Source organism: Lepeophtheirus salmonis, chromosome 5 (genome assembly GCF_016086655.4).
Source record: "Lepeophtheirus salmonis chromosome 5, UVic_Lsal_1.4, whole genome shotgun sequence".
NCBI classification, from domain to species: domain Eukaryota; kingdom Metazoa; phylum Arthropoda; class Copepoda; order Siphonostomatoida; family Caligidae; genus Lepeophtheirus; species Lepeophtheirus salmonis.
The window spans coordinates 2,684,224-2,828,402 of record NC_052135.2 but is presented as its reverse complement, the minus strand read 5'-3'; the positions used below and the strand labels follow the sequence as shown (position 1 = coordinate 2,828,402).

The following is a 144,179-nucleotide window of genomic DNA, read 5'->3' as shown; positions in this document are numbered from 1 at the left end:
TTCCAACTCCTCATGCAACTGATAGCCACCCTTGGATCTTGAGTTTTTATTCAGTTCACGCACAAAATTCCCAAATTTTTCATTATTGAGGATTTTATTTACAATGAGATCAATGTTAGGTATAGAAGTCGTCTGATCTAATTCCTCATGATGAAAGGGATTCATAAGCATTCCCATGAGGAAATCAGGGGCAACCATGGCCATGAATCGAAAGTCAGCAAGTGCCCAAGAAGTGAGTGCGGACCAAGGGATTCTGCTGTAGCCAAAGAGGACTAATCCCAGGATGAGCAGGATATTCAGGAGGATAATAGTTGTTTTTTTATTGAAGAATGAAAAGGAATGCGCCTTCGTGAGGCAATGCTTCCATGTAGTATGAATTTGTTCGGATAGAGACGGGAAATTGGAGGAGGACGACTCGTGCTCCTTGAGGAGAAATACTTTAGGATACTTTGTGTGTCGTTGTGGAGTATGTATGGACAAACCATCGTCACCGTCGTCGTCTTCTTCATCCGAGGACAAGGTTCTTAGACTCGCTAAAAAAGAAGGAATAACAACATTCATCATTATTTAATCAAGGGATTTCCATCGGACAAAAAACTCACAATTACGCGATGGGATCAACATTTCTTCATTAGCTCTGGCAGGTGTTAATTTCCTTTGTATTTTTCCCGGCGTTGGACTACGAGCTTCCGAAGGGAATCGCACAAGGGAAGACTGAGACAAACGTTGAGATCGACGAGGTTGATAGGTAGAAGTCATCATCAAGAGTATGGAGGATCTTCACACATTGGAGCCGGTGAGATCACAAATTTTGAAATCTGTACTGAAGTTCGTTTTTTTTTTTCCTCTTTTCTTCTTTTTTTTGAAAAAGAAGAAGAAACGTATAGAAAGAGAAAAAAAAAGATGAAGGAGAGGCTAACTAAGCAAGCGGACAAGTTATGGGAAGGCTCCCGAATAAAATAAGTGAATAAATATTGACGTAATAAACTGAATTACTATAGAAGACGCGTAGTTAAGTGTAGGGTAAGCGTAAAACACACGCCTCACGTATTATTATTACTTGGTCCACAACAGTAGTTGTAGACTAAGCAATCCGTTTATGAGTATGCGCATTACTCATTATTTCCTCAATTTATAGTCCTACTCAAAATCACTGACCATAATAATAAATAAAATAAATGACTAATTAAAATAATATGTAGCTAACTAAAACTATTTATTGCTGTCAAAAAGTACAGTTTAGCTACTACTAACTATGATATTATTTAATAGCAGTGACATCACATCAAAAGTTGTTGATGCCGGGCATTTTGGAGCCCTAGACAACCAAGTTGAGTAACAAATCTATTTTCATTCATATTAAGAAAAATAGTAAACTACTGGATGTTAAAATGTTACCGTTCAATAAAAAGACTTAAATCTTACTCTCAATCAAAAATCCATTCCTCTATTTCCTAGTTTTATTATATATCTGACCCATAATTGTATTCAAAACATACTATTACATCGTTACACAATGTTATTTTTTTACTGTAGATAAACATTGATTATGACAATGGAAATATTAAGATATTTTTCTTTAATTATCTGACTTTTTCTTACATAATCGATTTTAAAAAATGTACAAATTTAGACGTTTCATAAGGATTCTCCGTGCATATTATATTCAAATATCCCTATTTAGCATTGTCATCAAGCTGTATTCAATGCAGGTGTTAGTCTTTTCATTCTTACAATTAATTGATGGAGTTTAATTATGACGTCAGTGAAAATGTTCTATAATAATTAATGAAAAAGAAACTAGCAATTTATTTCTTTATATGTAGACATTTTCTTGAATTAATGATAGATAAGCCAGAATGAAAAATACCTTAGAGGAGGGGAAAAATGATTGCATATATATTTGCAAAAGATAAAACAGATACATTATATGAAATCCGTTGGAATTTCAAATACTCATTCAAAAATCCTGTAAACAAAAACCGGTCCTTAAAGGACACTGTATAGCAAATAAGTATGTACACCTATTATGGTACTCAATGTCAAATAATTATCCAAGGTTTTACTAGCTATGGGCTATGCCCTATGAATGCCATCTCCCATCATACAATATTGCGTTTGAACTTATAAAAATATTTGTCAAATAAATATTTTTTTCCCCTTCGAATGAAACAAAAAAAAAACCCAGATATTTTTTAGTTAAACAATGAAACAAAATTTATTGTTCATAGTCTGTAGAGTATTTTCAGTAACGTCATAAATTGCATCATAATTGAAAGATACACTATCTGGGCGGGTCTTGTTGATATTTTTACAACTTCATTTGGACAAATTTGTAAAAAAATTTGAATAAACTTCATCTAATGGCTTTAAGAATAAGTAAACACTTGACACGTGCATTGAATACTACTTGACACTATTGATAAACAGTGATATTTTATTCAAATTTAAAGTAATATAAAGTAAAAATCCATATTAAAGGTGTATTTTTTAATATTTTTTTTGATCGATTAGGGACGATAAAATTAAGATAATTAGAGAAAACTATCTGATTCTTTACAGTGTGATAGTTAATTTATTGTCTACAATAACGAAAAATGGATTTTGTAGCAATGTAATAGCATATTTTCAGGGCTTCGACAGGGGGTGGGCTAGAAAGGCTGTAGCCCTCCCCAAATTAAGGATTTTTTTCTTTTTTATAAATACCTAAATGTATATAATGCTGCGGACGCCCTTGATTTTTAATACAACTTAGGGTCAGATATATAAGTTATAACTAAACTAGGCAATAGAACGATAGATTTTGAGAGAGATTAAAATTTAAGTATTTTTATTAGTTGGTCCCATTTTATTGTTATAAAACTTGATTGTTCAAGCCCCTAAATTGACCGACATCAACCATGATAACATCACATGAAAAACCCTTATTAATACTACTATTAGTTAGCACAAGCAAAAACAAATTCAGAACTCCCATGATTAAAATTTCAGAAATATTAAACGACTTTTTCTTACCAAGAGGTCGATAACCTTCAATATGTACGTATCAAATATTTTATGACTATTACTTATAATAATAAGTTATGCTTAGCTCTCCCACCACTTGTAGCTGTATTAAGACGTGTCATCATTTTGCGAGCCTAATTCCTTCTACTAGGAGTGAGTAGTTTCAGATATCAGTAGGCCTTAAAGTAAATAAATATATGTATTATATTTATGCATGTCTTAATATATAATGATGAATGTTGCATGCGGCATGATATTAAGTTTTAGACTCCTACCTCCTGGTTATACAGAAACCATCATATTACGTTAACATGTGTTAGTATATTGTATGTATTTGATACACTGAGCATGTTATTTCATTTTGATGGATGGGTATATCATATCATATGATATACCCATCCATATGGGTATGACTAATGATGAAAATTCAGTATAGAATGGCCATGTTGGAAAAAAGAAATCAAACATCAACATGGTAACCCTGACAATTTGAAAAATGTTTCGGAGGAGAGAAAGAATAATGCTCATGACGTTAGATCAGTTACAATCAGCTGTGACAAGGGAGGAAGGAGAAAAATCTATTAACAAGTATATTGGATAGAATTAATCCGATGTCGATCCCCAATTATACTCGGAGCCCAATAAGGACTAACAATTATAACTCCATAATAAATCCCCAGGGTTACGATCCGTCATTTATGAGTACACATGAATCAGGTTTTGAATATAATTGAATCTATTTAGGAAAGGATTTTCACTACTCAGGAAATAAATAACAATGAAAACTGCTATAGAAAAGAAAATTTGTTCTTCAGACTATCAATTCCCAAAAAAAAAAAACGGGCCAGTTAAAAATACCAAGCCGTGCAAAATTATTTACCGATGATGTAAATATACTTTTTAAGAGGTTTGGTGGCAACCAATCTGATTGTTTCGTAGTGTTACTGTTAAAATAAACAAAAATCATTCCTGTGAGAGCGTAACAACTTCCACACGTGAGACCATGTCCAATCAGGAAACAAAGAGGATTGAAATTGCAGCCCTCCTCCGAGCGGGAGTGCCTCATAACAACATTAAGGAACAGGTTGGGGCCTCGTTGAAGACAATTTACAACGTTTCCAAGCGCTTGGAGGCTGGGGGTGATCTAAAGCATTCCCCTGGGGCTGGCAGGAAGCCCACTGTCTCAACAAGGCAAGTAAAGGCAGTGTTCAAAAGGACTCCCAACAGGTCCATTGCCGACATGGCCAGAAAGATGGGAACGTCGAGATCAACTCATTCAAGGGCATTGAAAAGGGCTGGAGGAAAGTCCCTGAGGCGTACTGAACGCCCTCTGCTAACTGAACGTCAGCGAGAAGTCAGACTTAAGCGTGCCAGAAAATCTTGAATGATATCAAGAGCTCATCTGGACGCATCATTATTTTTTCAGATGAGAAAATTTTTACGGTCGATCTTGTTTTCAACAGGCAAAATGACCGTGTTGTGAGCTTTGGAGATGTGCAAGATAAGCACCGCTATGTGGCAACAACAAAGCACCCTGCTTCGGTGATGATGTTGGGTCTCGTGGCCTCCAACGGAAGCCAAGGTCCTTCCGTGGATCAAATCCATACTTGGCAACTCTCCTTGGGGTTTTCAACAAGATGGAACACCCGGCCACGCTTCCAAGAAAGCTCAGGAGTGGCTCAAGGACAACATGAACTTTTGGCCCAAGGACTACTGGCCCCCTCAGAGCCCAGATCTGAACACACTAGACACTAGGCGCATGTGGAGACCAAGGCCTGCAAAAAACGACACAAGAACCTAAATGCCTTAAAGGCTGCTGTCAACAAGGCCTGGGCCTCCATGGACGCCGATTACATCCAGCAAGTCTGTGGCAGCTTCAGACGTCGCCTGACCAGTGTCATTGAGTCAAATGGTGGCTAAATTGATTAAATTTGATCACAAACTATTTTATTATTCTAAAAATGTATGAATAATTGTTTCTCAAGTCATTCGAAATGTCATTATTGTCCGCGATATGTTCTGAACAAAAATTGGTAAATAATTCTGCACGGCCCGGTATACCAGATTTTCATCACATTTCTATAAATAGTTTTTTGATTTTATGTATATACTAGTGTTAAGACTCGCTCAAAGACCGATTTTTTTTCGGTTGATCTTTGTTAGTGATGGTACGATTCCAAAAAAAAAAAATCCCGATTCCGATTCTTTAATATTTTTAATAATAGTTAAAAAAATAACATTTTTGCTATAAATCTTTAAGAATTACAATTGATAAAATAAAAAAAGGCGATTCTTCTGGCTTTTTGAGATTTTTCTAAGGCAATTTTTCAAGGGGGAGTCATCTCACGGCAAACATTTCAAAGGCAAAATTTGCAAAGGCGAGCTTTCCTAGATCCCTCTACAAAATTTATTCGTGTAAAATAACAATATCTGCACAGACAGCATGTGTTTAGAACACTTTTGTTCACGTTCAGTTTATTTTCTATTTGTTTCATCTCAGTTTTCGAGCATTTTTTAACATAATTTATTTTATTACAACATTTATAAAATTATAATACTCAAGTAACAAATTCACACGGTCTTTTTTTATCTTAAGTGATGTATTTATTAATTTTTTTTTTTCATAGCTTAGAAAAGTAATAAATAGTTCAATAACACCAGTAACAAATTATAATAAATTAGAATCGGAATTCCAAATCAAACCTTATTTTCCTGTTTCCGATTTCAGAAAATAAACAGATTCTCCAATTCCGATTTATCGTCCCATCACTAGTCTTTGTTGATTTTTCTATCCTCACCGTGATATCTGACCGTATACCGAAATGTAACTGTTTTCGAATCTTGAACAGATTTTTTGGTCTCAATCTATGGAGAAAAAAAATTCACCTATCCCGATTTGAATGTGTGCTAATATGATTTATGCAACACATTTTTCTTCATATGACGTCATTGTATGTCGATGTACACAATTTTGAAACACACATGTCGTCATTAACAATTTGTTTATAGAATCGATCCAGATGGACTTTTAAATGACTCTGATGTTCTTGTAAGACCGATTCAGACTGAATTTTTCTTTGAGACCGGTCCAAAACGAATAATGATTAACAACCAAATTAGTTTGGTCCACTAAAAATCATAATTATCAAGAACTTTTATACCAAAACCCAACACTAGTATCTACATATTAGTGATGGAACGATTTCAAAACAAAATTTCGACGCCGATTCCGATATGATTCATGTAAAAATTCATCATGCTGATTCTTAAATATTTTAAATAATTGTTAAAAAACACCATTTGGCTATACATTTCTAAGAATTACAATTGAGAACATACATCGCCTTCCTTTATTCAATAAAATAGATTCCTCTTTCCGGTGAGTTTTAGCCTTTGGCGAGTAATCCCAAGGGAAACTTTCCAAAGGCTACTTTTGCAAAGGTGAGTTTTCCTAGATCCCCTTATAAAACTGATTCCCCTACAATAACAATATCTGCACCGACTGTATGTGTTTCAAACACTTTTGTTCACGTTTTGTTCGTTTTAAATTTGTTTTATACAAAACTCGTATGATTGCAGGATAAGAGTGCCCCCAATGAGTCTACAGTTGTCTATTGGTCCAATTAACCACAAATTCAACATAGGGGATGTCGTGACCAATTATGAATCTTATGTATCTATTTACTTAATTTATCGTTGATATTTTATATTCTATTATATTTTTATAGTAAATGACATTGAAATTCTTCATATCAAGGGTTTGGCATATGTGGATATACTGTGTAGATACTGAATAGGAAGTAATTAGATCAAAATAACTATATAAATGCTAGGTACATGGAACATGTAAAATGCTTCGTCAAACAAATTATTTAATTAAGAAGGTGTCATATATTTACGATCTCTATTTTCGTTGGTTATGATAAGGAATGATGTTAAGTATCATTTTTAAAAATAGGTAGTAATTAAAAGTATTAAATTACCTTTTAGGGGTTATTCTTCTATCATGCACAAATGTTGTTACATTGAATAATAGAAGACAAAAATCCCTCTTTGATTCAAACATATTAAAAACAAGATTTAATTTATTTTTGGTATTTGGATTCAACCATCGGTTAAGTGAACAAGGGGATGGGGGAAAAATATTATTAATTTGCTTCAACTATGGAAGTAACTGACCCAATATGATTATATTTTACCTGAATATAAAATATTTGCATTTATGTATAATCTCTCCATATTTTGTGAAAAAAGGTAGGTATGCTCATATTTTGAAGTAGCAAGGTATTTGATAATAATGGGACCGATCAAAAATAAATCTTGATGCCTAATCTGCCAATTTAATAATTGAAATAATAGTTAAAATTACCAATTTGCTATCGGGGGCGTCCATAGGATTATATATATATATTTTTCTAGGGAGGGTATTTTTTAATTTTTTTAAATAAATAGTTCAATACAAGTAATAAATAATGATTTTTATTCCCCAATGCCGATCCCGATTCCAGAAAATAATATACCCCATTTCCGATTCCCGATTAATCATCCCATAACTATCAAAAAGTCTGAGAGTTTGAGTCCTATTCACTTTAACTTCATTAAGTTAAGAGTATTTTGTGTAGAGATTTAATTACCCTAGTCAGAAATATTGCAACGGTAGAATGGCATTCAGCCCACACTTCAAGTAAGATACAAAAATGGTGCAAAGACCATTTTGAGCACTTTTGGACTCCCTCTTCACCCAGGAACGTCCGCAAGGGATGGGCTGGAGGGATTGTAGCCCCCAAATTAAGGAATTTTTGCTTCTTACTAGAAAATTTAATATTAGTAATTTTTTTCAAAAATTTAATACATGAAACTTAATAGAATTTATCAAATTTTTGACAAAAATTTAATTTCCTTTGAATATCTATGGATTTTTGAAACTTTTCTCCTATAAATTTTATATTTGAAATTTAATTTTTGAATTAATTTTTTTATGAACAGCTGTAGATTTTTGATTTTTTTTTCAAAAAATTTAATTATTTGAGAATAGCTACAGAGATTTGTTGAATTTTTTCTATATAATTTAATATTCTTCATTCAATTTTTGAATTTTTTTTCAAAAAATTAATTGTTTGAAAATATCTATGAATTTTTGGAAAACATTTTCAGAAATTTAATTTTCGTAAATAGCTGTGGGTTTTTGCAAAAAAAATTCAAACACCAAACCCTCCCCAAAATATAACCTTGCGGACGCCCATGTCACCTGATGACAACCTTATTAAATTCAATATAGGATATGGTGGAGAAGAGTCCAATATAATTTCCAGATGACAGCTGCTTATAAGGCCGATGCTAGGATCCCGACTGACATATTATATTTTCTGGTTCTGATATGAGGTGACTTTAAAAAAAATGAGTGGCCTTTTCAATTTTTCCTAAAAATGCAATTAAAAGGGCTTGTTGATAATTAACTTTTGACACTTATTTTTTAGAAAGTTTATTTTGTTCCTTTTCACCAGACCTTTTTCCGGACCTTTTTGGATTCCTTTTTCTAGTTTATGTCACTGAATGACGTGGTGTTTTTTTTTTGGAAAGAAATATTTTTATATATTTCTAAAATGGTCCCTTTTCTGGAAAATGGTTTTTTCTAAAGGGACTCACATATCTATTCCCCCCTCACCGCCCCACCCACCGTGGTAACGCCACTGGCTGCAGATACTGTTTGGGTAATATTTTCTGGATTAGCTGCAAGTCGGACACAGAGCATCTACGATAAGTTGTTCAGAAAAGGAGCAAGCAAGCACATGGATAATATATGAATAAATTGTATGACATTGTTTAACCTTAAAAAAAGTATAAATACATATTATTCTTAAACAACCCATAATCCGTGAATAAATCTAAATCACCCGGTACTTACATGCATAAAACATCCTTCATGAATCAATCGTATGATACCAACATATTGAATATCGTATTTATGATACATATTACTTAATATATATTAATTTACACCGGACACTATCTTTGTTTAAATCTTGATTTGTAATGATACGTTGATTTAGAATCTCATTCTCAGGGGTTATCCTTTTTTATCTTCATTTTGATTTAACTTCAATTTTACAAAATCATAAATATTATATTTATGACGGTGACACATTTAATGTGATCACTTAGAAGCCATAAAATCGTATGGGATCAATAATGATTTTTATTGATTTAAATTATCAGAACAAGAAATCCTATGAGGCATTTATTAAGGCTTATCTACTTACACATACATGATATATATTCCTAAGTTTTTTAAAAAGAATTAAAAATATACAGGGTAGGGCAGAAAACCTGGACTCAAGAGATGGATTTAGAAATACATCAATAATTTTATATTTACAATAATAGGTAAAAAAAAATGATGCTATAAAAACAATTACATAAGGTTTTTGCAAAACTTTTTTAACTCAATATGTCCACTTTCATTATCAATCACAGCCTTTACACGTCGGGTGAAGGCTATGCAGGAGTTGATGACAAACTCCTCTGACAAGTTGTCACATGCAGCCACTACGGAGGACTTCAGTGAGTCCACATTTGGATGCTAGGTCCTGTTTGTTTCCCTCTCCAAAGTGCCCCATATAGAAAAGTCCAGTGGGTTCAAATCTGATGAGGAAGGGGGCCATATCACTTTGGACCAGAATCGAGCCATGTTATCTGCACAGAACTTTTGGCACTTGGCAGACGAATGAGAGAGAGGAAACCTTCATGAGTAGACATGTAGTTACCCTACGGGTAGTTGATCTTCACCTATGGCAAGATGGTGTACCTAAGCAACATCTGGTCTCCTGGCCGATTTTCTGTCCAGCCTTGAAAAAGAACGAATGTATTTTCTTTCCATAAGAGGTCACAACGTTGATGACCATTGTTTGGGTCGGATATTTGGTGTGCTAAATCCCTTGGACATCTTCTTTTTTTTCTGCAAGGCAGCGGTCGTTCCGACGGCTGTGGAATGGATCAACTTTGAAAATTTCCTTGCCCGATAAAATTTTCACAATTGACCCATTTGCCTTGATCCATGTGAGGATTTTCTTGCACCTCTCGAGCCTCCTGGCTTTCATATCCTCTATCATAAGGTTTTGGTGGATACTTGTGAAAGAAACTAATCTAATAGTTGTCCTTTATTGCCATCCTGATGGTCCTAGGAGCCACAGAGTAGTGGTTGGCGATACGATTCATCGACTTAGTGGGATCTTCCTTTATATTCTTCTCCAAACTTTAAAAAAAAATTCGTATACCTCCTTAAATTATGCCCTTGACTTTTTGACATCCTGGAGACTTAAAAACCAGGCTCCTAGAACACTTAACAATGTCCGTAATTTTCATCAAATCAACTCAAGGATGTAACAGATCTGAGATGCGCTGCCTTTTTGCTTGATGCTCACTCATGATGACGAAATGACTAAATGATTAGTATAATTTGGTTTTTTTAAAAGACGGCGGAAACATAATATCAAAAAATAATCACTAAACCTCCTATATTAATGAGAAAATTAACATTAATTAACAGTCCACGTTTTGATACACTACCCTGTATATTTGACCATATAACATCTAGATGTTATTGAATGACCTATGATTAAGAGTATTAGCGTGTCTTTAAAAAATAATACCCGTTTATAAGTCATAAATTGATTCTGTTAACCCATTTAGAGTGTCTGAGTGAGTAAGCTGGGAACAATTCTCAACAATGATTTAATAATAGCTCCACAGTTGGAAATAATTGGCTGACCAGCAGCAACTGATTTTGTCCCTTTTTTCTCTTTCTTTTTGGTTAAAAGATTGCGTTATATAATAAAGGCAACAACGACTTAAGAAGTTGAATATGCGAGGTGCAGTCAAAAAGTAAAATGACTTTTTACATTTCGCGTGTAACGTACATTTGGGTTCGTTGATTTTTTTATGTTGGTACACTCGCCACAAACATATATTTACTGTTTCAGCTATATAATATGTTTAATTTGTTTGTGAGAGGCAGAACGGTTAGAATTATTTTGCGTGTTTGGCAATTTTTTGCTACTTGCATTGGGCTCTTCCCTTGGAACGAATGGTATTTGGTTTTGATTTCATTACCAATTGTATGTTCCCCCGCGAAATTTGAAAAGTCATCTTACTTTTATAAATAATAATAAAGGAATTTTTCCTTTTTAATAGAAAATTAATTTTTAAGAACAGTTAAGGATATTTTTCCAAAAAATTAAATATTTATTAAAAAATAAATACAAGGAAGGCTATGTTCCTAAAACCTACCTATAATATCGTGTTATTGTTGTGACGTAGTCCCCCTTATTCTACTCTTTTCACTAGGGGGGAGACGTCCTGTTCAAACTGGCTGCGTGCTGGGAGGAACATGTAGCAGCTTCTAATTTTAAGCCAATCGTAATTGAGGACTACTAAACTGCACCTTCCTTGCCTTGAGTCTTCACTCTTTGCCTAGACTCCTTTAGAATACGAAGAAATATAACTTCTGAGCTCCTATAACAAAAATTGTAGTCTTCAATTATAATATGAGTAATCTATGCATATTTTGATATGTAAACACTATACAATATACAGTGTATATATATATATTCATTTATCGGTTGAAAGGTTTTTAGAATATCATACACTATTTACTTTTTTTAAAGCTCAAAGAAATACAATTAGAGATACATATTTCATATGTATGTCACTATAAAGTATTTTTAATGGAAAGTCAAAAGTTTATACTTTTTTAAGAATATACATTAATTTGACTCGTTTCGTTTTCAAATCATAATATTATGATTTGACATTTGAACCCTTGGATCAAAATTTATAATGTATTAAGTGGACTCATAAGTTGTATGGCTCTTAAATACTCTTCAACAGATGGAATTTCAATGCAGTGAAATGTTTTAGAGGAGAGCAACTACCTTTATGAACATATGCAAATATTCAATCCAGTTTCATATACCTATATAGGGTTGCCAACTCTCTGAAAAATAAACAAGGGACACCTCATTGGCAGAGTTGGCCGAGCCGATTGAATCGAGTAACTGTATTTTTGCACCATCTTCTCTGCGCGCAACAGTTCCTCCTTGGCCAATGGGATGATCGTATTCTGTGTCATCGTACACGTGTGTAAATATGCTGTCAGCTGATTGGTATGAGAGCAGGATATGGCTTGGAAATACGTTGACCATTTTTTAAAACTCACAGTATTAGAGGACAAAGTGTGTCCCGTTTCATCTCCATACGGGACGGGTGCTTTTTTTCTAAATATGGGACAATTCCATTTTTCAAAGGGACGGTTGGCAACACTATACCTTTATGAATGATAGATTACCTGTAGTAGAAAAGGAGGTTCTCCGCTTAGGAATCAAATCATAATGATAGCAACTAAGGAAAAGAACATTCCATCTTCAGATTGCCATCTTCAAAAAAAAAACGAGTGGGTTAAAAAATGCAACCAATTAACATCACGGTTCATGAGCGATTTTTACTTACATTAGTTTTTTTACAAAACTATCGACAGTGGAGCCGTCTTGTGGCAAAATAATACATCTCCCTGAATGATAATAGCATTTAATGTAAGAATAGGTATATATTTTTCATTAGTAATTTAAAATTGAACTTGGGGCACAAGAAAAATAAACTACAAAGGAATACCCTTTTAAATGCCCCAAACTACACACTATCGGGGTTTTCTCATGTACATTTTTAATAAAAAAAATAGATTTTCTACCAGGAGTTTTTCTAAGTTAGCTCAATAATGAATATATTCGTACTCTTTAACTTTAATTACTACTCAACTAAAAAGTCTCATAAAAGACAATCATATCTTTTATCAATAAAGTAATGTACTTTTATGTTTGTGAATATGTTAAAGGCCATAAAGATTTGTTTGTAGATGATGAATCATATATGAATGTAGAGATTAACAAATACAGGAGTGTAAAGTGATAAAAGTACTGAGCAAACAACGTTTGTAGCACTCTGTACAAATATCAAAAAAATTAATGTAAGGAATCTTATGGATGATACTTTTTTAATGGCAATATATTCACATTTCTAAAGCTATCTATAGTGACGGAAATTTCAAAGTTGAACAAATTGGATATAGGTATTATGATATTATCTATCAAATCTGAATGATGATTGATATAGCTAATCACTTTATGACAGAGGTTTCGTCAAGTATTTAATGTCAAGGACTTTACTTAAGGGATGCTACAATCAATGAATGACTTTATTCTTTTATAATACAAAAAAAAAAAAAAAATCGAGGGAACAATTCAAAATTAGGATTTGTGCCAAGAATTAAGAAAGTTGGGGATATATTCACAAATAGGAATTGCGTAGAGCATATTGTGTATCATATGTATGCTGTATACTTTTTGAACCTCGGGCCTCAGGAATAAAAAAAAAGTATGATGTATCATAAATTTACTCGGAACATAATTTTGAACCTATGTATGAGTCATCAGGGGCTTTGGTTTTGGATTTTTTTTGGAAGAAAATATAAAGCTACTCACAAAAAGTTTCAAAAATTAATTTTTTTTGAAAAAAATTTCAAAATTCAAAGAAAATTAATTTTTTTTGAAAAAAATTTCAAAAATTTAATTTTTTGTATTAAAATTAAATTTCAAATAATAATTTTTTTTCATAAAAATATCAAGTTATTTACAAAAAATTTCCTTTTTTGGAAAAAAATTTCAAAAATTGAATTTCAAATATTATTTTTTTTTTTTTTTTTTTAAATTTTAACATCCATAAGTATTCTCAAAAAAATAATTTTTTTTTCAAAAATTCCCAGTTATTTACCAATAATTAAATTTTGTTGGAAAAAAAATTCATAAATCCATAGCTATTCACAAAAAATTTCAAACATTAAATTTTCCCCATATTTTCGAGTAGGATAAAAAAAAATCTTATAAATATTTCACTTTTTTTGTACGCCAGGGGCAGTATTTTGCTTGATTATTTCTGACTTCAAGAAAATAACAACTATAGGGAAGTGAAATTGTTCTTGAGTCTCGTACAATACTATGGTCATTTTGTTAGATTAAGATTTTATGTTTTCCAACAGACAACACTATCTTGACTTTTGTGCAATTTGTACTCTTAGTCCCAATTCGTTTAAAAAGTAATGTTTGTTTCATTATTTTTGGCTTACGAGAGTACTCGAGTTGCTCGTTGCTCGAGGGTGTACTGCTCCATGAGTAAACTACAATTATTTGTGAGCACAGCTGTCAAAGAAACAATAAAAAATATGACGTTGTTTTCGAAACCTATCAACGTAAAATGTAAGCAGTCCTATTGAAAAACACTTTAGATCCATAATAAAGAAATATGAAAGTTCTTTTTATGAGTTTCACGAAGTACGTAAATCAAGTATTCCTGAATTTTGAAAATTTACACTACTTTTTATATTAACTGTTCTAGTGTTACTTGAGATATGGAAGATTTTCATTTCTATAGAAGAATGACGTGATATTCTAGCCTCCAAAACCATAACTGTAATCAATAGTACCATATGTCTCGCTCTAGTGCTCTCTCACACTCGCTTGATACCCAGCCCTATGCATAGGATTCATATAGGTTGAGTTAGAGGTCCAGATATGGGGGTGTCAAAATGACACCTCCCCTTTTTTAAACAAGTTTTGGGTGTCGCAAGCCATGTGAGAGGGGGCAGCGTCTTATTGAAACAGGAACTTGACACGATTGTCTCAGCTTTCATGCAATGTATCTTTTGGCCAGACAGGAGTACATAGGACCTGTCGGACGTGCACCTGTGGGGGTATGACTCTGTCCTTGCTACACTGGCTGGAAACTTGGTCTTAAAGACGTGGGGGACATTAGCTCTCTCAGTGGGAAGCCATCTGTCGTTCTGAATGTTGTGGGATCAGACGACAGTCCATTGTTTCTCATCCGAATAAAAGATGATTCGGTTACCATAGGACTTTAACTCATACAGCAATTTTTTTCCATGGACAGCCCAAGTACGTCTCATTTTGTCTATAAGGCTATGTCTTTTGTATAAGGTAGTATGACTTAATCATCAGCTCAGTGTTTATAAGCCTCGAGATTGTTACACAGCTTACTTGGTGCTTTTGGTAAGAGCGTTAATCGGAGTCCCAGAAGATGACTTCAAGGAACGTTTCAGACCTACGAAGAATATGGCAGTGTGTGTTTTTATCAGTCCGGGACTTATTGGCTCTTCCCTTATATGCCCCTTGTCCTTCCAGCGTCTGAAGATGTCGTTGATTGTGCTCTTTAGATATCTGAGCATCTTGTACACTTAGCTGTGCCCTGCACCAGCAAATTCGACGATGGTGTTCCTCCGGGTCTCTTACGTCGTAAATACTTGTGTTGTATTAAAAGTTGCGCAATTAACTTAAATCTAGGGCTCAACCTATTACTTTAAAATAGACGTAACCGATTTAAATGCTTTCCTTATTGTTCAAGATGGAGTTAGAAATGGTCTGGATTTACTTGAACAACCCTGTAATATCAATAGACATAGATTGAGTATGTTATCTTGGCTGGACAAATTCATAATTCAATTTGTTCGAAGCCTAATAACTTCGAACAATGTCGGGTATAGTAGTATAATATAAAATGTTAGTGTTTTTTTTTATGTAAAACATTTTCTTGTCACGGGATTTTGAATGAAATAAAAATATCTCCTCAATATTACGCATGAGGACCAATCTACAAAGCTTATTTGTTCGCTTTACTATACAAGGTATTTTTACGACATGACTTGAATGTGTTGACAACTTTTCTAAAATTAGTTTACTCTGCTTCAATGAACTTTGTTTTATTTTAATGCATAGGTTAAAAGTTACTTGCAAATACGTATGCATAGTGTTTTATTCCTAATCATTACTTTTAATCGTTCTTAATTTTCCTAACACTTATGATAAATGTGTACACCTAGAGTTTATCTTCCAAGATAATGTTTTAACAGAGTGTATCGTAGGAGTTTTACCTACTAGAAAATCCAGATAAAAAAAAATATTTTTCCGGGAAATCTCACATTTAACAATTTCATAATATAGGATTAAACTATTTGTTGATTACATATTGAAGATTGACTAAAGACAAAGATTTAATAAATTATCCTATAGTGCAAAGGATGCTTATTGTCAGTAAAATGGTGTCAAACGAAGCTCATATAAAAAAACCAAACAATGAAAATTTAATTATAACAAGGGATGCCATTTTTGTAATGAAAAAGTTAAGTTTAGAAATTGAAAAAAAAATAACAGTTGTTACTTGTGTTCTTTCTTCTTTTTTGTTGATGAATTAATAGGTCATCTTAAGATATTCAAATAACATAAGATCCCGGTATATTGAAAAAAAAAAAACGAAAATTAACAAGGGCATTCTGACTATTTGAAGAATGTTTGGGAGGCCAGCAGCTTATCTGTCATGACGATGCATTAAATTATCTGGGCTCAGCTATGATAATTGTACTGACTCTGACTCCATCTACAAAAATTATTATAAATTATGTGAATAAAACTTATTTATAATATATTTGCATTGAGTGTTCATAAAGTTTTTTCCTAAATGATTATAAATTATATTTCATATTTTTTTAACCCTCTGGTCATCGTGGCATTAACTACTCCACTGCAGTAAGCATTCTCTTCGATTTTTATTATAAATTGTTTTACAAAGGAATAATAAATTAAATATAATTATAATATTATTCCCCCACTAATGTTATTTTAAATGTAATATCAGTTATTCATTTTCTCCAACCCCCTCTCCCCCAAAACAAATCATATAGAAGGTAGCTGATACTAACAAGGATCTTAATTCAGAAAAACCATAAGTATCGCTCCTGCCTTCTCATCGCGCTCATTTTTTCTTTACAAAAGTGGCATCCTTAAATTTATAACTCTATCGTCTAATGTAGGAAACATGACTAACTTTGGATCTTTTTGTCACATTTGTATGGGTATAACTATCTCATCCTGGAATTCACAAGATCTCGAAATTTAGTTATTTGTTATGTCGCTTAAGGGTAATTTCCTCCAAACAAAAAAACTCTAGTAGATACACCCAGTGTCATATCTATGCTTAGAGCCATCGCCACTGGATGGATCCCCTCAATCAAGGTTAATAAAAATACAAGATAAGACCATCATCTAATCGGGCTTGCTAGAATTTTCAATTTGATGTATCGTACCGACTTCCTGGCAAGGCACATAGATTTGGACAAAACACGCAACCAAACATATACTATGACGTAACTATTGCTGGAAATTTAAATTGTATCCATCTCCAAATCTCCATGGGTAAAATTTGCATAGGATGCCACAATCAAGAGGTGCCTAGAAGGAGCCAATCCATTGACACAGAGTAGAAAACGATCCTTACGACGAGAGATTCGTTTAAATTTGTAACCCTTGGGATTAAGGAAAATAATATCACGTGCTTAGTTTTAAAATGAGCACATGACGTCATTTTAATTTAATAATCAAGGTGAAAACATTGTGACGTGACAAAGTATCAAAATATAATTAAAAAAGGCCTTATTTCCTAAGCAATGCCTTTGTTTTACAAACCGATAAATATATATTCTGAATATTTATCGTTTAAGGCAATACAATAAGCTTTTTAAGATCCATAAAAGTTCAAGTATCTGAAGCCGGTTTAGATCTTGGATCTTTTTGTATATAACTAGTTTACTTATACTGTACTTAGGTACTTTGGATACGGATCCAAGACCCATCCTATCTTTAGTCTATAATCATCATATATTATACAAACATAAGATAATGTATATAAACTTTTAGGAGTGACATGTTGTAAAAGTCAGCCTTTGTAACTTAGTTCTCAAAATTGTCCATTCAGTCAAACTAATTATTACAATATATTTTATCTATTCTTAATACTTTGAGCAGTTTTTATTGGAGTTTTTAAATGAGGTGGAAATTTTCTGTATTTCCGGTGTTATTTTATGTATACTGTTAGTCAGTGGAAATTAATATAACTCATTCTCTTGTTTAAAAATATCCAGGCATGACTTAGTATAAGTAGAAATAAAAATAGAGTTTTCAAATCCTCATATTCTTAGATTCCTGAAATAGACATTTTCCTTAATTTATGAAAATTCAGTGTAGAATGGGGATGTTAAAAAAGAAACCGAAAATAAATATGGTAACGCTGACAATTTGAAGAATGTTTTGGAGGAGAGAAAGAACATGGCCCATGACGTTTCATTAGATCAGCAACAATCAGCTGTGACAAGGGAGAAGGGAGAAAAGGATATAAACAAGGACATTTGCTTGAATTACTCCAATGTCGATCCCCAATTCTACTCTGAGTCCAAAAAGGAGTTATATTTATAACTCAGCAACAAATCCAAAGGGTTAATCTCCATCTTTTATGAGAACACACGAATGTTTAATCAGTTTTTGAATATAATTAAATCTATTTTGGAAATTATGTTCACTACTCAGAAATTAAATTATAATGACAACTGCTAAGGAAAAGAAAATTTCAAAAAAAAAAAAACCGGTCCAACTAAAAAATACTCCGTATTTTCATGACTCGTTATGACACCTGAGTATGATTTATGTGCTTCTTAAAGTAGAATGCGACACAAAGCTTTTCCCTTCCTCATTGCATTTGGCAAAAAATCCAAGATAAGATAAGATGTATTCATTTCCAATACTTGTCAAATTTGTCTTATAAAAAAATTGCTCTCTTCTTTTGAACGCTTCTCTGGCTAAAATGAAAAAACCCAGGATCCAATTGATGAATCTACTCTATATAACTCAAACATCTTTTATTCATTTAATTTGTCTTTCACGAGTTAACTCGATAGTGATATATCTTATCACTCAAAAGCTAATTATGAATATTTAATTTTTATTTTTTTTATATATTGTGTCCTTTTGTGACCTGTTGGCAAACGAAACAAATCAATTGTGACAAAACATAATATGACTTGAAACTTCAAAAAATAGGCATAAATAATTTTTTAATGCTTATTGAGATTGAAATATTCGAAATTAACAACAAATAGTGAACATTTAATTCCTATAGCATGATAATTGGCCTGGATTTCTAATAGTATGATCAAAAGATGAAATCATCCAAAAGTAGAATTTTATATTACTAAGGAGTCCAATTTTTAGGACAATCACATGACCTATAATATAATTTGCTTGTCCTATTTATGAATCTGAATTTACTTGTTACTCATGATTTTTATTGGGATATTAATTCAGGGGTGGAATAATCTTTATTTAATTAATAATTTCACCGAACTAGCTATTAAATATAAAGTTCAAATTAAGGATGTTATAAAATCCCCTGAGGATGTTTACATGCCTAAATGTGTGATTGATTTGCATCCGTGGCAAGACTAAGTTGTGCAATGACTATATGTTCAAAATGATAGAAAAATATTATTCGTGATCGATTAAGTTGGAAAGAATGGCAAGTCTTCTTTGGCAAAGTGTTTGGTGATTAATAAAAAAAGGATGATGTTGATGAGATCACAGTAATGTCACCCATGTGTGTAATTGCCACATTTTATCTCATAAATACCAGTTCAGTATTCAGTTGTGATCAGAAAAATGAAAACCCAAAAATCCATCCTATTTCATATTGATATTCTTGTCTTCCTCAGGAGTTGATGATGCTTCCCCATTTGTTTGATTGTAAGATTCAAATACATAAAAATATACTTGTCCCAGTTTTTTATTTCATAATAATAATATTTAATGATTTTTCACTGCCGCATTGAAAATTTTCTCGTTTTTCACTTAATCAATCTAGTCAACTTAGTCAATGACTACTATATACACAAGTAGTCAGTTCCTTATTCTAAGAACGGTCCTTATATATAACTGAATTCCTAAGGAAAACACACTTCAATGACGTCGCAAGGGATCAAGTATAACTTCTTTTATAGGACTACAATGTGGGACTGAACTGAACTGACCGGGGTTCTAGATCCGAAAGAAGGACCAACCTACCACTACTAATGGATAATAATATATAATACAAAATAAACTACAGTATGATATGTTAATGAAATAAGTAGGATGAAACCTTATATTAAATTTAAATATTTCATTTATCTACATATAAATCCGCATTAAATTCAGTGGGATATAGATAGATAAGGAATCACATTGCCTTGAAATCCCTTTAATATCCCTCACATTTAGACAAAAATGATACGCGTATATTTATCTCAAGTCCTAATCTACACGGGGCCACTTTAATTTAATACAAAAACAATATAAATTGTATGATGTAACGAATAATTTTTAAAAAGTTACTTATCAGGGGCGGCTGCAGGATTGTTTTTTTTTTTTTTTTTTTTTGGGGGGTTGTTTTTGGATTTTTTTTTGAATATCCATAGCTATTAACAATATTTGAAATTAAAATCAAATTTTAATTTCCAATTTAAAATATTTCTCAAAAAAACATTCAAATATTAAATTTTTTGGAAATAAATAAATAAATTTCAGAGTCAAAAACTGGGATCAAGAAAAGAAAAGTAGAAAATTGTCGGCTGACAAAAATACAAAGTAAATTTTTATGTTAGTGAGCTAACAACGTAATAATCTAAACTATAAGACCCAAGGTTAATAGAAATACAAGGTTATACTATCATGTAATCAGGCATGCTAGAATTTTCAATTGGACATATTGTACCGACTGCTAGGCAAGACAGACAGATTTTGACGTCATGGAGAATAACAGCGATACTCTAACAGTAACAGTCAAGGAGGGGGATATCAAACTACTCTTAGTAACAATTATTCTATATGACGTCACTAATATAACCTTGTATTTCTATTAACTTTGGCTAAACTGTGTTTTTTTTTACTTACAAAACTCCCATTTCTAGTAAAATTCTATAATTTTTTTAAGGGTCTCGATGAATTTTGAATCTTACAGATGACGACTTGTCTATAGAACAATGATTTATTCATGAGTCATGGAAAAAAATCATGTATAATTATCATAGGATTTATCATTCGTTGCCAAAAATTATTTTAAAAAAAAAAACCTTAATCGTAGTTGAGAATGAATGTCACATCAATAAAACTGGGATATTTTGGAATATAATTCATAACAATTTGTTTGATAAACAGAATCATAGAATATATATATATCAATGAATTGTAAATAATATTATTTTGATTCGATTAAAGGCAATGCACATGTACCGCACATCTGCCATTGTTTATTTGAAATATGAGGATGTGCATTTGAAGACAAGTATATGTACGTTAAGTACCTACTTAAGCTACGGGACATGACCGTTTCTTTTGTTGTTAAACAAATATTATTTGTTCAGTGTACACATTAGTGATGGGATTCGGTCTCAAAGTTCTGGACCGGTCTGATACTGTTATGATTTTTAGTTGATCGAAGTAATTCGGTTATTCAAAGAATTTTGAGTGTTGGGTAGTACCAAATAAAAATTCGGTGTAGACCGATTCCATAGATGAATTTTTGATGACGTCCGTTCAATTTTTTAAATGTGAACCCAAAGGGGTTTTGTAGGATTATGTTTGAGGGGGAGGAGGCAAGTTTTATGGAATTACATGAAAAAAAAAAAAAAAAATTTGGAAAAAATCTTACAAATTAATTTTTTTGGAATTTCTAATATTAGATTTTTGTAAATTTTTTTTCAAAAATCCACAGCCATTGACAAAAAATTAAATTTTATTGAAAAGAATTTGAAATGTTAAATTTTTGGAAAAAAAATCAAAAACCCACACCTGTTGACAAAAATTTAAAATTTTTGAAATTTTTTTTTTAAAATTCATTGCAATTACACAGAAAGTATAATTTTATGGGAAAAAGTCAAAAGCCAAAATTCCTTAATTTGACCGAAAGTTACATCCCCTCCATCCCAAACCCTTCGGGTAACCCCTGCAACATCCACAAACAATAACATCATATGATGTGTTGTTTAAATCATATTTGTACAACTGATTACTCATCCAGAATGGAGAGAAATCTGTCCATAGATTGATACTGAAAAAATTTGTATATATATTGAGATCGAAAAAATCGCTCCACGATTTGAAAACGATTAAATTTCCATCTAGGGTTTGAAACCGAGGTGTGGACCGAAATATTAGTCCAGATCATTCTAGAAAGAATCATTTAAGGCAGAACTCAAAAAAAAGTTATTTCTTGGACCGAGTCTCAACACTAGTTAATATATTATATAGGTTTAAAACTATATTTACTCTTCGAGGGTGGGAACCTACAGACTGTCCACATTTTAAAAGGTCAAATGTTTTTGGAAAAGTTGTATAGATAAATAAATATTTCACTCTTCATTGTGAACCTTATTTTTGTTCATCATGATAAATAAGGTCCTTGTCATCTAAGAAACTATCATTTAAAATTTTAGACTATCCTAGAATTTACATGACACTTTCTTTCTTCTTGAATAATATGTGTATCATTGAATGACGTTTTGCCTGAAGTTAATATGTGTCGAAGAAATATCCTTGGTTTAATCCCCCCGTTTTTGATGAGAACACTAACACTTAGCTACTAACTACTCACTCAATACTTCATATCAAACTTGTGAATCCTGCGTGTTTTTTAACTGCCCCGTTAATTTGTAATTGGTAGTATAAAGAAGGAATTTTCTTTTCCTTAGCAGCTGTCATTATTATTTAATTTCTGATAAGTGAATATCCTTTCCTAAATAGATTCAATTATATTCAAAACCTTACTGAACATTCGTGTGTGTTCATAAATGTCGGAGCGTAACCCTGGGGATTTATTACGGAGTTATAAATGTAAATCCTTGATGGACTCAGAGTAGAATTTGGCATCTACATAGGAGTAATTCTAGCAAATGTTCTTGTCTATATCCTTTTTGCCTTCCTTCATAGTCTCAGCTGACCTAATGAAACGTCATGAGCATTATTCCTTCTCTTTCCCAAAACATTCTTCAAATTGTCAGGGATACCATGTTGATTTTCGGTTTCTTTTTCTTTAATATCCCCATTTTACACTGGATTTTCACCTTTGTTCTATAGTCTATAGCTAGTATTGCCTCACTATATGAAAACTATATACCCTGTAACGTGTTTTAATTAATAAATAACTTATATTTTACCCGCTAGATGTCACTTACATGGAATCAATGTTACTTTTTAAATACCTTTTCATTGGAATTAGCAAGATTTTTTGTACATGAACAAATGTTACACGCAATCAAGTCAAAATTTTACAAAACTTAATTAATTATATAAATTATATATCATAGTCCCGTTATGAAATGTCATGATTCCCTTAATGGAACATCCTTCTGGATTGAAAGCAGCAAGAGTTGATGTTATTATCAAAACCGTGGAGTGACACTTATTATAACTACTAGAGATATATCATAGTCCTATAATTAAAGTAAATTATGAACTATTGACATATATTGCTATAATTAATGTAAAACACACACCACATTCGAATTTTCCGACTTGGATTTAGTTTAAAAAAACAATTCCAATATCACCCCCCCCCCAAAAAAAAAAAAAAAACAATATATATATAATCCTGTGGACGCCCCTGATAATATAACATTCACTAAATTATTATATCATTCTTTAGTATTTTTTTTTTCGTTTTAAATTGATTTCGATTATGAATTGTTTTTTTATTTTGGTTATTAAGAAAGTAATTGTATATAATAATAATTAAAAAAAAAACTTTCACAAAATAACTAGTTGAAAAAGAATCATAGAATAGATCAACTTAATCCGACTGTGAACATTTTTGTAGTGGCGCCCTCTACGTTTTTAAGATACCTAGACATAAATGTATGTATTAGTGTTGAGACTCGCTCCAGCACAGATTTTTTTCTTCGGCTCGGTCTTAACTAATTTTTTTCTAGATCCATTTGGACCAATTTTTCGGTCCACATCGCAGTCATAGAACATGGACCGATTTTTTCGGTCTCACGTTGAAAACCAATTTTGATTCAGTCTCACTTTATGGACCGATTTTTTTTCAGTCTCATATATTATGAAAGATCTTCTTTTTTTTTTCTAGATCAACTGTCATTCATTTTTTTGAGAAAAATCACAAAAGAAAACGTTAAGTTCTAGAACAAATAGTGTATACATATAAAAAACGGTGGGATAAAATTTAATCCAAGCTACTTACTCTGTTTAAACTTCGTATAACGTCATTCTACTTGAAAAAAACATATGTCATATTATAAACAATTTATTTGCAAAATTGGTTTACACCGATTTTTTTAGTATAGAACTAGAGCGAATTTTTCCTCTGAACCGATCTAGATCGAACTTTTTCTTTGGATCGATTTAGATTGAATTTTTCCTTTAGAGCGATCTAGACCAAATTTTTTTATGAGACCGGTCCAGATCGAGCTTTTATGTTGGGCCGAAGTAATTTGGTCGAACAAAAAATATAACGGTATCAGACCGATCTAGGATTTCCATACCGATCCCAAAACTAACACTTGAGTTGTCGATCCATCAAGTATTTTACCAAGAGGAAAATGTATTATGATAGTAGAGCAGGTCTTTTTTTCCGAGGCCCAAACATATAATCATTATTGTTGAAACACCCGTTTTTTAAGTTTAAGCTGATTTTGTGTACATACAAGTTGTTACTTGTACAAGCAGAATGTACAATCAATAATTTAAAAAAAAAAAAAGGTAATATATTTTAAATGAAGACTTTACAGTGCCTCTGATTAGTATAAATTATAATGCAATAATTGTTAATCTACAATTTGATAGTCGGTATATTAAAGGAACAAGAGTATTATTTGACGTTTCTGATTAAATTTAATATTACCCATTAATCATGATAGATAAGACTATATGGTTCATTAAACAATTCAAGGGTCACTCGTACATACTAGGTATGTGCCTTTGAAATGAGACTTACTTTTTAAATTTTTAACGTTTATTGTGAAAAAATAGTTAGAAATTTCATTTTTTTAATTTTTCACCCTTCGCTAGCCACACATTTTCCCCATCTTTCAGCCAATTTATGGATGTCTTTCCAAAAAAATTATTCGTCTTTGGCTGGAAACCAGCCATCGATCAATTTTTTGGCTTCAGCATGAGAATCGAAGCGTAGATTATGGAGTGCGTTCCCCATCGATACAAACAAGTGATAATCGGAAGGCAACAGGTCTGGTGAGTAAGGCACATGAGAAAGAGGTTCCCAGTTGTACGATTCAACAAGCTGGTGGGTGGCTATAGAGCGATGCGGTGGTGCTTCGTCATCAAGGAAAATTACCTTGCGTTACCTAGCTTCACATTTTGGGAGTTTTTGGCGTATAGCATGGTTCAAATCGGCCAATTGTTGTTGGTAGCGATCACTTTTAACGATTTGATCGTTAATATTAATTCGGCGTCTTCAAACTTAATCGGTGGCCGGCCGTACTCTTCATTTCTCACGTCAAAATTACAGCTTTGGAATCACCTGAAGCACTGTACTCTGCTTAGAGCATGTCCACCGTAAGCTTCCACAAGCATTTGATGGGCTTGAGAAGCAATTTGTCTTCAATTAATAACAGAAAATCGATGATGTCCGCACATCTTAGTTTGTAGGCACAAAATTAGACATTTTTACGGTCGAAAAAAGTGCGTTGTTGAATGAAACTATACAAAAAATTAATTAAATATTGTTAACACAGGTCGAAATAAGCATTTAGATCTTTGACAGGTTTATAATGTCTAACTGGCGACACCTAGGGACCAATAGCAGAAAGTCTCACTTGATAGGCGCATACCTAGTATATATATAGTATTCGATAGTAATAAAGTAAGGTTTATCCAGATGTTTGTCTATGTATATGAACTCCGTTTGAGTTTACATTAGGACAGAGTAGGTACTTGATCTAAGAAATAACAATGCAGTCATACTTGTGCGTCATATTTAATGATGAAAATTCAGTAATGAATGTACATGTTAAATAAAAAGAAATCAACATGATAACCCAATTTGAAAGTCTTGAAGGAGAGAAAGAATACTCCTCATGACGTTTCATTGTTCAATTGACGAAATAATTGTTCAATTGACAACTTTTATTTCTGGACCTGTCAAATTTACTTGCCGTTTTCTCTCCGAAATAATTGTTGGACTTTATTTGACGAGTTGGATTGAAACGCGTCCAATTTCAACACAACACGTCTTTATATTTATACTATTATTTGAATCTATTTCAAGCTTATACTTTCAAAAACAAAATATTTAATGACGGATCGATACTGGATTTTCTACGATTTCACAAAAACACGCATGGCAACTCACTCAAGCGACTTTTACATAGCAACTGTGCGTCCAAAATGGCTGAAGCTTTAATCAATAACAGACAACATATGCTAGATAGATGTGATTAGCTTTTATTTAGGAGTGCCGGCATCTTCACTTCGAGGTCGGAAACTTTTCAGACGCCCTCTTATCTATAAACATTGTTTTATAAAATATGACCTTCTAATATGTAAAAATAGAAGAAACCGAACGTGGTAATACTCACAATTTGAATAATTATTTAGAGGAGAGTAGGTTAGCGGTCATGAATTTTTATTAGATCTGCTCACAGGAGCAATGAATGAAAGGAATGAGACGACGTAGCTCAATACACAACACGCTTGGGAGAAATTATTTACTCGAACTCGTGTCGGTACGTGTCTGGGTCGTTCCTAGAGAAGGAAATATACTTATTACATAAAAATAAAATAAATCTCCTTCCTTTAATTAATGTATATAATTTTATATTAATGAGCCGTGAGCTGAATTTTGCTGCATGAGTATTTTCGAGTTTCTAAAAAAAAAAACACTCGAGGAATTACGAGCGTTACTCGTTACTTGCTTGAATAGTCGTTACTTGTTTGAATACTCGTTACTTGTTTTATACTCGTTACTTGCTTGAATACTCGTTACTTGCTTGAATACTCGTTACTTGCTTGAATACGTTACGCTTTACTTATTACCCCTAAATACCCGTTACTCAGCTTAACACTTTTGCTCGCTAAAAAACTCGTTTGACAAAAAAATTATATATTTAAAGAATTATTGAAACTTGTAATTTAAAAAATGTTTTCCTAATTTTTTTCCCCAATTAACTGTTTAAATTATTTGAATCATGATCATAAGCGTAATTCAAGAGTTTTTATAGTCTACACTTCAATATTTTACTATATTCTGGTTATAACTTATAATTGATATTTATTTAGTGGAATTGATGCTGATTAATATGAAGGTATATGATTATGTATAGAAACATAAAAGTTTTTAGTCAGCTAATATATATTTTTTACATATTCATCCTGAATGAGGGAAAATTTATTTAAAAAAAAAGTATTTATCTAATACGAATGTATATTAAAATTTAAAACAGTAAATTCGCTTATTAATTATCATTCATTTATATTAATGCAGACAAGTTTGTCGTATGTCTATTGGTCTGAGGAAGACTTTTGAGTGTGTCCTTAATTAACGGCGTAATTACAAGCAATGTCGATAACTCCCACAAGTGTAAAAAAAAACAAAAAACATTACTTTTCAAACGAACTGGGATTAAGAGGACACAATTGCATAAAAATCAACAAGTTTCTAGATAGTGTTGCCTGTGGGAAAACATAAAAACTAAATTTCACAGAGAAAGAAACTCAGGATTTAAAGATTTACATGTTATAAAAACAAAAAACAAACAGAGAGTCTCAAGTTTTGACCAGTACCGAGCTTTTGTCAAATTTTGTAAAGATTTTTTTCTTATATCCCTTTAGAAAACTTATTCACCTAAAATAACAATATTTGCACCGACTGGATATGTTTAGAACAAATTTGTTCACGTTTGGTTTGTGTTCAATTTGTTTCTTCTCAGTTTTCGAGCATTTATTATTATTAAAATTTTTCTAATACAATATTTATAAAATTATAAGACTCAAGTAACAGGCGGCAAGTTGGCGGATATATTAAATAATTTTTTTTTTCATACCTTAGAAAAGTAATAAATAGTTAAATAAAAGTAATAAATAATTATACATATGAATCGGAATCACAAATTAAAATTTCCAATTCCTGATTCCGATGAATCGTCCCATCACTAATGTATATGGACATAATTCCAAGGTCAGATAGAATAAATGTTTACTTATACTTAATCAGTGCAACAACATATCACCAATTAATGGAACATTAAAAAAGAAAAGAAAAAAAGCAGTAAACATAAATCCTAGTCTATATATAGTGAGACCATATAGGCTGGAATTAGTTCAATGCCGAACCTCAATTGTACTCCAAGTCCAACAAAGGATTACACTTCTAACTCACGATCAAACCATAATTGTTTCTCTCTGTCTTTCATGAGCACACGTTTTTTTTTACAGAGGGAGGAGGCTTGGAATTTTTCGAAAAATTTAATTTTTTTGTAAAGAGCTGTGGAGTTTTGAAATTTCATCCCCAAAAATGTTATATATTTAAATTTTTTTTGTAGAGCTTTGGATTTTTCACTTTTTTTCCTACAACATTTTATTTTTTAAAGTAGCTATCGATTTTAGAAATTTTTTTGCTAAATAATTTTAATTTTTGCTATGTTTTTCATTTTAAAAAATTAACAAAAGTTAATTCCCCCTCCCCCCAAAAAAAAGTTATATAAACAAATACAGTGTGCGACAGGGTAATTTTCCGTGGCATTATTTTTTTTTTCGTCTAATTAATGTTTCAGGTGACATATCAAGCAATGTTCAAATAAAGGGTTTTTCAATAGGGACGCTCACATTTTACATTGATAGGTTTCGAAAACGACGTCATATTTGTTATTGTTTCTTTGACAGCTGTGCTCAAAAATAGTTGTAGTTTCATCATAGAGTAGTACACACTCGAGCAACGCTTGCGAATTATTAAAACTTATTACATATTTATTCCCAGTGAGACAAAGAAATGCACGAAGTGTAAAAAATATTGCAAGGGCATCAATTCAAGATGACCCAAATTTGTCTCTTACGCGCAGTTCTCAATCGTTGGGCATCTCTGTGACATCGTTGTGGCGAATTTTGCGAAAATATCTTTGCCTACACCCGTATAAGATCAAGTTGAACTGAAGCCGCTTGACCACTTCAAACGTCGGGAATTCGTAAAATGGGCTGAAGGAAAATTCTAAAATGATCCTCATTTTCAACGTAAAATCATCTTCAGCGATGAGGCACATTTTTGGCTCAATGGCTTTGTTAACAAGCAAAATATGCGCTATTGGGCCAGAAAAAAACCCACACGTGATTCATGAGGCGCCATTACATCCCCAAAAAATTACTATTTGGTGTGGATTGCATGCTGGTTGTGTCATTGGGCCGTACTTTTTCGTCGACGATGACAATCGCCATGTTACTGTGAATGGAAATCGTTACCGCGCCTTGATAACCGATTTTTTTGGCCTGAATTGGAAGATATGGACTTGGACGATATGTGGTTTCAACAAGACGGTGCCACTTCACAAATGTTACAATCGATTTATTGAAGAGTAAGTTTGGTGAGCGTCTTATCTCCAGAAATGGACCAGTCAATTGGCCGCCTCGCTCGTGCGATTTAACGTCTCTAGACTATTTTCTTCGGGGTCACGTGAAAGCCCTGGTCTACACCAATAATCCGTCGACGTTAGAAGAGCTCAAAACAAATATTCAACGCGAAATTTCTGCAGTTTCAGCCAATTTATGCGGAAAAGTAGTCGAAAATTGGGTTCAACGATTGGACTTTGTAAAACGTGCACGTGGTGGTCATTCAAACGACATCGAAATTCATTCATAAATTAACTTGAATGTATTTTAACGGCAAATAAAGAAATCGTCGATATCTCAAACCGTTTTCGTTTTATTTAAAAAAAATGTGACCGCTGTTAATGAAAAACCCTTTAGATGTGTTGTTTTTCTTGTGCATTGTTTTGATTTGATCAAATCGGACAAAAAATGTCGTAACAGAAATCAAAAAGGCAAATGGTTTCAGATCTTCTCAACGCCTCTGATGGGTAGAAAATGTATCCCTTTTTCTTCATTCCTTTTGAGAAAATCTGGCTGGGGCCTACTATAAGTTCCTGATGTGGAACATCTTACCCTGGCTGAAGGCTGACTATCATGAGAAAAACTATGTGTGGGCTCAAGACGGTGCCCCCACCCATACAGCCTTGAAGATACATAACTTCTGCAAGGAGCACTTTGCTGACCGCTGGAACAAGACTTTCTACCCCTCTCCCAGTCCTGACCTCAATCCCCTTGACTTTAATGTGTGGAACGTCTTAGTGAGAAAGGTTGGGAAAAGCTCAAGGAGCTCAAAGCCAGCATCAAGAGGCAATGTGCCAACATGTCCGCTATATTGTGGCAACCTGCGCCAAGTTCTGACATCGTGGGGAGGCTGTGATAAAGGATAGAGATGGCTATATTGCATAATTCTTGCCAAGATTGATAGAAGTTTTTTCATTATACATTTGTAATAAAAAGTTATTGAGGTTTTGGTTTTGATCGTGGAAAAATTCCCTGGTGCACTCTGTATTTAATCCTGCGGACACGCTTGATTAGTGTTCTGAATGTTGATTGGGTGAATTAGAATAAGCCCCTTTTAAACTGTAAACAGTTCTACAGAGTTATTGTATAATTATTTTGTTATATTAGGGAAGAATTATGTAAATACCACCAAATAATTTAGGTGCCTTTTCCCCCACTGTTTCTGTTTAAAAAGGTTGCGTGATTTAATAAGGGATTCAATGCATTAACTCAATCAGTATCAGACAAGTTTATGTATATAGTATATATACATATATACACCGATATATATATATATATAGTAAATAGTATATTAGTAACAATATAAGAAGAAAAAAATCATTTTATTTATTAGGAAATAGATAAATATTTATTTAGTAAACATTTATGAGTTTCATTTGATTATATAAATGGACATTTTATCACATATATGATAAAGTGAGTAAGTAAGGATTTTATTACATAGTCAAACGCTGTTTATATGATTCAAGTTTCAAAAATTGTTCAATTCTTTTTACCAAGTGAATATAAAACTACCTTTATAAACATTACGAGATGAGCGTTATCTATATATTATATATTAAATGTGAAGGTCTGTGTGTGTGAGTTTGCCTTCAATAAGACCCCAATCAATGGATGTACTATTAATGTAGGCTCTTAAGGCTCCAGAAACGATATTGGTATTTTTCTGGCCTTCAAGGCCATGTCGGCCTTAAAATGCATTTTTTAGCAATTCACCAGAATGGCTTGAGGGCTAGGATGTATAATGGATATTAGAAGGGTTCTTTGATGCTCAGGTAAGCTATGGTGGAAGAATTAAACCTACTTCAGGGACCAGCTGCTCATATTCACAAACTGTTAGCGGAGGTGTAATCTAGAATATTAGAAGAGGTTCTTAGTGCTTAGAAATATGGTTGGAGGTGCAGTTTAAACTGCCTTGACACCCAGTACTTGACTTGTATAACCTAAGAGCCATAGTGTATTTTGGGATATTAGGAGGGTGTCTTGATGCTCAGGGATGTAGCAGAGGAGAGATTTAACTTGTCTCAGCCCCAGAATTTCATCTGCACAACCCATGGCATGGGGGGTATAATTGTATATTAGAAAGGTTCTTTGGTGCCTAGAAACGCGGATGTATTTTGGCTCTTTACCAGAAGAGTTTTTAATGGATTTGAATTTCCTAATGTCCCGGGCAATGCCGGACAAACCTTCTCGAGTAGGAATGTGATAGTTTGAGTTATTTTATGGATTTTTTTTCCCCAAATATAACTTACCTTATTTTTAAACCTTATATCAAATTTGTTAACCTCATTCGATAGAACCAAAAAGTAGCAGAATAACATGGGTGTCCCCTAGTTTTGCCGGAATTGTGGGAGCGATTGTCCTCCTTTTTTGCAGATTTTTTTATAGGTATCACGATATATATAATTTGTGAGAAAGAGTTGTTTAGCAAAATTTGGCATTTATAAAAAAAAATTACGTCAAAAAATTGTTAAGAAATTTTGTTTCTAAAAAAAAAAAAAATCAGTCTTGTAGAGGCCTTAAAAAATATTCCAGAAGATGTACCTTACCGAAAGAAGATCTGAATTTTCTTATTGTAATATGGATATATTATCAAAAAGGACACAAAGCTAAATTTTTAGCAATATAAACTTTTTTAAATTTTATTGCAAAACATGTAAATTTATACATGACCTCCTCAATGAAAGCCATGTCCCTTCGCCACTGGAGCCAATAATATCACTTCAAGGGATTGAAAATATAATATACATCATTTATATTCTTCATTTTGAATCTTAGATACATTCATACATACATAAAAGGGTATCACTTCATAAATTAAGAATATGATTGGGTTATTTTTCAGGCTAAAAATGGAAAAAATTCGAGGTTAGTACAAGATACAGAATCATTAAACACTTTATTAATCATTAAAAAAAACCTGTTACATAAGTTTTATATATCCTACTTTTAATTCGGGGATTGTTTAAAGGGTAAAAAACGACTCTAAGCGAATTCAGTCCCAAATTGCTTTAATCCCAGATATTTCAAAATTCAAATGTCTATGAGAAAAACATAGTTCAATTTTGGATTCTGCCCTCAAAGATACATTTGATTATTGTCTTCAACTCATTTGAACAAAACCTAATCCCCTAATTGTTCCCCTGTGTTATCATTAAGAGATTTTGCTCCAAGATGGTGGTCACGTCGTTACTTTTATTGCATCACACAAACCATTCCTCTAAAAAGAAAGATAAAAAAGGCCCAAAATCATCGGTTAGTTAGCCAAATAAGACAATCATACCAATTGTTATTTATCTCGTTCCGTACTCCCAGGTTATTATGGAGATATTATCTATCCGCGGTTCTTATTACGAATTGGATATATATATTTCATACTATTAAAATATAGTACATAGTAATTTATTCGACAAGGGATCGAGAAGAAATTGTATTCCTGTTCTTTTGGAAACAGAGCATAGGTATACAATAATTTATTAATTCGTTTATATGTCAAAAAGAATAAATGATGAAATAGACATGACAAAATAACGTGAAAGGAGGTGATCGACAACTGACAACAAAATACACTAGGTATTTTTGTGCTAACGAAGTAATACTGTGTGGCACCTTAATTCTTTTGTAAACAAACTCATACCTCATTGCTAGATCAGAGTTGTCGTAACTGGGGATATGGGGAGTGCATTAGCCCACCCCTAAATAATTGAAAATGAATATACGACTATAAAAACCATTTTACTGGACTTTTTTTTTCTGCAAGAAAAAAAAACTATTGTGCACGTCCCCTTCCAATGTTTGAAAGCTGCTGACGACCCCTAATATTATTTATCATTCAAATTTCATCTGGTATAAAACGTTATAGAGAATAAAAGTCAAAACATCCCGTCATATTTTTTTCTATTTCCGGTTTTCTATGTCTCAAGGAAGTATCCCAGATATGAAAACAATATGTTGTAAAAGCATCTTCTGATGACATATATAGGTATGTACAAAATACACCCCTGCTTTTATTTTTCCTTCATTAAATATTAGTGTTGAGACTCAGTTCAAGACCGATCTTTTTTCCTGTTCGGTCTTATGGGATTTTTTCTATGGGTGATCTCAGAGCGTACACCAAATATAATCGTTTTATGTCGTGGACATATTTTTTCGGTCTCAATCTACGTAGCGATTTTCTCCAATATCCTGATGTATGAGCTGTACAAATACGATTAATTCAACACAATTACATCCATACAGAGCAGACTTAAGGGATGGGCTGGAAATGTTATACCTTGGAGGGGGGGCTCAACATTAATAAATTGTTGCTATTTAGTAAAAATAATTTAATATTTAAAGTTTAATTTATTTTTCAAATTTCTTTGCAAAAAATGATTTTTTCTATCATTAGCTATGGATGTTTGAAATTTTTCTCACATAACTTTATATTTAAAATTAAATTTTTGAAATTTTTTTAAATACCTACTCATTAAAGTCCCGAATTAGTTCGGTTCACTAAAAGTTACAACGGTATAAGACCGATCTAGGATTTTCAGACGAAACCCAACTCTATAAAAGATATTTAAGCTAAAAATAACTAATGGAGAATTATAAAAAGTTATGTGAATCCGCAAAATACACTTTGCTATCTTTAAAATACTTGCACAAAGTTAGACTGAGTATTGAGTATGTGTTCAATAAATTGACAGAACATGAAGGTGTTGAGAGAATGTTTCATGTGAAAACACGAACACATGACAGATTAGTGTTAGAAAAATGTTCATAAATAAATTATTTAACCGGCGTCTGCAGGGGGTGGCGTGGAGGGCTGTAGCCCAAACCAAATTAAGGAATTGTTGCTTTTTACTAGAAAATTTAATATAATTTTTTGTTTCCAAAAAATGCTATTTTTTGAGAATAGTTATGGATTTTTATAATATTATTTAATATATTTAGAATTTAATTTTAGAATTTTTTTTTCATGAAATTTAATTTTTTGTGAACAACTGCAATTTTTTGTAATTTTTTTCCAAAAAAATAATATAAGAATTTTTATCTAAAAAATCTAATATTTAAAATTTTTATTTAAAAAATCTAGTATTTAAAATTTTTCTTAAAAAAATCAAAAATTTAGTAATTTACAAAAAAATTCAAAAATTTAATTTCAAATCCATTAAAAACCCACAAAAATTATTTTTTTTGGAAAACAATTTTGAATAATTGTATTTTTTGGGGAACAAATTCCAAAACAAATTTTTAAAAAATATTCAAAAATGTATAGCTTTTTACAGAAAATTAAATTTTTGTAAAAAAAAAAATCAAATATTAATTAAATTTAAAAAGATTCACATTTATTTACATAAAAATTAAATTCAAATCCATTCAAAATCCATGACTATTCACAGAAAATTATTTTTTTCACAATTTTTTTTTGAAAAAGTAAATTTTTAGGAGAAAAAATTCAAATATCAAATTTTTTGAAATGAAATTCCAAATATCAATTTAAAAAAAAATTAAATTTCTAAAAATTTATTTTGCTAAATAATTATCCCGAATGAAAATTTTCTTGCCACTCCAGACCATCCCCTGCGGACAACCCTGACTCCTTTTATATTATTCTCATCTATGATGCGTGAGTATTTCAAGTATCTAAAATTCCATGTCTAATCTTAAAATATCTATTTTTCTCTACGGGTTTCGATTCAGAAGTATTGGATCCCTTGCTGACGCTACTTTGTGCCCCCTAAGATTGTCTACAATGACAGACGTTAACTCTCACCATTCACCATCATCACAACCCTTATTCAAAGGTTAATCAATGTACAGTTGTTCAATTTACACCCACATTCATATACCTAAATATAGGTTCCGTGATTTATTACATTTTTGTTAAATGCAACAAATTCACAGATAAATATTTAAGCTAGCTCATCAATTAACATTTGTTGCGTAGGTAATAACTTATTGAAGATCCTGAATGTAAGAAAAATACAATAAAAATACGATGTACAATACTGCTAAACATCGCAAAAATTGCTTAATATGAATAAAATAAATGCAATAACTACTTTTTCAAGTCTTGAAATACTCTTAAAAGTATGACGTATTCTCATCGTTTATTAGACCTATAATAGACTGTTATTTTGAATTAACTTATGTAAATGCTTGTATCCATGTTTTAAGAGAAATAACGTGAGTATAGATAGACGAACCGGAGCTCTGACATTAAGGACGTCACAACCTATTTTAAGCCTGACGATTCATATTGCGGATGATTACCCCGTGTGTGATTGTATGTGTTCAAATTATAAAATGAACAACTCAGTTAAATATGAATCAGTTTTATTGTTGATAAAATCAAAAATGTTATTATCTTTTACACATTTTTCATGCAACACTAAATTATGCAACCAACAGACATAAAGAATTATCAAGAAGCAAATGCTCGCAAGCCTCATTTTGTTTTGTAAAATTATTTTTCTCTCTCTTTTTCTTCTTTTCTTTTTTTTCTTCCCTTCTCCCTCCTTTTTCCCTTTTGAAAATGACACCGACGCCATTTTAAGACCGAGGCAAGGGGCGTCACATGAGGTGCCTGACATTCGTTTATGTAGATACACAATGATGAAAATTCAGTGCAGAATGGGAAGGTTAAAAAACAACAAAAACGAAAATCAAGATGGTAACACTGACAATTTGAAGAATGTTTTGGAGGAGATAAATAATAATGCTCATGACGTTTCATTAGATCAGCTGTAACTAGGGAGGAAGGAGAAAAGGATATAAACAAGGATATTAGCTAAAATTACTCTTATGTCAATCTCCAATTCTATTGCGAGTCCAAAAAGGACTTACAATTTTAACTCTACAACATATCCTCAGGGCTACGCTCCGTCTTTTATGTGTACTCACAATTGTTCAATCAGGCTTTGAATATAATTGAATCTATTTATGAAAGGATCTTCACTACTCAGGAAATGAATAATATTGACAGCTGCTAAGGAAATATTACTAATTCTAAAAAAACGGACCAACTAATGAATACACCGGATTTACATGATTATAGTACATATTCCATGTATGGATGATAAAATCATGAATTTAATTATGTTTTTTTTTAACACATCGTTACTTTCATTGATTGTATTTTACAATCTTTCCTACAAAAAAATACCCTAACTCTGTTTGTAGAAAGTCAATTCTTCCCAACTATGGAACTATTGTTCAATAATTGTTTACTACTTAACAAAAAGCTCATTCTAATTCAACCAATCAACGGTCAGAACGCTAATGAGGGTAGAGAGCAGAAACATAGCCGACTGTCAAAAATACAGTTGTAGTGAAATAACACCAAGTTAGAGACATATTATGTCGTCCTTGTGTATGGGCTTCCGCAGGGGGTGGAGGGGAGAGACTGTGCCCCCTACCTCAGAAATATCTTAACCTATATTATAGAAAAATATTCAATGTATAATTTATAAAAAAACTATTTAAAAAGTATACATCTCCAAGGATTTTGCTTCTATTTTGTTGTGACCTCATTTTTTATGTGGGTGTACTAGCAAATAATTAACATTATCATTCTATTTATTCCAAATGCCAATTTTATGACGATATGCCTCGTGAAAGGAAGATCGAGTCAATTGAAGGAAGATACTTCTAACTAGATCATCCATTTCAAGAGATGTTCGAATTCAGATTCCAAATTCCATAAGGGAAGACAGGAGGAGAATTCATCCGAGGAAAACTACCAGACCTCATATGAGGTAGAGTGGACTCCTTCCTTGAGAATGAGATACCTGGGTCGAAACAATAAAACAATCCATTCACGATGAGTAGATAATTTTAATATTTCAAAATGGGATCACTTACAAAATACCAAATAAAACAAAAATCCTTGGGGATGCATATTTTTAAATATATCTTTTTGTAAATTATATAATGAATATTTTTTTAGAATATAAGCTATGATATTCCTCATCACTATGTATTATGAATAAGTTATAAGAGTCTAAAGAATAGAATCGTTTTTCATCATTTTTCAGCCTAAAAAAAATATATCGAGTTTAGGATAAGATACTGAATCAACCAAAACACTTTTACATAAGTTTTCTTGATCCTACTTTTAATTTGGGTATTGTTTTAAGGGTACTGAATACCACTGAACGATGTTATTTCTATTCATAGTTATGATTATAGTTATTTAATTCTTGAAGAGAGGGCATCTATGTATAAAGTAATCACTAGTGCTTGTGCTCATGAAAGACGGAGAGTCAAACTGAGGGTTTCTTCCTCAGGAATTATAAGTGTAATTCCTTGTTGGACTAGGACTAGAATTAAGGTTTATTTCCTTCCTCATACGGCTGATTTCAGCTGATCTAATAAAACGTCATGCAGCGAACCTTCTCTTCTCCCAAACATTCTGCAAATTGTCAGGACTACCACGTTCATTTTCGATTTCTTTCATATTTCCATACCGGCAGGCCATATTTTATGCATCACTGATGCGCATTCTAGATTGTACATATTGTTATTTCATAGATCAATTATACGGGCCTTGCATATAAATTTGGACCAAGATTAAGACCATCTAGATCCATAAAGAATGGTTCTGGGGAATACTTTATTTTACAAAGAATAAGAATGATACAATTTTAAATATTTTTTATTGTAAATGTCCTCCTTCTACTTCAAGAACCACCTCCGAAGGGGACCTGAAAGCTTTAACGGACTTTGAGACCTCAAGCGTCTATGGAGCTGGCCACGGCCTGGTTAACGACTTCAGGGCTTCCCAAGAGTTATGATAGGTTGCACAGGCCTCCCCTCCAACGTTTCCTGCAGAAAATAATAACAAGGATTAAGATCAGGAGAGTTGGAGGGCCACATTTTAGAGTCCAAAAATGAGGCACATTGTCATTCAACAATTCCTGGACAATCTTGGCCTTATGGGCAGGGGCGGAGTCCTGGAGGTCCTCTTTCTGTTACTCTCGGGACTGTGCTTGGACCTGCAGGTCATATCCGTGTTTTTGTACCTCTTGATGATGGTTTAGACGGTGCTTTTGGGCGTACATTGGGCGTCTGATAATGTCAAGGGCAGAGTGTCCTGCGCAATGGAGTTCGATAAGAGCGGACCTTGTTTGGTGCTCCATTCTCATTAAGTGGATTTTTTTTTCTCGGAAAGTTATAAATACTCCCTGCAAAACCTCTCCAAATAAAAAAGCTATTTGCTATTGCTCTTGACCGACATAAGCTTGGTCCAAATTTATTTGTACGGATCTGTATACACTAAAAAGGCTTAATAAAATCATATATACAAATATTGTACATAGATATTTTGCTTTATTGATATAAATATCTACGTTAGATATAATAATAAAGCAAACTTTGTCTGTTTGTTTGATTGTCTTGACTGATAACTCATTTTTAACAACGAGCGTGTGTAGCTATTAAAAAAGAAAAAAACAAATAAAATAATAAATAACGAATGTGACTTTAGATAAGGTTTAGCAGCGAGCCTGTAGCTAAAGCTCAGCACGTCATATAAAAAAATAAAAGGGTAGTGAATTGATATCTATATTATTTAAGCAAAGTTTATTGACAATACGGGGTAGTTTTTCTAGTAATTAATAGTCACATGTTATGTATGTTAGATACAACTTTATGTATATTAATTGTAATTTCAAAGTAATTATAATAGATTATGTAATTATGTAGATTTTAGGATCAGAAATTTAATCTCAAACTACAGGTTCTAAGAAAAATATCTCCGAACCCTTTTGAAATCCAATCATGATTTATTTTGTCAAGCCTTTGCATGCAAATTGCACATTCGTATACATTTCAGAGGTAAAAAGATCTAATAATGAAAAAGGTATATATATCTACTAGTGTTGGGTTTCTTTATGATTTTAAGTGGACCAAACTAATTTGATTTTGGTCTGAAGCGGTATCAAAGAAAAAATCGGTATTTCAAAAAATTGATTTGAATGAGTCTCATTTAAAATTTGTTCTAGACTGATTCTGTAGAGGAATTGTACATGACGTCATGTGGGCTTTTAAATTGTGAGCATTGTCCTACAATAACGTCATATATATTTAAATGATTTCGCATAATTTATATTTATACAACTCATAAATCAGAAATGGGAAGAAAAATGTCCATAAATTGAAACTTAAAAAATCGGTCTACGATTTGAAAACGATTATATTTCGGTCGATGGTCTGAGACCACGTTCTGCATAGACATATTAGCCCTAATCTGTCTAGCAAAAATCCCTTATGACCAAACAGGAAAAAAATCGTTCTTAGTCTGAGTGTCAACACTAATATATATCGATCATCTCTCACATTTCATTACGAGATGTAGTGAGTAAAACAATATCATGAAAGTTGAAAGTTTAACACGACGTTAACTCACTAACACAAAATATTACAATGTGGATTTTATTGTCAGCTGTAGATGTTCCTGTTTATATATCAATTGTTTTTGGGGTCTTTATATCCCCAATATCTTTTTGGAGGAAAGATTGCAAGATACAATAAACATAACGACGTGTTAAATGCCTTGAAATAATATTTATGCGTATCAAATTATGAACTATGAGGATTATTTTTATTAGTGATAGGACGATTAATCGGAATTGGAGAATTGTGTTTTTTTTTTCTGGAATCGGAATCAGAAAAATTATGTTTAATTTGCAATTCTGATTCTTGTTATTAATGGTATTTAACTATTTATTACTTTTCTAGATAAGGAAAAAAAAATAAAATAGCATCCTCTAAAATTAAGGAATTTTTGCTTTTTATAAGAAAATTTAATATTAGAAATTTTTTTTCAAAAAATGTAACTAAATTTTTCAAATAGTTTATCTAAAAATGTAACTAAATTTTTCAATTTTTTTTTCAAAAAATGTAACTAAATTATTCAATTTTTTTTTCAAAAAATGTAACTAAATTTTTCAAATTTGACTTGCTGAATAACCAAAATATGTTTTTAAATTTGTCTGCAAAAAATTCAATATTCGAATTTTTTTTTTTTTTAAATTTGAAATTAGAAATGTAATTTTTGATACTTTTGATTCCAAAAAATTATTTTTTTTTTGAACAGAAAAAAGTGTAATTTTTGGAGTATAACTATGGGTTTTTGACATTTTTTGTGAATAGCTATAGATTTTTGAAAAGATTTTTTGATTTTTTTTTTCAAAAAATTTACCATTTGAAATTTTTTTTTCATTTTTTTTTCCAAAAAAATTTCATTTTTCGGTTTAAAAAAAAAAAAAAATCCAAAACCAAGCCCCCTCACCTAAAATATAATCATGTCGATGTTCTAGATAGCAAAATTGTATTTTTTAACTAATATTAAAAAATCGGAATGGGCATCGGTAATTTTTACTAGAATCGCATCGACAACGGGATTCTTTTTTGGAAACGTTCCATCACTACTTTTTATATCATTAGTCAAATATTAAAATCATTAATCTCATTCCTTTAAATTAATTAGTATTTATAGTTGTTATCACATCAGACGGATGTATAAAAAACTTGTGGATAGGATCAATTTGATCCATAACACCTGGTACAGCATTATGCCATTACTACATCTTTTTAAGTCTTCAACAATGTATTTCCATTATTATTTGATATCTACAATAGGGAAATGGTGAATGTTATAGAAAAGCTAATGAGGTATAGCACTATAAATGATCATGCTAATGAAGGGATGGGCAAATACCATGATAAAGAGGGCTCATATTTTTGCAACACTATCCTTGGAGGGCCACATGACCATGCACCTCAAATAACTGGATATGACAGACACTACGAATGATTCGCAATATGTATTTATATCTGTTTATTGCACTACCATACACCTACATATTTTCTGCATATTTTTACATGTCCTTAATAAGTAAAAAAGACAAACCATTTACATAAAAAGGGTGGAAAAAGGAATTTTAACTCCTTCTTATAAAAAAGTTTGCATAAAAAAAACTAAACTAAGTGGAAAGAGCTCAAATTCAATAATAGCAACATTAATTGAACCTAATGATTCACCCCTGGTCTGGCCTGCTGAATCATAATGAATTGGATGCCAATTGGTGTGGTCCCAATGGGCATAAAATAAAACAGAGTACCATCGGTGAGTCTGTTTTTCTCTTTGGATTTTATAGGATTCATGATGGAAAAACTGCTCTCACATATGTAAGTGCTCCCAAAGATGCTATCCTTTGAGATGGTAAAATCTCTTAAATGTGAAAAATATGACTCCGGAAAAAGTCTCCAAAATGAAATTCATCTCTCGTTGAACTTTGCTTGAAAAAACGGGTCAACCAGAAGCTTCCAGAGTTCGCGTTACAGCTCCGATGGTTGTGCAATGACCACAGTAGAGACGGGTTCTGTGAATAGCAGAATTCCTGGTTACATCTCGTGTAAATCTTGGAAACTATCCTTGAATTATTGCAGCAGTTTTTCGAGTTTTGCTTTGTATTTCTTGATTAGTTTTTTGCAGTCGGAGCTCTCTTTGCGAATCTCAGCATACGAGGGGAAGAAAAGCCTTCTATGAAAGGCCCGAGTTTGGACTAAAATTTGGCCATGTTAGAATAGATATCACACACCGTTTGATCTCTCCCCAGCAAGAATGTTATTGAGATGTGCAGTGATATATATTAGAAGGGCCATGTCACAAAGAAACTATGTATGTTTGAGCTTTCTGCAATATACACTTGTATCACCACAGATACTGTTCTTCAATAGACTAGTATTTCCGAGTGCAGTACAAAAAAACTACTCTAGACACTTTCCTCGACTTAACCACCTGATATCCGTTAGCAGTTGTAAGTCCCCATAATCGGTATCCACTTCATAAAGAAAGGTGATGAACCTTCGGTGAGTAAAAATATGTTCCTCCTTGGATGATATTAATGGTTTTTATCACTAAATCCATGATATGGCCAAAGTCTTTGTGCAGAGGGATTCATGGAAAGATTAGGAAAAAAAATAGTTACGTTTAGAAAATATAATGTTTGTATGTCTTTCTATATTTGTGTAATCACGGCACACCAGGCCTACTGTACATCTCACAATGAATATGAAACAACTCAGATGATGGATGATGCAGTTCAGTACAGGCCAGTTTAATCCGCTCTGCTTGAGTAGCCCTGCTTAACTCCTGTGTCTTCCCTGCATTGCAGGTGTACCCTCCGTTGGTTTCCTTTTGAAATTGATGAAGAGGAACTCTTCTTTCCATTTTGGCTGTAAAGTGCGATTTTCCCGGTCAATGTTTCTATTTTTGCCACTGCTAGTGGCCATGGCTCTTGGTCGGGCATGCTATTGTTTGCGTATGGCGCGCTCTATCGGCCAGCAGCACAATTACATTTTTTTAAAATTATTATTGATTTTTAACCCTAGTTGGGTCTAATTTTTTTTTATCCTTACCAAAAAAAAAACAACAACTAAAGAGCAAAACTTCCTTAATTTAGGAATGTTCCTTCTAGCCCCTCACTTTGGACGCCCGTGCTAAGGTATCGGGTCTATTTTTAGGTAGTCAGTCGGGTAAGGAGGGTATTATAACTAATTAAAAAAAGCGAGACGGTATTCCTTTGTTTTTAAAAAATCAGGCAGGTCCTTCATTCGTTCTGTACGTTTTCATTCATTCCTTTGTTTTCAAAAAGAAACCTCTCAAAGAATTAGTGATGGGAATTCCAGTTCTATCGGCTCCCAAGTGGCTTTACTCATAATTTTCTCCGAAAAAAAAATCCTCCAATTTTAACTTCAAATTGTATCCTGACGAAAAAAAAAATTATAATAAAAAAGGAAGAAATCTATCATTTGGATTGAGCCGGCTCCTGGTTGGTGGGGAGGTGGCTCCCGTTGTTCACTTCAAAGATGCAATGGCTCATAGAGCCATTGCGTGCACAAATGATACATCACTACAAAAAATATTGAAAGTCAAACAAACCTGTATTAAAAATTGCTTTTAAATATGAAAAAGGGATTTCCTTGTTCATACTGTGTTTTGAATTACTAAAATTTGAAAAATCAAAATTCACTCAAATTGATATTTTGTTAATGTATACTTCATTTTTCTCTCCTTCATTTTTTTATTTTTTTCAATACCAGTGAATATATAAAGCTTTAGTACTTGATCTCTTAACAAACTTCACATTATTACAAGAAATTTTAATATTTGATTTTTTTTTTCAAAGGATTTAATATTTTAATTTTTTTCTCAAAAGATTTTATATTTTAATTTTTTTCCCCAAAATATTTTATATTTGAAATTTAAAGTATTTTTCAAATTTTTGGAGAAAAAATTAATCTTTTGTAACAGCTGTGAATTTTTGGAATTTAAATTTCGATATTTTTTCCAAAAATTTAATTTTACAATTTTTTCTAAATAATTGTATTTTTTTATATATATTATTATTAATCCAAAAATCTTGCGTATCAAGTCAGAGGAGGGAATCTACGGTTGACAACATTAGGTATTTTTGTGTTAGCGAGGTAACGCCATAGAGATAAAAATATAGCGTGCTTACTTGAAGAAAAAAATGAAGGGAGAGGCAGCTGATGAATACAAACAACAAAAGGATCAAAAAATTCAAATATTATATAGTAAATAGCCGTTTTGACTTACTTAATAATGTGATTTTAGGGGCCTAATGGATAATGAGGGGTACTCAACATAGTTCTAATTTTCCTCTTTTCTCTTATCAAAATGTCAAGTATAAATATGAAATCTGGAAAATGGGAAATAATTCATTGTCATTGTTATAATAATTCATCAACCTCAATTTTCACTCTTAGGAAGGAGTATGATCTTTAAAAGGAATCTCCACGATTGGTGTTTAAATTCGCCTTGCATTGCATGACGCCTATAACAACATTTTCATAATTTATTTTTTCTTATAAATATCTAATATTTTCGTTTGCTCTCGTAAATACTTATTTTAATAAAAATGTTTTAGAATATCTAAGACAAATAAACATGTAATCAATGAAATATTACAAAATATTAAATAATTTTAAAATTAAGTCTTTCAACCTATTATTGATATTTTTCAAATTATTGATAAATGGACTCTATCAAATATAACTGCTATCTTGATTTCAAGATATATCTTTTTGCTCTATTTTGTTAGGCAACTTTTATTACTTCGTTTTTTTCTGTTTATTGTTCTTGTGATGTCTGCAAATGATCTTTTCATCCAAAGGCAAGCCTCTCCGTCCAACTTGGACGATAAAAATTATCCCACTTGTCAATACACTATGAATTATGTAGTTATTCATTTCATAGAAGGTAATCAATGTACAAAGTAATTGAAAATTGTACATACAACACCAGATCTATAATTTTTGAATATAAAAATAAAACTATATTTTAGTCCGCGATCAAACATAATGATTATAATTAAACCCATAATCAAGAATATTAGAAAATGAACGCTACTCATATTTTTTTCCCCCATTCATTCGTTCATACAATAACGTCAATGTCTAAGCCAGGTGGTAGGTAATTCTCCAGGTGTTGAGAAATTTATGGTCAAATTAAGGATGATTTTTAAGAAAAGAAAAGTTATAAAATAAAAGAGCTTTTTAGCAATTTAGAAAGTATGATTTTTAAAAAATAATTGTTAAATTCACATTTTTAATTTTATTGTATCACGCAACCCTTTCTTTTTCTAAGAAAGAGGAAAAAAGAACCCAAAATCAGCTAATACTAATTCAACCAATCAACTTTCAGAACACTTATTAAAAAACAAAGACCTTTTAAAAACATTAGCTTACTATAAAGTATTCAATATTTCAAGTCCCTCATTGAATGTATGTTTTGCATAACAACGAGGAAAAAGCTTGTGGATACAATTGTTTGGACTTTTGCGCCGAATTCATATTTTAACGAACTTTACTTGTAGGATCAGCAAATCGCACAATTAAAGTAATATTATAAGAGTACATAGTCTACACTATACATATATTGCCACGTACTTTTTACTCCTATCAAAGCAAGCCTGATTTCCCTTCTCTTTCTCCATGATTGGCTGCGAAGCAAAATGTATCTTTCATTTGCAGCAAACTACATTTTCTCTGCAAATTATTATTACTACATATTCTTCAGCTGCAAAAATAAATAAAAAAGAATATAAGCAAGTTAGTAAATCTAAGGCAACAACGAAATGGATAGTTATAGAAATAGTTCAGCAGCAATAAAATAGCAAAAGAAACTTAATCAGTTAGAAAGCAAAAAAAAAAAAAAAACTATCGGCAAATCGCAAGGTAAATATAATACGTGAAAATGATATAATGATTAGTAGTTTTTCTAGTAGTCGTGTTAGGAATATTATACACACGAGTATATTATATGTATAATATTTAGTGTTGGATCGGTCCTAGGACTAATTTCCTGGTCAGTCTTCCCGATCGGTTCCTAAGGACCGATACATCGGTCTTTCAGTCCTAGCTATCTTTACATTTTTTTAACTCATAACTAGGATTGAAGAATATAAGAACTAAGAAAATAATAAATGATAGCTTTTAACGTATAATAATACGTTCTCACACTTAGTCGCACACTTCCAAGGTAATTTCAGCTGTTTTGGTCTTCATAAAACACCGATTCTAGGATGGACAAGTTTTATTTGGGCTGGAAGGATAGAAATGCAGAATTTTTGGTTTTTTTGGACGGATTCAAAGCTACTAATATTTCATAATTGTCTTTAATTAAATGTTACTCAGAACGCAACATACAAAAATAATTTTAACACTCAACCTCTGCTGATCGTTCTTTTAAATTTAATAAGGAGACAGTGAAATATCATCCAATTTATTGTATTCAAGGCCGTCCTTAGGTTGCTGCAACCACTTCAGTTGCAATGAGCCCCACATTTCTAATAAAAATGCATTCAGAATAATTAGAAAAGTCTTTCAAAAAGTCATTTTAAAAATAGAACAAAATATTATGTTCCAAAAAAGAAGAAGTCATTAAATGAAATGTGAACACAATTTATTGAAAAGGCCACAAAAAGGCTTGCCCCTTTAAAAAAAAGCTAATTCCTATAAAATAATACACTTTTTCCTGAACAAAAAATTAATTCGATAAGTTATATTGTTTTAAAAAAGGCCGTTGAAAGTATTCTTGTTTTCTTAAAAAGGGCTCAGCATTTTTATTTTATAAAAGAAAAAAATATCTATAAAAAAATCAAATTTTCAATTATTCTTATCCGTAGCCAAATGGGGATGTAGATCTCACGCAATTGTTTCTTATAGGTCCCGCAATAGCCAAGGGCGCTTTGCTTATCTTTATTATTATATGATATTAAACTCGATATCAAGGAATTGTTTCAGGAGGAGCAAGATGGATTTTATTAAATTATTTGTAACGAAGGATAAATCTTTCTATTAAGAAAAATATATACTTGTACAATGAACCGGTGGTTCTCGAACTTTTTACAGTTTTGTAACATCTGACGACAAAATATAAAGATTAAGCTATCCAACATTATGATCAAACTAAATATAGTCGTATGAACAATAGCTAAGACTATTTAGACGTTCCTCCATGTAGGCCTATGTAGAGGGAACTCGGCTACCCCCCCCAAGGGGTACGTAAACCACATTTTCAGAAGCACTATTATTAACCTAGATCCCAAAGATCTGAAAATGTTTATTAATAAGGATGAACTCCTTGATTGGAATGATATTTAATATTACATTCTTAGTAACTTAGTCATTACTTTTCAGATTGCATGTAAAGAAATTAAGAAGTTAAAAATGTCCTATAATGTAGAAGAACAAGAGATAACAAAACTGGACGATGAAGAAAAAAGTAGGCTTATACGGTTTTATAGAAAACATGATCTCCTCTGGAGAATGGACAATCAATTTTATAGGAATAAAGAAAAAAGATACCAAACTAAACGAGAACTAGTTGATAATTTTAATGGTAAATTTTCCATACATACTCTTGAGAAATGTTTTCATTCGTTAAGGACTTGTCAGCTAAGAGAAATTAAAAAAATACAGCATGGAGTTCATATTAAAAGAAAATGGAAATTCTTTGATGAATTATCATTTCTTCAAGAGAACAATGGAGTAGGTCGAAACAAAGTTATGTTGGAGTCATTTGAAAAATCCTTATTAATTCAATTTTATAAAAATAATCCTCTACTATGGAATCCCAATCATCCTAATTTTACAAATGACAATGTACGGAACAAATTGTTAAGACAGTTTGCAATTGATTTAGGTGACAAAATGGATACAGAAGAACTCAAAATGGAGTGGCATTCCTTATATCAAATATTTAAACGAGAAAAGGAAAAAATCTTAAAATCCCGACAATGTGGATCCGCTACTGTGAGTAATTGGAGTTTCTTCACCGAAATGGATTTTTTAAATAAATTAAATGATGAATTAACCATTGATAGTGTTACATTTACGGAGAATATCCTAAACTATAATAATTTAACTTCCCACGATTATTATAGTACAAACGGTTCATCAAATAGTAAGAAAAGAAAAACATCCCAAGGATTAGACGACATTCAAATCAAAGAGGAGTCAAATAGAAGCATTTCTCCTGATTTGGTTGACGTTAATCATCATTTCTACGAAAATACTAATCAATCGAAATTTTTAGAGCCTTTTGTGACAGAGAACGCACACATTTTTGGAAAAATGGTTTCCAGCAACCTCCTTCAGTATGATCCAAAATATTGGTCAATGTTGAAGAAAAAAATTATGGAAGTATTTGTTGATTTTGAGGAAAACAACGCTGGTGCATTCAGACAGTCAATGCTTGGAGTTGATATTCCTGAGACTAATCTATACTCTCCTTCTGAGGAAAATTATTCCGATAATTGATTCAGCCATGATGTGATAAATAAATAAAAATACATATGTCTTGTGAAGTAGTAAAATGATTAGATTAATTAATAGTAACGATCACCCTACCATCTCATAAAAATATACATATTTATTCTTGATAATTAAATGATTAATTCCCGAGATATGAAATCCTTTATTTTTGCAACTTTAGAAAAAAATATTGTGGTTGAACACCATATTTGAAATAGTAATATCTTCTGAACTTGTGGTTCAACTTCAACCAACAAAGTATTTCTGAAAAGTAAAAATATGATTAAAAACTTTTACTCCGAATCAACTTTGAATACCATTTCGAAATTATTTGTTAAGAGGTTTTACTCCGAACCAACTTTCAATACCATCTCAAAATTATTTGTACAACACACTATGAGGACGTAGTCTTCAAGGAACGGTAATACTTCTTTATGAGGTAACTCTGAAATAGAGGCTTCCAAACTTTTTTAGTCCATTGATAGGGGAGAGTGAGGATAGATGTTACAGAAAATCATATATTTTTTTAAACTGTCATAAGTTTCACAATTTAAAAGATAATTCAACACCCGGGCAACATGGCAATGGTAGTTACCTAAGACAAATAATTCCAGAGTATTTTTGATGTAGTGCAATAATTAATAACCGTTTATTGGTATTTTCGAAACCAACCAAAAGTAGGATACTTGATACACCAGGAGGAGACATGGTACAGGGTAGGATTAGACATATTACAACAGGAAGAAACATGTAAAAACTGTAATTTATTATATTCAAGCCTTGATTTTAATTTTTATTACAGTTTGTCAGCATAAAGTAAATACTTATAGTTACATATATGAGATAGAAAAATAAAACATTTACAGAAACAGAGAATAGTTAATAATAAAATTTAATACAATATTTTTTTATTATTTACTGTCTCTGATAATTAAATTATACCATGAAATTACAAAAAAAACAAAAACATAATTCAATATAATCTATTTATATATATAAGTATATAGTACAAGTATATATAATAAAAATGGGGTCTAACAAGTCTCCTCCATAGTGTTTGAATCAGAATAAATGATGTGATCTGAATATTGAAACTAATCATATATTAAAAGCATGTTAATTAATTGAACAACACACTAGACTATGATATTTAATAAAATAAAATTAAAATCTCAGGTTTTATAATAAAAATATATCTCAACAAACACTTGGCTAAAATGATTATTTTTAGTGTTTTACATTTCAATGTTGAATTATCTATAACTGTAAGCATTAGGCAACCTGGGCCTTCTGTTGATTTAATGAACAAAGGAAGATTCAATTGTATAAGAACAGGGCCCTTAGATAACTTTACATTTTAAAGTTATTGGTAGTGTAACATGTCTCCTCCGTAACAAGTATCCTCACTCTCCCTGACTAAATTTCATGTAATTATGAGTTCTTGAGATGAAAACCTTTGGGCAATTTGATGTCATAAATTATAGGCCAGATATTTGATAAAGACATTTAACAAAATTTATATTTCACATTAATTAAATTATTTGTAATGTACTACTTGACGATTAAAAACAAACAAAAAACAAATGATATATAACATATAACTCGCAGTCATGAGAATCATGAATATGACTTTTTATTTTGAAGTCTCTTTTTCTGTAAATGCCCTGATGAATTGCGGATATCTACAACGAGAAGTGCTATTTGTGTATGAAGTATTGCTACTGGTTAGGAATGAACAACTACTTGTAGATCTTTCTGTTCGGTTTTTAGATTTTTTATCTTTATCACGCTTATTCTTATAAACAAGTATTGGCTCAGCCAATTCAATCACTTGAAAGCATTCTTTACTAAGATTTCGTGAATCCAGAAAGAGTTCTTCTTTATCACTTTCTTTTTCTACCACTTCTTTAATTGTATTAGCGTCAGTCTCAGATTTATCGACAGTGGCAATCTCCTCCTCGGAGAGTTCTTCTTCATCACCTTCCATATATCCAAACTCTTTTTCTGCCTCTTCCTTAATTCCCAAAGTTTCAGCCTTCCATTTATCGATGACAGCTTCCCATTTATCATCAATTATTTCCTTCATTTCTTGTTTCCTCAAAGAAATGTCCTTCCAGTATCTCATCTCTAGGTCGATAAGTGAGCTATTTTTATCACCATGGTGAATTAAGAGAAAAATCGATGGGATTAATATGATGATAACTAAAAGGCCGAACACACTACAGAAAATCGCCCCACGATACATCCACAAGTAAAAGTTAAAGCAAAGTCGTTTAAGGATAACTTGAGCAACATCATGTTCATTCTCTGAAAAAAAATTGTCATGGCTCAAAATACGTTTGTCAACATCTGGATCTTCAATAACTTTCTCTATGGTTTGGAGTAAAAGTTCTTGATCAGGATCCAACATTTTGCTTGAAAGAGTTGTTAGATACAAACTTAATCAGTACTCAATTAGATAAATAATTTATAAGTGAACAAACCTACACAGTTTAAAATGTTTATGAATAATAAGAAAAACATACACTAATGCTTAATTTGCAAATATCAAGAGCTTTAATGAACTACATAATCAAACATAACAATTACATATATATAACATTTATTTCGCATAAACAATACATAAATTACGCGGAATAAAATTAAATTAAACCTTGAAATAAAAATAAGAATGGTTTGAGCAATATTTAACGTTCGGCACGGTTCTATTATCGCGGCAAAACTCCATAGGATTTTAAACAGAAATTATGACTGAAAACATTTTGAAATGCGAAAAATGCATCTCAATGTAACCTTTATAGCACAAGAAAATGAGACTTGATATAAAATAAATCCTTTAAGAATATACTAGCGCCGTGCATCTGCACAGGTCGTGCCGGACGTTATACAGTCCCTATAGAGCGTTTTTACGTGACGTCCTCCATTTTGGGGATCTAAAGCCAAATTTTATAACAATGAAAGCCCTTTTCTTCATTAATATTAAGGAATATAGTAAGCTATTGCGTGTTGAAATAGGACCAATAAATTAAAGCACTTAAAGCTTAATGTTTCTATATTTTATATCTCTCTATGGCCTAGCTTCATTATATATCTGATCCTAAACTATATTAACAACATAATATTACATCATTATGCAATCTGTTGTAGATACGAATTAATAATTACAATGGAACAAATAAGATATTTTTCTCTAATTATCTTTCTTTGACCGTCTGGAACCGATCAAAAAAATATTTTTTTTTGTATAAATGTAGCTATTTTTAGGGATTTTTTTAACACATATAACTTTGACTAATTTAAATATCAATTTGGTATCAAGTAGTATACCATGCAATTGATAAGTCTTTTTTTAATTCATAAAGCCATGAAGTTTCATCAAGATTGATTGAAACTTGTCCATTTTATGTAGTAAAAATATCAACTTTGAGCCCAAAATGGCGCCTTCTTCAATTGTGATGTAATTTATGACGGAAGTGAAAACGCTCTATAGCATTACTTCAGAAATAGTTTTTTTTTTTTTGTAATATAAGTCTACGTAATTAAATATCACCTCGGTTATTATAGATTAGTTGAAAGAAGCACATTGTCTATATTATCTGTAAGTGAAGAAACAACTTCAGCACTTTCCACAAATGTATCCGAACTCCCATCTGTAACCATTTTATTGGGCGGATTAATAGGCTCAAAAATATGGTTAAAAGAAGTCATTTTCGATGTCATGTCAATGTTTTCTTTTGCCTTTTTCTTTTCAGCAATTAGTCTATCCTTTTCTTCAGGATGATTTCTTCTAAGATGCTCCATATATTTGTCCGATCTAACAGTAGAATATGAGCACAAATCACATGTATATTTTGGAGTTGTGGGGTCATGATGCAGAGCTCTATGTCTTCTCATATTTTTTGCAAGACTAAATGCTTTTCCACACAATTCACATTGATAGGGTTTCACTTTGAAATGAGTTAGAGAATGTTGAACTAAATTCTGCTTTCTCACGGTTTGAAAAGGACAACTTTTAACGGGGCATTTATGAGTTTTTCCAGAATGTATTCTCGAATGTAATTTAAAAGTAGAAGCCTGTGAAGTTGAGAATCCGCAATCTTCACAGTTAAACTTTTTGGCGGAAGAATGAGTCGCCATATGTGAGGCTAATGAATGCTTCCATTTGAATCCCTTTGTACATATATTACAGACATGTGGAGTTTCAATGGAATGTTTGGGAAGGTGATGATTCAGAGTTTTTTTGTTAGGAAAGCGACTGTCGCATTGTAAGCAAAAATAAGGCTTTTCGGGGTCCATTGCATGGAGCTTGATGTGAATTTCTAAATCTTTTTGCGATTCTGCAATGAAGTTGCAAATGGAGCAAATTAGTTCATCGTGACGGACATCTATTAAATGCTTTAGAAGTACTTGGTCCTTTGGAAACATTTTGCCGCATGTACGACAAGTACATTTTCGAAGACAACTCTGACTACGGTGTTCGAAGAACTCTTCTTTTGATGTAAAGAGTAAATGACATTTATGGCAGAATGAGACGTCCATCGTTTGTACATCAGACTTTTCTAGTAAAAGGATTAAAGCGGTTCAAGAAAATTAATTAGTGTAACAGATCATTAGTAGTACCTCCATGGTCCTGATTAAGAGAGAATGCTCCTAAATTCGGAGAACTTAAATGTTTGAATCCAAAGGCATCGAACAACATCATTTCTTCTTTAGTTTCGAGAGGTGGGATATGTCCTGTATAAATGGCGTTGATGATTCCTGGGAGTACATTTTGCAAGACTTCCGATTTACAAATGTTACCCAGACTAGTCTCCAGAAGATTTATATCCTTATCAGAGAGTTCATCAAACAAATTTTGGAAAAATGTGGATTCAGCCTCCAAGATACAGGCGTGAGCCTTTATTGGTGTGAAAGAAGACGACGATCCAATACTTAATTTGACATCACAATGCGTCTCATTGAGTCTCTGCTGAGTTAGCTCCTGAAGCAAGAGCGAGGAATACATATCTAAAATAAAATTTAATTAATAATTATTTAATCTTTAATGTTCAACAATTTATCATCACCAAGGATAGGATCAATATTGTTATTGTTTATTAAAAACAAAACAAAGTATCAAATTCAGGGGTACCATACAACATCTTTATTCCTTCACTAAAAGGCCAATATATTTTTGAATTAAATACTATTTTTGGCCCTTTCTTTGTTGATTTCAGATTTAATATTAGAATAATTCTGGACAAGGGGCATAAAATCAGGTGTTCGACCTATAGTGAACGGATAAAATCAGCCTACTTAATGCAGTTTTAGATTATAGCCCATATTTCCCCTTAAAAACAAGATTTAAATTTTTAAATAAAAAAAGAAATCAATAATTTAAGATTGTGAAATAGTGTTAACTAATTTAATATCAAAAATCCTATGTGTGGTCACTCTGGGATCAATAAAAAAAATTAATCAATAATTTAAAAATGCATCAGAGAAATAATTAAATAATGTAGCTGGGACAAATAAAAAATATTGTCTTCCTTTGTAATGTCGGAGTAACCGGATCAGTTTACTCCGATATTACAAATGTTGCAATGTTATTATATCAAGGTTTGTCAGACAGGATTTTCAGTTATCACAGAAAATTTACTAGCAAAACAGATTACGTCATTGGGACGCACATACAGAAATATAACTACAAAGAATAATTTCTATCATTTTTATCAACTTTGTAATTAATAAAATAGATTATTAAGATATAAAATTAAAAAAATATTCAATTTCTATAGCTAAAAAATATAATTTGACATTGAAACAAAGATAATAAGGAAAAAGTTATATTATTTCTGAAATGCGAAAAATTAACCCTTTTGTCAAATAGAATAAATATTTTATTCGAATTAATAAAGCATTGTTAATTCTATTTTTTATTAATATTTTACATTAATGATATTGTTCATTGTACAGTTCAAACTTTTAATATATATATTAAGTCATTGGAGACTGTAGGAAATTGCCCTTCACAATTTTGGCAATCGCCTATATTTAATATAACCGAAAAAATAATTCTAATTCGAAAAGAAATGTAAAGTACTTTTTAATAAACGAACATCTTGCTGAGGCTTAAAGAAATCTATTGCAAAATCCAGAAGTTATCAACCAACTTCTAAAGTTAATTCATAAACTATTTTCTTGTTCATAAATGAATAACTTTAAGAATTTACTTGAAAGGGAAATAAATCATTTAGAAGAGATAATTTGACTCCAAATCATTATCACTATCAAAATATGGACTAGTTAATTTTAAGGAATATTTAAAACCAAAGTATACTTCTTTGGTGAAGTAGAATGTAATTGACTCAAAAAATAAAATTCTTATGGGAAAAAATATAAGACATTTAAATATGTAAAGTTTGACTGTTTATTACCCATAATTAGTTTTAAAGAGACTATACAAGAATTATGTAAGTTACAAGCCTAGGTCGGACTTCAGGGATTGCATTTATCAAAGGAGTGCAAAATATTCACAGAAGAACAGATGCTGGAGATATGTGGAAAGGAATACAAGCAAAGGCCCAAAGTAGAGGGTATAGAGAGAATACCAGATATTGTCAATAAATATGTATTCTGTCAGCAACTTGTAACCGGACAACAAAAGTGTTTCATCTGCGACTATAAATGCCACTCCTCAGCACCATGCAGCGCTGCCATTGGGGGAAATGACGATGATTTGACAAATATAAAGTACTCGCATTGCCAATCTGCTGAGGACCGTCAAGAACAACAAAAAGGAGCTAGTAACAATCAAAAAGAGCAAGTGAACCGAATGATGCAACTCTCCTCACGGCGGTTAAAGGAGGCTGAGGTAGGACAGTGTGTCAAAGTCCCAGTTCCAAGCATGGACCGTGTAAAAACAGATCCCTGCAACGTCTTGGCAGTTGAGAAGAATGTAACAGAGATAGGATATTATAAATTAGGCACAAAAATTGCATCTTAAAACAACTCTATATAAGAAGCGAATTCGAGCCATGCAAAGAGTCATTCCTAAGTATTAATCAAATTCCTCAAGAGCATGAAGTCACTTTGCGACAGACCGCATCAATTCTGTCGGATGGAAATGGACAAGGATTGAAGCGGTGCAGTTGCAGAAACTCCACGTGGTGCAAAACAAATATGTACATTTGCAAAAAAAAAATGGGAACCTCTGTAGTAGCAAATGCCATAATATCAATTCATGTTGCAACAAATAGTTTATTTGTTATTCTTTAATGTTTATGATACATGTAAAAATTTTAAATAAAAAATCCATCCTCAGAAAGATGATTTTAGAAATTAATATATTAGATGTTTAAGATTATTTTGAAATAAGTTTTTTGTATTTGAAGTTTTGAGGAAAATAATAAAATATACAACTGTGTAGTTCGAATATTATGAAATAGGATCAACGATTCTTATGTAAATTTTTATTGGATCATTACTTGTTGCTGTAGTAATTATGATATGCCCACATTTTATAACGTTCGTTCAAATTGCTCACCTGTTTGGCATATATTATATTATTTAAAAACAATTGAACCTTTTGGTTGTGGAGAAGCTACAAGGGGGGCATTAACCATAACAAATGTTTCACATACTTTAACAGAACCCTCTAAGTATCATAGTAAAAAGTTAAGGCATTGATTAATTTAGAATAACTAGGGTCCTTGATGGTCAGGATGAGACGGCGATGGGGTTTTTGGTACAATGTTTTTTTTTAGTTTATTGTTAGAAATATTTTACAAAATATGAGGACGCTTTAGAGTACATGTATCATTTAACAAAGAATGCAATTTCTTTGTTTTCAATAATATCAACCTTTTGTATCATATTTAAATTATTTTTTTTTAGCTTATTGTTAGAAATATTTTAGAAAATGTGATTTTTAAAGGGTCTTTGATGCTCAGGGAAGCAGTGACGGTGGGTAATAACCCACCTTTTGATCATAAATGAGTTTGATTGTCCAAATACAGTATAAATTTCAATCAAAATACACATGACTATCAAATTGGTTGCAATGAAATTGGATCCTTAGCAAGCCCTTAATGATCAAATTGGTTGCAATGAATTGTTTAAAAATCCAACTTTCCAAAATTATTTTACCTGACAATGTAAATAAAAGAAAATTGACCACTCTATTTGAAATTTTATACATTGGTCGTAACATATATACTAGCACCAACACACTATCTTAACTAATTGACTTTGTGGTTTATTTATTATCAATCATAGCTAACTTGCCATGCTCCTTCATCAACCATAATGAAGTTTGAAGATACATACCAAGACTAACTCCCTAATCCTCTTCTTCCTTCATTTACCTAATTCCTTTTTTTAATTCGTATTTAATTTAATTTAATTTACATTCTTCCTTTTTCTGTTTGTACAATAATTCGTTTTTTGTGCATTTTCGAACCGACAACACATACCTTAAGAAACTTTGAGACACGGGGAATCGATATTGTTCGATGAAAAAAAGTCAACTTATTAGCAAAAAAACAAACTTGCCCTCCAGAGCCCAGGAATCTGGTCTGATTAGAATGAAACATATATATCCTTACGTACGTAACTTAGAATTCTTAAGAACTTTTATTTTATGTCTAAAGTATATAACTGTCTCCATTTGTGAAATAAATACTTTATACGTTTTTATCAGCGGACATACAACTATGATATTATAATATAGTAGATAATATCTAGGGATTGAATTTTTGGAGAGCGCGAGGAGAAGGCAGGACTAAGACTTATGGTACTACTGAATTAAGACTATAATATTTTTTTTTTTTTAAATATACAAAAAATCAATTTTAACACCACGACAATCTATTAAAGAATGAAAAAAAGAAAAAACAACATAAGCACCTACCGTTTTTTCTTTTCTAATCCCTCAACTGTTTTTATAATATTCCAAATTATATATATACCGCTGCAAAACCTCTCGTAGTTACGTTACCGATACCTAGAGTTTAGTAGTTTGTTAGGTAAAAAAGAGCGCGGGAAAAGACCTAATTCTTCCACCGCCTCTTCCCTGAGCATCAAAGAACCCTTCTAATATCCTAAATACACCTCAGAACTCAGTACAGGTAAAGTACGTGGCCAAAATACAGTTTAAACTCTACTGCCACCGTGTTTTTAGGCACCAATGAACCTTTCTAATATTCTATTTTACACCCTAGCCACGGCTATTACAGGTGAACTGTTGTGTCGGAGGCAACTTAAATTTCCCTGACGCTTCTTCTTTGAGCATCAGGGACCCCTTCTAATATCCCAAAATACACCCCGACTTTCAGGTTGTACAGGCGAAGTACTGAGTCTCAAGGCAGTTTAAACAGCATCGCTGCCACACTTCTTAGCACTATGAAGCTTTTCTAATATGCTAGAATACACCGCCACCCACAGGTTGTATATATGAGCTGCTGGTCCCTGAGACAGGTTGAATTCTTCCACCGACACTTCTTGATCTTCGATCACTGTTTGAGTTGCAACAGGTTTTATCTCCCTCTCAACTCTTATTTAACAGATTCTTCATTGGCGAACCAACCTCCTTTAAAATGAGTAATTTACTGCAAGCTTTTATTATTAAGAAGGTTGCCGTCACTGTTTTAGTACAACATTTGCTACAATATATGTAACATACTGCTATGACAGACCCAGTAATCACTTTATTTTGGTAATAGCTCTATACAAATATTTTGGACTAGTTTTAAACTGTCACTATTTATCAAGTCTTACACTTTCTATTATATTAAAATTTATTATAAAAATTGGAGATAGAATAATTAAAAATTATCCAATCTATATATACCTACTTCTTGTGTACCTATAATTTTATGACTTAATCAAATTTTCTGCCCATGTAGATACATATATTCGACAATACATCAAATATTAGTAAATTAATAAGTACGTAATTACAATACAATATAAATTGGAGTTAAGGTAAATGGGCTAGAAAAGATGGACGTGTATCTATTTAATTTAATTTTGATTCGAACATATCCTTTCAAGTTTTTTAACATTATAAGAAATTCAAACAAATACATTTATATTTTCAGAATAGCAGAATAGATGTTTGACATAAACGTCTTATTCCTTTAATTATAAATTCTGAAAGGTACAAAACTTTTGAGCTTTAATTTAGAGCACATCATGTGAGAATAAATTAAAGGCTGGACCTTATATCACAATGACCAATCAATGTAAAAAATATTTGTTATGAAAGATCTCTTTACAAAAATAAAATGACTTCAGATTTTATTAGCACTCGACAAACATTTATAAATGTATTAGAAATATTGATAATTTGTTTTTAAAGAGTCAATCATATTTTCGAATCTTTTAATTAGCAAATATATATGAAAAGTTTTATTTGAAACTATAAAGATTTCAAGAGGACTTCTTAAGCCTAACCACATTCATGAGAATTATAGTTTTCGAAGGAGAACACATAAAATTAATAGTTTTCTCTTAAAACAGGGGACGTATTGAGCTGTGAACCCCAAACACAAAGGTTTAACTTTTATAACGTTGTTGTTGTGTAGGTGTTAAAAGTGTGTTTCGCTCTCTAGATCCAAATCTCCGAACGGAGAGGTAAAAAAAGCTTTTAAAAAAAAACAACTAAATTAAGGAAAAATTGAATATGGAGCTCACTTCCTTCACTTGCAAAGTGAAATAGCGGAAGGCCGATTAAAAATATTTGAATTGAATTTGAGTCTATTAAGAGACCTCTCAAGTCTAAAAAGCCCTGTTGAAAAAGTCTTAAAATTCATAAATGTACTTGAATGTTAAAAGTTGTTTCTTGGCATACTGTACATATTTTGTGGATTTTTTAAATACAAGGTTATACCATAATGCGTGTACGACTGATGTTTGACTTCCACCATGTTTTTAATATTGACGTCATAGTAGATGAGTGGTTGCGTGTTTTGTCAAAATCGGTTTTCCTGCCCAACAGTTGGTACGATACATTAAATTGAAAATTTTAGCAATATTTATTTCATAGACTATGAGCGGTTGCATGTTTTGTCAAAATCTGCCTGTGTTGCCCAGCAGCTGCTACAATACATCAGATTGAAAATTCTAGCACGCCCGATTACATGATGGTCTAACCTTGTATTCTCTAATAACCTTGATATAAACAATATTTCATAAACATATTGGAGTCAAAAATGGCTGTGTATTCTAATTTGTTGGATGAGTTAAGATAACCAAAAATGTTAGCTGCATTTGAAAGCCTATATTTGGTTTAAGAGATTTATATTGTCCCCAATATGGTCTCTTTTAAGTCAAATCTATCGATTTGTCATTCTTTTATTGTACCAATCAGTTTTAGCTACTTTAAGTGCAATTTGTGGACCCCCTTTTGTTTAACAAGAATAATTTATTTAGGTTATTCGTGGAAGAATTCAAATGTAATCCACACTCAACTTAAACTCACACTCAACTCAAAGAAAACAATATTTAACAAAAAATATAAAATTTGATTTTATGGGACATATCATTTTTTTGTCAGTGGTGTGTCTAATCCTTTTATAGCTACATTAGGTTTTTTTAACATTGTGTACCTCGTAACATTTTATAGAATCATGTTTATACATTTTACCTCATCAAATCCTTTTTACTCGTGGGTCGGGTCACTCCCTTGGGGTTCAGCTCCTCTATTATTTAACCCGTTTGTTTGAGTGAAAATGCATAATGTACTCTTTTAAATTATACCTCCTCTGGAGTCACCTCTCCTTAATTCATTTTACCCCTTGGGCTGGCGACGAGTCTGGATATTACTATATTTATCATCTCTTAGGAAGTAACAAAATAGTCTGTAAGATTGAAACTTAATCATTTGATTATTATACATTGGTTAAAACTACTAATCAAATTTCTCTTGGAATGAAATATCTGACCCAAATCATCTATATTAACAGTAAAATAATTTTTGTAGTAACGAGAGTAAAAAAACAAAATAAAAACAATGAATTTGACTTTAGATAATGTTTAGCAACGCAGAGGCGTCTTCAGGAGTATGGGATGTCCGAATTCCGCCAGCCAGGCCCTACAGGACGCGGCCTTTTACTTGGCTTTGCCAAGTTTAACACATACGAGTTCATATATGTATGTATCCTTATATACTCTTAAAGGATTGCATCTGATCCTTGAGTCATCAATCACATCATTCTACAGCGGCTAATACTCTGATATCTGCTCTAAACTTGGTTTCAATAATGTAAATAAATTTTTTAAAGATACACACTAAAACTAACTTGCTAATCTTCTTCTTCCTCTGTTATCATATACCTAGCTCCCTTTTTTTATTCATATGTAATATACATTCTCCCTTTTTCTGTTTGTACAATAATGTAATATCTGGATTTTTTATTTTTTGGGTGTGAATCTACAACCCATATCTTAAAGAAAACTTTGAGACAAAGGGGATAGATCTTGTCTTATGAAAAAATCAATTTATTAGCGAAAAAAAAAATCTTGCACTTCCCAGCTCAGGAATCTGATTTGATCATAATAAATCATAGCTATTTTATGTATAAAGTCTGTATTTGTCTAGGTTTTTTTTTTAAATTTGGACGTTATAAGCTTAAGTGCAAGAATTTTCATTATAATAGAGAAATATATTAATAAATTATATGCAACCATGTCTCCTTTCTTCAATTGGATCCTCCATTGATTTCTTATAGGAGTGTAATTATAAATGTTAAGATATATTATATAGCGTACACAATTTTGTAAAATAAAATGTAGGATTAAATAACCTAATTTGTAAATTTATTGACTGTCGTAACTAAATAATGATTCGAAAATTGGTGCTTTTTTTTAATCAAAATTTTATATACGTACTCAATTCGTATTTTTACCAAATATGTCGAAGAGTATCGAAAGTCTTATTGAAAAACAATATTTTTCAAAAATATTATTTATTGAAAAAACAATAAAACTCTGGAGAGTCTTAACATCATATCAAGTTAAATGGTTTTTTTAAACTAATGTTTCTTTAATTGGTCAGATGGTGTTGCACTGATTAAGTATAAGTAAACATTATAATTTACATTTACTCCATATCACCTAGAAATCTTCTTTGAAGCCCTTAAACATAGAATACATTTCCTTCTCTAGGTACGATCGGTTTAATGTTGGGCACCAAGGTCCTCTAGATGGGGGTAAAGTTGGAGTTATTTTCCCCTTCTATTTAGTTAGAGGCTTCCACTTCTGCAATAATATTTTTGAGACTCGGTCCAAGACAAAACTATTTGGTCTGGTTCAGTCCTAAGTGATTTTTTCTAGAACGATATAGACTGATATTTCTGTCCAGACTCACATTTCTTAATATTATTTAAGTTGTGTAACTTAATTTGTTCAAAAGGGACTTGACTTTGCGTTTTTGTGTTACTTTGACCTCTAAAAATGTAATAGTTAACATTTATAGTACTCCTACAAAGTTTCATCAAAATGAGTCCGTAACTTTTTCCGTATCTGGTTAACAAACAAACACACTAAGGGGACAGCCTAACCTAACCATTTTCCTACCTTAGTTTGAATAATTTTTTGAATGATGCTAATGTATACACAAGGTGTGTTCAAAAAATAAGGTTACCTTTCAAATTTGGCGGCCAACGTATATTTGGTATGCTAATTTTTTTATGTTAGTACATTCGAAAAAGGACATATATTTATTGTTTAAAGCAATACAATATGTTTAGTTTGTTTGTGAGGCGCATAATGGTTATAAATATTTTGCGAGTTCTTTTTTTTTCTATACGCCTTTTTTCTCTTCCATTTGGACAGTTGGGTTTGGTTTCGATATCATAATTATATACCCATGAATGTCACCAGTTATGATCCTTTTGAACAAATCTGGATCATCATTGACGTCTGTCAACAGCACATAAACGTTGTTTATGTGACGATTATTTTTGTCAAAATTAAGGAGTTTTGGAACAAACTTCTATAACACTTGTCTCATGCTCAAAACATTGGGGAAAAATTCATTGTACAAGCTAACCGATATGTAAATATTATCAGGAAATTTTCAACGTGTTTTGGCGTCCAGAGCGAGGCTTGTCCTTGCCATCTTTCCGGCTATCTTGGAAGAGTTTTTACCACTTATAATTTTTTTTTTACTCAGATCAGTTTAAACGTTTGCCATTGTCAAACATTTCAAGTGTTTTGAAACACTTAAAAATACTTATAAACATTATCCTTCTCAAAAACAAACTTAACAGATTATATAGCCTTTAATAAAAATAATAAATATACGTTGCCCGCAAAATTTGAATTGTCACCTCACTGTTTGAACATACCTCGGATGTGCTTAATTAAGAAATTTACTCGTTTGTTATTGGCATAAAGATGAGCTCAAGTTTAGGTCTATATATGTATTCACAAATAGATAAATTACGTGAATTTTAACCAATATTGGACATACACATAAATACTAGTGTGGATATTCAGAAACCTCTTTTATCGGTTCCCGATATTTTTCGGCAATTACCGGAAAATTTATCGAATTTAGAATTGTAGTTATCCTGAATCTGTAATTACTAATAAGTTTCTACAAGTTGATTATAATCAAACTCACATATTGGTAAGATGCAGGCTCAACCAGTTTAATTTTGTACTCAATTATAAACAAAATGTTGGACTTTGTGGATGTGCGCAATACTCATTTTAACAAAGTTTGGGATCACTTTATCCAAAATAGAAAAATCCAGCAGAACAAATACAATTATTGCGGCAAAATTTTAATGGATAAAGGCTCAAATACAACTTTCATTCGTGAGCATGTGAAGAGAAAACATGAAATCAACATTGATGAAGACCTCTCAGAAGAAAACAAAGGTTATTGGAAAATATTTCAACCCCATAACAAAGCCTAAAAAAACTCTACATGAAAAAATTGCAAGAATGTGGGGCTCATAATAACATTTCATTCTATGGTATTGCTTCTAGTGAAACTTTTCATGATTGCTGATTATATTCTACCCAAGTACCACTCTGAAATTAGAAAAATTGTTAGTGAGCAGGCCGAAGATCTTACCCATTCCATCAAACAAGACGTTTTCGAATTTGTAATAAAATTGAACAAGAAGTATTCAATATTATTGGATGAATACAAAAGTATCCCAAATCGGTAATCACTACTATGAATGAAAATTAATGCAAAATTGTGATTTTAAATTTTTGATAGTCTTTGACATTCATTTTTATAAAGCTAAGATAAATTAAAATAATAATTTTTCTTTCTGTTGACGTTACATGAATATTAATTTTCATATGGGAGAAGGAAAATACGTCAATCTAGGGATTTTGCGCGTTAATGTTTCTTTGGTAGCTACTAAAACATTTGTTACTGTGGCTGTACATTTAATAAAGATTGGGATTGATTTGGATCATTACGTAGTTGCTGCAACGAAGGATAGAATATGAATAAATGGGGAGACGTAATTAAACCCGTTAGCATAAAATGTATGAATAATTAAACTCATTGGGCTATTATTAAAGTCCTTTTTGAAAAAAAAAAAAAAATGGAAACTTTTTCTAAGTTATTTTACCAGAGAAGAAGATTTTTCCAAGGATGATAAAAATAAGACCAAATAGGATTTAGACAAAGAGGATAAAGAAGAAGAGGATGGCAATGAACAGTTGAATATTATGACCGAAAACATAATTAAAAACAACAATATTCTTGAATTTCGAAGGGATGTTAAGGCTGTTTCGAATAAAGTTAGACATTATTTGAAATTTTCTAATAGAACCCTGTAAAAAATGACAAAAATTTACAAAAACAAATAGTTTTGAGTAATGAAAAGGAGCTCAACCTTCTTTTAGACCAAAATACTTGTTAAAATTTATATGTGGAAATGATAAGGAGTTTCCTGGAGGCAAGAAAACACTTAAAAATTGCAATGATTCAAATAGAAAAGAAGATAAATTTTGCTCCAGAAGAAATAAAACTACTTGAAGAACTTTTGGAATCTTTGCTTCCATTAGAAGAAGCTATTTTTTCCAATCTTTTTACGTGTGAGCAGTTGATTATTCACACTACAAATGACGTGCAAGTTAGTCAAAATTTGAGAGATGCTTTTATTGAAAAAGTCCTTGATAAACGTCAGTCTGAACTAATCCACTGCATTATTGTGAATATTATACTTTTTAAAGAAAATATGCTTTTGATGTTGCCATTAATAAAACAAAATTTGTCAATCGTACAATCAAGTTAGTGATAATACTTTTATCAAGTAAAAAGGAGTCTTGTAATCAAGAAGTAATGGAAACTGTGGTTATCCAATAACAAACCTCAACTTCAAAAGGCCAAAATTATAGATTAAAGTTTATGGAGTTTTTAAATAAGAAAAAAACCATGACATTGTATGACCAAAAGTGGGTACTTGAATGAAGCTAAAGTCCTTGTACCTTTAAAAGAGGGACTCTAAACAACTTTTAATTTTTTATATCAAGCTTCGCAATCGACTAGGAGATTTATCAATATTATCAGGAATCTCAAAAAGATTTATAATTTATCATCACTAATAAATACATAAGTGCACCTTTTTTTTAAATGATTTTTTCTTTGTAATCCAGGGATCGAAACATCTTTTGCATTAACTTTCAAATTTGCATTAATTTAAGTGTGATTCTTTTATAATATCATTCTTTTTAAAATATAAACAAATATCTCAAGTTGGCAAATAATGTTCCTATACATATATATATTGAATAAATTTCTCTTCAATGTCTACCATATCCAATTTCATTTGACTCCATTCAGATTAAGATGAAGTACAGCATGCCATTATTTACTACCCTGTATGTACAATTTGAAAATGGAATCATGCTCATCAAAATCCAACGTGAATCAGATCCGGATCACAGGCCATAGTTTACCTATAAATGGCCTGAAATCACTACAATCAACTATAAGAAGAAGAAAAAAGAATTAATAACCAATTACTTGCACATTTGTTGCGGCAAAACAGAGCATTAATTTGTCCTTAAAACGAAAGGACACGACATTACATTAATGTATATTTACAATTTCAATTGGAATGCCACATGTCATTTTCTATATTACATACATTGGCGTGTTTATTTCATAAACGGTATTAAATACTAATATTAATAAATGTCATAATTAATGTTGTTGCAATACATTCCCTCTTATTTATTAAGAAAATTTATTTTTTATTATTAAAATTAAGTATAATTTTTGTTTGTAAGGTAGATAGAACACAAGGTACACCTACCTATTTCAAGCAATAGCTGGCCCGCAATCCATACACTTCATTCCGTCTACCATTGTACCATTATTCAAAAGGAAATTTTTATAGAACTTTTTTTACACACAAGGAATAATGAGAAACATTTGTTTAAACTGATTTGTTTTGTTTTTTTGCTTCAGTCATTGAATGCATCCCAAAGTATAAAGGTAGTGTTAAAAGCCTGAAATTGTGATACGAAGAACTACATAAAGATATCCATAACTTTTCTTATCTCTATGGAAGATAGGATGAAATGAAATTTGTATAAACTTTCCTGAATAATCTTCATTCGTAAGAAATATGACGTAAGATCCTTATTCTTTAATTTCAAAATTACTATTTTTACTTTTCAATCATGTATTGGGCCCCACTTTTGCAAATTTGTATAGTTATTCTAATATAAGTTATCGTCTTGTCTAAAAAAATGTAAATATCAAAAAAGTATTTTTTTTTTTTTTAAAAGTTGTAATTCGGTCAAATTTAGTCTCTTTAAAAAAAATAACTCTCAAATATGGCATTTATAACGAAAAAAAATACTGTGTCAAAATTGTCAAAAAGCCTCTTCCTTTAAAAAAAAAAAAAAAATACAATTCCACTGATTATATTTGACTAAAAATTAAGTCAAAATTTCATGACACATAATTTTCAATTATACTTTAAAAGAATTTAAGATATTAATTAAATTTAGCAAGGAACTGAATTGAGGGCTTTAGTAACTAATAAAGCATTTGAGAGCTTTTTGCCTATTTATAATTTATAAGAAGAATTTATCTGAAAAACATCTGCAAAGGATTTAATTTGATTATTTGAATGTTATCTTAAGCTTAGGCGTATTGCACAAATATGCTCATTTCTAGGTGTGTACTTATTTAATTTGTTAATTAAAAGCAAAATTGTTTATTGCGGAAATATGAAGAGCTGTCTCCAAAAATGAAATTTCATAGCCTTATTTCTGGGCTGTCGAAAGCTCTCGAACATATATATTTTTTAATTTTTGAAAAAGACAGAAGGTAATTAAAAATGCATTTTATAAAATCAAATTATAGTATTGGTAAATGGCCCCCTGCCCCATTTCTGACAGCCCTACAGTACATTAATTCCCTACCCAAAGTAAAAGTGAATTGCCACCAGGGGTATTGCTAGTTTTCATCAGGTGGGGAGGGGGGCTTAGTTTCGAAAATGAACAATACCGTAATACAATTGGTTTATTATATACAGTGTTGAAAATCCAGTGTAGAATGGGCATGTTTAAAAAAAGAAACTGATAATCAACATGGTAACCCACACAATTTTGAGGAATCTTTTGGACGAGAGAAATAATAATGTTTTTCAGTAGATCAGCTACAATTAGTTGTGACAAGAGAGGAAGGGGAAACAGATATAATCAAGGACATTTGCTAGAACTACTCCGGTGTCGATCCCCAATTCTACTCTGAGTCTAACAAGGACTTACAATTATAACTCGTCAACAAATCCTCAGTGTCTTTTATGAGCACACATGATCGTTCATTCAGGTTTTAAATATAATTGAATCTATTTAGGAAAGGATGTTCACTACTCAGGAATTAAATAATAATGATAACTGCTAAGGAAAAGAAAATTCATTCTTCAGATTACCAATTCCAAAAAAAAACCGGGCCAGCTAAATAAATACAACGGATTTTCATCATTAATCGAGTCCCAAAAAAGAAGTTCGCAACGCCATTAGTTACCACAATTATCATGCATGTATGTACAGTGCACTGTACATACATGTATGCCAGTTGTGGTACATTGTACACGTAATATGTGTATAGACAATTTATTTCTAAAAAGTTTGCAAATTATAATCTTCAAACCTCAACAATTTTCCCTTCTAAAATGTAGAAGTTTAGTGTTATAATATGAGTCTTGTTTGTAAGAGTAAAATTGCCATAATAAATTAAATTTTGGAATTATGTAAATTACTAAAGTGGGATTTATCTCCCCAAAAAGAAATCAAGGAACTTCTATACATATTTTGAAAGGGAAGAGTAGTTAAGGTTTGTTGAATAATAATGTGCAAAGTTCTTAGAAATAAATTGTGTACATACGCAATTAACCTTAAGTGCTAAACTCTTATATAAAAGCTAAAAATAAATTAATATGAACAGTTTGAAAGATAAATTTGCTTTTTAAAAATATTTTTAAATTAGGAGCAACTCTGTATAAGAGATAAGATTTTTTGTTGTTTTTCTAAAAGCATTATTTATCAGTCTGGGAAATCTTCAAATGGCAATTTTTTTTCAAAAACGTAATTGGATTTGTATATGTTTGCTATATAAACTGTCAATGGGTGCGTATCAGAGTGCGAAGAAACCTCATATTATCTTTTGAACTAGATATGTAGTAGCATATCAAATCCCCCGTGTACTTCCATGTTAGATTAGAAGAATCCGGAATGTTTATGGCTTAGACAGAGTATATCGCAGCTGTTGAAATATGAAGAGCTCTAAATTCTTCATTTCGGATAGGGTCGCCTTTCGTCAGCTTCTCCGCTATCCTATTACTACAGCTCGAGAGAGCTAACTCCATGGCGCGAGTTTTTGTGAAAGCACTCAAAATATTTGAAGTGAGGCCGAATAACAGCATAGCAGTCGAATTCATCACTTATTCTAGCTATGTTAAGCAATATGCATTTTTCAGTATATGTAGTGAAGAAGAGTCCACAAAAGTATGAATAAATGTCTTAAACAATTTGCCCATGTCTTTCCAAGGAGCATTAAAGAATATACATCCTGAAGATATTTGAAATTGCAAAGTAAATTGCTTTACATCTTTTGTTTTACCGGGTGTCCGGAAAGTCCTGACTTATTTCTAACTTCCAACTTCATTAAGATCTACAAGGACTAAAAGTAGAGATATAGAGAAATGTTTTTAATAAAAAAACTTTGCTTGGTTATAATCTATAATATGTTTTTAACAATTTGGCCTTTAGCTTCCATAACAGCCACAACACGGGGACGGAAGGAGGAGCAGGTGTTCTTGATGTAGGTGGGGTCCATCTTGGCCCAGGCCTTGGTGATACTGGCCTTGAGAGCTTTGGTACTGCTGTGGCGTTTTTAGCAAGCCTGCCTCTCAATGTGCGCCCAGATGCTGAAATCCAAGGGGTTCAGGTCGGGGATGAGGGGGGCCAGAAGTCCTTAGGCCAGAATTCCACATTCTCCTTCAACCACTTCTGGGTGTTCTTGGCTGTGAGTGCGGGTGCCCGATCCTGCTGGAAACAAACCCTCTTGCCAGGATACTCCTTCCTGATCCATGGGACCACCTTGGTCTTGAGCACCTTGATGTAGTCCTCCGAGGTGAGTCTGTAGCCCTCTAGGAAGAAGACTGGAGGCATGGGTTTACCATCTGAGCCAACAACTCCAAGCATCATGATGCTGGCTGGGTGCTTGGTCATGGACACATATTTCTCAGATCCCACATAACCATTAAGGCTAATGTAGCGATCATTTTTGCGGTTGAAGACTGGATCCACTGTAAAAGTTTTCTCATCGGAAAAAATGAGAATTCTGTCCCCATTGCTTTTCATGTTGTTCAAAATCTTCTTGCATCGGATGTATCTGGCCTTCATATTGGCCATGGACAACATGGGACGGGTGGTGCAGACCAAGGACTTGCCCTCAATATCCTTGACAATGTTGGCAGCAGTAGTCTTACCCATGTTGTTCTTCTTGGCAATTGTTCTGATGCTCAGAAGAGGGTTTATCTTGATCTGGGCCCTGATCTTCTTCCTAGTGGCCTTGCTGGCCTTTAAGACAGGTCTCCTACTTCGAGGCTTGTCTTCAAGGCCTTCCCCCTTGTCCAACCTCCTCTTGATCCTGCCAATGGTGCTGGTGGACATGCTGGTGGCCTCAGAGATCTCCTTGTGGCTGATTCCTGCACAAAGCAGAGCAGCTACTTCATGTCTTTCGGCCTCCATGTCAAAAACAATTATGAATTTCGAAATGTTATTGAAACAAAACTTGTTAATCTGAAAACGATATTTAACTTTTATTTACGCAACATTTACGTAAAAAGTCTCTGAAACCTCGAAAAAAACCATCGAAGGTACCGGTCAAGACTTTCGGGACACCCAGTATAAATTGAACCCATGATTCTCTTCTTCCACGATATGGACAGGTCCAATATTTTTAGAACTTGATCACAGATTTTGTCAGCGTCCTCCTTATAATTTAATGTAAAAGACATTATCAAATTCCATGGAATGGGCATCATGTGATTATCTGCGGTTCTCTTTACTGGATAAAATTTTTTCCCACCGTTGAACATTGAGTCGTTGCTCAAATCGTGAAAGGAGATAAGATAAGACTAACCATACCATTTTTTTTGGGTTCCACAAGGCTTTTTAAAATAAAACATCTTTTTACAGTTTATTACAACTTTCTGTTCGTCATAAATTAAAACCTTTTACCTATGTTTGTACATAGGTATATGTACATATGGTTGTTAATTGCAGCATATGGAATCAAGAGGTTATTTATTGGGGTTTGAGATGGAAAGTTTGACAAATTGGATAACAGTTGGCATACTTAAAAGTTTGTTTTATGATATCAAAAAGAATACAATATTTGTTATTCAGAAGTGAAAAGTGATGTTTTACTCATTGAGTTGAACTTACGAGGATTTTTTGAAAAGTCCATGCAAAGTTCGGGAGATTGAACAACTGGGGTGTATCGAGGTTATGTGTAGCTAATTGCATCTTTTGGTAGAAGACACACTAACTTTCACCCAGATCAGTATATTTCTTTCTGTTTGGCATTCGTTTGAATCGAGGAATCGGCAGAAAGATTATGGCGACTTTCTTTTGGATTCGCAAGGAATAATCCTCATTGTCTATCTAGAAATGAGTAAAACTATTACAGGTGTACAGTATGTCCAAAAATTGATGTTGGTTTTAAAAAAAAATCATAAAATAACCTAAACAAGTAAACTTTATTTACTTCCCAATATGACGACATTTAAGCTTAATACATTTTTTATGCTTTTGGCATCCCTTCATACAGATTATTCAAAGTATCTGGATACATTTTTTCCCAATCTTTTGTCAGCTTTTTTTAAAATTCATCCTCTGAAGTTGCTGGCGCATTTTCATTGAGTTCCCTCTGGACCAAGGCTCACAAATTTTCAATGGGAGACAAATCAGGACTTTGGCAAGAATCCAAGTTGTCTGAACACCACTTTTGTGCCTTTTCGGATGGGTGAGCAGGGGCACCATCCTGCTGGAAAATGGCTCTTGATGTGTCAGACAACATTTTCCTCTTCAAAAGAGGTCCAGTTTCTTCAGTACGAGACAAAGCTGACATCAGAGACTTGCTGAGGATCTCCGTTACGTAGTACTCGGCCGTCACAGCTTGGTTTCGTGGAATCAGGTGAAGATTTGACACTGCCTGGTGGCTGATAACGGCCCAAACCTGAATTTTCAGAGGAAGTTTCACAGTTGGAGTGGGTTCCACATCTCCCTTATCTCTTGCCCAATCCCGATCTGTTTTGTAATTTGGGGCATGAAATAGCTCAAATGGATTTTCATCACTTAAGAGAATACATTTTCAGTCATCTGCAGTCCAGTGTTTCCGCTCACGACAGAATTGAAGACGGACCATCCTTTGGTTTTCTGAAATTTAGGGTGCAGACGAAGTTTGTATGGCAAATTCAAAGACTGCCTCAGGTAGTTGTGGATATAGGACTTGGATATCCCTTTGAAGTCAATTTTGCTGAAAGTTTCCTTGTGGATTGCCTCTTTTTGGTAGAAGATTTTTAAATCACCAGTTTGGGAACTTTACCAATTTTTTTCTTCCTTCCTCGACCCTTCTGATTTGCAAGGGTTTGTCCATTCTTCCTTTTCTTACACCAATTCTTAATGGTCCTGAGAGGAATCTGGAAACTTTGAGCAACGTCTCTCTGGCTTGATCCACCCTCTATCATGCCAACGGCCTTGACCCTGGTCTCCAAAGAGTGATCTCTCACCATTTCAGATATTGACTTTCAACTAAGATCCTGTGGTGTATTCTGAGCCCTTTTATATACTGATGTATGATTCAATAATCTAAAATTATTGAATCAGAAAAATTCAATATTACCTAATGGTTGTGTCAGGCAAATTTCATAATATTCGGGGGAAATTTTTTTTTAAAACTATAAAACGGATATTTTTAATATCTCCATCAATTTTTGGACATACTGTATATTATTCATCATTGTTGGACCGTTTGAAAACCGAGCTACAAGAAAAACGGCCACGATTGGCCCACAAAAAAAGTCATTTTTCAATCACGACAACCTCACACTTCAGCAGTTGTGGTCGTAAAATTAATGGGTTCCAACTCAAGATGCCACAGCACTAGAAATCTCATGCACCTTCACTCTTCTGTCATCCATCACCATATCATGGATTTTATCAATGATTTCTGGAGTAGTAACCTCAACAGGGCGTCCAGCATGTTTAGCATCACTTGTGTCCATATGACCACTTCTAAAATTTAGAAACCACTTAAAAACTGTAGTAGTCAAAAGTGCAGAGTCCCCTTAATATTTATCAAACTTCTTTTTAGTCTCCTGAGAAGTTTTGCCTTTCATAAAATAATTTTTAATAAACACAAGAAATTCTTTTTTGTCTAATTTTTGAAAATCACTCCACTTCCTCAATTCAAACAAATGCCAAACAGAAAGAAATGGTAAGTTGGTTCGTGTTCTTCCAAGAGATGCTACTAACTAAACATAACCTTAATGTACGCGCCAGTATTGCCATCTCTTGTAATTTGCACGTACTTTTCAAAACTACCCTCGTATATCTGCAGTAGGGATACTCCAAATATCCATTCAATAAAATTAAAAGAAAAAGTTTGACTGATGATTTCTATGTTTTATATGATTGACTGGGACTTTTAAAAGAATAAACCTTTGAAAAGTATATTAAAAAATTGCGACCCTAAGAGAATAAATACTCTAACAGAATATTCCCTACCTACATATATATATGTATATTTATGGAAAATACATTATATGACTTAACTTTACTTTTGCTCATTATAATTAAACATATGTTTGCCATGTGTGTCTTAAATTAAGATCCTCCAAAGGCATGATTGTTTTTTTTTATATCATAGTTTGCGAAATTATATTATTTAAATATTTAATACCAATTGGAATTTGAAATAGCTTTAATTTATGGGTTTAAATGCATATATTATTAAAAACCTACTTGAAATTATATTATTGTTAAGTAAGATGTATAAAGTTGTACCTATAAGAATTGCAAAATGAGTCATAACTAAGGAAATAAGTAGAGTTGTAAAACGTAATCATTTAGTGTATGTAAAATAACACATTCTAACCCTGAGAATTTCTATATTGTTTTAATGGGGGAAAACAGTTAATATGTTTTGGCTTTTCATTAGATTATCTTCAAAATGAAAGAAATCAATGCAACTTCCACTCAGTATAAAGCAAGGATAAAGGCAAGAAAGACTCAGTTTTCGATGCTCAATTTTATTGTCAGTTCAACTAGGACTTACACCAGGGGCGTTTGCAGGGAGGACATGTAGCCCCTCTCCCAAATTAAGGATTTGGTTCTTTTTACTATAAAATTTAATATTTGATGAAAAACTTAATTTTTCCATTATTTTATACAAAAAGTTTAATTTGTATAATTTTTTTCCAAAAATTTTATTTTCTGTGAATATCTATGAGTTTTTTAAATTTTTTGGAAAAAAATTGATTTTCCAATTTTTTTTTCCAAGAAATATCATTTTGTGTGAATAAGTATGATTTTTATAAATTTTTCTTCAAAAAATTTAATATTTGAAATTTAATTTTCAAATTTTTTCCCCAAAAATTAATTTTTTTTTGTGAACAGCTGTAGATTTTAGAATTTTTTCTTCAAAAAAATTAAATTTTGTATCACTATTTGTGAATTTTTGAAATATTTTTCCAAAAAATTTTAATTTTTTGTGAACAGCTTTGGATTTTTGAATTTTTTTGAGAACATTTGTGAATTTTAGAATTTTTCTTCCAAAAAAATTGATATTTGAATTTTTTTTTGTAAGTATGATTTTTTTAACAGCTGTGAATTTTGAAATTTTTTTCCGAAAAAATTTAATTTTTGGATTTTTTTTCAAACAAATTCCAAAAACCAAGCCTCCCTCCCAAAAAATATCATCATGTGGACATCCTGTACACTTATAACTTCCGAACAAATTTTCATTGTTACTCTCCGTCATTTTGTAGAACATGCACTCGTGTTTACACTTTATGCTTCTTTGTTCTCTCCTCAAGAATGAAGAAATAATACAAACACCTTTACAAAATAAAAATAAAAATATTTCCAATTTTCGTTTCAATAGTAAAATAAGCATGGATTTAAAGGCTAGTGATGACTTCGCAAGCTTTTGGACGTCAAAAGCTGCAAATGCTTATAGAACTGCACATTTGTAAACGATACTGGGTACTCCTTGCAAACAAGGTTTTTCTATCTTTGTAAATCTCAAAACGAAATACAGACACCTGTTGGATCCTGAAGACAACATCCAAGTAGCAGTGACATAAAAATCCCGGATATTGAGACTGTTCTATCAAGGATGAAACAATATCATTTTTCCAATAGCTAGAGATAAAATATTCCAGTTTTCAATATTTTTTTCATTAGAATTATTTGCTTTTACTTCCGAATGGTAAATGAAATAAGCAAACAAACATCATGTCACTAGTTTGGGGTAAATTAATTTTACTCTACAAGTTCTTTTGGGTTATCACTAAAAAAAGTTAACCGACCCCTGCATTAAAACCAAAGGATATTGCACTTGAAAATAAATTACTTTAAAATTAATTGATTCATTGATTTTAAGTAGATATTTTTGCAAATTATATAAAATACTCTAAAAATACATTATTACTAAATGCTAAGATCCTTCAATCAGACTTTCATTTTAACGATTTAAAAAAAAAGAATTTAATGACTTTTTTACATTCAATTAAAAAAATTTTTTTTTTTGCATGTTTATGTGGTAACACTTCATCCCTTAATTGCTGTGAGTACATAAGAAAAATAATGAAAATCGTGACAAAAACGAAAAAACAAATAAAAAAACCTCAAGTTGAATCAATGTAATTTTATCAAAAGGATAAAAAAAAGCAATTACAATCAATCCTTGGATTACGAGTAATGTCCGTGTGAATAAATCTATCGTAAAACCAAAGTAACTCAGAACTTGTTTTTACAAAAAAATATCATTAAAACCTCTTCCAGACATAAGAAGCAGAATGGTTATCATCAGGGCCGGTACTAGGATTTTTCTTTTGAGGAGGGAGGATTGATATTTTTTTTCAAATTTTTCAACTCACATTTCATTTTTTCTGACTCGGTTATGAGGTGGAAATAAATAAGTAAGATTAAGGTTTTCCATGTACTATATTCCTAAAAATGATAAAGGGTCCTTAGGATTAATAATTTGGTACATTTTATATCCATTTTCCTAAACTTTGTCAATATTTAGTTAAATTACAGTTTTTTTTAGATATTACTACCTATTTCTTAATAAAATATCCTTATTAAGAAAGAAGGATATATTTTATTTTCTAACATAGCCTTCATTTCAACTTTTTGAAGCCACAACCTAAATAAACAAAAATTCCGAGTGACATGCCATTTTTTAGACTCAAATACTCCATCAACTGGATCTGAAGGCTTTTAATAAGTAGTTTTTCAAATTATTTTGATGAATAGCTTATGCATAACACGAAGCCCGTTTCTATTATTTTTCTTCAGGGAGGAGACTTTTTTACAAAATTATCAGGGACATCCACAGGGAGCGGGTTGGAGGGGCTGTAGCCCCCTCCCTAAATTATGGAATTTTTGCACTTTATTAGACATTTTTTTCGTCATTAGGGCAAAGTATGCCGCAGAGCAAAATATTTAATATCTGAAATATAATTTTTGGAATTTTTTTCAAAAAAATTCCAAAAACAAAGCAAAATTCTGACCAAATGAAGGGAAATAGCGGTACCTTTAAGGTTCAAATAAGATTTTACATCGTTTGTGGGCATCCAATCATCCTCTTTAATTATTCCTATTCGTCTTAAGATGGACTTAGTGACATTTGGAAGAATTCGGGTCCTTGAATATGTCACTTTTTCCAGTATTTTGGAACAAAAACAGTTTCCATTTCTACAACAAAAAAATAATTGTTATTTATTATTATTGGCTTGGGTTTGTGTTAAATTTTTTTCAAACTTGAGAGTGAACATTCTTACCAAGCTGAAAGCTTGGCATGATTAAAACCCGGGATGTTTACATCTCTTGAAAAAGGCATTAACGAAGTTTACAACGGTTTTCGTTTTTTAAAACACTTGTTAATTAAATGCTACGCCGTTCAAAGAATCATATTAAAGGGGCGTCCGTAGGGGAAGAGATGGAGGGGCTGTAGCCCCAATCAAATAAACAAATTTTCGATTCTTACTAGAAAATTTAAAATTTATTTTAATTTTTCAGATTTTTGTCCAAAAAATTTACTTGTTTGTCAATAGGATTTTTGAAATTTTTCTACGAAATATTTAATCTTTCAATTTTTTTTCCAAAATGCATAATTTTCTTTAAATAGCTATGAAATTATGAAATTTTTCTTGGAAAAAGAAATGTTTGAATTTTTTTCTGGAGTTTTGAAAAAATAATTCAAAAATTTTATATTTTGTGAACAGTTCTGGATTTTTGTAATTTTTTAAGAAAAGCTATAGATTTTTCAAATTTTTCAAAAAAATTTAATATCCGAAATTTTTTTGAAAAAAATTTAATTTTAATTTTCTTTTTTCAAAAAAAATCCCAAAAAAAGCCCAAAAACCAACATAGGATGTTTACATTGCTAGAAAAAAGGCATTAACGAAGTTTACAATAGGTTTCTGAATTTTTTCTGGACTTAAGAAAAAAAAATTCAAAATGTTTTTATTTGAAATTTTTTTTAATCTTTCAAATTTTTTTTCCAAAATATGTAATTGTCTTTAAATGGCAATGGAATTATGGAATTTTTCTCCGGAAAAAAAATATTTGAATTTTTTTTTGGATTTTTGAAAAAAATTTAAAATTTTTATATTTTGTGAACAGTTTTGGAATTTTTTGAGAAAAGCTATAGACTTCTGTAATTTTTTTCCAAAAGATTTAATTTAAAAAAAAAATCCAAGAACCAAGCCCTTCCCCCCTCCCCCTCCAAAAAAAAAAATATATATATATATTTATATAATCCTGCAAACACCCTGTATTACTTTTCACCAATAGTATAAAAATTAATATCTTAAAGCATACTACAAAAGAGGAAAACACACATGGTAGTTTCTTAAAGGAAAACTACAGATGTTACATAACATAACTGTTGTTAATAGACCTTTTCTTGTAGTGAAATATATATGTTTAAGTGTATACAGGCTGGACCGTGATGACCAGCATTGTTCTCCTTAAGGCTTTTTTATTATTGATGAAAAAGTGAAGGAAAATCATTTCTCCTCATAGTCATAGGAAATTATAAATTAGTTTTTTCTTTTCTTCCAAAATAGATACACGATAATCAATTTTTGTTGTGATGTATCAATTATAATTGTTATCCCTTGAGCTATCTTTTTGACAAGGTCGTATTCCATCCATATCCGATAAATGTTTAAATTTTTCAACTTAATAAGCGCTCAATTATTCATATAACTTTATACCTATGTTTAACGCACTGAAAAAGTTGATTAAAGACCCTTATGTTCTAGATCTACAACATCATTTTGGACATGTAAAAAAACCCGAAAATTAATATGGTAACCGTAACAATTTGGAGAATGTTTAAGGAAATAAACAAAATTATTATTAAACAAGGAAATTGAAGGAATTACTTTGTTTTTAATCCTCAATTTGACTCGTAGTCCCATAAGGACTAATTCATATAACTCTTGGGCGTAACCCTGCATAACACTTGTGTCGGGGTGTCCAAAGGATTTTTCTTTTTTTGGTATGGAAGCTTGGTTTTTGGATTTTTTTCAAAAATCCATAGCTATTCACAAAAAAAAATTAAGAATTTAATTTGAAATATTACATTTTTTGGAATAAATTTTCAAAAATCTATAATAATCCAAAAACTTGAAGTTTTTGGAAAAAGACTTACAAAAACCGCAATTGTTTACAAAAATATTACATTATTTAATTTTTTTTTGGGAAAAAATGGCAGAAATCTATAGCTATTTAGAGAAAATTAAAGTTTTTGAAAACATATTCCAAATAAAATGATTTGAAATTTTTTTTCCAAACATATAAAAAGCTATTCACAAAAATTTTTTGAAAAAAAGTCAAAAATTAAATTACAACTATTAAATTTTTTGCAAAAAAATTTTTTTTTCAAAAATCGATAGCTTTTTTGGGGGAAAAAATTTAGATTTTTTTTGGAAATTTAGATATTGAGGTGGGGCTACAGCCCCTCCAGCCCAACCCCTACAGACACTCATGGCGTGACTCATGAGCAGAAACTTGTGGTTACACTATACTTATACTTTGATGTTCTCTCCTCAAGAATGAAGGAATAATATAAATGCTTTAAAAAATATAAAAAAACACTGTGGAGGTTTGCAACAACTAAAAAACCCTTTGGGATCACAACCCAAAGCTATCACATCTTATTTTCTTCAAGAAAAAATGTGTTCTTACTCAGAGTCAATATGACATTTCTATTGTTAAATTATTCCAAATATTATTTGGATTTGATTTAGTTTCAATTAAATTTTATTTGTAGGATTGATAACTAGGGCTGCTGAGGTAAAGTCATGGAGTCCGAGTTGGTTGTTCGGAGTCAGGAGTCGGAAAATTTGTACCGATTCCAACTTTGGGTACAAAAATTACTATAATTTATCTAAACAAACTTTTTTTATAATCTAAGGCTAATATAGAGTATTCGTATAGTAATTTCCTAAATGGTTATAAACTATATCGAATATCTACTAAATAAAGGGATAAAAATTACTATAATTTATCTAAACAAACTATATCCAAGGCTTTTTATAAGGTTCTAAGGCTAAAATATAGATTGTATTCTTGTTTATATAGGTAATTTCATATATTTATTTTCTAAATGGTTATAAACTATAGGTATTCAGTACTTTATAGTCCATATAATCACAATTCCCAAACACTTCTAAAGTCTAAAGTTACATTGGGTAGAACATAGCCACTAGCCGTGTTAGTTCATTAATTAGACTTGTGAATAGTCAATTTCATCAGAAAAAAGTATAACATTGCAGGGAGTGAGATGATGTGTGTATAGATGTTGTGTTCCTCGGTTACGAGTAGATAAGTTATTTTCTGAAACTTGTGAATTTACGAGCAATTGATAAATTTTGTTCCATTTCATTTCTTGTTCATCTAGTTAAATATCTTATATTCCAAATATTTTCGTTATACGTAGCACAATTATTTACTACATACATATAACTAATAACTACCTATGGCTATAAATTAATTCTATATTTAAAGTACATATATAGACTCAATCGCACTTATAACTAATTACTAATTGCCACAAATCCTATAGTTGTTTTTCTCTTCCGTCACGTACATTTTAATCATGACAGTTACTCCTTGAGGCAAAATCCTGACATGCCTCAATAATTAAAATCATGAAAGCTTCACATCAAAAATATCTAAATCAAGTTTAAATTAGGTAGTTATATTTTTCTTTTCGAAAGTTTACATGTCCTCCCTCCTGTTCATTTCCCAATATAATGTCTTAATAGCTATGTAGTTTCTGGCAAATTAATAGGTGGATATACACTGTTTTTCGTGTTGAACGACCACCTGTCTTTTTATAAATTCAGTTCATGGCTTGGTTCAAAAAGCAATGGCTTTAATCCACTCTTTTATGTATTTTTAAATACTCGGTACGTTAAATCATGCAATTGTTATAAACCTATCTTCTTATGACACCACATAAATTAAATATTGTAAAGGAGTCATTGTCTTATGAGATAAAGTAGAAATTTTCACTTCCCGAACATAAGTTGAAATGATTTCCCATCTCTGGCTGTGGTCAAAAGGGGATCCGTATAAATAATACATTTGTCTATGTATATGTATTATTTTTATGTGATGATAAATGACTGAACCACAGGGTTAATAAATAATATTTTATCATGTTAATAGAGAAATTTTTATGTTATGTTCTTTTGGGATCCCTTCGACAATAAGCTTCAGATGTGAATGGATCATTTGTTTTTATTTCATTGGGAATATTTTTAGTTATTGACTCAAGAAGAAAAATTCAACGTGCACAGACATACCTTGCCAAATGGACAGTTTGCCAAATGACCATTTGCAAAAAAAATAAATAAAAATAATAATAAATACTACTTTGATCAAAAAGAAATCGTTATTTTCTCATTCCGAATTCAATTCTCAATTTTTTTTGTTATATTATTACCAAGGTTGTGCCCGGTTCAGTTCAGCTGTTTTATCGGTCCCAGTTCTTTTATTTTAACGGTGCGGTCTCTGTCTCGTTTCTTTTTTATACAGGCTCAGTTTGGTAACAGTCACTTAAAACAAGGGGCTTCGCTAGAAAATTCAGGGCCCGGATATTCTGAAACTGAAACTACCTTATACGCAAAGTGGTTAGTTCCCCAAGTTCCAGTAGGGAGCTCCAAAGCTAAGGTTGCTTAATACAATGGTTTTCAAAGTGGGGGCCGTAGTTGGAGGCTAGGGAGGGGTCGTAGGAAGATAGATAATTGTTGATTACTTTCAGTTTACATATACATAGTACACATTTTTTGTATTAAAGGGGCCTCAGCTAAAAATGTATTAGTGTAGGGAGGCCTTGGGATAGTAAAGTTTGGGAACCCCTGTCTTAAGAAATATTATAGTTATCATATTATAGGGTGCCGACAAGTTTAGTAGCGGACCTGGATCCATAATCTACCCCACCCTTCCCTCTTTTACTTACACTGTCTGGTCCCTAAAACCACTTTTCCAGATCCATAAGAAGCCCTTACGTATTTAAAACTCTGATAAAACAATACAAACTCTCAAAAATAGAATTTGAGAATTGATTTTGGAATTATAAAATAATTGTTTTTTTTTTCTGCTCTGATAAAACGTTAAATTATTTGCCACGAATTTCAATGATAAAGTAATTATAATTGATTAATAATTGATTCATTTCATTAAGAGGATACTTCAATAGCTGAATCAAACCACTTTTAGAACCGTTTGTAACAAAAATCATGACGACTCACCCATAAATATATAAATTAACAAGGGAAAAAATGTTTAAAGAAAAGAGTGTGTCTGAAATTAATCACATATTAGTTAATGAACACAAAATTATTGCGATTCGTTGTAAATTATTAAATATTTTATATATTAGAATTGGAGTATCTTAAATGGAAATCATACTAACATAGTATTCATTAAACGTTTTATCTTTTAAAATTGGAGTAGCAAGAATTATATTGGATCCAATATGGGCCTTTCAAATAGAATCTATCTATTTCTCTTTAGTAAGCGTGACGATCAATTTTGGCTACTTTAAGTCTAATTTACAACACACCCAAATGGTTAATAAGAACGATTTGTTAATAGTCCATGACGATAATTCGTTACAGACTACAAATGTAATCCGTACACAATTTTGAGAAAAATCATTCTAGCTTACTTTTGTGTTGATGAGCCACAAATGTAGGTTATTTGTTATTGTTTTTTCAAAATAAAATTTGCGCATTGTTGACTTTTTTATTATTTCAAGAGTGCATTTAACAAACAATGTGTTTATCCCACCAAGAAATCCACATACCCTGTGACAATATATGCAATGCATGCATGAAGTCTCAGGCATAAACAAAACGTCATGTTCCTTCATCCATTTAACATTAAAGCCATATTTACGTACCTGCTTATGTTTAGAGTGCATACAAAATCCATGAATTTATTAAATTAACAAAACTAATTAAATAGTTATAAAGAAATAAAAAATTTCCGTTACAATTTTTATTCTTAAATATATTTTGGTCTAATGAAGCAAGTAGAATCATTCCAAAATGATCAACTTAGTGTAACGGCCAGAGAACTTGTGGTTATAATTAATAATAAGTGAAATTATTCATTATTTCATCTCTAATTACAATATCCAAAGAGAGAATCACACGTGCTGTCAAAAATGGAATGAAAATGATCAATATTTAATGGAAAATATGTAGTTGTATATTGGTTATAGGACACTTTGCCAAAGGACCCCTTTGTTGAAAAAAATTATAATATACTTGATGAGTATTTAATTCCAAAAATCCACAGATATTCACAAGAAGTTAAATTTTTTGGGAAATTTAATTTTAATTAAATTTCAAACATTAGCCACAGCTATTCACAGAAAATTAAATTTTTTGGAAAAAAAATTGAAAAATTAAATAAAATTTTCTTGTAAAAAGCAAAAACTCCTTTAGGGGGTGGGGGCTACAGCCCCTCCAGCCCACCCCCTGCAGACTCTCCTGATGAAACTTTATGATTATATACCATGCATATTTTCTCCTTTTCTTGATTTTCGTTGTAGATGATTGTATTTACATCCTATATATAATGATATTTTCCCCAGGTGTATCGACATAGAAAACTTTATGTTATAAATATCCCTTTTTAGATGCATCACTCCTGAGACATTTTTATATCTAAATATAAAACGTATCCATCTATTTTCATATACTTTACTTCATTATAATTGTCATACATATTTTTTCAGGGCTATGGGAAAATCAACTATCATACTGTTGGTCTTATTAGCATCTGATACTTTGGCTCGTTGCCCTTGGGAACAAAATTCTTTGTTTGAGGACCTTCAAACTCATTGTGAATGTGAAGTAAGTTCGGAACTGGGACTCTCAGTCGCATGTATAGATGTCAATTTTTTCAATTTACTCAAAGGACTAAGAGAGTATTCTCAAAATTCAGTGATAGAGTTCCTCACAATCAAAAACTCTACAATTCCAAATCTTGATGACTTTATCTTTAAAAATTTAAAAATAATCAGCCTGGAGATAAATGCCTGTGAACTCAAGTCAGTCTCGGATCATGCCTTTCGAGGACTTGAAAATACTCTACAAAGTTTAAGCCTTCATAACAATGTTCTTCGCTCAGTTCCAGTGGGTGCACTCAGACATCTCCGACTCGTGAGTGTCCTAGATTTGAGCAAAAATAGGATTAAATACATTACAAATAACGCATTTGTTACACTTCGGCTCAAAACTCTCAAACTCTCATTTAACAATGCAACCCTCTCTGAAAGTGCACTGCGTGGCTTAGAAAACTCATTAAACTATCTACACTTAAAATCCTGTCAACTCACTGGACTTCCAAATGCGATCCTGGGATTGAGTGGACTCAACTTTCTAGATCTAGCCTCAAACAATATACGTAGTCTTCCTCCTGGACATTTTCAAAACATGAACTCCCTTTCGGCCCTCAACTTAGAGAAGAACATCATTCAGAGTTTGGATCCTCTAGTGTTTCTGGGAGTGAACGATACTCTAACGTCTATCAGCTTATTGAATAATCTTATAACAGAGTATCCATTCCAGGCTATTCGTTCTTTAAAGAATTTAAAGGTAAGTAGATTAATATATGTATGTGTGTTCTAAGTATGTTATTACATGCATTGTACGTGTAAAAGCATGCCTGCCTTCGTTTGTAATTGATAAACAACCGTTAATGAAAGAAGGAACAATGACCGATGGATTTGGTAAAAGGAAATAATATAATAACATATAATAGGATTTCTCCTCAATTGAGAAAATATATTGTGCAAATGGTTGTCAATATATGTAGTAGTGATGGACGATTGATCGGAATTGGGTTTTTTTTTCAGGAATCAGCATCAGGGAAATAATGTTTAATTTACAATTCCGTTTCTTATTTTATAGTGCTATTTAAGTATTTATAACTTTTCTAAATTATGAAAAAAAATAGTTAAGGAAATTTGGCTCTTTACTAGAAAATAAGATGGATAAATTTTTTTTTCAAAACATTTTAAAATAGAAAGGGATTTTTTTGAGAACAGCTGGAGATTTTTGAAATTTTTTTTCCAAAAAATTTAATTTTTTGTGAATACCTGTAGATTTTTGAAATACATTTTCTAAAAAGTTTCATTTTTTTCTGAATAGTTGTGGATTTTGAAAAAATTTTAAATGTCAAATTGTATATTTTAGATTTTTTTTTGTAAACAACTTTAGATTTTTGATTTTTTTTTTCCCAAAAAAATTAATTTTTGCAGAATAACAATGAGTTTTTGAGATTTTTTTTTTTTAAAAATGGGAATTTTTGGAAAAAATTTAAATATCAAATAGCATATTTAAAAATTTAATATTTAAAATGTAATTTTTGAAATTTTTTCAACAAAAAACAAAAACTTTTATAAGCATTTACAAAAAAAATTCAAAAGCCAAGACCCAGGGATTAAAATATAATTCTGTGGACGTAGGAAATTTTTATTTTTAACTATTGATTTAAAATATTTAAGAATCGGAATCGTTATCAAAATTTTTTACTAGAATCGCATTGGAATCGGCATTTTTTTGGAATCGTCCCATCACTACAATTTAGCCATGAAAATCCCCTCCGATTTTTTATGTGAGTTGGGTAAAAAGTTATGAACAGATGTATATTTTCTGCTTCATTAAAACTTAATTTGTTTTAATAAGTTTGTTTGTTTCTTGTTAGAAAAGGATGAGTCATAGAGACTCATTCAAAAATAATATGTAATCATAACTAGCAAAACGAATAAATGTAGGCGAAAAAAGGGTTGATCAACAGCACCCACAAATCCAAGGTTACAAAGGATATACCCATAGCTCTTAAGTATGTGTAAATTAGTGTTGAGACTTGGTACAAGACCGAATTTTTTTTCGCAGTTCGGTCTTAAGTGATTTTTTCTGAAACAGTTTGGATCGATATTTCTGTGCAGACGTGATCTCCGACCGTAGACTGAAATTTAATCGTTTTTAAAGCGTGGATTTTTTTTTTTTTTGGTTATAAATTAGTGATGGAACGATTCCAAAAAAATCCTGATACAATTCTAGAACAAATTTCGCAATCCCGATTCTTTAAGCTATTAGGGGCGTCCAAAATTATGTATATATATATTTTTTTTTTTGAAAAAGAAATTCATATATATAATTTGATATTTAAAAAATTCATAACTGTTCACAAAAAATATAATTTTTAGAAAAAAAAATTCAAAGAAATAATTTTAAAAAGAACAACTAAATTTCTCATATTTTATATTTTTTTTTTGAGAAAAAATTATATATAACTATATTTTTGGGAAAAAAATGAAAATTTAAATTAATTATCAAATTTAAAAAAAATCAAATATTAAATTTGCTTGTAAAAAGCATAATCCTTAATTTTTTTTTAATTCCAAAAATCCATTTCAGTTCACAAAAAATATTTACAAAATTAAATTTCAAATATGAAATATTTTGTAAAAAAAAATTTACACTATTTTGTTGTGTATTTTTTTTTCATCCTTAGCAAACAAGTTTCTAGTAAAGTGTAAAAATTCCTACATCCCATCTTCTGAGGACGCCTCTGATCGGGGAAATTTTTTATAGTTATAAATATATAGAAACGCTCAATTGGTCTCAATATAAAGACCAATTTTTTCTGTCTAAATCTTTGAACCGATTTTCTCCCTATATTGATTTATGCGTTGTACAAACTTATGATTTATGTAGCGCATTTAACCATATAAGAGGTTATTGTGCCAATATTTATAATTTTAAAACACAATCTTTACAAAATATTTCAAAAATTATAATTATTTTTTCTTTCAATTCCAAATTTAATTTCTGATGTGAAATTTTTTGGAAAAAAAACAAAATATTAAATTTTTTGGAAAACAATCCGCAGCTGCTCACAAAAAATTAGGTAATTAGTTACATTTTTGTAAATTTTTTTTTCAAAAATGAAAAAATGTACTTCCTCTAGTCTATAGAATTAGTCACGACCAATTTTTGTTATTAGATGGACCCAGAAGGATTTTTTTTTGGGACCAATCTCCCCTAGTTACCTTTATTGATTCATGCAGCATTTCCTCCGAAAAGATAGAGAAAAAAAGCTCCAAATCAGTTGGTAGTTAGCCAATTCTGGTCTAATTTTTTCCCACGATGGAATGATTATTCAGTCATTGTTACAAATTGTTCACTGCACCTTAACAAGAACTGATTTTAATTCAACCAATCAACATACAGAACACTGAGAAGTGTAAAAGAAGCAAAACTATCCACAGCTGACGACTAAATACACTGTATATGTTTGTGTTAAGGAGTAACACCGTGATTTATACTTTTTTTTTTTTGAGACTGGTCCAGACAAACTTTTCTTCAAAGCAAAGGTCGGGGTAACTATTTTTAGCGTATCACCAAAAGAACTTGTACTAAAATTAATTTACTCCAAACTAGTGTAGGGGCGTGCGCAGGATTATGTATAGATTTATTTATGGGGGGGGGGTCCTTGGTTTAATCGCGAACAAAAAAAATCTAGTAAAAAGCAAACATTTCTTGATTCTTTTTTTTTTTTGGTGGGGGGCTAAAGCCCTTTATCCCACCCCCTGCTGATACCCTGCAGAGTAATGTTGTTTATTTCTTTTAACACAAGGAAGTAGTACTCTCATAAGCCCCCAAAATTTTCTAAGTTACCCCATTTGGGGTAATTTACCCCTGTTCCCCTACCACTCCTTTAAAGAACCAAATTAGTTCGGTCTTTTACAATCATAACCGGTCTCAGACCGGTCTAGGATTTTCAAACTGAATCCCAACACTAGTGTAAATCATCATTTACCTTTTACAACATGATATATCGTCATCATCTTGTACGTTGTGGGGGTAATGTCTAAGCTGGTAGTCATATCACATATATATACACACATACTTAAAACCAAAATGAAGATTCCCTTTCATATGGGAAGGGAAGTGGCTCTTACTTCTTGTTCATTGTTTAATTTTTGTGTATTAAAGCTCCAGTGTGTCTTTCATCATGAGAAAATGTAAAAGTCATGTATGCGTAAAAAACATGTGATCAACCATTATCTGACATTGAGTGATTCAATCTCTTTTATATAAATGTTAAATGGCATTGCAAGGTCTCTAATTTAATTAATCAAGAGGTATTCAACAAATCTAATTAATTAATATTTGACTTTGATCATAAAAAAATATTGAAAGTGATGCTGCTAGAGTCAATATCTTGACTGTTAATTTTGCCGGAAATATTTTCACCTAATTTTGTCAGTTGGATATTTGGCCACAACACATATTGGCTGCCTTTTTATGTTTTCATATTGTAGGTTCGAACTTTACCTCCGAGGCTTTACTGTCGTAGCTATCTCAGTCATGGATAAGTGGAAGAAAATAGGAAATACAGTGAGAAAGGAGTAAAGAGCCACGAAAAGGGGCGTCCACAGGGGCTGTAACACCCCTCCCCCTCATTTAAGGAGTTTTTGCTTTTTACTAAAAAAAATTTGGGTGAAGATAAAAATTATTACTCGAAAATAGTTGTATTTTTTTCTTCTCGTATTATTTCTTTTTAAAATTCACCCAGGAAAATTGTACAGCAGAGCAAAAAATTTAATATTCAAAAATTTTTTGCAAGAAAATTTAATATATAAAATATTTTAATTTAAATTTTTTTTCCAAAAAATTAATTATTGGCAAACAGTTCTGTATTTTACAAATTGTTTGCCAAAAGTGTAATTTCTCAGTTTTTTATAAAAATATCTAATTTCTCAGTTTTTTCTAAAATATTTATTTTCTCAATATTTTTCGAGAAAATTAAATTTTTTATGAATAGATATGGATTTTTGAGATTTTTTTACAAAAAAAATTTTTTTTGTGAACATGTATGAATTATTGAAATTTTTTAATTTTTTTTCTTTTAAATATTCGAAAATAAAAAATATTAAATATTCCTTCTTCCCCCAAAAAAACAACAACAAAAACAAACAATTAAATATATATATCTATACTCATGCAAGAATCTTTTGACGAATCCGGGATCATGTGTCTATTTTTGAACACTTTCGACTAGTGTTACCTTAATGAATAATATCTATGATCTTAAATGAGTATTTAAGACATGAAAGAATCTTTAGAAAAAAAGGAATGTTCTAACAGTAGGGACTAGAAATAAAGTTAATGCCTATTATATTTAAAAGCATAAAAAGGTGGGGGAATCAAGGATATCTGCTTGGTTTTTAGATTTTTTTTTCAAAAAATTAAAAAAAAAAATTTATAAATGAATATTTTACAAAAAAATTTCAAGAATGAAATTTCAAATAATATAAAATAGTTTTTTTAAATTTAAAAAAAAAGTTTCACAAATATTATTTTAAAATAAAAAATATTTAAAAAAAAAAATTCAAAACTCCACAGATATTCACATAAAATTAAATATTTTCTAAAAAAAATCCAAATACATATAATTTGAATATTTTTTAAAAAATTTAAAATCCATAACTATTCACTTTTTTTAATTTTTTGAAAAAATTTAAAAATCATCAGCTGTTCAGAAATAATTTTCAAATATTAAATTTTTTTTTGAAAAATTTCAAAAATTCATAAAAAATTTAATTTTTGGAAAAATTATTGTTTTCAAATTTTGGATATTTGGTGTGTGAGAGGGCTATTGCCCATCTAGCCTTCACTCTGCGGACATCCCTGGAAATATGTTACGCTGTAAAATTTACAAAAGGCAGAAATGTATATAGCAAAGTTACCATGCCAAACAATATAATGTACTTTATCATTAGATACTTAATTAATAAATGAATTAATTAAAAAAATATCTAAATTATACTTAAATGCAAAATAGGACAAAGGAATATGTGAAACGTGTTGTAATACCTATGATTTTTCTGATCTATTTGCACATCATTTAAGGAAATTATGTAATGAGAACAATGACAAATATCTCTAAACTTTGTTGTATATCTAAATCCACTTAATTGTACGACAAAATGTATACCTTAAACTTTTTGAGGATGTTCATTCATCATTTTAAACAAAGTATATATAATATATTCATGACCGCCATCTATGTCCCATATACGATTTGAGATAATCAATTAAGATCTAAATTCATCCATGCCTATTGGTTATAATAATTGCCTAATGAAATATAGGTTGCGTGTTTAATATTACCAAGTTGTATATTCCAGTGAATGGACAGATAATATTACAGGGTCTAACATATAAATATGATCAAAGTTTGACCAATATGAATAACGAGGACATTGCAATCGAGTTAACGGCCATATATGAGAGAAGGCCGAGGTCGTCCTGAAGCAAAAGAATAAGCATCATACCTCCATAATGATCATGCTGTCGTCTCGAGCGATGCCTCCCTTCTTCTTCGGGTCAAAGAAAAGGTTCACCAAAAAAGACTAGAAACAATTTTTTGTTTTCCATATAAATTACAAAAAGCAAGCCCCCAAAAAAAAAAAAAAAATCTTGCGGACGTTCGGCTCCGTGTCGGCCAGCACCATCCTTGAGGCCAAGAAGTAGGTTCCGGTTGACGTTTCCAGCTACAGGTACCGAATCGAGCGTGTGTTAGTTGCTGACGGCAGTCAAATCGAAGAAAATGTTATTTCTATGCTTAAATTGTTAAATAAAGGCCGTAGACCTTGATCATGTTACTCTAATTATTGTTCTTGATGAAGTCAAACTTTGTTCCGATATATCTGCTAGAGACGGTATGGTATGTTTTTTATCAATCTGTCCGTATGAAGAAATATGAATCATTAACCAATGTCTTTATCTTAGTACCAGTGACTAAGGATTTATATATTATTTATATATTTCATGAGTTGAAGTATGTATATCTAATTTAGTAGTGGCGTCCGCAGGGGTGGGCTGGAAGGAATGTATCCCCCCCAATAAAATATATCTATATAGATATTTTTTCTTTGACTAGAAAATTTAATATTTAATATTTTTTTTTCCAAAAAAATTAATATTTGAAATGTTATTTAATTTTCTGTGAATTGCTCTGGATTTCTGACATATTTTCTCCGAAATATAGAACATTTTAAGTTTTTTTATCAAAAAAAAAATATTTTAAATTTAATTTTTAAATTTGTTATAAAAAATATTTTTTTGGGAATACCAATGATTTTTTAAATTTCTTTCCAAAACATTTATTATTTAAAAAACTTTTCAAAAAAGTGTTTTTTTGTGAATAGCTGTGAATTTCTTAAATTTTATTCCATAAATTTAATATCTAAAAGTTTAATTTTTGAAAATTTTAGCTTAAACATTATCAAAAAATGTATTTTTTGTGAATAAGAGTTGATGTTTGAAATTTTTTGAAATAGTTGTCAATTTTTGAAATTTTTTTTCGAAAAAATATATATTCGAAATTTTTTTTTCCAAAAATTTTAATTTTTTGAATTTTATCCAAAAAAATCTGCCCCCCTTTCCCCAAAAATATATAATCTTGACGACGCCCCTGTTTAGTATCGATCGATATATTTCTACAGAAAAGAGGGATCCATGCAATTAGAATTTCACACCATTACAAACTTTAGAAAAACGAGACTTTTTCCTTTGTTTATTCGTTATTTAATTAGAAAAATATTTTTCTTTATTGACTGCTGTTTTAATTCTGCCTTTGAAGATACAATCTACCTATCTATTTACCTAGTCTATGAATCTATTTACAAAAACTACATTAACAATGATATAGATTATCTTTTTAACTCGTCATGATGACTCAGTTTGCGTGTGGAAATTTAACTTCATACTGTTTTTGTTTCAATTAGCTTCCTTTGAATAGTGAAAGATGAATGATTTTTACCTCTAAGTAAGAGGGCATTGATTAAAACATAAGTCTACAATATTTCACGCCATTACCTTACTAACACAAAATATACAGTATATGTATTTTGTTGTCAGATGTCGATGTGTCTGATTCGTTCTCCCTAATGACTGTTTAGAACGTTGATTGGTTGAATTAGTAGACTTCTCAACACTAATAACACAGGGGAACAATAAGGGTTGTGGAATCTTGTACAAAGGAATTGGAGGCAATGATGGACTTTATCTATGAGCGCTGAATCCAAAACTAATCTCAGTTTTTCTCTAAGTTATCTTAATTCTGAAATATCTGGGATTATAGTTATTCGGAACTATTATCGTGTTCAGAGTCATATTTTAGCCTTAAAACAATACCCAAATTTAAAAAAATGATTCATAAAACTTATGTAAAAGTGTTTTTTATGGTTATATAGTGGTTTTATTGATTCTGTATCCTGATTTGAACGAGATTTATTTCCATTTTTAGGCGAAAAAATGATGCAAAATACACTCTTCTTTAGACCCTTATAACTTATTTATAATACATAGTGATAAAGAATATCATAGCTTATACTATAGAAAATTATTCAATATATAATTTAAAAAAAGATTTATTGAAAAAGTATGCATCTCCAAGGATTTTTATTCTACTTTGTAGTGATCCCATTTTTTATGGGGGCCGTACAAGCAAATAGTCACACTAAATTGTGTTCCTGACGACCGCCATGAGTCAACACTATCGCAGAAAAACAACAGTTTAACTATTGTATCACCAATAATTTAGTTCCGATTTGAATTATAAATCATGGAATCAATTCATATAAATTTGAAAATAAATTTAGTTTGGGGGCCTTACCTTTGTGCCGTGAATAAGCACCTTTATCTTTGATAATTTTACTCAAAATGTAGGTGTAACCCAATAAGTTTTGCTTAAATTGTCATTTGAGGGAGTCGACGTTCTTTAAATTTATCGAATAGTGACATGTTCATACTATTAGACGTTTATTTTGTTGGATTGTTGTAATATAAAAGGATATCGGGAGAATAACTTTTACTATTATGACTTCATTTAATCAACTCACTAAAGAGTTATATATTATATACATACACGAGACTCAATTTAAACAAACAAGGACAAATATATACACGGACTACTTCCAACATAAAACACTAAACATATATATATACAGATCAGCATTTACATTATTATAATACTAACACCTCCACTTCAATGCAGATCATTCAAATTAATAATTCCTACAAGGTTTAACAATTTAACAAATTTAACTTTAGACAGTCCTTTTGTTAGCATATCAGCCACCATATCTTCACTCCGACAGTAAACGAGTGTAATCTTGTTTGCCTCCACTAGTTCTCTGGTGAAATGATATCTTATATCAATATGCTTTGCTATACCATGATATTGGGGGTTCTTAGTCAAGCTTATGGTCGACTGATTGTCTTCAAAAATTACTGTAGGACTATCACAAGATCTTTCAATATTGCACAATAAATTTCGAATCCAAATGCATTCTTGTGATGCAGCAGAAAGAGCCATATATTCTGCTTCTACAGTCGATAATGCAACCGACTTTTGTTTTTGACTTTTCAAAGATATAGGTCCTTCATTGTATAGAAAAATATAACCACTTCCTATCATCATGATCTCCAGCCCAATCAGAATCTGAAAATCCTACGAGCTCTCCTTAATTATTTTTCTATAACAAAGACCAAGATTCTTCGTGTTCACGTTGCACGCACTGACTCTATTAATGTTATATTCATTCTTTCTGATATACCATTCTGTTGAGGATTCCTTGGTACAGTGAGTTCTCTCTTGATGCCTTCACTTACCAAATATTGACTGAATTCTTTGGATATGTACTCTCCTCCATATAATTTTCCTACTATTAGCAACATTCACAAACGTTTGATACAATAATTTAAATTTTTTTCCCACCAAAATACTACCAAGACATGTAGTCACAGGAAAAGTTGGGATGAAAACTTAATTTGTTCCTTTTATTAATATTTATGTCAAAAAGAAACGAAAAGACTTAGAAGCGTTCCATCATTTTGCCGTTCCCTTTATTTTTTTTTTCGTTCTGCGTTCTGTTCCGTGTTCCAATCATAAGGTAGTACCAAATACAGAGTACGGCAGCAAATCGTGACGTCCACTTAGATAGTTTTAGGGAGGCTTCATTTGAGAACTAGGTTTCAAGATTATTTAACACAATAATTCGGTGAATATTAACGTTCAAATTTGCTACAATTGACTAAAATCGGCTCATTCATTGGAGAGATAGAGTATAGCCGATTTGATTCGTGGCCAGCACAGCAACAAGACAAGAAAAACTGTAGTGTAGTGTAGCAGGCGGATTTGTTTACATTCTCGACCAAATGATGAGCCTTGGCCCCATGATTCATAATTATTGAACTGGTCAAGTTCATATATTCGAGTTAAGGTAGAGTACTGGAAACTTTCATGTTCGATAAGAGCCTTCAAAAACCGCCTTTCAGCCCCTCCCCCCGTTCTACTGCCACAAAATAGGTATCCCAAACTTCTGTCTTTACTTTATCAGCCCTTTAAATCATATTTAAAAAGGTTAAAAAACATTATAAACTTTGATTTCTTGAACTTTTTATAAGTGATATATGAACGAAACGCTAATATCTCATTTTTCCGTTCAGCGTTCAAGGTTGAAAAAAAAAATTACGTTCCGTTCACAAGCCTGGAAACTAAAAAAGCAAATGGATGATATTGGCAACGTTGAGTTGTGAACATGCATACCATCATAATAATAATATTAATTTGAGAATTGAATTCGGAATTAGACAGTAACGGTTTCATATATTATGTTATTTTGAATTTTGACAACAATAATAAACAATTCTGATGATATAATTGAACCGAAAATCTGAATACCAAAAAAGCTTCAAAAATATATTTTGTACCCTTAATATACATTGTACTCATCAAAACAAGAGTGATTCGTTCAAGGACATGATGAAACAACAAAAGGGTTGATTTGACTTATATCTTTAAATTACAAATTACATACGTTTTTAATTTGTTATTACCTTATTTTTATGGTTGAATAATTATCTGATAAAAAATGGGTTTAACACCTCAACTGTGTTTGAAATGACTTGACAATTTTTCTTACTGTAAATGAGTACATATTATTATGGATATGTTGATACAAATTTTTTAAGAATACTTTTTGTATATACATGTATACTAGTGATTTATACGAATGCATGTAGGACTGAATTGTATATCGTCCCACAATCCTTGATACGTTTACAACTCTTCCGTTTTTTTTTTAAATTTATTAAGCCCGAAGTAATTTATATTATAATGATGTACTTACAATTAAAACAGATTTGTCTTCAATTCAGATAGTCTATTTAAAGAAGTACCTTGTACATAATACTTGGACAATTGTATTTTAGTTATTGTTAGATAGATCCTTTAAGTTTGATCATTATCTAATTATCTAAACAGGGAGTCAGAACAATTCCTAACACCGCGTAATGCAAAATCTGCAGTATTTGAAACTGCGTTATGTGGGGACACCCTGTAGTTACTAACTATGTCCTTTCTAGTGTTCAACATAGCCTCTTTCAAAAGACAAGATGGCTGAAGTTTACAATAGGAGGTGTGTGGCGTGAACTTATTATTATACGTTCTAGCTATCATATATTATTCATTCTAGCTATCATTGTTTATTCGTTCTCGCTATCATTTATTATTATTCGATCTAGCTATCATTTATTCTAATACGTTCTAGCTATCATTTTTATTTTCATCGTTTTAATATTATTCAATCCTAAGTATAATTGAAGAAAAGATATAAACACCGTAGACCTAAAGGACCAATCAAGGCCTACGCAGGATTAAATTAAAAGGGGGGTAGTTTGGTTTTTGGATTTTTTTTGAAAAAATTTCAAAAAATTAGATTTTTTAGAAAAATATTTCAAAAAAAAAATCAAATATTTTTTTTCGAAAAAAAAAAAAAAAATTTAGCTATTTTAATTTTTTGTAAAAAAGTTTCAAAAATCCCAGCCTATTAACAAAAAATTAACCCCTGCAAAACGTCATTGACCATAGGTTTTTTTTGTTAGGACAGATTTTTTGAATGTTAAAAAAGACAAGCGGGGGGGCAGCTCCTCCAGTACTGCAGACGTCAGGCAAGGCAATCAGTCCTAGGACGGATCCAACACCAATTGTAGTGCACTAATTACGTAGACTCTAATTTGCATGTACATACAATATACATAGTACAAGGGACATATATGCATAAGATTACTTTTTTCCCATATATCTTAATTCAACAAATTATGTATTTACGTCCTACTACAAATAAACTCCAGATGACGTCGCAATATTTGCAAAAAAAAACACCTTTCAAGGTTTTCTAATCCTTTATTTTTTCGCTCTCTCAAACTCCTTGCTATACTAATAATCCCTGATGATAAAATCACGACTTTATAACTTTTCTAAATCTTCATCACGTTGAATTTCCATCCTCATTTAAAACTACACAATATGTGGTGCGTCAATATAAAAATAATTTTAAAAAAAAGGAGAAAAAGCCAATTCATTTTACATCATATACCATAGTCCATATACATATGTACATTCTAGCAAAGGTTTACCCGGTGTTACTCAGGCCAAGGAGGGAGCGGGAAATCACATTGACAATGGTCAATATTATTTCTTATAATGTTTAGAACTCTTCGGTACGGGCGATTGGAATTGTGAAAAGGAACACAAATATACCAAGATTTTTTTTTGTACTTGCAAAAAAAAAAGGACATGGATTATTATGTCTTCAAAAAAATACCCCTCGATAACTGGTTGCAAATATTGCAAAAATTATAAAGTAAATTGTTTCAGAAATTAAAAATAATGAAATGTAAAGTTAAATTCTTAATTTTTTTTTTATTACAAAAAGCATTGTTTTTTGGTATTTCTTCTTAAAAATTGAAAATTGACTTTCCATGAAAAAAAAAAAAATTGAAAAACGATTAAGAAAATGACAGATATCTCATTCAAAAATCAGTTTTTATGTGTTAAATTTATATGCAAATGAATTTTCAGACAAACTTCTACAAAATTTATTAAAGAATCCAAAAATTCATTATCAAATAATTTTTTTACACCTGAAACAAAAAAACCAGACGAAATTACGATTTTCACCGATTTCTTTTTTATCATAACTATTTGATTTTAGAATAAATTTAGAAAACAAAGTTATTCGTATATTTTGTTTTTGGATTTTTAATTCAACCCTCTATCTAGTCTCCTGAACTCCGAAATATTTTGTTTTTGTTTTGGTAAAGATTTAGACTAAACAGGTTCAAAAGAGGCATTTATGCAAAGTTTTGACCTCCTAGGTTCAACTGTTGGGGCACCCATATAGAACCTACCAGGTTCAAAAGAGGCATTTATGCAAAGTTTTGACCTCCTAGGTCTAACCGTTTGGGCACCCATAAAGGGCCTACATACAGACAAACTGTATTTAAATATACAGGGATAAAACAATGTTGGACTCCTGGGTTTTTAAAATAACTTCAACTCTTGCGTCCTTCAATATAGAAGGACGTTCCATTAAGAGAATTTCATAATGTGACCATTATATAAAATTTGAATACTCAGTCAGTTTATAATATTTGAAATATTTGTTTGTTTACAAAGAAAGTTCTTGATATTTGTCCTGAAAAGTTATTTAAAAAGTAACAGTGATTCAACTTAAGAGCCATCTAGCAATTAAAATGTAATTTATGTATGTGTGTATTAGTATTGAGACTCCGTCCAGCACATAATTTTTTTCCCGGTTTGATCTTAAGTGATTTTTTCTAGACCGATTTGTACCGATTTTTCAGTCGAGACTGAGGTCTCAGACCAGGGACCGATTTTGATCCGGTCTGACTCTATGGACAGATTTTTTTCGGTCGCAATTTATGGACAGATTTTTTTGCTCATAAATTATGAGAGACCTTTTTTTCTAGATCAACTGTCATTCATTTTTTTTCAAAAAAATCTCAATAGTACACGATAAGTTCTATAACAAATACTGTATACTTATTAGTGACGGTGGGATCAAAATTAATCCGAACTATCTCTGTTTAAACTTTGCATAACGTCGTTAAACTTGAAAAAAACATATTATATCATATTATAAAAAATTTATTTGTAAAATCTAGATGTGAGTGTGCTCATGAAAAATGGAGGGTAACACCAATGATTTGTTGGGTGTTCTCTTCTATATCATTAAAAAAAATATGTATGTGTATAACTACGGATAATTCTGCTTACTACCGCTAGTAGGAATATATAGTAATTATCACAATAAAATTCGTTCAAATTTGATCCCTTTCCAAAAATTGTATCCCTAAAATTTTTCAAAAAAGTTATTTGTTAAATTTGCCATGTATAAAAAAGAACCATTCTGTCAAAACTTTCAAAAAAAGCAATTTGCGACACACTAAAAGGCTTAATCAGAACACTTTTGTTGATATAAATTAACGATCATTTGTCTAAGAATATAAATGTAATATAGACTTAATTTTGAGGAAAAACATTATGCTTGGATTTCTTGCGACGGTCAACATATATGTATAAAATTTACTAATGATAAAAACAGGACAAGCAATTCAGGTGAAAAAAGACAGAAACAACTCTGTACAAAAAAACATTTTTGATGAACAAATTTCATCCTATCTTTTAAGTAATATACTTTTATTTTACTTAGTAACCTTTATCAACCGTAAGATTTTTTATTTCTCACCCATATGTTAAAATTTTCACAACATATGTTTAAGGTAGAGTTTTTGTTTTTATTTGTATATCATTTCTTTAGAACCATTTTTTTTCTCATACCTTATAAACCACTCGTATTATAAGTAGAATCTATGACAAATAGACCTCATCATTTACAATATCAATTAATAGTAGTACTATTATTTATTGATAATAATAATGGTACGTGTCCCCTCTCATGAGAAAATATTTATTGGTGTTGGGAGTCAGTTTGAAAATCCTAGACTGGTCTAAATCGGTCTCAAAAAAAAAAAAATTGCTCTCACATAAAATTCGGTCTTACCGATTCTATAGATAAATTGTTTATGACGTCAGTTATGAACATGGATGAGGAAGAAAGGAATATACAGAAGTGACAAGGTTTTTTATATGGCTGTTTGGCTTAGTTAGAGAGACAACTAATAAATATTCTGACCTTGAGACGTTTAGTGCAGTCGTTAAACCAGTGGATATTATGTTAAAATCCGGCTGGAAAAAATCAGCCAATTAAATTTATGACTGTTTGGTAAAGCCTACCAAAGTTAACAGCAGACGGTAATGATATATTTTATAGCTCTATTTTATATAAATTTTTCTCCAAAAAATTTTATAATTGAAATCTTTTGTGAACAGCTGTGAATTTTGATTTTTCTTTAAAAAATGCTAACTTTTGAAGAATGGATATCGATTTTGGAATTTTTTTTCAAAATATTAAATTTTTTGTTAATATCTAAAGGATTTTTGAAATTTTTTGGAAACAGCTGTATATTTTGATTTTTTCCCCCAAAAAATCTTAATTTTTTGACAATATATTTTTGTGAATAGCTAAACATTTTTAAATTTTTTGAGAAAACAGCTGTAGATTTTGATTTTTTTTTTCCCAAAAAAACTTAATTTTGTGACAGTAAATTTTTGTAATAAGAGTTTTTTTTTTATTTTTTGATTTTTGAGCTTTCTTTCTAAAATATTTTGAATTTTTTTTCCAAAAAAATTGACCCCTTCCAAATTTTAATCCTGTGGTTATTTAATTTAAAAATGCTTTGTACCGGTAAGGGGTACTGGGCTTAAACAAATATTTTACAAGTGGTACATCACTAATAAACGGTTGAGAATCCCTTCTCTATGAGATCACTTTACAATAACGTCATAAGAAGTTATAAATCATGACGAACGGCAAACAGAAAGAAATAGACCGATCTGGCAAAAAGTTGGTGTGTGTTCTTCCAAGAGATGTTACTAACTAAACATAACCTCGATACGCGCCAGTAGTGCCATCTCATGGACTTTTCTAACAACTTTCGTAAAACAAATATAAATCCATATAACAAATTTTGAATTTTTACAACCAAACTGGAAATAAATCGGTCTTAGACCTAGCTTAACACTAATATGTATGTACATACCTGTTGTTACAATATGTTGAAGATAAATCTTTTAGTCCATGTGTATATATGTATTTGAAAATAGCAGTAGACAGATGGTTTATTAATGTTTTATTTTTTCTAAAGAAAAGATTTCTTTTATACTGACAATGTAAGGGATAGAGTTGCTGTTGAACAGTTATACTTTATATATAATATAGGTGAGTGTAAATTCCTACATCTTGGAGTCATTTTTCAAGCTGCATATGTATGTGAAATGTAGTAAGTTCTACATTGAAATAAGTAACAAATATTCCTTCTTCCTCCCTGAGGTTGAAAGATCTATTCTCACGATAAACGAAGCAAAAAAAAAATATATTTTTAAATAAATTGTTATATGTAGTACGTCATAAAAGAATAAGTAAGCATATTATCTCGGCAAATAATTTTCTTGAAGAAGAAGAAAAAAAAACCCTCTTTGATATTATAATGATTCTAATAATACAATTCTTCTTCCTTTACACAATCATTATTCTTCTTAAAACCATGAGAATTTCTTTTACCTATTTGGATATGCAGTTAATTATATAATTTAGCTTAAGAATAAATGAAAATTCTCTTGGGAGCTGTTAGAAGCTCGATAACCTTGATAATTTTCTTGATCATAGATGTAGAAAAACGTTGTTTAGAAAGAATGTGTGTTAATCTTTTACAGGCATAATTTGTAAGATCGATTTTTGCTTTAAATTCCAATTCAGCCATTTCTGAGAATCGAAATATGTTTATAATATCAAAAGTAATAGTACGTACAAACAAGGAACCTTTTCTCAGCATTGCCTCAAAATCTTTTTGAAACGATAAGTTTGTCTTTCTTTCTTTACAACAAACTCTGAGGTAGTAGATTTAACTGTACAAAACAGAAGATGAGTAAGTTTTTTTGGAATTAAATGAGGGGTTAAATTGATGAATAAAACGTGTTCGAAGTTTGTTGATAATTTTTTTGTCTTCCAATACCCATTTGTGGAATTGAAAGCGTTTTAGAGGTCTATAAATTCGGAAAACAATTTCAATAAGCTTATAATCTGAATCAGAACGAGACCAGTAAAAAGCATTTTTAGTTTTGGATAAGATAGATGAAGATATAAGGGTCAGATCAATTGGAGAAGTATTCTACCCAATTTTTCAGGACAAAATCTCTTCTGAGCTGAAAATTCTAATTATGTCAATCTCAGTTCTATCATGAGCTTAGATAAAGTTTTTTGATTAGGGAACTGACGATTCGTATTATATAAGTAAACATTTAAATATCCTATGATCAATAGAGGATAAAAGACATTCTTACAAACATTTATAATAGATTGAAAGAAGGTGGGACATTTCAAAGTAGGCCCATATGCGTTTATAATATAAAAATACTACTTTTTGTTGGAATAAAATTTTTATGCCAATCTCCAACCCTTGATAATTATTATTTAACACAATTAGGTTCTTTTATTGATTTGGAAATTAGAGAAAGTATTCCCCTATCCATACCAGAGCCTAAGAAAAAGTAATGATAATTATAAAGAATAAAAATAGGATGTTTTAATGTACAAGATCCTGAGGTAAGAACCTTAACATCTTGAAAGCATGTAATTTCAGGTTTATCACGAACTAAACTTTTCATTAAGACGTGATGGGAAATACGGTTTTTTCCTCCCCTTGTGTTTAATGAAATAATTTCACCAATTACCACATTGATTTCCTGACACTTAGAGATCGGTTGTATAGAAAAATCTTCAATTTTGGTCTGCTTTTTAAACAACATCAATATGATAAACGATTGAAATATTTCCTTATTAAAAAAATCCAAATTTAATTAAAAAAAAAAAAAAAGAAAGAACTTTGCTCATTGTGAAATCTGTTCTGATGTACTCATTACTGCTTTTTATATGATTATAATATATTTATAATATTTCCAGGTTTTAGATCTTGGTTTTAATCTACTGAGAAACATTCCTCCCGGATCTTTTCGAGGTTTAAATTCCTTGACTCTGCTTGCCGTTGATGGAAATCCCATTCCCACTCTGAATAGAATTGTATTTGAAGATGTCAGATCCTCGATAAAGGGTCTAAGTTTGGGTGGGCGATTTTTAGTCTGTGATTGTAAAGTTGCTTGGATTTCTGAGTGGATCCTCCTTCAAAATCTGCAGGTTACTTCCAGAGAAGAAAATCCTCAGTTTTGTGGTTCACCTCAACATCTCCGTTATAAAAACTTTTATGAACTTGGGCCCAATGGTAAGTCTCCAGGGGTCTCTGCAGGGCATATGCAGGTTATGGGCTGGAGGGGCTGTATCTCTCCCCCAACGAACTCCACGTTTTCAAAAAAAAAAAAAATTCGTCATTTGTTTTTCAATTTAATTTTTGTGAATAGCTGGGAATTTTTGAAATTTTTGTGAATAGCTTTGGATTTTAATTCATATTAGGTAAATCGATGTGAATTTATGAATTTTTTTTTGAAAAATGTTTCTTGGAAATTTCATTTTTGAGATTTTTTGTTACAAGGTGAAGATTTTGGAAAAAAAATCAATTTTTTGTTAATAGCTATGGATTTTTGAAATTTTTTTCCAAACAATTTAATATTTGTGAACAACTCTAGTTTTTTGAATTTTTTTTGTGAACAGCTTTAGATTTTTGAATTTTTTTTGTGGACAGCTTTAAGTTTTTGAAATTTTTTTTCCAAAAATGCAATTTCTTGTGAAAATCTATGGATTTTTGATTGTTTTTTCCTAAAAATTTAATATCTGAATAGTAATGGAATTTGGATTTTTTTTTTTTTCAATAAAATTCCAAAAACTAAACTATAAATATAATATTGCGAGGCCCCGGCTCTCTAAATTAATTATCATTAGTGTTATTAGATAATTTATTTTGAATTATTCTTATTTTAGATTTGTCGTGTGAGCCAATTACAACAACCACGACTACGACAACCACAACCACGACAACCACCACCACCACAACAACAACTACCACTACTTCAACGACAACCACTACAGCTAAACCAACATCCTCTCACAATTACAGCATACTCCCGTTTATAAACAGACAAAAGCAAACTAAATCAGAACCACCCATGAATCGAGGAGAAGTATCTTCAGTAGACCCTTCAACAATACTGGGTAAGCCAGGTGATATTGTAACAAAGATTAAAATGGCATTTGGTAGTGACGACAAAGCCACAGAATTAGGTCGAAGTCATCAAAAAATAAGCTCAACTGGGATAGGACGAATCATTGCAAAACCAAGAGATTCATTTATATCACAACCAAATACGCCAAAAAGGGACACAGTACCTCAAACGAGTGTTTCTTTTGGTTCGAAGCCTCTGCTAACCCAAGAAAAAGTTAATAATAGACCGTTGTCATCCCTAAGACAGTACTCACCTCAAGTTAAAATACCAGAAGTGGTTGTGAGAGATGCATTTAAAGAAGATAACTCAATAATTATCAAATGGAGCTCCGAAACATCCAATATTCTTGGTTTTCGCATTGTGTATAGGCTTTTCGGAAAGCCGGATTTTAAACAGGGGCCTCCTTTATCTCCAACTGAACGAGAATTTAGAATTAAAAATGTTCCCTCAAATGTAAGTTGCTCGTCAAAAAAAAAAAAATGTGTTCCAAAATATATTTTATTAAAATGTGTGAATCTTAGGAGTGTATTATCGTGTGTGTCATCTCACTAGAGGAAGTGAACATTAGCCCAGAAACTGTACCTTTTGATCAGTGTAGGGAACTCAGAACAGAAGGGGTTGGAGCTCACCGAAAATTAGATTACATCATTATTCCTGCATCTGCGGCAATTGTTGCTACAGTCATCATTGCCGTAATTATTTTCATTGCTTGTATGAAAACAAGTCAAAAGCTTAAAAGTGCTAAAGTATTTAAAGCTATTAAAATTAACTTTGTCAATTTAAGTTAAATATGTATTTAAATGTTACAGATGGTGCTTGATCAAAAACCTTTGCACGGAATTGGAATGGGCGGTGGAGGTGGAATGCATAATCCAGGGCCCCCGTTAGCGGAATTGGCTGCTTTGGGGTTAGCTCCAACAACTCCTAAAGATTGGGACCAATTATCTATGTATAGTCAAAGGTCCTCGAGATCGCGATTATATCCAGATCGTGGAGGTAAAATTGTACCTATATAACTAGTTAACAATCAATTGTTCAAATGTTACCTTCTTAAGGCTCTATAAATGCGGGATATATTCCTGATGATGCTCGATCCCACATATCACAAATGAGTGCATCTAGAAGTAAATCCAGGTCAATTAATGATTTGACTGGAAAACATTCTTCTATAGGTTTAAGTCGAGCAGGTAATTTTTAATTATTTCCTTGCATTAGATCCTATCCTTTCTGTAGTATTTAGCAAACATAATTAATATAAGTACCTATACTAATAAACAAATTGATGTATTGTGATCAAAAAGGTGCGGCATTTGTTCACTCCGTTTTACGTAACTGAAGTTCTTTGAACAAATAGACTAAACAAAAATTTGATAAAACACTCAAACAATTGGGCTCTCATGCGATCCTCGTATTTTTACTATAGGATCATCCCGGTCATCAGGATTATGGCAAGAGGCTCTTATCAATCCTGATTTTGCAATTAGTGGTGAGAACACACTGCGAAAAGAAATTTTACTTCTCAGAAAACTTCAACGAAATGGAATCATCGAATTAAAACACTAAAACTTTTTTTTATTTTTATTAAACAAACAAATTAAAATATCGATTTTGCTCAATTCGTGATCAATGCAACACGTGTTTTTAGTCAAAAACTTACTTTTATGCCATACTCAAAGTTAAAAAATAAAGTAACATTATTACTCTGTAGAACTATTAAATCTAAATATTATTATATATACTAGAAAATCTTCTTCTTTCTCTATTTTGTTTCATTTCTATACAAAAATCAAATCTCTTATACACGTTTAAAAACTTAAAACCTTTAGATCTTCGCCAGTCTCGACAGTCTCTAATGAGTGCTATGGATGGGCGGCAATCAAGAGCTAGTGGAATGTCTCGAAGCTCAAGAAAGTCCAGCCATAAAAGACATCGCTCTGGCAGTGTGTATCATAACAATCATTTACGCGATCCAAATGACTCACTTGGTGAAGAAGACTCTGATCATTGGGCTACCTCTACAGACAATAATTGGACCGACTATGACCAAGACATTTACATGCATGGGAATGCAACTACGAAATTTGGTGGAAATGTTCATATGATGAGAAGAGACGACGTCAATCTATAATTACGATGATTTTATTATACTAATCAAAAAATGTGCTATATTTGTATATATTTGCAATCATAGACATCCATATCTTAATATAGTTATATTTTGAATATAAGAAAGGGAGTTAAGTAAACTTTGGGCATATATATATATATATATTTTAAAAGATAAATAAATTTGTAAAAACCGGAATCCGTATAACATTGATTAATATTTTATTAACCATGGATTACATCAGAAAAGGATAGGAAACAAGAAAAAAAATATTTTTCTACGTGCTATACATTAGTCGTTATATATTTTATAACTTTTTTTAAATTGCTATAACTTAATATACTTACTCCCTTGAATGTACTATAAATGGATAAGTTGATATATTATTTTTGATAGCTGTCTCACCCTTAAAATTTAATAAACTTTAGATTTTTATTTTTGAAAATCCAAGACCCTTGTAAAGTCCTGGAAGGTAAAACATGTCATCCGGGTTATTTAAAAATGGAGAATATATAATGTTCACAAATTAGTCTAATTAAATCTCACGGAGAGAGGTTAATATATAAAGTTAGAGGCAATTAGACTTATCCCTCAAATACCAAGATAATGCTAATTAGGTATTACTTAAAACTCTTAAAAAAGGTGCTCTCTCTACAGCATAATAAATGTTTTATATATTTTAGTTTAATTATAAGCATAATAATAAACAAAAACAACTTTAATAAGAAAGATTATAGTACTGATCAAAGAAAAATATCGAAATTGAATGGTAAATATTTCTTATAGTATATCCAAATAAAAGATAAGTCTAATATTATTTGATAAATATTTTCCATTAATGTTGTTTTCCCAATCATTTAAACTTGATTTGTCTGTAATAAATCATTCTTGATTCCATTTCTCGAAAAGTTTGCAAAAAGTCCAGATTTTGAACAAATTTCTATCAGTTATTTAGAGCACGTAGCTATTTTTTTTATAACGACTAATGTATTCGCTTATTTTTCCTGTTCTACTCTTTATTAATGTATCCCATAGAGAAGAATAAAGCATGAATTACTAGAATAATCCATGGATAGATATGGGATAAGGATATAATTACTAAATGATGTAAAAGAGAGAAGAAAAACAGATTTTACAGACAGTTGTAACAGGTATGATTTTTTTTTATTACAACGAATTTAAATTTTAGATAAAATTTAAAAAAAAAAAACATTAAAAATCTTTAATAACTTGAAAATATAACTTATATCATATCAGCAGCTGATTATCTAGATATACGCTACAATCTGTATGGTGTATCCAATGAGCCATGGAATTAACCATGGATTTTTCAACTGTGTATAGAAATTTATGAATTAACTAATCATTTGATTTATCCATCATTAAAAATAACGGAAGTTCATAATGAAATGATAAATCTTATATTTCACGCAACCTTATTAAAGATTCATACCAATATTTTAATTTATAACTTAACTATTTGTAACCTTAGATAAAAAAAAGAGTAATATATTAGCTATACAATCAACTAATCTTAACATTACATAGTTTCGATAATAGCAATATAGATATTATGTAGTAAAATAGCACAATTTAATTAATTAAACATAACTATTTTCTATTAACTATACACCACTTTTCAAAGATAAGTTTTTTTGTCTTATCTCACTTTATACAACGTGAATCAGAAATATAATATAACACGTCTTATATGCTTGACTTATTTGATAAAAATTATATATAAAAATCACAAAATATTTTATCTTATTCGTCTCAAGGAACTGTGAATAAGTATTCGGTAGTTTACATTTTTCTTAAGTAGGTAAGTATTAACAGTAAATACTATTCTTATAAAACTCAGTATATAAGTATTACGCCTAAATTGATTGCATTTATTTGCATCATAAATAAGACTCACTTAACTGACCTTTAAGTGATTATAATTCAAAGGTTTTTTAGAGTTATTACACAACCAATTATGGGGTCCACCTCACTAGATGGCTCAGATGACCTATCAAATTATTTCTCCATCGCTTGGAATGAATTCCCATCACATCTTCTTTCAAGTCTCAAAGAATTAAGAGATGAGTTCACTGATATCTACCTTCTTTGTGACTCTGGAAAGAGGATATTCAAGGCTCACAAATTTGTATTAGCTGCTTCTTCTAGAATATTCAGGAATATTATACTTCAGTCCTCAAGTTTCTTACCAAATGGAAGTACCATCGTCATTTATTTAAAGGATATTACCGACAAGGAACTCGAAAATCTCTTGAATTTTATCTATAATGGAGAAGTTTTGGTATTTAATGATCAAATTCCTCTTTTTATGAGAATTGCTCAAGAGTATGAGATTAAAGGCTTGGTCGGTTCATCTCCTGCCAAACATCCAGGATCTCCTATTTTGACAAAGGGGTAATAAAAGCAACAACAAGAATGATGTATTTATGCTTTCAATTTTTGCATTTATTTACAGATCTAAGTCGAAAAAAAGTAAAAGAAGTAGGGATGTCAGTGCCAAAAAAGCCTCAAATGAAATATTAGTTTCCATGAAAAATGATCCTCAATTTAAAGAAGTAGATGATTCTTATTTGAAATGTGACAATAGGTTAAACATTGCAAAGAACGATCCTAAAATTTGCTCAATTCTAAGTAAAACAATTGTTGACGCAGATGAAGCCTCTTCAAAAAATGAAGTTCTATCACGTAATTACAAACTATTTTATCTCATTTTTAAATTGTCAAAATTTTAATTTCTAAGTTTACAAAACATTTTCATAGTACAATAAGTAAAAAGAAAAACTACTATATTGACTTTTAATACATGCATTATAGTCAAATTGAGTTATGTACCTCAATTTGTTCCAAAGTGATGTTCAATTATGCATTTTTACGTTTTTTGTTACGTAGAGCTTTGACTTTGACCTCTCAAAATTTAATGGCCTCTTACTGTGACCATATAATATATTATCTTCTTAATAAGCAAGGTGCTTAATTAATTTTTGGAAAAAAGATTAAATTGACGTAATAGTGTTCTCAAAAGATAGCATAGCAGCCCAAACATTTAACAATTTAACTATTTTTTTTGGGAAATAATTCTGATTCATTTTATGTACGGGTTTTCAGTTACGCCACTAGTTTCAGAAGTTATCTTCTACCATATCTGGACATTTTTAATTATTTTTAGTAATGATTTAAAGGACATAATGACTAAATTTGTGACTAAGATTTTACTTCCAACAATTCAACAACAAATAAAACGCCTCTAATGTTAAATTTTACCAGTATTTAGTTATAATTAATAACCTTCCTTGAATGCAATTAAAACTAAAATTATTTTTACGAATTTACAAAAGTACACATGAATTTGTAATAATAGGAATGAGAGTATACGAACATCGGAGGAAGAGTTTGAAACAGTGATGAAAATCCAGTGTATTTCTTAGCTGGCCCGCTTTTTTGTGATTGATAGTCTCCAAGGTTAAACCATCATGTAATCGGGCTTGCTAGAAATTTCAATCTAATGTATTGTACCGACTACTGGGCAAGACTGGCAGATTTTGACCAAACACGCAACCACTCATAGTCTATGACGTCACTATTACAATAATTTTAAATTTAATATATAGTACTGACTACTAAGAAAGAAAAACAGATTTTGACAAAACACGCAAGCATGTTAAGATTTGATTTTGAAACCTGAACTAGGGGGGGATTAATTTGTATTTATTTTCATACTAAGAATATAAGATTATAAATAGAATGGGCACTCGGTGGAGTTCAAGCCTCCAACTTTGGTTATTTTCTTATTTATTTTAATTATACTACTAACTTTTTTTTGTATTTAATTATTTTTTTATTATTCAAATTTTATGAAGTCAAATTCAAATCATCCTTCCCGGAAGCGGTTGTAGAAGCTATCGAAAAAGTTGGTGATCAATTTGTCTGTAAAATATGCTTTGATAAATCCAGTATCAATCGCTGTCACATTGCCAATCACATAGAAGCACAACACATAAGAGTTTGTACCATTCGAAAGTGTCCATATTGTGGAAAAGAACACAAAACTCGGCATTCACTCACTCAGCATGTTTCAAGAAATCACAAAGTAGAACATCGGGCTAAAAGATTTTCTTTTTGATATTATCTAAAAAATTATATCCATTTCCAGGGGGTCCGCAGGATCATATTATCCGGGGGGAGGGGAGCTCAGTTTTCGGAATTAAAAAAAATCAAAAATCCACTACTGTTCGAAAAAAATTAATTTTTATTTTTTCCAAAAAAATTCCAAAATTAAATTACAAATATTACATTTTTTCAAAAGAAAATTCTATTAATAAACTTCAAAAGTCCACTGCTGTTCAAAAAAAAAAAAATTTTTTTAAGTTAAACTTTTTTCAAAAAAGTCTTAAAATCCACAACTATTCACAAAAAATTAAATTTTTGGAAAGAAAAATCAAATTTCAAAGTTTTCGAAATTCCTTTTTCAAAAATCTTTAGCTATCACAAAAAAATAAAATTTCGAATCGTAAATTTTTGTTTTGCTGCATAATTTGCTCGAATGACCTTTTTTAAGAAAAAAATCCTTAAAAAAAATTGTTAGCGCTATTTTGCGTAAAATTTTGTCATCCTTACCATTAAAAACTCTAGTAAAAAAAGAAAAACCCCTTAATTGGGGGGGGGGGCTATAGCCCCTCCAGCCCACCCCCTGTGGACGCCCCTGGATAACCATGTATGATAGTATTCTAAAATATGTACAATGCTCAATAAATACACTAATTAAATAATAGACTAGGCTTGGTACTCAAAATAATTTTCATTATGGTTAATTATGCATTTTGGACGTTTTGTGTGACTTCACCTTTCAAAAATTTAATGGGTTCTTATTGTGGCCATTTGGCCTGTACTCCTGTTTACAAATAGACTAACGAACCAGGGGTTCCCAGGGTGGTGCTCTCGAGACACAAATGCGGGGTCGCGAAATTCATTCAAAAAAAAAAAATATATATAATTATTTATTTACTTGATAAAAATAAAAATGATATTTTTTATATACTATATTCATATAAGTGTATATTATAATAAAATCATGCTTTTGTACCCGAGCATTTAGTTGTTGTATTACAGTAGGCCTCAGCCTAAAGAAGGCACAGGAGACATAGCAGCAGTTTAGTGCAGCACATTCTTCCTGTAAAATCCTTCTTCAAAATAACAGTAACTAAATAAAATAGCTTACACATTTACTATCAGGTTTTTTCCCCCATTTTTTTCCTCTTGAAAAAAAAAATAGAAAAATCTTATTTCTATCTCATAACAGAGGTTTGCGGCAACAGTCACACGATAGCTGGCCGTAACTCTTTTGAAAACAGCTTAAAATTAATGGCAGTCACAATAAAAGGTTGGTTAATACTAAAGGACTCTAGGGAAAGAGTGGGCAGACTCTCAAGGCAAGGAAGGTAGGGTTTAGTAGTTCTCAATTCTGATTGGCTTAAAATTAGAAACTGCTACATGTTCCTCCAGTTAGGCACGCTGCCAGTGTGGGGGGGATGAAGGAGTAAGTCTCCCTATAGTGAAAAGAGAAGAATAAGGGAGACTCCGTTAGGAACATATTCTTCTCTGTGTTTTAGATTGAATTGTTTATTTTTCCCTTTAGTTCTTTAACCTATTTGAGCAAAAAATGAGCACCCCTCAAATGAATCAAAGCTAATTTATTAGTTCACTTGATAAATTCCTAAAAACTAGGATTTCTTTGAATAGTTCCAAATTCGTTCCAAACTATCAGCTGAATAATTTTATTTCACTAAGCTTTTGTAAGAAAGTATACTTCAACCACCAATTCAGTCTAACATATCGCTTGTAACCCCAATTAATTTTGTCTACTTATAAATTAAAGTAATATGTTAATTTGTAGTGTCTTTTTTTTACATACCAAAAATTCTTACAATTTATAGCCCAAATTATAAAATTACTATGTAGTTGAAATATGCACAGGCCGAAAAAAGTCACCATTCCATATTCCTTTCAATGTTCAATATTTATATATCCCAAGGTTAATAGAAATACTATTTCTATTAACCTTGATATATACTAGAAAACAAAAAGACTCGTGGCCCAGTCAATGTCGGTTTTAGAGGATTCATTTTTTAAAATTTAAGAATAATATACAATTGTGTATAATACTATCTTTTTATTAAAAAAAATGGCGATTTTACCTTTCTTTATTTCTAAACTAACGTTTGTTTTAAGTCAATTTTTGATAATCGACTTCACCCATAAAAAATCGGAAATTACATAAAATTATATAAGAAATCCACGGATGTTCCGGACATTATGTAAAAAGAGATTATTTCTGGACAAAAAAAGGACGATTGATCACCCTACTTATACCCAGATTATTGATTAGGGGTCATTCTTGTGATAAAATTACAAATCTTTTTTAATTAAAATATCATAATATCGTCAATGATAACAGATTGATGATTACATAGTAACACCCCTCTTTGTCCGATATAAACGAGTGTATTGATAATAAATTATTATTATCAATATCAACTTTACATAAATACGCGCTGGTTATATTATTATTTATTAATAATAATATAACAACCTGTATGTATTTAGATTAAGTTCCAGTAGCAACGTCCTTGTTCTTATCGTTCACTCAGTAGGTTGCGTGACTAAAAAATATAAGAAGTCGAGCCGATATTATTTTATATAATATATATTCTTTCTTATTATTAACGTCATTCTTTTCTTCCTTGAAAACGAGGGTAAGTTATTTATTAGCTAAGGAACCGTTGATCCTTCGCTCCCCTTGTTGGCAATTGTGATGTCATTTTTGCAAATTGATTGACGTGAAATGTCTAACTTGGGGCTTCAAGATATCCTTCATTTAGCTCAAAGGGCTGTGAAATATGATGAGGCTGGAAACCATGAACCTGCGATTTACTATTATCGAGAAGTAGCTCAACTACTTCAACAAAGTTTCCCTGACACTTTTGAATATACACAAAAGGTAATTGAATACATCTTTAGTTCCTCATTATATATATTAATTAATTGTTGAAGGCCGAAAAGTACAAAGAAAGAGCCAAGACCTTGGAAAAATCTGCTGGGAAAACGTTGGATGAGAAGTCAAAGAATGTCTCCGAAGATGCAGATTTCTTGAAAGCAGTCTTTCTCGTAGAGGAAGGCTTATCCGAAGATGAAGCCGGTAATTCTAAAGAGGCTATTGAACTCTATGGCTCTGCGGTTGAACTTTGTCTTAAGGCCCGATCAACGGTAAAGGATGCTGGTTTGAAGGATAAGCTTTCTCAATTAGCCTCCGAAGCTCTAACAAGAGCTGAAAAGATAAAAAACACGGGCAAAAAGGTCCATAAGCCAGCTATGCCTCCTTTGGGTCTTTTGAAACTGGATGATGAAGAAGCGAATGAGAAAAAGAGCCGAGGACATGGCTATTCAGAAGAAGAGAAACGAGTGTTGGCCAAGACATCTCTCATTAATGGTAGAGAGTATGTACCTTTTATGAGTGTGGATTTTAAAGAAAGATTTGGGTTTCCAATGCCTTTTAACGATAAGCATGGAAAATTAAGTTTATCCATCAAACAAAAGATGAAGTTAAAATCTTGGTCTAGGCCGGAAGAATTTATGAAAGAACCCAAAATATTTGAAGTTGTTGATTGTTATAGTGTTAAACAAACTGTTGTGTCCGATTGTTCATTTTTAGCCTCCATTGCCGTTGCCGCACAGTATGAAAAAAAATTTAAAAAGAGACTCATTTCTTCGATTATTTTCCCTAAAAATAAAAATGGAGATCCTGTTTATAATCCTTGTGGAAAATATATGGTGAAACTCCGCGTCAATGGCGTTTCAAGAAAAGTTGTCATAGATGATTTTTTACCTCTTGGAGATAATAATGAACTAATATGCTCATATTCGTCTAATCGTAATGAATTATGGGTGTCATTACTTGAAAAGGCTTATATGAAGGTTATGGGTGGCTATGATTTTCCTGGATCAAATAGTAATATAGATTTGTACGCTCTCACAGGCTGGATACCTGAACGTTTAGGAATAAAAAAGAATGATCCTAATTTTGAAAAAGACAAGGCATTTAAAAAGATACATGACCGTTTTCATAAAGGTGATGTACTAGTGACGTTTGCTACTGGTGATATTGGAGATTTTGCTGCAGATAGAGCGGGCTTAGTTCAAAAACATGCCTATGCCATGTTGGATGTCAGAGAAGTCAATGGTGTCAAGTTATTTCTTGTAAAAAATCCTTGGGCCCATCTTCGTTGGCGCGGTAATTATTCAGAAATTGATAATCGTAACTGGACTCGAGAATTGAAGGCTGCGCTTAATTATAACCCGGAGTCAGCTGCTAATTTTGATAATGGAGTTTTTTGGATAGATTTTGACTCCGTCCTAGAATTTTTTGAAGTGATATATATGAACTGGAACCCTAATTTATTCAAGTTTAGTTATTCGATTCATCAGAGTTGGGATGCTGGAGTTGGACCCGTTAAAGACATGTTTTATTTTTCCAATAACCCACAATATCTACTTGAGCTAACAGCTCCTGGCCCTGGTGCTTTATGGATCCTTCTTTCAAGACACATTACTGATATTGAAGATTTTAAAAATAATAAGGAATATATTGCCTTAATGGTTTACAAAAATAAGGGAAAGCGTATTTACTACCCTGTCGATCCACCGCCATTTTTAGATGCTGTTAAAATCAATACTCCATTATATCTTGTGCAAACAGTTATCAAGGATGATACAGATCGAAAATTTACTTTAGTTGTTTCACAATTTGAAAAATCAACAACCATTAACTATTCCCTCAGGGTTTTCAGTACCCTTCCGTTTACATTGAGAAAATTGGAACAAGCTTATAAGTATAAAAAAGAAATAACTAATGGACAATGGAAAGGGAGTACTGCAGGTGGATCTTCAACTTTTGGAGATGAATACAAAGGCAATCCCAGATATCAGCTCAAAATTGATACTGATAGTGAAGTTCTTGTGGAATTGAAGGGTCCTAGACAATTTTTTATTGGATTCGATATAATGTCCGTAGTAGTTGCCAACACGTCTTCACCCAAATTTTTTAACTTAAAACAGTCTGGACCTTTTAGACCTGCATTTGCAGTTTTAGCTCTGGATTTACTCGCAGGAACTTATGATATCATACCCTGTACCTTCAAACCAAAACAAGAGTCGCCATTTTTTCTTACTGTTCAATGTACTAGTCCTTTTAAATTGGGAAGATTATCCTAAAATATAGCAATGAGTTATAGTATTTACTTTTTAAGATTGTATTACTTATATATATATATATTTTCTGTCTTTACTAGCAAATGACATTTTATGCTATTCCTCCGAATGGGTTTATGCATATGGAGAAGATGATAAGTTTGGGAAGGAAGCGTCTTCAATTTTTTGAAGTCATGCAGGATTTAGTAAATGAATCAAAACCGTTCGAAAATGAGGAGAAAGACAGTTTCTTTTCCAATGTTGATATTGAAAAGCTTCATGATCGATTGTCGGAGTTACATTACTTGTCAGAAAGTGTCATGGAAGAGACTCCTCATGATAAAACAGCATTTTGTCTCTTGCAATTGGTTGTTGCATATAGTGATAATTTTGAACTCTCAGAATTTATTATTCGTGGGGAGCAAAATCTCTTCAAGTATAGACTTCAAATAAGTGAGGGACATATTACTCAAGAAGTGCTTCTTACACTCATACAAGACTTGGATTTATTGTATGAAAATGATAAAAGTATGCTAACAATCACTAGTGTATTGAAGGGCATTTGTCAGCCCTATACCAGTATTCCCATTCCTTTTCAGTATCTTACTAAGCTTGTGGCTCGACGAGAGATCGAAGTAAGGGATGGTAATGCCTTAATTACAAAGGATGTTGAAAAAGAATTTTTATTGTCTGTTTTTCAGTTTCTGTACCAAAGAGGTATTAAAAATCTTCGTAACTCAAATAACGATGAATTTCGTTTGCCCTATATGATGAATAATCTAATCCGCTTTTTTTTACAAGAAATTTGTCCAAAACTTTATCGACATAATTTGGCATCTTCTGATAACATACAGACACTATCCGTTCATTTTCCTCTATGCTTTCATCAACTGTACCTTATATTAATGAATGAGAATAGACTTAGACACGACTCCAGAATTGCCTTTACATTGTTTTTGAAGGAAATAGGGGTTTCCTTGAATGGTTCAATTAGTTTCTGGTCTATGAATTACTCAAAAGAAAGTAAGTCCAGTGGATGTAACCATTCCTGGCAGAAGGATCAGCGAAAACTTCTGTACAGTATCAGACACTCTTATGGTTTGGAAGGGAATAAAATAAACTATTCAGCTCATAGTTGTTCAAGCATTCAAAAAAATTCGTATAAAGGACCAAATGAGCAATTAATTTGCCCATTTACCAATCAGGGGAACGGTTTCGCTCATCCAGATATAGAAGATTTAGTGCAATCGAGACAGCCCTCTAAAGCTTGCGAAAGATATTTTGCTCATTTAAAGCAGTCACATGTTCAAACAACACTCTTAAAACCCTCAGATTATTTCTTCAGCTCATTTAATATTGAAAAGGAATCGTGAATACTCTTCTGGTTTACATATTACTTAGTCATGATTGCGAATTTTATCGATATGAATTAAGGTTCTACAATTTATAGTTAATTTAAAAAAAAAAATTATATTATTGTAGGGATTCATTCTGAAGTAGGTAGCTAAAATAATTTTTATACGTATGTCTAAAAATGTTAAAATATATGGTTACTAATATTTGGGAAATGATAGATAATTGTCATTTTTAAGGGATGGGTTGACTTTTATATATTTAGCAGTATTATAATATAATACATTATAAGGAACACCGTGCATGCTTGAAATACTAGTTAGATCTGGGCATATAAAATACTTTATATAGAGCGTTTTCACTGACATTATAATTAAAGAAGATGCCAATTTGGGAGGTGAAATTGATATTTAAAAAAACTAAAATGGACGAATTTCCAATAAATCTTGATCAAATGGCGTTAGAAATATTGTATTGAATATAATTTTATGCAAATGTAGAATTGTGATATTTGAATGGACAAATTTTCCAATAAACCTTGATGAGACATCAAATGGCTCTAAGAATAAAAAGAAATTAAATAGAAGCACCGAATTCTACTAGATGCCGATGATAAACACTGATATAGTTAAATTAAATCAAAGTAATATCCACTAAAAATTCCTATGAAATGTTTAAATTTGTACAAATATATATATATTTTTTTTTTGATCGATTAGATACAAGAAAATCAGGATAATTATAGAAAATTATATTATTATTTCCATTACAATATTTAATTTGTATCTTCAGTATGGAATAACGTAGTAATCAAATATTTTTAACATATTTTAGGGTCCGATATATAATAAAACTAGGTAATAGATTTTTGATAGATAATAAAGTTTAAATCCTTTTATTTGTTAGTCTCATTTTGACATGAAATATTTAATTATTTTCCTTACTATTAATCAAAAAAGGGGTTTTATTGTTATAAACCATGGTTTTTAGGCCCCCAAAATGGCCTAGATTAAAAATGCTGACGTCACAAGAAAACGTTCTTTCGTAATTCATAAGGAACAACATGAATATTTGAAAGACTAGCTAGGGTTTTGGGCATATAAAACAACTCTTTAATAGGATCAGGCTATGAATCATTCCATAAAATAGCTAGAGCAGGATCCTATTATATTTGGGAGGTTGGGTTGCTAAAAAATGACGGCGGGAATATTTTATTATGACAAGAAACTAAGATGATGTAAACAGAATAACAGAGCCAATGAAAAAGAAATAAAGCTCGAATGATTATTATTTTTGACAGGAATTTGCGTATAGTAGTAGAAGTGAAATACTCGTACCTCTCATTGGGTCAAGTAAATAGGATATTTAAATTTTTAACCACTAGTTTTACTCATTTTTAAAACAATAAGTAATAACTATTCATTAATAATATACATACTAGTATACTTTGTAATTATCAATTTGATATTATACCTAGTCCGACTAGTATAGTATGGTTGTTGCGATGGAGTACGACGACAGACATCGAATCTTTCTTCAAGGAATCATGAATTTGGGGATAGTGTCCGGATCTACCGCTCGGAAGCTTTTGCAAAAAGCTTGTAATATCAGTGGGCGTAAGTGTTTATAATTTAGTTTAATTAACTGACTTGGATAACTTTTATTTGATTGTGATGTTGCAGATACAGTCCCAACAGACACCGGAGAAATCAACAAAACTTTGCGAGCCTTGACTGATGGAATTAATAGGGAAATTCGGCCCTTGAATCTATCTATTGTCAAAGTATGATTCAAATATGTATCTCCTATTAATAAGCCGGGCATTTAATCATTTACTCCTAATTACAGGCCATAGACGAAAACAAGATAAAAAAAGAAACTTATTTCGTTCTAATCAATCAATTGGATCGCTCTCAAGAATTCACGGAATTAACAAAGAGGTTTTCGAATTTGTCTATCCTTCATATATACTTGTACGTGATCATTCATTACAGCAGCTTTTATCAGGTCCATGGTCGAATTTGCTCCACATGAACTTGAGCTTCTTAAGATATTGATTGGAGAGATGATGAAAGGCCCTGAACTAGAAGAGGAAAGTGATAGTGATGAGGAAACGGAGAGTAATGATGGACCTTTTACAAGGGGTGAAATTGAAAGAACAAGAGCTTTGAACTTGGGTGGTAAAGTCAAATCCAAGAATTTAAAACCACTAGAAGTTGAAGAAATACTTGATAAATTTATTGAAAAGAGTAAGGTTGCTTTGATTCCTTCACAAGAATTTGAGTATAATATGTATTTTTTTAGATTGGCTAAGATCGTTGGAGAATGATGTTATTTGCTTTACGCCCAGGTTTATTGCTGAAATGGAAACATATCTTCGTTTTGTTTATCCAAATGATGTTTTGACTTGCAGTTTATGCAATAAGTTGGTTATCAAGGTGAGCAAATCATGTCAACATTTTTAAACCTTTGATAGAACACATAAAGTTGCATATTTGAGTCTATATATTTAAAACTCAAATCCCTAGTCCTGATACATATATATAATAGACGTAATTATTAAATTCGAGTTGACCTTGTTATGCAACTACATATGTTATATTTCAAATTTCCTAATTGACATATGTCAAAATTGAATAATATGAGTAAATGGATGCATCTTCGTTAATATTGTATAAGCTTTAGACATAATCCTTGTTTTTGGTTGTTTTATTTCGCCACTTTTTAACTATTACACAAGAACACTTCTTCTTGGAAGTTGAGATTATCAAGGATTTCATCTTTATCTTAGAGCTGAATGACTAAAAATAAACTCTTTTACTTATACATTTAATAATAATAGATAACGTACTTCCACGGAATATAATAATTGTGATATTTAAAATCAATATTACTTAATAAGAAAAGATAGATACCTGATTCAATATTACATATTTGAGAAGATCATGAGTAAATAAACCTCCTTGATTCTTCATAACTAGTCTATCTTATATTACAGATATTGAGTCTCAAATCTTTTTGTACAATTAACGTTTTGTTAATTTGCTAATAAATATGTCATTGGTATCGTCTAGATTGCTGTACCGTGAGTCATGTATTTTTCATATCAATAAAATTCTCAGTATAATTTAGCAATATTTTTTACATATTACCTTTGTCTCAGAGCAAAGACTTAGATATATCATATAACTATAATTAATGTGCATTCAATATTATAATTTACAATTGCATTTTTGAGTAATTTTATATGTTTTCTATAGAAATCATCTGTTGAGTCCTATTTTATATTAATATTTCTCATTGGATCAACTTAAAAGATTGTGAATATCCTTTGTAGGTCCGAATTATGTTTCAATATTTGGCTATAGTTCTAGGACATTTATTGTTAAATAATAATTGATTTTCTTATAAATATTTTTGTAGAAACATGATGGAATCATGAATTTTTACTACTAATCTATGAATTTGATTTCAGGCCCTCTCTTGTACATGTAGCAAGCATTTTCATCTATACTGTCTTGGGAATGCGGCACCAAAGGGTCAAAATCTGGGAGAATTAACTGAAATATCATGTCCAAAATGTAAACATCCAATTCCCTTGACTCACTCTCTTCCAACACAGAGTCAACGACGAAAAAGAAGTAACTCCGATGAATAGAAACATTTCGGCTCCCTGATGTTATTAATATACATTCATTTATCAATAATTATAATTTATTGAAAGGTTTTTGGTGTTTTTTTACGTTCTTTATTATTGAAAGAGAGGGGTATACATAGGTATATAAGTTCAAAAGAGGAGAAGCAGGATAAGTAATGTAGTATATTCACAATAGAGCGGAAAGATGATACATCTATTAAGCATTATTTTTTATCAATTGTTATATGATATTGATATTATTATTTTTTTTTTTTGTTAAAGAATAACTTTAAGCATTAGAGAAATGATTAAATAATAATAATAAACTTATCTTAGGTTAAGATTTTTTTTATTATTACTCTACATAGTATACATATATTTTAGGGTGAAATCAAATATTATGTATAACTTTGTTTAGACTTCATTCCTGTTGAATAAGAAGAATTAATCATACTGCAATATCTCACGCCGGCTTCTAATCCTTTTACAAAGAATATGCATATTTAATTAAAATATTAATAATTGAAATAAAGATACACTTTTTAATTTTCAAATTGCATTTTTTCATCAATGACTTTGAGAAAAAGAAAGAAAAGAAGAATCTCTTCAAATACTTTTTCAATATTTCTCTGTCACATGTCTGCTATTAAAGATTTTTTCCTATTAAACATTCTTACATACAATTTCTTATCTTATTGTATTAGGGTATATGTGTTATGTTTATCGGAAGTAACATATGCTTTTTACTCTTTTTATTACCTATCATGTAAATTATATCATTAGTTTTTCTGAAGGACTTAATCACAATATATATCGTTATGTATATGCGGATGACATGAATTGAATGATAATAATGAAACTAAACTCCCGAACAATCTACTTATTAAGCATCTAATTATAATCTTGTGTGATCATGAACGTTTTCACTGACGTTCTAAATTAAATAATTATAGAAGGAAACGTCATCTTAGGAGCTCAAAGTTGATATTTTTACAGTACATAAAATCGACAAATGTCTAACAAACTTAGGTAAAACTTCATCAAATAGCTTTTAAGAATACAAAAATATTAAAACCTGGATTGAATGCTACTTAATGCCTTTGATAAACCCTGATATTTGAATTTAATCAAAGTACCTATGAAACGGGTTCATATTTTTGATCGATTAGGGACGATAAAAGCGGCATAAATAGAGAAAAATATCTACTTCTTTCCATTGTAATAGTTAATTTCAACCTACAATATGGAACAAGAATGTGTAACGATGCAACAGAATATTTTTAATACATTTTAGGCTCTGATATATAATAAAACGAGGAAATAGATGGTTTCATTTTTCATAGACAGTAAGGTTTAAGTTCCTTTATCTGTTGATCCTATTTTAAAAGTCAGTAGTTCACCATTTTTCTTAATACTAATGAAAAAGGCTTCCACTGTTATAAAACTGGTTTGTTTATAAAATTCTGCCTTGGAAATTGCGCCGTTCACGCTTAGCGTTCAGTTTTGATTTCCTCAACGGGGGAAAAAATGAACGATTAACGTAAAACATTTTTTAACAAAGCTCCTTTTTTATTGTTCTCTAAAGAGCGATCTTTCACCTAAGCTCAAACCAAATGGCAAAACGAAGACCACATAATTGTAAACATCACAAGAAAAAACGATGAAGGGATTTCTGCATTAAAGAGCTCAAAAGGGACATCTTACAAGTAAGAAAAGGTGTTTTTAGCCAACTATATTTGAATAAAATTTGATCACGAGCTGGTTCTGTCGTCCCGTTAAAAAAGAATGAAGGAGTGTAAAAAAAAAGATAGAAATTAAAGAACGAACCCCTAAAGAATAATTGTTTGGAAAAGAACGGTTTCAATTCAAAGAAAATCACACTATTTACTTTCTTTGAATTTTAATAATTATATCTTAGTTCTGAGGAATTCAATAATATGTTTAATCAAGTGTCGAATAATAGTGCTTCTTGAGATTGTTGGCCTTCCAATACTTAACCCTTTGTTACTTAGCTCACGGGGCGTGTATCAAGCCTATAGACTGAAAAATCCTTGTTATATTATCTTGTGTGAATTTTATTCTTACTCCATCTTCAGTTCAATAATCTATCATTCATCCATTTTCTTTTCTGGAATGATACTTCATTAGTTTCTCAGATATTAATAAATTCTGGAATTAGTTATTGAGGTTTAAAAGAATGTTTTTATGTGTTCTAATTACTTAAATAGCCCATATCTAAGCACAATGATAAATATGAAAAGGGAAGGAAAGAGGATTTGGTGAATTCAATTAATACTAATCCTAATTCTTGCTTAGTTTAATTGATGAATATCATAGAGACAAACTCTATGATGAATCTATACCAATCTGTAGTCCAATTCAAAATAAAAAAAGTTGAATTTCAAATAAAATAGTCCAGTTCAAGATGGAATAGTCCATTTCAATTTGAATATTCAATTCAATATTGGTTATTCCATGTAAAAATTTGCACTTATTTTATCTTTTTAATCCGATTTGAATAAAATTTTCAATGTCAAAGAAACTATTATTTGGAAACTCAAAAAACAAATATCAGATCTGTAACTCAATCTAGCTCTAAGTTCTGAGATCCTTTCAATAATTTATTTGCAAGGTTGTACCCTTATCAGTCTAGTGTTTCAAGGGGTTACGGTTCTGTAAACTTAATATTAATTATTTATATGTTTTAGAACATTTATAAAACAATGGTTATAATAAACCATTTATTTTTGTTGCTAAATAGATTACAATATGCAGAATGTATATTACGCGTGAATTGGTCTAAAATCAGCCCCCATTTATTAACTTTACGTTAAATTCACGTAAGTTAGGCTCCATATCTATTTAATCAATCCTTCTAGCTCTTAAATTCACTGCTAAAAAAAATAAGTATTTAAGAAAACTTGAGAATTTTTGTTTAAATAAGCCATTCGTTTTGGTTGATAAATAAATTCTAATAAGACCATTTATGAGAATGAATATAACAAGTGGATTGGTTTAAAATTACAAAATCTGCTTAAATTTATAAATAATACCTCACTAAAAACCATTAAATGAGAAATTATATATAGATGAACAAATAAAACCTCTCATATCTCCCAAATCCATAGATCTAACACTTTTTCTAAAATAAGATATTGATTTTATAATTTTTTTAATCAAAATCAGATGATAGGATGATGTTTAAGGTCAAAAAATATGGTGTAGGTCAACCATTCTTTCTATAACAGAATTTTAGTAAAATGTTGGAAGTATTTCGTGGAATGACACTCAATAGCTATTAAATGATGTTATTAAGATGAGTAGTGTACGAGCTACAATCCAAAATGCAAGGGTCTACAAGAGGATATTTGATCAAACTCATCATGAAAAGTGCTCAGAACTCAGAGTTGGATTGAGTTACAAATCAGAATTTTTTTTTTCAAGTTTCTAAAGAATGATTTATTTGATGTACGAGGTGTGTTCAAAAAGTAAGGTGACTTTGTATTTTTAGGAAAAAATATTTATTTTTTCATCAATATTTATGCTGCCCCCTTAAAAGTAATCTCATTCGGATACAATACACTTGTGCCAACGCTTTTTCCAATCCTCGAAGGACTTATCATGAACACTTTTCGCTGTAGCCTTGAGCTCTTCCAGCGATACAAGAAAAAGTCCCATAGAGGCAAATCCAGTGAATATGTTGGCTGAGGCATGATTTTGGTGCTGGTTTTGGCCAAAAAATGCGACCATTCTTTAGGTCAAAATTAAGCAGTTACGAAATAAACTTCGCTGACACTAGTCTCATGCCCAAAACGTTCAAAAATTTTTTATGGCACGAGCCAACCGAAATGTAAATATCCTCAGGAACTTCTCTGATAGTAATTTTCTTCACTGTTTCAACGTTTTCATCTGTTGTTGACTTGCTTGGGTGTCCAGAGGGAGGTTTGTCATTGGAATCTTCCGGGCCATCTAAGAAGAATTTTTATCAATTTTAAACATTTAAAAAAAATCAGAACAGTTTCACAGTATGCCATCGTCAACATTTCAAGTGTTTTGGAGCAATTAATTTCATTTTTTACAGAAAATTTGATACAAATTCCTTGATCCATGTTTTTCAATAGGAACAAATCGTGGAACACGCAAAATACTTCTAGCCTCTCACAAAAAAACTAAACTTGTATACTCACAAGCACTGTTTCCCGAGTAGTAAATTTTTGTATCGCAGCGCCAATTCTCTTGGACTATTTTCTTCAATAGATAAGTTTTTATTTTGAATTTGATTTTTCTAATTTTTTAATTGACAGTTCCCAATTTGAATTTGATTGTTGAGATTGATTTGAGATTGACTACTGCATTTTGAATCAAACAATTCAATTTTGAACTGAACAAATCCTATTTTGAATAAAACTATTCCATTTTGATTTGAACTATTCTCTTTTTAAGCATAGGTATAGTTTCTTGAATCTGAGTCATAACGAGACTGAGTCGATATCAAGAGTCAAACCTTAAAAATTTGTCTTGAGACTGGCTCAGAAACTTATTTCTCTAGGTTAAATTTTTATTTATTTTTTCAGGATGAATTTGAATTGGCTCTTTTGTTGAATATAAATTTGACACTTGACAAAATATTGTAAAGTTTTACGTTTTGATGCCATGGTTTTAAATATAAAATATTTAACATTTTCACTACATCATTTCAGTATTCGACAAATTTATTAAACAGCAAGTATTATGTCTTACATTAATTATTTTAAAATTTGTCAACATTTTTTTTTGTCAGATCACGGGTGTAAGTGGGATTAATTACCAACCATACATAATTATCTAATATCTTTCTGATTGAGTTTATGTGCTTTATCGTTTACATTTTTGTCATTGATGAAATCCTAGTAATATTCAATATATAAAAATTAATTTATGTTTAAATTATTTTAATCTGTTAAAACTGCTGTGTAGAGGATATGAATATTAAATATTAAAACCATACAATTCATTGAAAATCCTTAGAAGTATCTCCAAGGCCTGTTTTACAGTGAGCAGGGCACTTTTCTTTCCTTTTTTTCAAATTAGTATTTTATTTAAAATAACATTTTGTAAAGAAAATATGCATTAACTTATGAAAAATCTATTCTTTGGCAAGCCTATTTTTTTTATTATTAACTACTGAGTCGGTGCAAATGAGACGAGTGATGGAAATTGGGTGCATTTTTTACCTCCCTCGTTTATTTGAAGTTGACAACCTGAAGAGGGAATTATCTATTCCTAAGCTGTTGTCATTATCATTAAATTCCTGAGGATTGAACTTCCTTTTTATTACATACCATATTTACGAAACCGGATTGAACATTTACGTGCACTTATAAAAGACGGAGAGTAACCCTAAAGATTTGTTCTGGAGTTATAATTGCAAGTCCATGTTGGATTCAAAGTAGTATTGAGGATCGACGTCGGAGTAATTCTTGCTTCTGTCCTTTTTTACTTCTTACTTCCCTTCCGCCTTCATCACAGCTGCATGTAGCGGATCTAATGAAACGTCATAATAGCTAAGCTACTTTCCTCCGAATATTCGTCTAGTTGGCAGGGTTACCATGTTGATTTTCCTTTTTTTTTACATGTCCAAAATGTTCCTGATTATCATCGATGGTTATAATTGTAAGTCCTTATTGGACAACAAGTAGAATTGAGGCTTAAAAAATTAGTCACTTCAGGAAGGTTCGTAGGATTATATACTTCTTTTTATTTTCTCTTTTTTTTGGGAGGGGCCTTAGTTTCTAAAAAGTTTTTTTGGGATAAAAATTTCAAAAATTTAATTTCTTATATGAAATTTTTTGGAAAAAAATTCAAAAATCATTAGCTATTCTCAAAAGATTAAATTTTTTGTAAATAAATTTCAAATATAAAATATTTTGAAAATAAATATCAAATATAAAATTTTTGGTACATAAATTTTAAATATTGAATTTTCTGGAGAAAATTTTAAAAATTCCATACCTACTCACAGAAAATTAATTTTTTTGTAAGAAAATTTCAAAAATCAACAGCTGTTGACAAAAAAAACTAAAAAAAAAAAATTCAAATATCAATTTTTGGTAAAGAAGTTTCAAATATCAAATTTTCAGTAAAGAAATTTTACATATTAAATTTTGCAGAGAAAATTTTCGAAAATCTATAGCTACTCACAGAAAATTATTTTTTTTGTACAAAAATTTCAAAAATTAACAGCAGTTGACAAAAAAATTCAAATAAAAAAAGGTTTTGTCAAGGAATTTTAAATGTTTAATTTTTTGTAAAGAAATTTTAAATCTAAAATTTTTTGTAAAGATATTTTAAATGTAATATTTTTTGTAAAGAAATTTTCAATTTAAATTGGAAATTTTTTTCGAAAATCCATAGCTACTCACAGAAAATTATTTTTTTATGTAAGAAAATTTCATAAATCAACAGCTGTTGACAAAAAAAAAAAAAAAATTAAAAAACAAACTCAAATGTCAAATTTTTGGTTAAGAAATTTCAAATATTAAATTTTTAGTAAAGAAATTTTATATATTAAATTTTGTGGAGAAAATTTTCGAAAATCCATAGCTACTTACAGAAAATTAATTGTTTTTGAAAAAAATTCAAAAATCAACAGCGGTTGACAAAAAATGAAGTTCTTGGAAAAAAAATTTAAATATAAAATTTTGTGTAAAGAAATTTAAAATGTAAAATTTTTTGTAAAGAAATTTAAAATTATTAAATTTTAATGGATAAATTTTGCGGAAAGCTGTAGCTACTCACAGAAAGTTAAATTTTGTAAAAAAATTTCCAAATTAAAAATTTTTCGGTGAAAAATTTCAAAAATCCATAGTTATTTGCAGAAAATTAATATTTTTGCAAATAAATTTGGAAAATTAAATTTTCTAATAAAAAGCAATAATTCTTTAATATTATTATTATGATTATTGCGGGGGGGGCGGTACAGCCCATTTAGCCCATGGACGCCCCAGCAATTTTTACATCTCTATTAATACCAAAAGTTTCGCTCCTGCCTCCTCCTCGCCCTTTAAAGAAATACTATCCCTATGTCTTTGATATAATATGGTCATCTCTAAAATATCAAATATGTATGTATAATTAATACAGAGATATATTTCAATGAACAATAATATTAATGATAAGAAATATACCTACATAGGAGTCACCAAATATACACTCCAGGTGTACCTACTTGTCATCATTTGTATAAACATTTATTATTTAGAAGTGTTTAAATATTTAGAGATGATCATTTTTTTTCTTTTTCAATCTAAGGACTTTATGGTGGGCTCCCTCTGCATTTTACGCCCACGTTTTTCTCACTACTTTTTTTTATTGATTGGATATTTATTTTTTTCATTTAAGAATGCTGTAAAAACACTTGAATGAATTTTATTATTATCATTTTCGATTATGATTCTTTTTTTGTGGTACTTTGTTGACTTCTTCCATAGGTTTAAAAAAAATGTTTTCATATCCAACTGACCATTATGCACCTGTACGGCTGCTACTCTTCTGCATTGGATGCACTAAAGTACTACTGATTGTCATATAAAGGGATTTAAAAATGCTCGAAATCCTCGTGAGTATACATTAAAAAAAGTATAAATCGATAACCTGACAAAACATACCTTTAAAAATATACTTTTTTTAATTTTGATATGCTTCCGCATTTTTTCCCATGCTCTAAGACAGTGGTTATCAAATGGGGTACTTGAAATTTTGAAAGAATATTTACTAGTGATACGTAACTCAGGGGCGTCCGCAGAGTGTAAGCTGGAGGGCCTGTACCCCCTCCAAATTAAGAAAATTGTCTTTACTACAAGAAAATTTAATATTTAATTTTTTTTTTCAAAAAATTTAATATTTGAAATTTAATTTTCTATTAATAGCTATGGATCTATAAATTTTTTTCAAAAAATTTAATATTCAAACTTTTTTTTCAAAAAATTTCAAAATTGAATTTTTTTGTAATATTTTTATTGTGAACACCTCTGGATTTTGAATTTGTTATCCAAAAAGATAATTTTTTTGTGAAGAGCTGTGGATTTTGAATTTTTCCCCCAAAAACTAAATTTTATGACAATAGAGATGAAATTTTTCCAAAAAAAATAATTTTTTTTGAATAGCAAGGGATTTTAAAATTTTTTTCCGCAAAATTAAATTTTTTTGTGAATAACTAAGGATTTTTGAAATTTCCTTCTATAAATTTATTTTTTTGTAAATAGCTTTGGAATTTTTGAACTTTTCTCCTAAACAATTTAACATTTTATAATTTTTTTCCAAAAAATATTAATATTTGGATTTCTTACTAAAAAAATCCAAAAACCAAGACCCCTTCCAAAATATAATCCTGTTGAAGCCCCTGTCACTGAAGCTAAAAAGGCTTTGTGCTGGTAAGTGGGTACCTGTGTTCAATAAATATTTTAAAAGTGATAATTCACAAAAAAAAAAAAAAGGTTGAGAATCCCTGCTCTAAGATGTGAGAAGCAATCATTTTTTAGGGATCCAAATATGTCCTTTACCCTCCCTCATCGGCCTTAAAGTTTTTCCAAAATGCCATTTTTGATTACTTTGTGTAGTTTTTGGACGAAAAGTAAGGATAAACCCCACGATTGAATGCCACATTATTTTTAAATAATACGTTTTACATGTTTTAGTATCTAAGCATCTAGATTACCCAGTACATTGATGCTAAATATATAGGCGCGGGGAAGGCAGTACTAAATTTGTAGGTATACTCTCATCTATCAATATCATTTTCTCTTATTTTTACTCATTTTTTGGGAAAAAATATATTAATATTTTCGATAGATTATACACTTAACTTCATTTCTTATATTAAAATAATTTTTCTAATACAAATTCCAAAGTCACAATGAAATACCTTTTCAATTATTTTACATATTTTCTTAGAATCTATAAATAAAAAGTAAAAATCACAAAAATTGATAATTTATATTATCTATTTATTTATTGAAGACATTATTTTTCAAACTTTAAAATCGTTGCCTATTATATTCCTTGGCTTGAAGGAGATACTCTCTCCGCTTGTGATTTTTAGTTATTATGTTTGCATAGTTAGACATCTTTTTTATTCCTCTCTCTGTAAACTCTTCCTTGCCTGACCATTATTCAATAGGCTCTTGAAGCCAATCTGACCCAATATTCAGTATGGATAAAAAAAAAAAAAAAAAAAAAAAGATGAAATTCTGGACAAATAAGATTATCTGATTAAGTTTTTTCAGTTATAATCTAAAATATAGGCTTGCCTTTTCTAAAGCTGTCAAGTTCTTTAGTTGAATATAATTTCAGGGCTATATTCCTCTTTTGATCATCATCTAAAAGATTGCTGAATAGAGAGAACGGAACCAACTCCTTCGTCAAATACCACATATGATTTTGAAGCTTTTTCATGACGATCTCTGCTAAATCATTGTCAATTCTTCTGAACTGGGACATGTCCTCGTAAAATTCCGAGTCATTGTCAGGAGCATCCGTTGCAGAGGCAGAAGTCATCCACATTGGCATACAAAACAAAATAAGGAATTTGTCCATCCTATTCAGCTTTTTCATTGTACCTTAATCATAATTCCTTTCTTCAATGAATAAAAACAACTTTTGGAAGTATATATTTCTGACCATCCGTGTTGCTTGATGAATTGCTCCTGGTTTTTTTCAGATAATACCTCGAGGAGTTGTGAAGTTATAGTGAGTTCCACTATTCCTTGATAATCAACTCTTGAAGCTGTGTCTGATTTCAACATTTTATTCAACTTCATTAAACATTTTGCCCTTCCTTCACCCAAAATCCTTTAATAGTGATGCTTTTTGGATGTTTTTTATTCAAATTACCCCATTTGCCCTTGAAGTGTTTGGAGCAGGGATTTTCTGGAAACGGAACTTTACTAGACAACTCTTCCCAAAACTACGTCTATAAATACTGTCTACATTTTAGATAAAATCATTTTGTGTCTAATTTTGTTTACCTAAAATGACATGAGAAATCAGACATTTTGTAGAAATGTGGACGCCCCTGCAATAGCCCTCTCAAATAAAAATACTTATCCCAAAATTGGGATACTGACTGACATTCCAAAGATAGATGACGTCACTATATCAAATAATATAACAAAATACTAATAGGACTTCCCTTCTTATCATAATCAAGACGACGATGACTTATTATAGTTACTTTAGTCATCAATGTTCAAATGATAATTCCATGGAAATAGGAGACTCATCAGACGCGATTGAATCATAGTGATTGCTTCGTCTGTTTAAATAAGGATGTATGAATTTTATATATTATCACAAGGGTCATTTGATAAGTCCGTGCTAATTCCGAGAGATGACACTACTGGCGCGTATCGAGGTTAGGTTTAGTTAGTAGCATCTCTTCGAAGAAAACACAAACCAACTTTAGCTAGATAGGTTTATTTCTCTCTGTTTGGCATTCGTTTGAATGGAAGAACCCGTCAGAAAGATTATAGCGACTGTCTTTAGGATTTGCAATGAATAATCCTAATCGGCTATCTGGAAAAGTGTAAAACTATTGCATGTGCATATTATTCATGGTTATTGGATGGTTTGAAAACCGATCTGCAAGAAAAATGCCCACGATTGTCCCTACAAAAAAGTCATTTTTCAACACGACAATGCACCAGCTCACACCTCATTGGTTGCAAAATTAATGGAAATAGTGTTCCAAATCGAGATGGCTACAATATCACACACCTTCGCTCTCCTATCTTCCATCAACATATGATGGATTTTATCAATGATTTCTGGAGTAGTAACCTCAACAGGGCGTTCAGCGTCACTTGTTCCTATATGACCCCTCCGAAAATTTTGAGACCACTTATAAACTGTTCTAATCGAAGGTGCAGAGTCCTCATAATGTTTATCAAGCTTCTTTTTAGTCTCCAGAGGCGTTTTGTTCTTTCATAAAGGAAAGTTTAATCAACCCACGAAGTTCTTTTTCGTTCACTTTTTGAAAATCCCTCCAATTTTTCGGTTCAAACGGATACCAAACAGAAAGAAATGTACTGATCTTGCTGAAAGTTGGTGTGTGCTTTTCCAAAAGATGCTACTAACTAAACATAAACTCGATATACGCCAGTAGAATCATCTCTTAGACTTTTCACGGACTTTTCAAACAACCCTTTTTGTATATTTGTGGACTTCTAAATCAAAACTTTTCAATTCATTTTTAACATATGGCCTTAATAGGATACTGCGCAGAACAATTTGTGAAATTGTTTTAATATAACATAAATGTGGATCCTTTACTTTCATTGCTATAAAGATGGATGGCCATCTTTTAATATGTTATTAATGAACCAATCATGGATCAGAATATGTATTATTATATTTTTGACAATTTTTATACTTCATTTATTTCCTATGAATCGTTTTTGAGAATTGTCAGAAGTTTCATGAGAAGTCCTACTTATGTATGTATCATGAAAAGGCTTTGAATGGAGATTTTTCTTTACTTTTAACCGGTGATGACACTCAGTACATAATACTACGATTCTCATGCTTTGTGTATTCATAGGTTATTGGAAATCAATACAAAATAATATAAAAAGACTTTTTTCTTAAGTAATACCAAGTATCAAATCATGTCAAGATTTAGTATGCATTTATGCACTAACAATTTCTAAATAAAAAAAGTATTATGTACTTGTACAACTAAAGAAGGAAAAGTTTCAATACTTCCGCTCCATTGTATGATATGCTATGGCTTGATGTTCGAAAATAATAATAAGAATAACAAAAAAATCAGAGAAGTAGTAAATGAAACCGTTATATCAAAACATGTAAGAAGAAAATATGTGATTATGGAAAAATATTCACAAAGTAATATTATTATTATTATTAAACTAAATACGTTTTACATAATGTATTTCTATTTCACTCACATACTAACAAAATATCCACGATTTTAATTTCATTCTTTGAAAATATATTCAACTCTCACAAAATGAGAATACATATTTCATTCGTCCTTGTTTATCTAGTCTTAGGACCGATTCTATCGTGCCCAGGACTGTCAGTAGTAGAATTGATTCTGTAGCCTCCCCCCCCGAATTACGGTATTTTTGCTTTTTACTAGAAAATTTTACATCTGATTTGTTTTCAGAAAATTTATTACTAGGAATTTTATTTACTTTTTCAAATTTGTTTCCAAAAAAGTTAATTTAATTTTAGTTTAATGTATTTTTAAAATGTTCTCAACTGCGGATTCTCGAAACTTTCTTCCAAAAAATTTAATTTTTTGGGCATAACTATAGATTTTGTTAAATTTTTTTTCAAAAAAAAAATTAATATCTGAATTTTTTTTAGAATAACCGTTGTTTTTTGAATTTTTTTTTCCAAAAAATGTAATATTTGAAATTGAATTTTATTAAATTTTTTCAAAATTTTTTAGTACAAACTTTTATTTTTGTATTTTTTTGGTTCCAAAAACCAATCACTTACAAAACGTAATCCTGCGGATTTGACGGATATTCAGGACTGAGCTGGACCGGACGGAGATTGAAGTGACTAGATTCTACATGTTGTAACCTATATTATATCACGCAACCATTCATTCAAAAAGAAACGGAAAAAGGACCCAAAATTATCTGGTAGTTAGCCAAATAACTCAATCATACCAAATGCCATTTATATCTTATGCACTCCCAGACTATCGCTGTCAAATTATTTCTTCACCATTTTTAAAATGAATTACAGATTATTAAAATCTATAGTAGTATTTTATTCGAAACTGTATTATAAAATTAGTTTGTAATATTTTATTAAAAGAATAGTTATACATTTATATTGGTTTATGATGGCCAAAATTTCTTCATAGAAATAATAAAATGGCCAAAATATGTATCATATAAATGACGAGGGATCAACGAGAAATTATTTTCCTGTCCTTTTGGAAACTGAGCAAAAGTATAGAATAACTTATTACTTTGTTTATTTATCAAAAAGAATAAATTATGAAATGGTCATGACGTGTCAAAAATTGCCAACAACAAAATACATAGGGTATTTGAGTGTTAGAGAGGTAAATGCTGTGTACAGGCTTCAGTAGGGTTGCGTCAGCCTTATTTATTCGGTCCAGTCCATTCTTAGGACCGGCCCTATCAGTCCTCAAGACTATCGATAAAAAAAGACAAAATAAAGTTGATTGACGTCATCAAGGACCAAACTTTATAAGTTTTATGACGGATATGCAGGCCTGAGACTGAACTAGACGAAACTGCAGTCATCAGTCCTTAATCAAGACTGTCACAACACGTGTCTTGAGTACTAAATTAGGATCGACACATCACTACATATACCTAAGTCCTACATGTAATCTCTTGACTTAGGATTTGTGAGCAATTGCTCAATTGTTCAAAAATTGTTTGGAAAAACTGTTAATGTTGCCTTTTTTTTGTATGAAAATGGTTCATTTGTCTAAACTGTTATAAAATAAATATAGACAGTTTGTGTTCTAGTTAGATTACACAACAGCTTTTGACGATTATTTGATGATATCTTCAAGTGAAAATCTACCTGCCAAAACCCTCCTTCAATAGGCTCTCTTTTTGGAGGTAAAATATGCATATTATGAAATCCGGGATACGATTACATCAGCGAATGTGTGAGAGAGCCAGATTCCGACAACATCCAATTAGAGGCAGTATAAATATGGCACGAAATTGATTGTTGAATAATCCCCATTGAATCTTACAACAAATGAGAAATAGTTTGCTCCAAATTGAGCTTCCATTTATGCAAAAGAATGAACGTAATATCAGTTGCAGTGATGATTAGATGCAAGACTCCAGAAGATCTCCCCAACTTCTAATTTCCTTCAACTACTAACGTGCATGTCTTTTAATATGTTTAAAACTATCAATACTTAGCAAAGGCAAAAATTAACGTGATAAAATCTTTCTAAAATCTTGATTTTTCTATATAATATATCCAAATTTATATATTAGTATTAAAACAACACTAATTACTTTAAATTATTACTATAAAACGTTATTTTTCTTTAAATACAAATTTGCTCAGTTTTTGATACTTCTCAAAAATTTAGTGCTCTTTTTTTTTGCTCATTTTGCCAAAAAAACCTGCTAAAATCCTTAGTCTAATAATCGCTTTTTGATGTAACAAGTAAATAGATTATACAAATCAAATCATAGAATTCTAGATAAATGAAAGTTTATCTCTATACTCATGTTAAAGAGGGGTGGGGCTCTTTTCCCACATGAGTATAGATATCCTTCTTCTCAAATAAAACTTTATGTACTTACAATTACTTTTTTCTTGGTGGTAACTCTTTGGGAATAAACCCATTCAACGATATCCGGAGTAAGTGATGAGTTTTTAGTTCAAATTTTTGTAAAAAATATTTGTTACGATTAAAATGTGTAATACAAAAAAGGTAAGACAAACGAATCCTTGCTGAAGTTTGTTTACTGACCTTTTAAAAATGTTGAACACAAAATATTAAGCCCTTATATTACTCGCATTTGTTCTAATACACATAAAAGAATTGATAAATACTCTTATGGGAGAAGAAAAAATGCCGTCTTTATTCAAAATATCTAACATATGGTTGAATTAACAAAAAAAAAAAATATTTTAACTCTTTGGTAGTTATAATTTGTTAGCAATTTAATAAACACCTCTTCGTAAGGCTTCAAAGATTAACACATTGTTACGTAAAAGGTCGATTTATGTATCTTAATTAATGTCACAGTGCCTCCATTTTTTGTCTTCAAGACGATTACAAATATATAACTAATTATAACTCAAATAAATATTATAACTCAAATAAATTTTTGATGGATTGTTATGTATCTAATACAGGGGCGTCCACTATAGGTTGGAGACACTGTAGCCCCCAAAAAAAAAAAAAAAAATTAAGGATTTTTTGTTTCAAAATTTTAATGTTTGAAATTTTTTTCCTAAAACAAAATAATTTTTTCAAAATATCTGACGATTTTAATTTTTTGTGAGTAAATTGTAGATTTTTGGAAAAAAATCTCTGAAAAAATTAATATTTGAAATTTATTATGAACAGCTGTGGATTAATATTAGAAATTTTTTCAAAAAAAAATTATATTATAAATTGTTTTTTTGAAATTTATTTCCCAAAAATTTATTTTTTCGACAAAATGTAGGATTTTTGAAACTTTCTTTCAAAATTTTCATATTTTATGAACAGCTGTGAATGTAATTTTTTTGGGAAACAACCTTGGATTTTTGTTATTTAATTCCAAAAAGTTAATTTTTTTTTTTGAACAGTTGTAGATTTTTGAAATTTTTTTTGAACAGTTGTAGGTTTTTGAAATTTTTTTGAACAGTTATTGATTTTTGAATTTTTTTTTGAACAGTTGTAGATTTTTGAAACTTTTTAAGAATAGCCATGGGTTATTTGAAATTTTTTCAGAATAGCATGGGTTTTGAAAATTAAAAAAAAATAATATTTGAAATTTATTTTTCCAAATTTCTTTCCAAAAAAAATTTAATTTTTGAATTTAAAAAAAAAATCCTAACATCAAGTTCCCCCCTCCCCAAAAAAAAAATATAATTAATTCCTTGGATCCCCTAATTGCAAAATGGTACTTTTACCTATTAATTAAAATATTAAAGAATCGTAGTTATTAATAATGATGAAATAAATAAATAGGGATTTCCCCATTTTACTTTATTTTTACTCAAAGATTATTTTTATGTTTTGACACAATGTTTGAAACTACGACAATATTTGATTTTACTTGACGAGGATCTAAAAATAACATTATTCATGACGGTTTTTTTTAATATTTGGACATAACTGACTTTAGGACTTGACTGAAGTAATTAGTTCTAAATTAAAATGCACAAACTATGCGTAAACATAACAAAACTTATCTGACGTCCATTCATTCTCCCAACCTCTTTTTGAAACATAATAAAAAATCAATTGATGTGAGAAAAATAAACACCATCAGATATATATCCATTAAGAAAAACGATTAGGAATCAATCGGGATTTTTATTTGAAGACAACATCATTTATTAGAACTCTCATAAACCCATCATACTTATAACTACACAAGTATAATAATTTATTACAAATTAATTAACAAAAAAACAAAATTGAATTGAAAGTTGTCGTCTGTCTGTCGTCTTATCTACGCATCATCTTTAAATTGATTAAACTTTGTGTGGGTTTATTAATACTGACATTTATTTATGTATAATAAAGGAAACATTTGATATTGATTATTTAGTAGTATTGAGACTCAGTTCAAGACCAATGTGGACTGATATTTCCGTCCAGACGACGTATGATCTTAGGCCGTAGACCGAAATTCAATCGTTTTTAAATCGTGGCCCGTTTTTTGGGCTAAATGGACAAAATGGCTTTAAGGGAAAATGAACTGAGGCAAAATTACCTAGGGCCACAATTTTCAGTTACACATAACGCCATTAAAAATATATAATCGGTTTAAACCGAATTTTAAATTTGACAAATCCCCACTGACTTTTTGTAAGACCGATCCAGTCCAATTTTTTGTTTGAGATCGGTCCACACCGAACTTTATGGAAGGACCAAATTAGTTTAGAGCACTAAAAATCATAACGGTCTCAGATCGATCTAGGATTGTCAGACCGACACTCAACACTAGTACATAGATCAATGCATCTCTTGAAGCAAACATATTTGATATTATCTTTTGCCCAAGTTGAACAAAATATTATCTAATATTCTGCTTGTTTATTTAAATATTTTTTTTTTACGATGATAATCTTTGAAAGGCTATCGAAAAAGGTCATCGTAATCATTTTCTCTCATGTATGTTTTTTTTTTTGCACAAAGTTCTGTGTAGTATGGACAACCTTATGTAATTTGTGAAATTTATGGATCAGAGGGGCTGATGTATATACGATGTATATATTAATTAGGAAGACGAACGGGATCACTCATGTGCAAAAATAATAATAATATCTTTATGGATTTCTAATAGAAAGGAACTTTCAATTATTCAATTTTGGCGTGTCATTTGAGTGAGCTAATTGAATCAGATATGAGGCATGTTGGAATGCAGTTTTTTTAACCTATAAAGAGACTCACTCATCTGCCTTATTATTCAAGTGCCTTCGTTGTCACAAAATAAGAGGGAGATAGGAATCAGAGCTTTTTCTATCAGAGAGTTCCCTTAGGTTTGAATGTATTTATAAACGATGTAAATACTTGTCTACCTTTTGATAGACGGTTCATTCAATAATGAACAGACGGATGATCTACAGTAGGGATACATAAACTCCTTCATCCAGGGAGTATAGGAAGGCGTGACTATATTATGACAAAATTGTGTTGTGAATATTATAAATAGATTTTGAAGTCATCAAAATTTTGGGAAAACATTTTGTCATTTGTCATCTTGATAGTTTCTCAGATGGTACACAATTTAAGTCCTTTGAGAGCAACTGATCTAAAGAAAACACAGTTTCAATCAACAAGGTAAAACAAGTATGAATTAGTGTTGTTACAATGCCAATATTTTAATAACAGTTCCGATAACCACAGTTATTATCAAATTTTTCCTACTATTTTTAACAAAAATGTCGTTACGGATCGACTTCTTCTAAAAAATGGGTTATTTGGGCATTTTAAAAATATAAACAAATATTTATTTCCTGAAAAACCGTCATTAGATTGAGTTCTTTTAAAAGGACTACAAGAGAAGCCTTTAAAAATAGTTCAATGAAAAAAATAGAATCAAACAAAGGGGGATCCGGAAGGGTTGTGCTGGAGAGGCTGGAGATCTCTCACAAATTCAGGTATTTTTTCTGATTACATAGCACATGGTAAAATTTATGTGAAAAAAGAACCATGTGGGCATATGAATTACTCTAAAATGTAGGGCCTGGTGCGGTACGGAGTTGTACCTCGGTTCGGTACGTTTTTATCTTCGTTGCTATACGTCAGTACGTATGGATATAATCACATATTAAATATTTTGATTTAAAAAAATTTGGGTAAGGTATATTTGTATATTTTAATTAATACATTTAGATAGAGATGTAAGATTTTAGTCCATAAGTATCCTATTATTTAAGAAATAATTTATGTATTTGCTTATACAAAAAAGCTATAATTACTTACAATTTGATCAAAGATATCCCAGTTGACGAAAACACAGTGTTATGGAGACGGGATAATTTAAATAATTTTCCCCATGTTTCCAAGTAAGATTGTCAAATCTTGCAACTACAGTTATATTAATATAAAGTGATTATTTTTTTTTGACAGCTGGTGATATTGTGACTACTAATGGGTCCTGTTTATTACCAGAAAATGTAAACAAGTTCATTTTTTTTGCAAAAAAAAAATAAAAATTCCCGAATAATAATATCATATAACCCATCTACATTTTATATCAAACATTGTTTTTTATAGAGACGTTCAGTTTATTTGTAGAGAAAATAAAAGATGAAAGAATAAAATTTCGAAAAAAACTTTTTACAAAATACCATATACCGAATTGCGTACCCTGAAGGATGTACTGCGGTTCGTGCCGAACCGTGGGTTTAGCGTACTGTCTCAGACATATTAAAAGGACAACTTTGTTATTGGGAGAAGGAACACAAATTTGAAAAAAGATCCATCCTTTTCTTTTCTGAATAAAAGCCAATTTGGAAATATGAAGAAATCCGTCATTAGATAAAATTCTTTCAAAAGGGCAAAAAAAAAAGCCTTTAAAAAAATTAAGAACTCATTTAGGGGGGACGAGGGGGTCTACAAGAAGAACCCTATGTAAGTGGGGTAAAAATTATGTGAAAAGGGACCGCATGGTTTATGAATGCCCCCTAAAAGACCATTTTGTTTGTGGGAGGATAAATTAGAAAATAAAGCTGGGGGCATCTACGTCATCAGTTGGACAAATATTTAAATGACATATTAAAGTAGGGGTTCCAATATCCTTTTAGTCTAGTTCCGTTTTCAATATGTTAGTCCTTCAATATTACTCTATGTATATTAAACAAAACTATTAATAAGAAATGCTAAAAATGATCTTGTATTTTAGATAAATATCATCTCTTTTTTATGTCATATAAAAAAAAAAAAAATAATAATAATAGAAACGAGATGGAGTTTCATTGGATATTTTATAACAGAAGTAAATACATCTTTTTACAAACGAGTGTTGTTGTTGATAAACATCAATTTTCAAAAATAAAATGGATAAAAATTGTCTAACAATTTAAACTTGTATAGAGATTTTAATATTTTTAAACGGACAATGATATATACAGGGTGAGAAAGGGTATTTACTTCATTCTTAAATAATACAGGGGAACACTCATTTCGTACAAATGAATTCAAGGAAAAAAAAAAAAGAATTTATCTTTTGAGCACAGAATCCAAAACTGATTTCAGTTTTACTCTCAGTCATCTGAATTCGGAAATATTTGGAATTATAGTTATTCCGGACTAACATCGCTCAGATTCATTTTTTACCCTTAAAACCATCCCCAAATTAAAAGTTGGGTAAATAAAACTTATGTAAAAGTGTATTTATGATTAAAAAATGTTTTTATTGATTCTGTATCTTGTTCTGAACTCGATATATTTCAATTTTTAGGCTCAAAAATGATGAAACACGAGACTCTTCTTTAGACCTTTATAACTGATCCATTACATATAGTGATGAGGAGTATCATAGCTGATATTATAGACAAATATTCAATGTATAATTTAAAAAAAAAGATATACTTAAAAATATATGCATCTCCCTGGATTTTTATTCCATTTTGTATTTTTAAGTGATCCCATTTTCAAATATTAAAATTCTCTACTCATTAGGAATGGATTGCTCTATTGTTTCGATCCTGATATCTCATTCCGACTCTTATGAGGTCTGGTAGTTTTCGTAGTATGAATTCTCCTCCCGTCATCCGAATTTGAGCATGGATCAAAGGTGATGGTCAAGTTAGAAGTATCTTCCTTTTATACGGCATACGTCATGAATTTGGCATTGGAATTTGAAGCAATATGATGATGATAATGTTGAATATTTTCTAGTACACCACCATAAAAATTGGATTACTACAAAATTGAATAAAAATCCTTGGAGATGCATATTTTTTAAATTACACATTGAATATTTTTTTAATAATATTTTTATTAATAGTACTTTTAATTTGGGGATTGTTCATAAATAAATTATATTTTTGTCTTCCATTCATTTGTACAAATACCCCCCAAAAAAAGTTACCCTGTGTACATACATTAGGGGGAAACTGACTTGTTACATGTGCGTAAATCCAATTAGAAAATTGGAGTTGTTTTATTATGAGACTGCATTGTTTTTTATAGGTATACATTGCTTACATACATACCTACCAATATATGATTATTGGGTGAATATATATATATATAAAATGTCAGCCCCTGGTTCAATGGCTTATAGCTTTTGTTGTTTTTTTGTGAGTCATCTACATACAAAAACCATTAGAGTCATTTTTACTAACACATAAATTGAGATTGCTTATTGCTTATATGTTTTTGTTTATATGGGCCCAATAAAAATAAAGGAATTACAGAAAGTATGTACAATGTACTACTACTCATGAGACGTAATGTAATGAGATGAATGGCCCCTTATGTAAATGAATGTAGGTATACACACATTGGGGATAAGACTCTGTCCGAAACCGATTCTATCTTTTTTTGAGTTGGTCTTCAGTTATTTTTTTTAGGGACGTATCAGGGGCGTACACATGATTATATTATTTCAAAAATCCAAGTCATTCTCAAAAAAATTAAATTTTTTGTGAAAAAATTTCAATAACTCACAGCTGTTTACAAATTTTTTTTCAAAAATTAAATTTCAATTATTAAATATATTAAATATTTTGGAGAAAGAGTTAGAAATCCACATCTACAGCCCCTCCAGCACATCCTCTGCCTTTTTTAACTAATATTTCGGTACTGACAAAGTGTTACTTGACTTAGACAAAATTTACAGTGTATTTTTCTTGTCAACTTTTTATCTTTCTGCTACTTTTATCCATTTTTATTCTCTTCACTATTCGTGCTAAGAATGTTGTGGATTGGTTGAATTTGAATTTGCTCAAGTTAAGTTGTGAACAATACTCAAATGTTATGCCATAATTATTTGATAGTTGGAAAGATTTGGATTTGGATAACAACCAACTGATTTTGTGCATTTTTTTGTTCCTATTTGGAGAAAAGGTTGGAAATACAAAAACAGTAACGATGTGCAGATCGTTTAAGTGTAAGATATCGATTTTTTTGGAAAAAATTCCAAAAATTTACTTAAAATTAAACTTTTTTGGAAAGGATTTCAAAAATCCACAGTTGTTCACACAAAATTAATTTTCTTGGAATTTTTTTTTATCAAAGATTAAAAATCCAAAACTAATCACAGAAAGGTTAATTTTTTTGGAAAAAGATTGAAAAATAAACTTTTTGAAAAAAATTCAAAAATCCCTAGTTATTCTAAAATAAATAATTTATTTGGAAAAAAATTTCTTAAATCCACAATTGTTCTCATAAAATTAATTTTCTTGCAAAAAATTTCAAATTTTCAAATGGGGGCTGCAAAAAAAAAATTCAAATATTAAAATTTGGAGTAAAAACAAAAGTTATTTAATCCGTTAAAATTTATGATAAGGTTTTGTAGTTTATGTCCATGGAAGTCACATTTTTTTACACAATTTTGTACACAAATTGACTTCTAATCCGCAAGTTGGAGGGGGGTATTTCACAATGACTTATTCAACATCTAGTTCTACTAAAACATAGGTTCTTCATCAATTATTTTTAATTTTGAAATTTAATTTAAAATATCTAATTTTTGGAAAAAAAAAGTTTAAATGATTAAATTAAATTTTTTTGAAATAAAATGATAAATGTTACATTTTTTTGAAATAAAATGATAAATGCTAAATTTTGTAGTTAAGAGGAAAATTCCTGATTTTTTTTGGGGTGGGGGAGGGGGGAGTTATAGCCTCTCCATCTCACCCCCTGCGAACGCCCCTAGAGACACTATTAGTGATATTCATTAAAATGAAGAAAACGTAGGACAAACATCAAATTGATTACGTCTAATTTGAATATAAAAAGAAATGCTTAAATTTCACAGTATTTAGTATATTAGTTCAAGATCCTTACATGTAATTTAAAAATTCGTTTCCCACTCAGATACAAACGTTTTAATATTATAAATAAGGTACATAAAAAGGAGTATGTTCAACGTCATTTATCTTCCTTTATAGACTATTGAAAAGGATTCTGTAACACAATTGTGTTACTACACAAAAAAATCAAACAACATCTGGGTCTTACTACGTATTTAACGTTTAATTCATCTTTTTTTGCAGAAAAAATATATTAATACAATTTAATGAAACTTTTCTTATTTGGCCTTTTTAAATCTCCCCCGACAACCTTTTTTTAAGTCAATTGAAGAGAACAAATCTTTCGGCTCAACATCAAAGCCACACTAACATACATAAGTATATTTGTAACATCTGATAGCAAAAAAAAACAAAAAAAAAACAACAACCGATAAGCAGATAATTGTTTGTTTTTTTAATGTTGTTTTTACAAAATCAATTTGGAATCATTTTTACAAACCCCTCACATTGACATTAAAACCTCAAATATATTTTTAAATATTTAGGGAAATCCTTAAATTACATTTGATGATTGATTTAAAAAAAATATATCTTTACAAGTAGATAATATGTGGTGCGTCAAGATAAAAACAATCTTGAACAAAAAATTTAGAAGAAGTGATAATCTTAATTTTTTGATTGATATATTTGAGTCAATTATGAGCTTTTTATTCAAATTTGTGGGATGAATTAATTTGACTGTCCCTCTCTGAGTCAATAAGTTTTTATATTTCATTTTTTCATGTCTTATACCTTTCAAAAAAGGTTTCTTGATACTTTTCTTAGCCGGTTTATATATTCAAATAGTGTATTTAACCATATGTTTTTGATTGCCAGGTCAATGAAAGGAAATTAATGTTGAATTATATTTTTTTCCAACACAATTTTCCTTTTTTGTATATATTTTTTAATATTTATATAAATAAAAACCTTGTTGTTGAATTTTTGACATAACCTTTGTTTGATTTAAGATACTTATATTGGACCGGATCTGCCCATATAAAAAACGTCAATTTCTATTTCTTTGATTGTGACGATCAATTTTGGATTTTTTAAACGGAATTTGTAACATATCCGACAAAGGGTTCATATGAACAATTTATTCATAGAAATTGAGGTTAATTTGTCCATGAGTACAAATGTAATCACCACTCGATTTGGAGAAAAATCATTGCAGTTTCCTTTTTTGTTGACGGTCACATATATATCCTATTTTTACCCCCTTATTTAATATTTATAATAATGATGATACCATTTAATTTATGTTGTTTGAACATGGAGAAATTACATTGATTCAGAGCCATTCACATAAAAAAATACAACCATAAACTCCCCCTCTTTACCAAATAGTCATTTGTTTACTATTTATTATATTTTGTAGAACCACCAAAATAAATAGAGTCTTATACATTTATAATGAAGTTGGAGAGAGGATCTATTTGTCTATAAATATACATTTTGACTCGTGTTAGGATTCGATCTGAAAATCCTGAACCGGTCTGCCCCACTTATGATTTTTAGTTGACCAAACTAATGGGGTCCTTTAAATAAGTTTTGTTTGTACCGGTCTCAAAGAACAAATTTGTCTAGTTACGGCCAAAAGAAAGAATCGGTCTGGATGGGCCTCATTTCAGATTCTGTCTAGACCAGAGGTCGTGTTAACTTTTTTAACTTTACTCCAAAAGAACTTGTCGTAAAATTAATTTGCCCCAAACTAGTGCAAAGGCGTCCGCAGGAATATATTTAGATTAGAATAGTTTATACGTGGTTGCAAAATTTTCGGAGTGGCCATATAGGTACAAGTGAGGCTGATTGTTCTGGATACTCTGTTGAGGTTAATACTCCAGAAATCATTGATAAAATCCATGATATGGTGATGAATAAAATAGTAAAAATATTACAAGGGCATATTATTCATCGTTTGAAAATTGAGCTGCACGAAAAACGGCCATGATTGGCCCACAAAAATGTCTTTTTCAGGTATGACAATTTGCCAGCTCACACCTCAATAGTTGAGGTTGCAAAATTAATGGAAATAGGGGTTTCCAACTCGTTTCACATCTCCCCTTGGTTCCCTTGTACTACAATGTGTTCCTCAATTTAACCAAATAATTAATTTGTTTATATTTTTACACGCACTTTTCAAACAATCCTCGACAGTACAATTTTCGGTGTACCTAAAGGGTTAAAACAAATAATTTGTCAATAGAAATACATGATAATTTGTAGATAAATACATTTTTTCTAGATTACTTTTGTGTTGACGGGCTAAATATAATTTTCTAAAAAAAGTTGTAATGGTGGTTAGAAATGTGATGGATACACAATTAACACCTGACATTGGGGGGTTCTTCTTCAAGGTGTTGTTTTTATTTGTTAATAATAATTTGAGTCATTTCTTTGTCACACAAAAAGGTACAAAAAAATAAATAGGTAAAGCATTGAGGTTGACAAATTAAAGTATTAGATTCTTTTTTTTTTTTCTATTGGAAAGGACAGTTGTGTAGGTTTATAAATATATAATAAATAAATTTATTATATATGTAAACGTGTATAAACACAGATACACAGATATATGTATATACACAGAAGAGAAAGAAATCTCGATTAAAGGATTAAAAAAATATTAGAAAGACCTCATGCCAGAGAGATAGAGAGAGAGAGAGAGGTCTGAATATATAATGTACATTATACACACAGCTATTGTGAATTGATAAAAAAATGACATGCTTTAGATGGGAGAAGGAAGAATTGACACATGTCAGTTGGATCCTTCAAAAAATACTCTGCGTTCGAAAAAACCCCGAACTCCACTGCTGAGGTGTTTTGAATATGAAAAATTTGTGACTCTTGTTTTCATCACACAAAATAACTCTTTTTTGATCCCAACTACACTTTTTTTTTTCTTCTAAGGCTTGTTTACTAGCCAGTTGTATGTATATTCTACAACATACACGCAGATATTCTCCCACATTTGATGATATTTTTATACACCTATCATGTAGCGATGTGAAAATGGGTCAAACGAATGAGCGTTTGATTCGCAAGTTACTAACCACTCTTTGTTCCAAATCGGTATTTTGATAAAAATACGTTAAAGAGTCTCTCTTCTCCTCTCTTGTCTATATTACGTAGCCATTAGATTGTGAGAATCTCCGGGTCTAAGGCTTTAACAATTCAACAAAATGAAAATATTACATGAAAAAATCTCATTTTTTCTTGTGAATGCAACGGAAAATATTATTTTCTCTTCAACTTTTTTGCATTGTAATTGATACTATCTATATTTTTTTCTCAAAACAGCAATAATATTTCTTAGAGTAAATTAAGTTATCTTGAAAAACATATAAATACAAAAAGCTGTATTCTGAATAGTTTTCAGGATAATTGAGAATGAATTTACTTCTTTTTTGAAAAAATTGGCAATTTTCAAAATTTTGAGGTCGTTTAGCTACATCTAAATATTGTTCAATATGGATCAAACTTTGCCGATTGTAATTTTTTATCAAAAAGGAACGCATTTTGATCCGGAAACACAGACTTTCAATAAAATAAAAAACACCATAATACCCATGACATATGTATACCTACATAAATAAGTGAAGCGAATGGATGAGAAAATAACTAAATATAGGACATTTTCATTATTATACATAAATATGATCCTACTAATTGAATAGAAAGAGAGTCTTCTGATCGTTGTTCCATGCTTGATTTATTTCTCACGACACGTTATAAATAAATA

At 30.8% G+C, this 144,179-nt stretch overlaps 8 protein-coding genes across 12 annotated transcripts in view; 6 read left to right on the top strand and 2 right to left on the bottom strand.

Moving 5' to 3' along the window:
• LOC121118685 (SUN domain-containing protein 1) overlaps positions 1-1,008 on the bottom strand; it is a 2,612-nt gene extending 1,604 nt beyond the window's left edge. The window contains exons 1-2 of the mRNA XM_040713273.2: positions 603-1,008; positions 1-533 (exon numbers count right to left, since the gene is read on the bottom strand). The exon at positions 1-533 is cut by the window's left edge and continues 1,604 nt beyond it. Of these exons, the coding sequence (XP_040569207.1) occupies positions 1-533; positions 603-762 (693 nt within the window). The 5' untranslated portion in view covers positions 763-1,008. The remainder of the gene's footprint in view (positions 534-602) is intronic.
• A 44,597-nt stretch (positions 1,009-45,605) lies between these two features.
• On the top strand, positions 45,606-48,533 carry LOC121118451 (uncharacterized). Its single transcript, XM_040713034.2, has 2 exons — positions 45,606-45,803; positions 47,268-48,533. The coding sequence occupies exon 2, from the start codon at positions 47,298-47,300 to the stop codon at positions 48,387-48,389; it is 1,092 nt and encodes a 363-aa protein (XP_040568968.1). The 5' UTR covers positions 45,606-45,803; positions 47,268-47,297; the 3' UTR covers positions 48,390-48,533.
• A 1,342-nt stretch (positions 48,534-49,875) lies between these two features.
• On the bottom strand, positions 49,876-53,491 carry LOC121117842 (uncharacterized). The gene is made up of 3 exons (XM_040712353.2): positions 53,450-53,491; positions 53,004-53,390; positions 49,876-52,942 (listed from the first exon to the last, which is right to left on the bottom strand). The coding sequence occupies exons 2-3, from the start codon at positions 53,386-53,388 to the stop codon at positions 51,942-51,944; spliced, it is 1,386 nt and encodes a 461-aa protein (XP_040568287.1). The 5' UTR covers positions 53,389-53,390; positions 53,450-53,491; the 3' UTR covers positions 49,876-51,941.
• Positions 53,492-65,809: 12,318 nt separating this feature from the next.
• Positions 65,810-105,684, top strand: haf (leucine-rich repeat and fibronectin type-III domain-containing protein hattifattener). 2 transcript variants are annotated; one of them, XM_040712350.2, is made up of 8 exons: positions 65,810-65,976; positions 82,423-83,284; positions 100,657-100,972; positions 101,626-102,320; positions 102,389-102,613; positions 102,677-102,863; positions 102,923-103,054; positions 103,694-105,684. In XM_040712350.2, exons 1-8 carry the CDS (start codon positions 65,972-65,974, stop codon positions 103,993-103,995), a joined length of 2,724 nt encoding a protein of 907 aa, XP_040568284.1. In that variant the 5' UTR covers positions 65,810-65,971; the 3' UTR covers positions 103,996-105,684. The 2 variants fall into 2 exon arrangements, with proteins under 2 accessions (XP_040568284.1, XP_040568285.1); XM_040712351.2 differs by lacking the exon at positions 103,694-105,684 and adding an exon at positions 103,291-103,617.
• LOC121117843 (uncharacterized) lies at positions 105,660-108,763 on the top strand. 2 transcript variants are annotated; one of them, XM_040712355.2, is made up of 4 exons: positions 105,660-105,796; positions 105,934-106,389; positions 106,451-106,680; positions 107,853-108,763. In XM_040712355.2, exons 2-4 carry the CDS (start codon positions 105,953-105,955, stop codon positions 108,113-108,115), a joined length of 930 nt encoding a protein of 309 aa, XP_040568289.1. In that variant the 5' UTR covers positions 105,660-105,796; positions 105,934-105,952; the 3' UTR covers positions 108,116-108,763. The 2 variants fall into 2 exon arrangements, with proteins under 2 accessions (XP_040568289.1, XP_040568288.1); XM_040712354.2 differs by having other exon boundaries at positions 105,925-106,389.
• A 1,755-nt stretch (positions 108,764-110,518) lies between these two features.
• On the top strand, positions 110,519-113,340 carry LOC121117841 (calpain-7). Its single transcript, XM_071888066.1, has 2 exons — positions 110,519-110,989; positions 111,043-113,340. The coding sequence occupies exons 1-2, from the start codon at positions 110,834-110,836 to the stop codon at positions 113,257-113,259; spliced, it is 2,373 nt and encodes a 790-aa protein (XP_071744167.1). The 5' UTR covers positions 110,519-110,833; the 3' UTR covers positions 113,260-113,340.
• On the top strand, positions 113,340-114,803 carry LOC121119006 (uncharacterized). The gene has a single exon (XM_040713616.2). It carries the CDS (start codon positions 113,340-113,342, stop codon positions 114,606-114,608), a length of 1,269 nt encoding a protein of 422 aa, XP_040569550.1. The 3' UTR covers positions 114,609-114,803.
• Positions 114,804-115,874: 1,071 nt separating this feature from the next.
• Nse1 (Non-SMC element 1) lies at positions 115,875-118,771 on the top strand. Of its 3 annotated transcripts, none has more exons than XM_040712356.2 (7): positions 115,875-115,996; positions 116,066-116,204; positions 116,271-116,371; positions 116,437-116,528; positions 116,596-116,837; positions 116,893-117,026; positions 118,064-118,771. In XM_040712356.2, the coding sequence occupies exons 2-7, from the start codon at positions 116,081-116,083 to the stop codon at positions 118,244-118,246; spliced, it is 876 nt and encodes a 291-aa protein (XP_040568290.1). In that variant the 5' UTR covers positions 115,875-115,996; positions 116,066-116,080; the 3' UTR covers positions 118,247-118,771. The 3 variants fall into 3 exon arrangements, with proteins under 3 accessions (XP_040568290.1, XP_040568291.1, XP_071744168.1); XM_040712357.2 differs by having other exon boundaries at positions 115,921-115,940; XM_071888067.1 differs by lacking the exon at positions 115,875-115,996 and having other exon boundaries at positions 116,003-116,204.
• The last annotated feature ends 25,408 nt before the right edge of the window (positions 118,772-144,179 follow it).

What these genes read in the sequence shown, in the direction of transcription:
- LOC121118451 (XM_040713034.2), top strand. Translation starts at nt 47,298, where the DNA reads ATGTCCTATAATGTAGAAGAACAAGAGATAACAAAACTGGACGATGAA.
- LOC121117842 (XM_040712353.2), bottom strand. Translation starts at nt 53,388, where the DNA reads ATGTATTCCTCGCTCTTGCTTCAGGAGCTAACTCAGCAGAGACTCAAT. An exon ending in TCTTAATCAGGACCATGGAG is followed by an intron (nt 52,943 to 53,003) that starts GTACTACTAATG and finishes TCCTTTTACTAG; the next exon opens with AAAAGTCTGATGTACAAACG.
- haf (XM_040712350.2), top strand. An exon ending in TTAAAAATGTTCCCTCAAAT is followed by an intron (nt 102,321 to 102,388) that starts GTAAGTTGCTCG and finishes TGTGAATCTTAG; the next exon opens with GAGTGTATTATCGTGTGTGT. An exon ending in AAAAGCTTAAAAGTGCTAAA is followed by an intron (nt 102,614 to 102,676) that starts GTATTTAAAGCT and finishes TAAATGTTACAG; the next exon opens with ATGGTGCTTGATCAAAAACC.
- LOC121117843 (XM_040712355.2), top strand. Translation starts at nt 105,953, where the DNA reads ATGGGGTCCACCTCACTAGATGGCTCAGATGACCTATCAAATTATTTC. An exon ending in TCTCCTATTTTGACAAAGGG is followed by an intron (nt 106,390 to 106,450) that starts GTAATAAAAGCA and finishes ATTTATTTACAG; the next exon opens with ATCTAAGTCGAAAAAAAGTA. An exon ending in AAAAAATGAAGTTCTATCAC is followed by an intron (nt 106,681 to 107,852) that starts GTAATTACAAAC and finishes AATTTTATGAAG; the next exon opens with TCAAATTCAAATCATCCTTC.
- LOC121117841 (XM_071888066.1), top strand. Translation starts at nt 110,834, where the DNA reads ATGTCTAACTTGGGGCTTCAAGATATCCTTCATTTAGCTCAAAGGGCT. An exon ending in CTTTTGAATATACACAAAAG is followed by an intron (nt 110,990 to 111,042) that starts GTAATTGAATAC and finishes TAATTGTTGAAG; the next exon opens with GCCGAAAAGTACAAAGAAAG.
- LOC121119006 (XM_040713616.2), top strand. Translation starts at nt 113,340, where the DNA reads ATGACATTTTATGCTATTCCTCCGAATGGGTTTATGCATATGGAGAAG.
- Nse1 (XM_040712356.2), top strand. Translation starts at nt 116,081, where the DNA reads ATGGTTGTTGCGATGGAGTACGACGACAGACATCGAATCTTTCTTCAA. An exon ending in AGCTTGTAATATCAGTGGGC is followed by an intron (nt 116,205 to 116,270) that starts GTAAGTGTTTAT and finishes GTGATGTTGCAG; the next exon opens with ATACAGTCCCAACAGACACC. An exon ending in TGATAAATTTATTGAAAAGA is followed by an intron (nt 116,838 to 116,892) that starts GTAAGGTTGCTT and finishes GTATTTTTTTAG; the next exon opens with ATTGGCTAAGATCGTTGGAG.